The sequence below is a fragment of the Ranitomeya imitator genome, chromosome 4 (genome assembly GCF_032444005.1).
Source record: "Ranitomeya imitator isolate aRanImi1 chromosome 4, aRanImi1.pri, whole genome shotgun sequence".
Taxonomy (NCBI): domain Eukaryota; kingdom Metazoa; phylum Chordata; class Amphibia; order Anura; family Dendrobatidae; genus Ranitomeya; species Ranitomeya imitator.
The window spans coordinates 2,077,895-2,199,790 of record NC_091285.1 but is presented as its reverse complement, the minus strand read 5'-3'; the positions used below and the strand labels follow the sequence as shown (position 1 = coordinate 2,199,790).

General features: G+C 48.5%; 1 protein-coding gene across 1 annotated transcript; it reads left to right on the top strand.

Moving 5' to 3' along the window:
- Positions 1–1,219: 1,219 nt before the first annotated feature.
- Positions 1,220–116,737, top strand: PLCZ1 (phospholipase C zeta 1). The gene is made up of 13 exons (XM_069762753.1): positions 1,220–1,538; positions 2,785–2,902; positions 11,271–11,502; positions 11,942–12,143; positions 16,095–16,239; positions 18,305–18,457; positions 34,336–34,533; positions 46,178–46,331; positions 77,992–78,108; positions 78,191–78,348; positions 86,482–86,611; positions 107,226–107,375; positions 116,596–116,737. The coding sequence occupies exons 1-13, from the start codon at positions 1,528–1,530 to the stop codon at positions 116,676–116,678; spliced, it is 1,851 nt and encodes a 616-aa protein (XP_069618854.1). The 5' UTR covers positions 1,220–1,527; the 3' UTR covers positions 116,679–116,737.
- The last annotated feature ends 5,159 nt before the right edge of the window (positions 116,738–121,896 follow it).

Here is a 121,896-nt window from a genome sequence, read left to right as displayed (position 1 = left end):
GCTATGGGCAGTGACTCCTGGGCTCTGGTTGCCATGGGCAGTGGCTCCTGTGCTCTGGTTGCTATGGGCAGTGGCTCCTGTGCTCTGGTTGCTATGGGCAGTGGCTCCTGTGCTCTGGTTGCTATGGGCAGTGGCTCCTGTGCTCTGGTTGCTATGGGCAGTGGCTCCTGTGCTCTGGTTGCTATGGGCAGTGGCTCCTGTGCTCTGGTTGCTATGGGCAGTGGCTCCTGTGCTCTGGTTGCTATGGGCAGTGGCTCCTGTGCTCTGGTTGTTATGGGCAGTGGCTCCTGTGCTCTGGTTGCTATGGGCAGTGGCTCCTGTGCTCTGGTTGCTATGGGCAGTGGCTCCTGTGCTCTGGTTGCTATGGGCAATGGCTCCTGTGCTCTGGTTGCTATGGGCAGTGGCTCCTGTGCTCTGGTTGCTATGGGCAGTGGCTCCTGTGCTCTGGTTGCTATGGGCAGTGGCTCCTGTGCTCTGGTTGTTATGGGCAGTGGCTCCTGTGCTCTGGTTGCTATGGGCAGTGGCTCCTGTGCTCTGGTTGCTATGGGCAGTGGCTCCTGTGCTCTGGTTGCTATGGGCAGTGGCTCCTGTGCTCTGGTTGTTATGGGCAGTGGCTCCTGTGCTCTGGTTGCTATGGGCAGTGGCTCCTGTGCTCTGGTTGCTATGGGCAGTGGCTCCTGTGCTCTGGTTGCTATGGGCAATGGCTCCTGTGCTCTGGTTGCTATGGGCAGTGGCTCCTGTGCTCTGGTTGCTATGGGCAGTGGCTCCTGTGCTCTGGTTGCTATGGGCAGTGGCTCCTGTGCTCTGGTTGCTATGGGCAGTGGCTCCTGTGCTCTGGTTGTCATGGGCAGTCGCTCCTGTGCTCTGGTTGCTATGGGCAGTGGCTCCTGGGCTCTGGTTGCTATGGGCAGTGGCTCCTGGGCTCTGGTTGCCATGGGCAGTGGCTCCTGTGCTCTGGTTGTTATGGGCAGTGGCTCCTGTGCTCTGGTTGTCATGGGCAGTGGCTCCTGTGCTCTGGTTGCTATGGGCAGTGGCTCCTGTGCTCTGGTTGCTATGGGCAGTGGCTCCTGTGCTCTGGTTGCTATGGGCAGTGGCTCCTGTGCTGTGGTTGCTATGGGCAGTGGCTCCTGTGCTCTGGTTGCTATGGGCAGTGGCTCCTGTGCTCTGGTTGCTATGGGCACTGGCTGCTCGGTGTGGCCTGTATGTGTGATGTCACCGTATAGCGGGTGCTCTCCGCACTGATGTGGGTGATGTTTGGGGGGCAGGCCGTGCAGCGCCCCCTGCCCATCAGTGTGACAGCGGTGCCCCAGCAGCAGTGAGCCGCGTCCTCACCACAGGTTCTGCCCCCTCAGCAGCTCCTTCTTGTAGTGGAAGGGACAATGGCGCAGCTGCATCAGCAGAACAGAGGATTTCAGGAGCAGAATGTGCTGCAGCTTCTACTATGACATCATCGCCAGGTGTGTGATGTCACCAGATTCCGCCTGCAGTAAATCAGCCGGTTAGGAGGACACATGCAGAGCAGCCGGCATGGACCACAAGTATCCTCCCGTTACTGGCCATCTGTGGGGGATGCCCCAGAGGGGAGGGTGTGTGGGGGACGCCCCAGAGGGGAGGGTGTGTGGGGGATGCCCCGGAGGGGAGGGCGTGTGGGGGACGCCCCGGAGGGGAGGGCGTGTGGGGGACGCCCCAGAGGGGAGGGTGTGTGGGGGATGCCCCAGAGGGGAGGGTGTGTGGGGGACGCCCCAGAGGGGAGGGTGTGTGGGGGATGCCCCGGAGGGGAGGGCGTGTGGGGGACGCCCCGGAGGGGAGGGCGTGTGGGGGACGCCCCAGAGGGGAGGGTGTGTGGGGGATGCCCCGGAGGGGAGGGTGTGTGGGGGACGCCCCAGAGGGGAGGGTGTGTGGGGGATGCCCCGGAGGGGAGGGTGTGTGGGGGACGCCCCGGAGGGGAGGGTGTGTGAGGGACGCCCCGGAGGGGAGGGCGTGTGGGGGATGCCCCGGAGGGGAGGGTGTGTGGGGGACGCCACAGAGGGTAGGGTGTGTGGGGGACGCCCCGGAGGGTAGGGTGTGTGGGGGACGCCCTGGAGGGGAGGGCGTGTGGGGGATGCCCCGGAGGGGAGGGCGTGTGGGGGATGCCCCGGAGGGGAGGGTGTGTGGGGGGACGCCCCGGAGGGGAGGGTGTGTGGGGGGATGCCCCGGAGGGGAGGGTGTGTGGGGGACGCCCCAGAGGGGAGGGTGTGTGGGGGATGCCCCAGAGGGGAGGGTGTGTGAGGGACGCCCCAGAGGGGAGGGTGTGTGGGGGACGCCCCGGAGGGGAGGGTGTGTGGGGGACGCCCCGGAGGGTAGGGTGTGTGGGGGACGCCCCGGAGGGTAGGGTGTGTGGGGGACGCCCCGGAGGGGAGGGCGTGTGGGGGATGCCCCGGAGGGGAGGGCGTGTGGGGGATGCCCCGGAGGGGAGGGTGTGTGGGGGGACGCCCCGGAGGGGAGGGTGTGTGGGGGGACGCCCCGGAGGGGAGGGTGTGTGGGGGACGCCCCGGAGGGGAGAGTGTGTGGGGGACGCCCCGGAGGGGAGGGTGTGTGGGGGACGCCCCAGAGGGGAGGGTGTGTGGGGGACGCCCCGGAGGGAAGCATGTGTGGGGGATGCTCCGGAGGGGAGAGTGTGATGTGTTACAGTACGCCCCGGACGGTAGGGTGTGGGTGGACAGCGGACTCCTGTGGCAGTACTGATGATGATGTCACAGCTCCTGGGGCCATGGACCTTTGTTGATCTCTTAATACAATGTGCAGAGGGGAGAGCTCTAGAGCAGGAGAGCGCAGCGGGCTAATGACTCACCAGGACGTGGTGGACACGCTGAAGGGGTTAAATGTCACCACTGAAACCCAACATCTGAAATTCCTGATGAAGGTGAGAAACGGTCATCAGCTCTGGTGATGGTGTCGCTGGTGATGATGGTGTCAGTGATGATGATGATGATGATGGTGTCGGTGATGATGATGATGATGATGGTGTCGGTGATGATGATGATGGTGTCTGATGATGATGATGGTGTCGTTGGTGATGATGATGGTGTCGGTGATGATGGTGTCTATGATGATGATGGTGTCGCTGGTGATGATGATGTCGGTGATGATGATGCTGTTAATGATGATGGTGTCTATGATGATGATGGTGTCGGTGATGGTGATGATGGTGTCGTTGATGATGATGGTGATGATGGTGTCGTTGGTGATGATGATGGTGTCGGTGTTGATGGTGTCGTTGGTGATGATGATGATGATGATGGTGTTGATGATGATGGTGTCTATGATGATGGTGTCGGTGGTGATGATGATGGTGTCGGTGATGATGATGGTGTCGTTGGTGATGATGATGGTGTCGGTGATGATGGTGTCGTTGGTGATGATGATGTCGTTGGTGATGATGATGGTGTCTATGATGATGATGGTGTCGGTGATGATGATGGTGTCTATGATGATGATGGTGTCGGTGATGATGATGGTGTCGTTGGTGATGATGATGGTGCCTATGATGGTGTCGGTGATGATGGTGTCGTTGGTGATGATGATGTCGTTGGTGATGATGATGGTGTCTATGATGATGATGGTGTCGGTGATGATGATGGTGCCTATGATGATGATGGTGTCGGTGATGATGATGATGGTGTCGTTGGTGATGATGATGGTGCCTATGATGATGATGGTGTCAGTGATGATGATGATGGTGTCTATGATGATGATTGTGTCGTTGGTGATGATGATGGTGCCTATGATGATGATGGTGTCGATGATGATGATGGTGTCGATGATGGTGTCGTTGGTGATGGTGTCGGTGATGATGATGATGGTGTCTATGATGATGATGGTGCCTATGATGATGATGGTGTCGTTGGTGATGATGATGGTGTCGGTGATGATGATGGTGTCGGTGATGATGATGATGGTGTCTATGATGGTGTCGGTGATGATGATGATGGTGTCGTTGGTGATGATGATGATGGTGTCGGTGATGATGATGATGGTGTCTATGATGATGATGGTGTCTATGATGATGGTGTCTGTGATGATGGTGTCTATGATGATGGTGTGGTTGGCGATGATAATGGTGTCGGTGATGGTGTCGTTTGTTGTGAGTTCTGTTTTTGGGCTCCCTCTGGTGGTTACTGATGGTACTGGGTGATTTGTGTTCTGCTGTCTCTGGTGTCCACCTGTTCTATTAGGATTTGGGAGTTTCCTATTTAACCGGGCTTTCTTGTAATTTCCCCGCCGGCTATCAAGGTTATCAGAGTGTTTTGTTACCTCAGCTTCTGGCTTCAGTAATCTTCAGGACAAGCTAAGTTTTTGATTTTCTTGTTCCACGTTTTGCTTTATTTTTGTCTTGTCCAGCTTGCATATAATTGTTTCTTTGCTGCTGGTTGCTCTAGTGGGCTGTAATTGCTCCTCATGTTCCATGAGTTGGAACATGAGTTCAAGTAATTACAGGATGGTTTTTTGAAGGGTTTTTTGCTGACCGCGCAGTTTACTTTTGTATCCTCTGCTATCTAGTTTTAGCGGGCCTCATTTTGCTGAATCTGTTTTCATACTGTGTATGTGCCTTCCTCTCATTTCACCGTCATTATATGTGGGGGGCTGCTATTTCTGTGGGGTGTTTCTCTGGAAGCAAGAGAGGTCTGTGTTTCTTCTAATAGGGGAAGTTAGATCTTCGGCTGGTGCGAGACGTCTAGGATCAACGTAGGCACGTTCCCCGGCTATTGTTATTTGTGTGTTCAGGTTTAGGGTCGCAGTCAGCTCAGGTTCCATCACCCTAGAGCTCGTTGGTGCTTGTCCTTTTGTGATTCCCTGCCATTGGAATCATGACAGTATAGCCGGCCAAAATGTTTGGGCTGAAGTAGGAGGAAAAGTAGTCTGAGGAAGTTTTTTTTTTTTCTCTCCTCTGAGGTTGCTGCCTAGCCTTAATTGCAGCCTGGCTGATTTTTTTTTTTTTTTTTTTCCTCCTCTTAATCCTTGAATGGCTCTGACCTTAGCTGTTTATCATGGACGTCCAGAGTTTAGCTTCCAGCTTGAATAATCTTGCTGCTAAGGTTCAAAATATACAAGATTTTGTTGTACATGCTCCTATGTCTGAACCTAGAATTCCTATTCCAGAGTTCTTTGCTGGAGATAGATCTAGTTTTCTGAATTTTAGGAACAATTGCAAGCTGTTCCTTTCTTTGAAATCTCGCTCTTCTGGAGACCCTGCTTAGCAGGTTAAGATTATTATATCTTTCCTGCGGGGTGACCCTCAAAATTGGGCATTTGCATTGGCACCAGGGGATCCTGCGTTGCTTCATGTGGATGCGTTTTTTCTGGCATTGGGTTTGCTCTATGAGGAACCTAACCAGGAGATTCAGGCTGAAAAAGCTTTATTAGCTCTCTCTCAGGGGCAAGATGAAGCAGAAATATATTGTCAAAAATTTCGGAAATGGTCGGTGCTTACTCAGTGGAATGAGTGCGCCCTGGCTGCAAAGTTCAGAGATGGCCTTTCTGAGGCCATTAAAGATGTTATGGTGGGGTTCCCTGCGCCTACGGGTCTGAATGAGTCTATGACTATGGCTATTCAGATTGATCGGCGTTTACGGGAGCGCAAACCTGTGCACCATTTGGCGGTGTCTTCTGAACAGGCACCTGAGACAATGCAATGTGATAGAGTTCAGTCTAGAAGTGAACGGCAAAACTATAGGCGGAAAAATGGGTTGTGCTTTTATTGTGGTGATTCAGCTCATGTTATATCAGCATGCTCTAAACGCACAAAAAAGGTTGATAAGTCTGTTGCCATTAGTACGTTACAGTCTAAGTTCATTCTGTCTGTGACTCTGATTTGTTCATTATCAGCCATTTCCGTCGATGCCTATGTGGATTCAGGCGCTGCCCTGAGTCTTATGGATTGGTCATTTGCCAAGCGATGTGGGTTTAGTCTTGAGCCTCTGGAAGTCCCTATTCCTTTGAAGGGAATTGACTCTACACCTTTAGCTATGAATAAACCTCAGTACTGGACACAAGTGACCATGCGTATGACTCCCGTTCATCAGGAGGTGATTCGCTTCCTGGTGTTGTATAATTTACATGATGTTCTAGTACTTGGTCTGCCATGGTTACAAACTCATAATCCAGTCCTTGACTGGAAAACAATGTCTGTGTTAAGCTGGGGATGTCAGGGGGTTCATGATGATGCACCTCCGATTTCTATCGCTTCATCTACTCCTTCTGAGGTTCCTGTATTTTTGTCTGATTATCGGGATGTTTTTGAGGAGCCTAAGCTCAGTTCGCTTCCTCCTCACAGGGATTGCGATTGTGCTATAGATTTAATTCCTGGTAGTAAATTTCCTAAAGGTCGTTTGTTCAATCTGTCAGTGCCAGAGCATACTGCTATGTGGGATTATGTTAAGGAGTCCTTGGAAAAGGGACATATCCGTCCATCTTCGTCCCCTTTGGGAGCAGGTTTTTTTTTCGTGGCCAAAAAAGATGGGTCCTTGAGGCCTTGTATAGATTATCGTCTTTTGAATAAGATTACCGTAAAATATCAGTATCCTTTGCCTTTGTTGACTGATTTGTTTGCTCGCATTAAGGGGGCTAAATGGTTCACTAAGATTGATCTCCGGGGTGCGTATAATCTTATACGAATAAAGCAAGGTGATGAGTGGAAAACCGCATTTAATACGCCTGAGGGCCATTTTGAGTATTTGGTAATGCCTTTCGGACTTTCTAATGCTCCTTCAGTCTTCCAGTCCTTTATGCACGATATTTTCCGTGAATATCTGGATAAATTTATGATTGTGTATTTGGATGATGTTTTGTTTTTTTCTGATGACTGGGAGTCCCATGTTCAGCAGGTCAGGAAGGTGTTTCAGGTCCTGCGGGCCAATTCTTTGTTTGTAAAGGGCTCAAAGTGTCTCTTTGGAGTCCAGAAGATCTCTTTCTTGGGGTATATTTTTTCCCCTTCTACTATTGAGATGGATCCCGTCAAGGTTCAGGCTATTTGTGACTGGACGCAGCCTACATCTCTTAAGAGTCTGCAGAAGTTCTTGGGCTTTGCTAATTTCTATCGTCGTTTTATAACTAATTTTTCTAGTGTTGTTAAGCCTTTGACGGATTTGACTAAGAAGGGTGCTGATGTTGCTGATTGGTCTCCTGCGGCTGTGGAGGCCTTTCAGGAACTTAAACGCCGGTTTTCTTCTGCTCCTGTGTTGCGTCAGCCTGATGTTTCGCTTCCTTTCCAAGTTGAGGTTGATGCTTCCGAGATTGGAGCGGGGGCGGTTTTGTCACAGAGAAGCTCCGATTGCTCGGTGATGAAGCCATGTGCGTTCTTTTCTAGAAAATTTTCGCCTGCTGAGCGGAATTATGATGTGGGTAATCGGGAACTTTTGGCCATGAAGTGGGCATTTGAGGAGTGGCGTCATTGGCTGGAGTGTGCTAGACATCGTGTGGTGGTCTTGACTGATCACAAAAATCTGATTTACCTTGAGTCTGCCAGGCGTCTGAATCTTAGACAGGCTCGTTGGTCACTGTTTTTCTCTCGTTTCAATTTTGTGGTTTCATACCTGCCAGGTTCAAAGAATGTGAAGGCGGATGCTCTTTCTAGGAGTTTTATGCCTGACTCCCCTGGAAATTCTGAGCCCACTGGTATCCTTAGGGATGGGGTGATTTTGTCGGCCGTCTTCCCAGACTTGCGACGTGCTTTGCAGGAGTTTCAGGCGGGTAAACCTGATCGTTGTCCGCCTGAGAGACTGTTTGTTCCGGATAGTTGGACCAGTAGGGTCATCTCCGAGGTCCATTCTTCTGCGTTGGCAGGTCATCCTGGAATATTTGGTACTAGAGACTTGGTGGCCAGGTCTTTTTGGTGGCCTTCCTTGTCGAGGGATGTGCGTTCTTTTGTGCAGTCTTGTGAGGTTTGTGCTCGGGCTAAGCCTTGCTGTTCTCGAGCCAGTGGATTGTTGTCACCTTTGCCTATCCCGAAGAGGCCTTGGACGCACATTTCCATGGACTTTATTTCGGATCTCCCTGTCTCTCAAAAAATGTCCGTCATCTGGGTTGTGTGTGACCGCTTTTCTAAAATGGTTCATCTTGTACCCTTGCCTAAGTTGCCTTCCTCCTCTGAGTTGGTCCCTCTGTTTTTCCAGAACGTGGTTCGTTTGCATGGGATTCCGGAGAACATCGTTTCTGACAGGGGATCCCAGTTTGTGTCTAGATTTTGGCGGACGTTCTGTGCTAAGATGGGCATTGATTTGTCCTTTTCGTCTGCATTCCACCCTCAGACGAATGGCCAGACGGAGCGAACTAATCAGACCTTGGAAACTTATTTGAGGTGTTTTGTTTCTGCTGATCAGGATGACTGGGTTACCTTTTTGCCGCTGGCCGAGTTTGCCCTTAATAATCGGGCTAGTTCTGCTACCTTGGTTTCTCCTTTCTTTTGTAATTCGGGGTTTCATCCTCGTTTTTCCTCTGGTCAGGTGGAGCCTTCTGATTATCCTGGAGTGGACATGGTGGTGGATGGGTTGCATCGGATTTGGAGTCATGTGGTGGACAATTTGAAGTTGTCCCAGGAGAAGGCTCAGCAGTTTGCTAATCGCCGTCGCCGCGTGGGTCCTCGACTTCGTGTTGGGGACTTGGTGTGGTTGTCTTCTCATTTTGTTCCTATGAAGGTCTCTTCTCCTAAGTTCAAGCCTCGGTTCATCGGTCCTTATAGGATCTTGGAAATTCTTAACCCTGTGTCGTTTCGTTTGGATCTCCCGGCATCGTTTGCTATTCATAATGTGTTCCATCGGTCGTTGTTGCGGAGGTATGAGGTACCTGTTGTTCCTTCGCTTGAGCCTCCTGCTCCGGTGCTGGTGGAGGGAGAATTGGAGTATGTTGTGGAGAAGATCTTGGATTCTCGTGTTTCCAGACGGAAGCTCCAGTATTTGGTCAAGTGGAAGGGTTATGGTCAGGAGGATAATTCTTGGGTGGTTGCCTCTGATGTTCATGCTGATGATTTGGTCCGCGCTTTTCATAGGGCTCATCCTGGTCGCCCTGGTGGTTCTCGTGAGGGTTCGGTGACACCTCCTCAAGGGGGGGGTACTGTTGTGAGTTCTGTTTTTGGGCTCCCTCTTGTGGTTACTGATGGTACTGGGTGATTTGTGTTCTGCTGTCTCTGGTGTCCACCTGTTCTATTAGGATTTGGGAGTTTCCTATTTAACCGGGCTTTCTTAGTTAAATAAATAGGGCAGCACACTGCAGCGCCAAAACATGCAAACTTGAAAAAACGAAATTTGAACTGCATTACTGCACTAGAAATATGAAAAATGAGAGCTTTTAGCGCACAAAAATGGCCAATTTTATGTGTACCTCGTAGCCACGTTAAGGCATCTCTCTTATACGAGGTCCTACGCTTGACCTACCTCACTGAGAATAAACGTCTCCATCTGAATGGGTACATGTAAAAACCTCTTCTTGGACTCAAATTCTCTCTCTATGTGGAGGGATATTGGACCTACTATAATTAAAACACCTGAAGCTAGGAGGCGGGGAGTGCACGATCAGAAGGCTAGAGAATACATTTCAAAAACCTGACCTGCACATCCAAACATAGACTGAGTGTGAACAGGTGCTGAACCCAGAGTCGCCAACTCATATATAGTTAAATAAATAGGGCAGCACACTGCAGCGCCAAAACATGCAAACTTGAAAAAACGAAATTTGAACTGCATTACTGCACTAGAAATATGAAAAATGAGAGCTTTTAGCGCACAAAAATGGCCAATTTTATGTGTACCTCGTAGCCACGTTAAGGCATCTCTCTTATACGAGGTCCTACGCTTGACCTACCTCACTGAGAATAAACGTCTCCATCTGAATGGGTACATGTAAAAACCTCTTCTTGGACTCAAATTCTCTCTCTATGTGGAGGGGTATTGGACCTACTATAATTAAAACACCTGAAGCTAGGAGGCGGGGAGTGCACGATCAGAAGGCTAGAGAATACATTTCAAAAACCTGACCTGCACATCCAAACATAGACTGAGTGTGAACAGGTGCTGAACCCATAGTCGCCAACTCATATATAGTTAAATAAATAGGGCAGCACACTGCAGCGCCAAAACATGCAAACTTGAAAAAACGAAATTTGAACTGCATTACTGCACTAGAAATATGAAAAATGACAGCTTTTAGCGCACAAAAATGGCCAATTTTATGTGTACCTCGTAGCCACGTTAAGGCATCTCTCTTATACGAGGTCCTACGCTTGACCTACCTCACTGAGAATAAACGTCTCCATCTGAATGGGTACATGTAAAAACCTCTTCTTGGACTCAAATGGGCTTTCTTGTCATTTCCCCGCCGGCTATCAAGGTTATCAGAGTGTTTTGTTACCTCAGCTTCTGGCTTCAGTAATCTTCAGGACAAGCTAAGTTTTTGATTTTCTTGTTCCACGTTTTGCTTTATTTTTGTCTTGTCCAGCTTGCATATAATTGTTTCTTTGCTGCTGGTTGCTCTAGTGGGCTGTAATTGCTCCTCATGTTCCATGAGTTGGAACATGAGTTCAAGTAATTACAGGATGGTTTTTTGAAGGGTTTTTTGCTGACCGCGCAGTTTACTTTTGTATCCTCTGCTATCTAGTTTTAGCGGGCCTCATTTTGCTGAATCTGTTTTCATACTGTGTATGTGCCTTCCTCTCATTTCACCGTCATTATATGTGGAGGGCTGCTATTTCTGTGGGGTGTTTCTCTGGAGGCAAGAGAGGTCTGTGTTTCTTCTAATAGGGGAAGTTAGATCTTCGGCTGGTGCGAGACGTCTAGGATCAACGTAGGCACGTTCCCCGGCTATTGTTATTTGTGTGTTCAGGTTTAGGGTCGCGGTCAGCTCAGGTTCCATCACCCTAGAGCTCGTTGGTGCTTGTCCTTTTGTGATTCCCTGCCATTGGAATCATGACAGTCGTTGGTGATGATGGTGTCGATGATGATGGTGTCGGTGATGGTGATGATGGTGTCGTTGGTGATGCTGTCGATGATGATGATAATGTCGTTGGTGATGATGGTGTCGTTGGTGATGATGGTGGTTTCTTCCACTCGTACGTGGCTGTACACCATGTGACTTGTGTGTCCGGGTGATCCCATGGCGGTGGTGATGGGCAGGGTCCTCTGTGGTGACCTCGCCTCCGCCTGTCTCCTATCGCCTGCCCTGATGACTCTCGGTCGCTCTCTGCTTCGGGGGGCATTCTGGATCCCAGCTTACTTCTGCTCTGTTTCTGGGTCTTCATGCAGCAGGAGGATCCCGGCAGAACCGGCCTCATCCCCATCAGCGGCTTCAAATCCATCTACAAGAAGCTGGTCCACCGGCCGGAGCTGCTGCAGCTCTTCCACCGGCTGTCCAAGGAACGCACCGCCCTCTCCTCACAGAGACTGCGAGAGTTCCTCCTGAACGAGCAGTGCCAGGCCACCGCCACAGAGGAGGCCGCACAACGACTGATCCACAAACACGAGCTGATGGTGGAAGGTAAGAGGACGACGGCAGGGAGCGCAGCTCTGGAGGTGACTGGAGGATGAGAGACGATGTAATTGCAGAATAGTGAGTGCAGCTCTGGAGGTGACTGGAGGATAAGACACGATGTAACCGCAGAATAGTGAGTGCAGCTCTGGTGGTGACTGGAGGATAAGACACGATGTAACCGCAGAATAGTGAGTGCAGCTCTGGAGGTGACTGGAGGATAAGACACGGTGTAACAGCAGAACAGTGAGTGCAGCTCTGGAGGTGACTGGAGGATATGACATGATGTAAGAGAATAGTGAGTGCAGCTCTGGACGTGACTGGAGTGTAAGACACAATGTAACAGCAGAATAGCGAGTGCAGCTCTGGAGGTGACTGGAGGATAAGATAATGTACCAGCAATATTGTAAGTTGCCCCATTCCTGTGAATGATCCCGACCTCTTTCAGCCCGGAGGGACAACTATCTGACGATAGAAGGGTTCACCAGGTTGATGACTTCAGAGGACGTTCAGATCCTGCGGAAGGAGCACTGCCAGGTTTATCAGGACATGACTCAGCCACTGACCAGCTACTACATCTCCTCCTCCCACAACACCTACCTGCTGTCCAACCAGATCGTGGGCCAGAGTCATCTGTCTGCGTACATCAGGTACCCACCGCAACCCGCCATCTACCCCGTGGCTGCGTAGTAAAAGAGGTCTGAAAATACAGGGATTTCTCTCCACATGTCGTGCTCTCCTGTGGGGATCACATACTTTCCTCCTCTCCACATGTCGCGCTCTCCTATGGAGGTCACATACTTTCCTCCTCTCCACATGTGCTCTCCTGTGAGGGATCACATACTTTCCTCCTCTCCACATGCCGTGCTCTCCTGTGAGGGATCACATACTTTACTCCTCTCCACACGTCGTGCTCTCCTGTGGAGGTCACATACTTTCCTTCTCTCCACATGTAGCATTCTCCTGTGGAGGTCACATACTTTCCTCCTTTCCACACTTTGTGCTCTCCTGTGGGGATGAGATACTTTCCTTCTCTCCACACGTCGTGCTCTCCTGTGGGGATCACATACTTTACTCCTCTCCACACGTCATGCTCGCCTGTGGGGATCACATACTTTCCTCCTCTCCACACGTCGTGCTCTCCTGTGGGGATCACATACTTTCCTCCTCTCCACATGTCGCGCTCTCCTATGGAGGTCACATACTTTCCTCCTCTCCACATGTGCTCTCCTGTGAGGGATCACATACTTTCCTCCTCTCCACATGCCGTGCTCTCCTGTGAGGGATCACATACTTTACTCCTCTCCACACGTCGTGCTCTCCTGTGGAGGTCACATACTTTCCTTCTCTCCACATGTAGCATTCTCCTGTGGAGGTCACATACTTTCCTCCTTTCCACACTTTGTGCTCTCCTGTGGGGATGACATACTTTCCTTCTCTCCACACGTCGTGCTCTCCTGTGGGGATCACATACTTTCCTCCTCTCCACACGTCGTGCTCTCCTGTGGGGATCACATACTTTCCTCCTCTCCACATGTCATTCTCCTATGGAGGTCACATACTTTCCTCCTCTCCACACGTCGTGCTCTCCTGTGGGGATCACATACTTTACTCCTCTCCACACGTCGGGCTCTCCTGTGGGGATCACATACTTTCCTCCTCTCCACACGTTGTGCTCTCCTGTGGGGATCACATACTTTCCTCCTCTCCACATGTCGCGCTCTCCTGTGGGGATCACATACTTTCCTCCTCTCCACATGTCGTATTCGCCTGTGGGGATCACATACTTTCCTCCTCTCCACATGTCACGCTCTCCTCTGGGGATCACATACTTTCCTCCTCTCCCCATGTTGTGCTCTCCTGTGGGGATCTCATACTTTCCTCCTCTCCACACGTCGTGCTCTCCTGTGGGGATCACATACTTTCCTCCTCTCCACACGTCGTGCTCTCCTGTGGGGATCACATACTTTCCTCCTCTCCACACTTCGTGCTATCCTGTGGGGATCACATACTTTCCTCCTCTCCACATGTCGTGCTCTCCTGTGGGGATCACATACTTTCCTCCTCTCCACACGTCGTGCTCTCCTGTGGGGATCACATACTTTCCTCCTCTCCACACGTCGTGCTCTCCTGTGAGGGATCACATACTTTCCTTCTCTCCACACGTCGTGCTCTCCTGTGGGGATCACATACTTTACTCCTCTCCACACGTCGTACTCACCTGTGGAGGTCACATACTTTCCTCCTCTCCACACATTGTGCTCTCCTGTGGGGATCACATACTTTCCTCCTCTCCACATGTCGTGTTCTCCTGTGGGGATCACATACTTTCCTCCTCTCCACACGTCGTGCTCTCCTCTTGGGATCACATACTTTCCTCCTCTCCACACTTCGTGCTCTCCTCTGGGGATCACATACTTTCCTCTTCTCCACACGTCGTGCTCTCCTCTGGGGATCACATACTTTCCTCCTCTCCACACGTCGTGCTCTCCTCTGGGGATCACATACTTTCCTCCTCTCCACATGTCACGCTCTCCTGTGGGGATCACATACTTTCCTCCTCTCCACATGTCGCGCTCTCCTGTGGGGATCACATACTTTCCTCCTCTCCACATGTCGTGCTCTCCTCTGGGGATCACATACTTTCCTCCTCTCCACACGTCGTGCTCTCCTGTGAGGGATCACATACAGTTAGGGCCAGAAATATTTGGACAGTGACACAAGTTTTGTTATTTTAGCTGTTTACAAAAACATGTTCAGAAATACAATTATATATGTAATATGGGCTGAAAGTGCACACTCCCAGCTGCAATATGATAGTTTCCACATCCAAATCGGAGAAAGGGTTTAGGAATCATAGCTCTGTAATGCATAGCGTCCTCTTTTTCAAGGGACCAAAAGTAATTGGACAATGGACTCTAAGGGCTGCAATTAACTCTGAAGGCGTCTCCCTCGTTAACCTGTAATCAATGAAGTAGTTAAAAGGTCAGGGGTGGATTCCAGGTGTGTGGTTTTGCATTTGGAAGCTGTTGCTGTGAGCAGACAACATGCGGTCAAAGGAACTCTCAATTGAGGTGAAGCAGAACATCCTGAGGCTGAAAAAAAAGAAAAAATCCATCACAGAGATAGCAGACGTGCTTGGAGTAGCAAAATCAACAGTTGGGTACATTCTGAGAAAAAAGGAATTGACTGGTGAGCTTGGGAACTCAAAAAGGCCTGGGCGTCCACGGATGACAACAGTGGTGGATGATCGCCGCAGACTTAATTTGGTGAAGAAGAACCCGTTCACAACATCAACTGAAGTCCAGAACACTCTCAGTGAAGTAGGTGTATCTGTCTCTAAGTCAACAGTAAAGAGAAGACTCCATGACAGTAAATACAAAGGGTTCACATCTAGATGCAAACCATTCATCAATGCCAAAAATAGACAGAAAAACACCTCAAGAAGCCAGCTCAGTTCTGGAAAAGTATTCTATGGACAGATGAGACAAAGATCAACCTGTACCAGAATGATGGGGAGAAGAAAGGGAACGGCACATGATCCAAGGCACACCACATCCTCAGTAAAACATGGTGGAGGCAACGTGATGGCATGGGCATGCATGGCTTTCAATGGCACTGGGTCACTTGTGTTTATTGATGACATAAGAGCAGACAAGAGTAGCCGGATGAATTCTGAAGTGGACCGGGATATACTTTCAGCCCAGATTCAGCCAAATGCTGCAAAGTTGATTGGACGGCGCTTCATAGTACAGATGGACAATGACCCCAAGCATACAGCCAAAGCTACCCAGGAGTTCATGAGTGCCAAAAAGTGGAACATTCTGCAATGGCCAAGTCAATCTCCAGATCTAAACCCAATTGAGCATGCATTTCACTTGCTCAAATCCAGACTTAAGACGGAAAGACCCACAAACAAGCAAGACCTGAAGGCTGCGGCTGTAAAGGCCTGGCAAAGCATCAAGAAGGAGGAAACCCAGCGTTTGGTGATGTCCATGGGTTCCAGACTTAAGGCAGTGATTGTCTCCAAAGGATTTGCAACAAAATATTGAAAATAAAAATATTTTGTTTGGGTTATGTTTATTTGTCCAATTACTTTTGACCTCCTAAAATGTGGAGTGTTTGTAAAGAAATGTGTACAATTCCTACATTTTCTATCAGATATTTTTGTTCAACCCTTCAAATTAAACGTTACAATCTGCACTTGAATTCTGTTGTAGAGGTTTCATTTCAAATCCAATGTGGTGGCATGCAGAGCTCAACTCGCGAAAATTGTGTCACTGTCCAAATATTTCTGGCACTAACTGTACTTTCCTCCTCTCCACACGTCGTGCTCTCCTGTGGGGATCACATACTTTCCTCCTCTCCACACGTCGTGCTCTCCTGTGGGGATCACATACTTTCCTCCTCTCCACACGTCGTGCTCTCCTGTGGGGATCACATACTTTCCTCCTCTCCACACGTCGTGCTCTCCTCTGGGGATCACATACTTTCCTCCTCTCCACACGTCGTGCTCTCCTCTGGGGATCACATACTCTCCTCCTCTCCACACGTCGTGCTCTCCTGTGGGGATCACATACTTTCCTCCTCTCCACATGTAGCGCTCTCCTGCGTGGCTGCCGCTGTCTGGAGATTGACTGCTGGGATGGAGAGGCAGACGAGCCTGTTGTCTATCACGGATACACTCTGACCAGCAGGCTGCTCTTCAAGTCCGTCATCTCTGTCATCAAGCAGTACGCCTTCCAGGTCAGTGCCGCCGTGCGTTATACAGTAATAGCGCCATCCTGTGCCTTAGCGCCATACTCGCCACCAGCCTAGGGTCATACAGTGTTAGCGCGGTTGACTTTTCACACCTATAATGTACATTGTAATCAATAGAGAGTGGAATATAAATAAGTGGTGAAATCACCAATATTCCCCCTCGGTGCCCTATGTAATGGCTGCGTCTGACAATGCAGGGAGCTGGACGGCACATACCACAGCTGCTGGATGGGAGGGAAGGAACATGCCTGTTTATAGACGGCATAGCAGTGGCTTGCTGTTGCTACTCTCTCAAGTAACATATTTCCCGCCTGTTTTATCACAGGAGCGAGTGATTCTGCTTCCTGAGCTCACCATAAATCAGGTGAGCGTGGTGATGTTTTTGCTGCTGCTGAGTTAAGATGTCACTGACTTGATTTATGATGAGATCAGAATGCTGAGACACTCGCTCCTGTGACAAAACAAGCAGGGAAATGTGTTGTCTCAAAGGAAGAATTAGCTGTGATGCCCTGCTGAGCTGTGTGTAACCTCTCTTCTTCCCTCCCCTGCTCAGGAGCTGTGGCATGTGCCGTTCAGGTCCCTGCACAGTCAGAACCACCCATTACTCAGGACACGGCGGGGTGGGGTGGAGGCACATTATAAATAATAATATATTTTATATTAACAAACCCAATGTCCATTACAAGATCTAATGATTGAAATCCACTTTGTTCTTGGGAATAATGTTAAACCCCTTTAATTAAAAGTGCAGATGTACAGTATGTTCACCATGGCCAATAAACAGGCAAACAAACACCGGGCAGCTGCACTCTGCAATCACTGAATGCACGAGCACCGTATGGCGGTATTCCACCTACACACTATACAACAATCTGCCCCATGGTGGGATCAGGACACATGCGCTCCCCATGGTGGTGGGGTCAGGACAGATGCACTCCCCGTGGTGGTGGGGTCAGGACAGATGCGCTCCCCGTGGTGGAGGGGTCAGGACAGATGCGCTCCCCGTGGTGGAGGGGTCAGGACACATGCGCTCCCCGTGGTGGTGGGGTCAGGACACATGCGCTCCCCGTGGTGGTGGGGTCAGGACAGATGCGCTCCCCGTGGTGGAGGGGTCAGGACAGATGCGCTCCCCGTGGTGGAGGGGTCAGGACAGATGCGCTCCCCGTGGTGGTGGGGTCAGGACAGATGCGCTCCCCGTGGTGGAGGGGTCAGGACAGATGCGCTCCCCGTGGTGGTGGGGTCAGGACAGATGCGCTCCCCGTGGTGGTGGGGTCAGGACAGATGCGCTCCCCGTGGTGGTGGGGTCAGGACAGATGCGCGTCCTGTGGTGGGGTCAGGACAGATACGCGCCCTGTGGTGGGGTCAGGACAGATGCGCGTCCTGTGGTGGGGTCAGGACAGATGCGCGTCCTGTGGTGGGGTCAGGACAGATGCGCGTCCTGTGGTGGGGTCAGGACAGATGCGCGTCCTGTGGTGGGGTCAGGACAGATGCGCGCCCTGTGGTGGGGTCAGGACAGATGCGCGTCCTGTGGTGGGGTCAGGACAGATGCGCGCCCTGTGGTGGGGTCAGGACAGATGCGCGTCCTGTGGTGGGGTCAGGACAGATGCGCGCCCTGTGGTGGGGTCAGGACAGATGCGCGTCCTGTGGTGGGGTCAGGACAGATGCGTGCCCCGTGGTGGGGTCAGGACCCACGCGCGCCCTGTGGTGGGGTCAGGACAGATGCGTGCCCCGTGGTGGGGTCAGGACCCACGCGCGTCCTGTGGTGGGGTCAGGACAGTGGGAGCAGAAGTCCTTTGTGCCCCATTTCCGCTATTGATTACTTGCGATCATTGCTGGTTCCTTTGATCTATGGACTAAATCCCATATATCCTGCAGCTGTTATTTCCCTACCTTTCTTTGTACTTGTAGAGCCCCCATATAGTGTACATGTAGTGCTGCCATATACTTGGGGTGTATGATGCTCCCTGAATGACCACATGGACCCCTAATGTCTGGGATCTGTGCTCTGCCCTGTGCTGATGCCCCTCCATCTCCCATTCTTTCCATCCAGGCCTCTCCATATCCGCTCATCCTGTCCCTGGAAAATCACTGCTCACCCCGGCAGCAGGAGGTAATGGCCAAACACCTGAGGACCATCCTGGGCGAAACGCTGCTCTCCATGACCCTCTGCAATTCATTCTCCAGAGTCCTGCCATCCCCTGAGGTGAGGTGAGAGGAGGAGAGGTGACAAATGAGCAAGGAGAGGTGAGGAGAGAGATGGGAGGAGAGGAGAGAAATGAGGAGAGGTGGGGAGAGATGGGAGGAGAGGAGAGAGATGGGAGAGGAGAGAAATGAGGAGAGGTGAGAGATGAGGAGAGGTGAGGAGAGAGATGGGAGGAGAGGAGAGAGATGAGGAGTGGTGAGGAGATGAGAGAAATGAGGATGGGTGAGGAGAGAGATGGGAGGAGAGGAGAGAGATGAGGAGAGGTGAGGAGAGAGATGGGAGGAGAGGAGAGAGATGAGGAGAGGTGAGGAGAGAGATGGGAGGAGAGGAGAGAAATGAGGAGAGGTGGGGAGAGATGGGAGGAGAGGAGAGAGATGGGAGAGGAGAGAAATGAGGAGAGGTGAGAGATGAGGAGTGGTGAGGAGAGAGATGGGAGGAGAGGAGAGAGATGAGGAGAGGTGGGGAGAGATGGGAGGAGAGGAGAGAGATGCGAGAGGAGAGAAATGAGGAGAGGTGAGAGATGAGGAGAGGTGAGGAGAGAGATGGGAGGAGAGGAGAGAGATGAGGAGAGGTGAGGAGAGAGATGGGAGGAGAGATGAGGAGTGGTGAGGAGAGAGATGGGAGGAAAGGAGAGAGATGAGGAGAGAGATGAGGAGTGGTGAGGAGATGAGAGAAATGAGGATGGGTGAGGAGAGAGATGGGAGGAGAGGAGAGAGATGAGGAGAGGTGAGGAGAGAGATGGGAGGAGAGGAGAGAGATGAGGAGAGGTGAGGAGAGAGATGGGAGGAGAGGTGAGAGATGAGGAGAGGTGAGGAGAGAGATGGGAGAAGAGATAAGGAGTGGTGAGAAGATGAGAGAAATGAGGAGAGAGATGGGAGGAAAGGTGAGAGGTGAGCGAGGGGAGGGCGTCTAATGCAAAGTCCCCCCATAAAATATGATTAGAATGTACGCAGGGTCCTGGACTACTCCAGACATGGAGGAGCCACAGCTGCTGCAGAAGTTCTTTAGGTGAAGCTAGGGAACATGATGTGATTCACTGATTGGAGGCAATGTCCTGAGACGAGGAGATGAGCTCGCGGGATGTCACCTCCTCCCCAGGGACCGCAGCGCCATCTCTTACATCCTGGGGTCCATACACAGTGATGTGATAAAGGCTTCACCCCGTCCTGATTTCCTTTTTTTTTTTGCACGTTTTTCACACTTACATGTTTCCGATCACCAAATAAATGTAAATGTTGGACTAAGATAACACAAGTAATCACACAATGCAGTTTCTTTATAAATGAAGGTCTTTATTATTAACCCCTTTACCCCCAAGGGTGGTTTGCAGGTTAATGACCAAGCCAATTTTTACAATTCTGACCACTGTCCCTTTATGAGGTTATAACTCTGGAACGCTTCAATGGATCCCAGTGATTCTGACACTGTTTTCTCGTGACATATTGTACTTCATGATAGTGGTAACATTTCTTTGATATTACCTGCGTTTATTTGTAAAAAAAAAAATGGAAATTTGGAAAAAATTTAGAAAATTTCGCAATTTTCCAACTTTGAATTTTCATGCCTATAAATCACAGAGATATGTCACACAAAATACTTAATAAGTAACATTTCCCACATGTTTACTTTACATCAGCACAATTTTGGAAACAACATTTTTTTTGTTAGCGAGTTATAAGGGTTAAAAGTTGACCAGCAATTTCTCATTTTTACAACACCATTTTTTTTTAGGGACCACATCTCATTTGAAGTCATTTTGAGGGGTCTATATGATAGAAAATACCCAAGTGTGACACCATTCTAAAAACTGCACCACTCTAGGTGCTCAAAACCACATTCAAGAAGTTTACTAACCCTTCAGATGTTTCACAGGAATTTTTGGAATGTTTAACAAAAAATGAACATTTAACTTTTGTTCACAAAAAAATTTCTTCTGCTCCAATTTGTTTTATTTTACCAACAGTAACAGGAGAAATTGGACCCCAAAAGTTGTTGGATAATTTGTCCTGAGTACGCCGATACCCCACATGTGGGGGTAAACCACCGTTTGGGCGCATGGGAGAGCTCAGAAGGGACGGAGCGCCATTTGACTTTTCAATACAAAATTGACTGGAATTGAGATGGGACACCATGTTGCGTTTGGCACTGATGTGCCTAAACATTGAAACCCCCCACAAGTGACACCATTTTGGAAACTAGACCCCCTAAGGAACTTATCTAGATATGTGGTGAGAACTTTGACAAACCAAGTGCTTCACAAAAGTTTATTATGCAGAGCCGTAAAAATAAAAAATCATACTTTTTCACAAAAATGAACTTTTTTGCCCCCAATTTTTTATTTTCCCAAGGGTAACTGGAGAAATTGGACCCCAAATGTTGTTGTGCATTTTGTTCTGAGTACGCTGATACCCCATATGTGAGGGTAAACCACTGGGCGCATAGCAGAGCTCAGAAGGGAAGGAGCGCTATTTGACTTTTCAATGCAAAATTGGCTGAAATTGAGATCGGATGCCATGTCGCATTTGGAGACCCCCTGATGTGCCTAAACAGTGGAAACCCCCAATTCTAACTCCAACACTAACCCCAACACACCCCTAACCCTAATCCCAACCATAACTCTAACCACACCCCTAACCCGAGCACACCTCTAATCCCAACCCTAACCCTAATCCCAACCATACCCCTAACCCCAACTCACCCCTTACCCTAATCCCAACCATAAATGTAATCCAAACCCTATCCCTAACTTTAGCCCCAACACTAACCCTAACCCTAGTGGGAAAATTAAAATAAATACTTTTTTTTATTTTATTATTTTTCCCTAACTAAGGGGGTGATGAAGGGGGCCTTGATTTACTTTTTAAAGCGCTTTTTTTAGCGGATTTTTATGATTGGCAGCCGTCACACACGAAAAGATGCTATTTATTGCAAAAAATATTTTTTGCTTCTCCACATTTTGAGAGCTATAATTTTTCCATCTTTTGGTCCTGTCACGGATCCCACTCTGTGGTGTCACTAATTCTTCACGTGTCCTCTCTCACCACGTGACTTGGCGTTGTGCCTGCAAGGGTAAATCTATCTCCCCTCTCTGTCCAGCATGCAACCTCTGTCCTATGCTGTAATGGGAGCATAAATCACACATCGACCCAGGCCACACACCCGCTCATACACGCTGCCACCACTCACCGAACACACGGGCGAATAGTCCCGGAAATATTAATACTAATAATGTCTACCACTCATAAGGCTCACACAGTTTAAGGCTATGGATTCTTTTAGAACATTCAAGGTTCAACTTGTTAAAGTTTTATGCTTTAATACAAAAAGGTACAGTGCTTACAATAAGAAAAGGTATAAAAATATGATAATAAAAAGACATACAACTTATGCAAAACAGTATAAAATAACAGGAGAAAACTTACAGAAATCATCTAACTTGGTAGTCTGCTTTCTGCTCCCTGAGGGTAGGATGAATGTAGATTGGATCACACCTGCTCGGCCGCCCCCATTATGTGAACACGTTTCTCTGTATATAGGTCTAATTTATAACTTTGGTCGAAAGGTCTGGTTTATAGACCAGCCCCTCAAGTTAATATCATAACTGATTGTTTTTTTATTGAACCACGGCCGTGCCCCCAATGAATATATTATTTTCTCTTGAGATCCTTTGTGTAACAACTCCCACAGAGATGTTATCAGGCCATAATTAACATCTCTCTTCCCAGAGCTAGGAGGTGGCAAATGTTACCTTTCTTCTCAGCTTCCAGCAGGACCCCCTGGTGAGATTGGGGAAAGTCTACTTGTCTCAGGAAAATACATATTAACACCTGGGTGCGAACCTGCAGCCTTCAGGACAGATGTTACATTATTGCCAGTGACATAATAAATCTATACCTAGTCCACTGCACACACATAAACACTGTGTGTATATATATATATATATATATATATATATATATATATACAGTGGGGCAAAAAAGTATTTAGTCAGTCAGCAATAGTGCAAGTTCCACCACTTAAAAAGATGAGAGGCGTCTGTAATTTACATCATAGGTAGACCTCAACTATGGGAGACAAACTGAGAAAAAAAAATCCAGAAAATCACATTGTCTGTTTTTTTTAACATTTTATTTGTATATTATGGTGGAAAATAAGTATTTGGTCAGAAACAAACAATCAAGATTTCTGGCTCTCACAGACCTGTAACTTCTTCTTTAAGAGTCTCCTCTTTCCTCCACTCATTACCTGTAGTAATGGCACCTGATTAAACTTGTAATCAGTATAAAAAGACACCTGTGCACACCCTCAAACAGTCTGACTCCAAACTCCACTATGGTGAAGACCAAAGAGCTGTCAAAGGACACCAGAAACAAAATTGTAGCCCTGCACCAGGCTGGGAAGACTGAATCTGCAATAGCCAACCAGCTTGGAGTGAAGAAATCAACAGTGGGAGCAATAATTAGAAAATGGAAGACATACAAGACCACTGATAATCTCCCTCGATCTGGGGCTCCACGCAAAATCCCACCCCGTGGGGTCAGAATGATCACAAGAACGGTGAGCAAAAATCCCAGAACCACACGGGGGGACCTAGTGAATGAACTGCAGAGAGCTGGGACCAATGTAACAAGGCCTACCATAAGTAACACACTACGCCACCATGGAATCAGATCCTGCAGTGCCAGACGTGTCCCACTGCTTAAGCGAGTACATGTCCGGGCCCGTCTGAAGTTTGCTAGAGAGCATTTGGATGATCCAGAGGAGTTTTGGGAGAATGTCCTATGGTCTGATGAAACCAAACTGGAACTGTTTGGTAGAAACACAACTTGTCGTGTTTGGAGGAAAAAGAATACTGAGTTGCATCCGTCAAACACCATACCTACTGTAAAGCATGGTGGTGGAAACATCATGCTTTGGGGCTGTTTCTCTGCAAATGGGCCAGGACGACTGATCCGTGTACATGAAAGAATGAATGGGGCCATGTATCGTGAGATTTTGAGTGCAAACCTCCTTCCATCAGCAAGGGCATTGAAGATGAAACGTGGCTGGGTCTTTCAACATGACAATGATCCAAAGCACACCGCCAGGGCAACGAAGGAGTGGCTTCGTAAGTAGCATTTCAAGGTCCTGGAGTGGCCTAGCCAGTCTCCAGATCTCAACCCTATAGAAAACCTTTGGAGGGAGTTGAAAGTCCGTGTTGCCAAGCGAAAAGCCAAAAACATTACTGCTCTAGAGGAGATCTGCATGGAGGAATGGGCCAACATACCAACAACAGTGTGTGGCAACCTTGTGAAGACTTACAGAAAACGTTTGACCTCTGTCATTGCCAACAAAGGATATATTACAAAGTATTGAGATGAAATTTTGTTTCTGACCAAATACTTATTTTCCACCATAATATGCAAATAAAATGTTAAAAAAAACAGACAATGTGATTTTCTGGATTTTTTTTTCTCAGTTTGTCTCCCATAGTTGAGGTCTACCTATGATGTAAAATACAGACGCCTCTCATCTTTTTAAGTGGTGGAACTTGCACTATTGCTGACTGACTAAATACTTTTTTGCCCCACTGTATATATATATATATATATATATACATATTTCACCACAGGTCCACAGTCATGTGGGTCTTGCTTTTTGCGGGACGAGTTGACTTTTTTATTGCTACCATTTTCGGGCACATTACATTTTTTTTTTTTAAATTCGTTTATTAGTTGCAAAATAAATCATACAATACACACATTTGCACTTGTATCCATCATTTTCCATTATATCATGAAATGCAATTACTCTCATTACATTATCATTTCTAGAGTATTACAAGGGTAACAAATGGTGTATGTCGATCACTGGTATCTTGTTGTATAACCTTAACTAAACTAACTACTAAAAGAGAAAGAAAGAAAGAAAACGCCGCCAAAATAAAATTTCGTATAAATTTCACTCTGTAAGCAATGTCCCCAAAACCACGAACCCCACTTCTCACATGTATTCTAAATTATTATTATTAAATTATAGAGTGTGATGGGAGGAGTTCCATCTGCCCCATATTTTCTCAAATTTATCTGGACACCCTCTATTCTGATATAATGTCCGCTCATACGGAATAATTGAGTTTACTAGATCAACCCAAGCTCTAAGAGATGGGCAAGGACCACCCATCCATCGTAGCGCCAGTACCTTTCGCGCCATAAATAGTGTCTCACGCAGAAGTATCCCAGTGTAGTGATCCCAGGCTTCCGCATCCCACACCCCAAATAGACAGGTCAATGGTTCAAGCGGGACAGGAATCGATAACAAGGATGTCAACAATGTTGTCACCTCTTTCCAGTAATGAAAAATAACAGGACATCTCCAAATCATATGAATAAAGTCCGCATCACTGGAATGACATCTTAGACAATCTGATGACTGGAGACGACCCATCTTAAAAAGGCGGATCGGGGTCAAATAGGATTGGTATATAATGTATAATTGAATCATCTTATTATTAATCGATGGGGAAACCCTAGTTGAAGATTCCAAAATATCTTCCCATTCTTCCCCTAGTGTATCTGGAAGAAGCCCCTCCCATTTCCCCTTAATAGAGTCTATAATAGACCCCCCTCCTGTAGATAATAAATAGGTATATAAAGAGGAAATAAGTCCTTGAGGACCTTGCGAATTAAGAATTCCTATTAAAGGTAGAGATGAAATAGCTCGACCTGTACCCATATTCCGCATGTGTGATTGAAAAGCTGACCTTAATTGTAAATAGCGGAAAAATTGAGACCTCGGGATATTGTGAGAATTTTGTAATTGTTTAAAGGAAATGAAAATCCCCTGGTTATGTATATGACCTACTGAGAGAACACCATACGATATCCAAAATTCCGTGGATGGGTGGCCCAATAGTCCCGGAAAATAACTGTTATTCCACAATGGCATTTCCGTTGCTATATCAACAAATTTAGTTATTTTTTTAATTTGTCTCCATATTGATCGTGCCAACCGGAGCATAGGTAACAGACGAGGGACACCAACCCTCTCCAGCTCCAGAAACCCCAATGGACATTCGATTTGGGCGGAGTGGAGCAGATGGTTCTCAGAATTAGGAAGAGAGTTATTGGGCATCCATTTATTTATCATTTTTGCCTGCCCGGCAAGATAATATAGGTAAAAGTCTGGCAAGGCCGCCCCGCCCCCTTGTTTCGGTCTCTGCAGAGCAGATAATCTAAGTTTAGGCCTAGTCTTCCCCCATATGAAAGATGTTGTTAGGGAATTTAGAGTCGCAAAGAGGGATTTAGGTATTGGGACAGCACTGTGTTGGAAGCAGTAACTTAACTTGGGGAGCAGTATCATTTTGATCAGATTAATACGACCAGCCACGGAGAGCGGGAGTTTATCCCAAGTAGCAAATTTGGATTTAACCAGATCCAATAATGGGTAGATAGTAAATTGTAAATCAAATTGACTATGTTGAGACATATAGATTCCCAGATACTTGAAGTTGGAGACTATGGGCAACGGCGAGAGAGTTTCGAGACGCGGCATTGGGGTATGAGAGAGAGGCATCAGGGCAGACTTATCCCAGTTTATATAAAGACCGGAGAATTTGCTAAATTTGTCTATAATCGCTATTACTTTTGGTAACGTATCCTCTGTTTGATCCATAAACACTATCATATCATCTGCATAGAGGCCAATAATATCAACCCGATCCGCTATATGTATCCCCCTAATGTCGATGGAAGACCTCATTCGTATTGCCACAGCCTCAATCGCCAAGGCAAACAGAGCAGGAGAGAGAGGGCACCCCCGGCGAGTTCCCCCATGTAACAAAAAAGACTCAGACATCAGGCCGTTCACAACCATACGTGCTCTAGGCTTCGCATATATTGTACCTATCCCTCTTAGAAATTTGTCCCCAAAACCATACCTTCGCAAACATGCAGAGAGGAAGGACCACTCAAGGGAATCAAAAGCTTTAGCTGCGTCCAGTGAAGCCAGTGCCCATCTATTATCTGTCTCTAGAGAGCTATATTGGATGACCGACTGAACACGCCTAATATTGATGGAAGTACTTTTCCCAGGCATGAAGCCAGTTTGGTCCGGATGTATAAGATCTAATATAATTGTGTTCAGTCTGGTAGCCAGAATTTTAGTAAAGATTTTATAATCTACGTTCACCAAAGAAATTGGTCGGTATGATCCACAATCCAGAGGATCCTTCCCCTCCTTCTTGAGCACAATAATGTTGGCATCATAGAACGTTTCAGGCACAGACTCTCCTTCCCATATTCCCCTAAGTACCTTCAATAGAAGTGGTGCAAACTTATCCCGGTATTTCCTGTATAGCTCAATGGGAAACCCATCTGGTCCCAGGGCCTTCCCAGTAGCCATGTCCGCTATAGCCTGCTCCACCTCCTCCAAAGTAAACTCGGCCTCCATGAAGGCTTGTTGGGATGGGCTCAGTGTGGGGAATGTTATATCTGATAAGTAATCTAGACAGTCACCAACACCAAAACCGCTACTGGATTTATATAATGATTTATAATAATCATGAAAACATTGAAGTATGTCATCAGTGGATGAAACTAATGAGCCATCGAGTGCGCGGATCTGCAATATTGTATTAGCGGTGTAATGTTGGCGCACTAAGAAAGCCAAGAGTGTGCTGGCCTGGTTCCCTAGTTCAAAGTAGGACTGGCGGGTAAAAAATAGTTTGCGTTTCGATTTAACGTCTAAATGTTGAGTATACATCCTCTGAGAAGTAAGCCATTCAGCCCTGTTACTGCTGGTCTGATTTGCTATATATGTGGCCTCCGAATCTTTTAATCGCTGCTCCATCTCATCATCCTCCCTCGCCGTCACCCTTTTAATATAGGAAATTGTAGAGGATAAGCACCCCCTTAAATATGCCTTTAGGGCATCCCAAAATAAACCAAGGTTCTGGGTGTGTTAAAATAAAACAATCTAACTGTTCAATCGTCCTATCACTAGAATCTATTAATTTCAACCAGAAGGGATTTAATTTCCAGGATCTATTGTTATTGGGCTGCCCATATTTAAGTTTAAGAGTTATCGGACTGTGATCTGAAATCCCCCTATTGCCATGTTCAACATTATCCACCCATAATGCCAAGCCACTAGATCCAAATATATAGTCTATACGAGATAAAGTTAGCTTAGTAGATGAGTGGCAAGTATACCCCTTAACCCCTGGGTGACTCATTCTCCACAAATCGAGCCAACCGCTGCCATCCATAAACAATGCCAGTTGGGAAGGGGACTGAGACACAGACTCCCCAGACACTGTGTCATCCAATCTCAATCTGTCCATGGAGTGATCCATGACCAGATTAAAGTCACCCATACAAACAACATTAGCATCCGGGTATTTTAGGGAGAAACCCAATGCCATACGGAGAACCGACATGTTAGCGGGGGGAGGGTTATAAATACACAATATCACATATTCACGTGAATTAAGAAATGCATGTACAAAGACAAAACGGCCTTCAGGATCCCGCCGTGCTTCTCTGGCCTCCCATTTAACCTCCTTGTGTATCAACAGAGAGACCCCTCTTGAATAACTGGTATGAAATGCATGGAGAGACCATTGCACCCACGGCTTTTGCATACATCGAACCGTGTCCCTAGTCAGATGTGTCTCCACTAATGCCACAACATGGGGATGATGTCTTTTGATCTGCGAGAATACCTTGACTTTCTTCTTAGGAGTCTTAATACCCCGTATGTTCCAGGTCATGCATACAATTTCAGACCCCATATATATATATAAAAGAGAAAATAATTGTATAGTATGTTATTTGGGCGTAGCCCAGAGACATCACACATAGCAAAAAGTTAATATTGGCGGCAACCGTACATATTAAACATCCAAACTTGGTATATGAAACCAAACCAAACAAAACTGGAACAGTAGAGGAGCATGTTCCCATACTCCTACAGTCAAATAAAGAAGGGGATACCCTCACTGAATTCAGTGTCCGGTATTGTCGCCACCTTTCGCACCCATTCGAAGAGCTCTACGTATATTGCCATTAGATAAAGAACTTAGATTAGGAGTCTTTCACATTAGACGCCCCGTGCGACCGCAGCCATTCTGCCGCCTCTGCTGGATCTGTAAAGAACAAGGTGGAGCCCTCATGGACAATGCGGAGCCGAGCTGGATACAGCATGGAGTAGATGATATTCTTATCCCTGAGTTGTTTCTTGATATCTATAAATCGTGCTCGCTGCTTTTGGAGTTCCATGGAGAAGTCCGGAAAAATTGATATAGTAGCATTATTAAATCTGATGGGGCCCTTCTGTCGCGCCAGGCGAAGAGTAGTATCTCTATCTCTGCAGTTGAGGAGGCGTGCCAGGAATGGTCGAGGTGGAGTTCCAGGGGGAAGAGGTCTCGTTGGGACTCTATGGGCCCTTTCCACCGAAAATGTCGAGGAGAATCCATCCCCCAGGGAGGTCTTAAGCCATTCTTCCAGGAATTGTTCGGGTTGCTGACCCTCCGAGCGCTCTGGGAGACCAATAATCCGAATATTGTTGCGACGTAGTCTGTTTTCCAAATCATCTGCCTTTTGCTTCCAAGCGTTTACGGAGCCAGCAGCTTTTGTTATTTTAGCCTCCATAGGAATGATGGTATCTTCTATATGAGACACTCTGGTTTCGACTTCCGAAATACGCCCTCTCATAGCTTGCATGTCGTGTCGCAAACGACCCACCTCTGTGTGCACATCCTCTATTTTTTCCGTGAGAGATGATCTAGTGAGGGTAATAGCCTGCATTAGCTGCTCGGATGCCTGTTTAAGAGTCAGTTCATCTTGGTCTCCCTCTTCATTACTATCAGAAGGACGGCCCTTGCGTTGGGCCGGTGCAGAGTTATTTCTGAGAGAGCGCACGTTATCAGGGGGATCGTCCCTGGCATATTTCTTTAGCCTATCAGCAGCTCCTGCTCCCTTAGAGTGCTGCATGGTAGACAGTTAAAAGGGCCCCACAAATAGTCACAATTGTAGTTATGGATAAACAGAGCCCTGGTTCCAGGTTCCGTATAATGAGGCACTGGACTGTGCTCCAAAGAGGCCACTGGTTTGGCAGATAATGGGGTTTATAGAAGCAGTTCTGATAATCTTCACCGAAGAGGGGGGGGGGAACTGCAGGGAGAGGGGTTAATCCTCCTAGTATTGTGGTGCTGGTATTTAAAGTATCTGTCTGATAGGGGGGGTGCAGGGCCCAATTTCTCAGGGCACACACACTACACCACCCCTTTATGTTCTCAGATATGCACTCTCCTTTCCAGCAGCACCGCAGGTGTAATAAGGAGCGCTGCTTCCCCTACTGCCAGGGTGCGCGCTATATTAATGGCCGCCGCTCCCCACAGGCACCGCCGTCCCCCTCAAGCCCCACAGTTACTGCACACCAGCGCGGCTCTCACCGCTGTTGTCCGGTTATCTCCGGCTCCAGGGAGGAGTAAGTCCGGCTCCCACAGAGGCTGGCGCCGCGCTCTGTGTCTCGGAGCGCGCGCCCTAAAGATGGCCGCCGCCACACGTGCAGTCTCCTGGCCGCCTCAGCCCTCGCAGCTCCCGGCACCTCAGATCACCGCAGCTGCCGCCTAGAGGGTCCACAAGGCTCCCACGATCATAGGATCCCGGTCTCCGTCGGTACCGCCTGCGGTGGCAAGGTACTAATGGCAGGATGGGTTCAGGATGTGCGGAGCTCCCACTAAGTGCGTCCTTCTTCTTCCACTACATAGCCACGCCCCCACATTACATTTTTTGATCGCTTTTTATTCCGATTTTTGTGAGGCAGAATGACCAAAAACCAGCAATTTGTGAATTTCTTTGGTTGGCGGGGGGCATTTATACCGTTCCACATTTAGTGAAATTGATAAAGCAGCTTTATTCTTCGGGTCAGTATCATTACAGCGATGCCTCATTTATATCATTTTTTATGTTTTGTCACTTTTATACGATTGTCACGATATGTATGAAATGTAATATGATTTTGTAACTTTGCCTGTTGGCACCATACTGTGGGCTAAAAAAAACCCTTCTCTGTGTGTTTCTGTTTGCGGAGATGTGTATGTGTAGATCCCAAACCCCTCATGCCCCTCCCAGAAGAATTTTTATTGCGCTTGGAGCTGTAAGCCGATCTCCCTACATTGCTCACTCTCCCTCCTCCCATCTAGAATCAGCTAGAACTGGTATAGAAGTTCTCTAAAGACAGGAAGTCCTTTGTTCCATTATCATAAGATATTGGGCCAACGATTTAGGCTAGGAAAACAATAAGTCCATTTTGCGAATCTCCATCTGCGAATCTCTCAGCCACTGTAAGCATGAGCCTCTAATTCCAACAGGGATATAATACGGATTTCTCTGGAACTGTGTGTCCCAACTAGGACAAATTTGGTCTCATTAGAAAGCCAATGTTAAAATAAGATGAATGGTGGGTGTGTTATGATACTGACATGTTCTGGAGCGGAGATACGAGCATTATAAAAATTTGTGTTAAATTTGGTAAGTCTGTTGAGAGGGGAGGGTCTGGGTAAACCAGCCCTTTTAGTGATGTCACCAGGCTGAGCTATAAGTTTTCTGCAAGGCACTTAGCAGTGAGTCTTACCTGAGGAGCTGGTCCTATCCAGACCTCCTAATGCACTGGGACATTTGGGGTTCCGCCTACCAGCATGGTTTTGCCTGAAATGACCTGTGAACATGTGAGTTTTACCTTTTCTCATTTAATCCCATTATTTTATAATTACCTTGTACATATTTTCAATTGTCTCTTGTAACATCCGTGTAATATTTTTTATAAACACTGCCTTGTCTTTCGGAGTAAAATATCTAAATTACTAGTTTCGTTCTTCTTGCTCTAAAACGTATCCTAAGTCTTCTGAAGGGAATTACACTACTGTTTTGGGTTAGCTTCAGACCCATTTAATCGAAGCTGGTGGCAGCATACCGTGTTCTGTGCCTTTACAAGTCGTTGTAGCGACGGTGGCATTGATAATTATTGTTCCTGCCTGAGTGGGAGTAGTTATATCGCCTCGCTGCAGCGTGCCCAATAGCCAGTACATAGCAGGCAGCCTTTCTGGCGACTGATTACCCTAGGTGTAGTACCTAATCTGACCTGAGGGTAAGGGGGTGCCAGAGAGCTGCAAGTTCAAGCGGAACTGTAAAGCGGGATATACATAAATCCCTGCAGTTCGTGGTATATTGAAGAGCAGTGGGATAACTAAAATAAGCCCCTGCTGTAAACTGGCCAATAGCCTTGTGTGTGTTTTTTCATCACAGTGTAGCAGTGGAGGGATAACTAAGATAAGCCCCCCTGCACATGTGATAGCCGTCTGTTGGCCTAAAGTCACCCCGATCCGTGAAGTAGGGGTGACGGTCATGGTGTGAATCTTGACTACGATAAAAACTATTTTATATAAAAAATAATTATTTTTGCATCGCTATATTCTGAGGACTATAACTTTTTTATTTTTTTGCTGATGAGACTGTATGGCAGCTCGTTTTTTGCACGACAAGATGACATTTTCAGCGGTACGATGGTGTTTTATATCTGTCTTTTTGATCGTGTGTTATTCCACATTTTGTTCGGCGGTATGATAATAAAGCGTCGTTTTTTTGCCTCTTTTTATTTTTTCTTTTCTGTGTTCACTGAAGGGGTTAACTAGTGGGACAGTTTTATAGGTCTGGTCGTTACGGACGCGGCGATACTAAATATGTGTACTTTTATTGTTTTTTATTTAGATAAAGAAATGTGTTTATTGGAACAATATATACGGTATATATATTTTTTTTTCTTTATTTAGGATTTTTTTTTTTACACGTGTAAATATATATATTTTTTACTTTAGAACATTGCCCCAGAGGGGACACTACTGTATAGTGTCAGATCACTGATCTGACACTAGTGCACTTTATCAGATCAGCGATCACACAGGCAGTGCAGGGAGGCTTGCCGGCGTCCGCTGTGAGCAGGCGTTTGCAAGCCACCTCCCTGCAGGACCCGGAAGGCCCCCCATGGCTATTTTGGATCCGGGGCCTGTAGGGAGGATACCCTCGGAGCAAAGCGATCACATCGCGTTGCTCCGAGGGTCTCAGGGAAGCACGCAGGGAGCCCCCTCCCTGAGCGATGCTTCCCTATGCCGCTGGAACTCTGCGATCACATTTGATCGCAGTGTTCCAGGGGTTTATGTGCCAGGAGCGGTCTCGGATGTCAGCTGTGATAGTCAGCTGACACCCGCCCCGTGAGCGCGGCTGATCGGTGATGACATACTGTCCTGTCGGTGGTCATACGGGCCCATACCACCTCGATGGGATAGTACGTCATATGTCAGAAGGGGGTTTAAGGGACAAAGAAATCCAAACCTACAGGGTCCTGTGTGAGAAAGTGATTGCCCCTCTCCCCAAAACATAAATTAGCTGTGGTTTAACACACATCTTTGGGAAGCTAAGGTCACATTCCCTAGCCACACCCAGGCCTGATTACTGCCACATCTGTTCTCAGTCAAGAAATCACCAAAATAGGACCTGCCTGGCAAAGTGAAGTAGACCAAAAGGTGCTCAAAAGCTAGACATCATGCCGCAATTCAAAGAAATTCTGGAACAAATGAGAAGCAAGGTAAATGAGATCTATCATTCTGGAAAGTTTATAAAGTCATTTCTTAAGCTTTGAGACTCCGGCGAACCACAGTATAGAGCCATTATCCACAAATGGTGAGAACAGGGAATAGTGGTAAAGGTTCCCAGGAGTGGCCGGATGACCAAAATTATCTCGAGTGCAGAGACAAATCATCCAAGACCCCACAACAACATCCAACGAACTGCCTCACTTGCCTCAGCTAAGGTCAGTGTTCATGACTCCACCCTAAGAAAGAGACTGGGCAAAAATGGCTGCATGGCAGAGTTCCAAGAAGAAAACCACTGCGGAGCAATAAGAACATAAAGACTCGTCTTAGTTTTGCCAGAAAACATCTTGATGATCCCCTAGACTTTTGGGATAATACTTTGTGGACAGATGAGACAAAAGTTGATATTTTTGGAAGGTGTCTGTCCCATTACATCTGGTGTAGAAGTAATACAGCATTTCAGAAAAGGAACATCATGCCAACAGTAAAATATGGTGGAGGTAGTGTGATGCTCTGGGGCTGTTTTTCTGCTTCTTGACCTGGAAGAATTGCTGTGGTAAATGGAACCATGAATTCTGCTGTCTATCAAAAAACTCTGAAAGAAAATATCCGGCCATCCGCTCGTGACATGAAGCTGAAGCGCTCTTGGGCTATGCAGCAGGACAATGGTCCAAAACGCACCAGCATATCCACCTCTGAATGGCATAAAAACAACAAAATTAAGACTTTGGAGTGGTCTAGTCAGAGTCCTGACCTTAATCCAATTGAGATGCTGTGACATGACTAAAAAGGCGATTCATGCCCGGAAACCCTCAAATGTGGCTGAATTACAACAATTCTGCAAAGATGAATGGGCCCAAATTCCTCCAGAGCGTTAGAGAGACTCATTGACGGTTATCGCAAACGCTTGATTGCAGTTGTTGCTAAGGGCGGCCCAACCAGATTTAGGGGGCAATCCTTTTCTCACACAGGACCCTGTAGGTTTCGATTTCTTTTTCCCTTAATAATAAAGAGCTTCATTTATAAACTGCATTTTGTGATTAGTTGTGTTATCTTCATCGAATATTTACATTTGTTTGGTGATCGGAAACATTTATGTGTGAGAATCAAGAAAAGACTAGGAAATCAGGAAGGGGCAAACACTTTTTCACACCACTGTATATATGGGGGTATGTATATGATGCCAGGGGTCCTCCCCATAGAACTTTCTGTACTACATCCTGATTTATGTTTTCTCTAATTACAGGCCCTGAAAGGTAAAATCCTAATAAAAGACAAGAAGGTGGGGCTCTTGAAGGACACAATCCTGCGGCCCTTACCCATTGCCAACGGCCGGGTCGCAGAGTATAAGGAGCAGGGCGAGGATTATGGAAAAGAGGATTCAAAGAATAGAAGATTCTTTGCAAAATTGTTGCAACGAAGCCCAGTGGCCAAAACCGAACAGGTGACCCCAGGAGCTTAAATCTGGCCTGTGTGCTCCTCCTCCCCTTTCCACTCCTCTCCCTCTTTACCCACTCTGCTTCTTGCCATCTGTCCACACTCCATTCCTCACCTTATGGTCCCACTCCTTGTCCTGGACTCCCCTCCGCTCCTCGCCCTGGGCTCCCCTCTGCTCCTCGCCCTGGGCTCCCCTCTGCTCCTCGCCCTGGGCTCCCCTCCACTTTTTGCTCTGGGCTCGACTCCGCTCCGCTCCCTGGGCTCCGCTCCTCGCCCTGGGCTCCCCTCCGCTCCTTGCCCTGGGCTCCCCTCCGCTCCTTGCCCTGGGCTCCCCTCCGCTCCTCGCCCTGGGCTCCCCTCCGCTCCTCGCCCTGGGCTCCCCTCCGCTCCTCGCCCTGGGCTCCCCTCCGCTCCTCGCCCTGGGCTCCCCTCCGCTCCTCGCCCTGGGCTCCCGTCCGCTCCTCGCCCTGGGCTCCCCTCCGCTCCTCGCCCTGGGCTCCCCTCCGCTCCTCGCCCTGGGCTCCCCTCCGCTCCTCGCCCTGCGCTCTTCTCTGCTCCTCGCTTTGCGCTCCTCTCTGCTCCTCGCCCTGCGCTCCTCTCTGCTCCTTGCCCTGGGCTCCCCTCCCCTCCTTGCCCTGTCCTCCGCTCCTCAACCTGTCCTCCCCTCTGCTCCTCACCCTGTCCTCCCCTCCGCTCCTCGCCATGTCCTCCCCTCCGCTCCTCGCCATGTCTTCTCCTCCGCTCCTCGCCATGTCCTCCCCTCCGCTCCTCACCCTGTCCTCCCTTCCACTCCTCGCCCTGTCCTCCCCTCTCCTCCTCGCCCTGTCCAACCTGCTGCTCTTCGCCCTGGACTCCCGTCCACTCCTCATCCTGGGCTCTCCTCAATTATCACCCTGGGCTCCTTTCCGCTCTTTGTCCTGGGCTCCTTTCCGCTCCTCGCCCTGGGTGCCGCTCCTCGCCCTGGGTGCCGCTCCTCACCCTGGGCTCTGCTCCTCACCTCTGCTCCTCATCCTGTACCTCTGCTTCTCCTCACTACACCCTCTCTGCTCCTCATCCTGTACCTCTTTCTCTTACCCACTACACCCTCTCTGCTCCTCTTCTTTACCTCTGCTTCTCACCCACTACACACTGTCTCTGCTCCCCATCCTGTACCTCTGCTTCTCACCCACTACACCCTCTCTGCACCTCATCCTGTACCTCTGCTTCTCATCCACTACACCCTCTCTGCTCCTCATCCTGTACCTCTGCTTTTCACCCACTACAAACCCTCTCTGCTCCGCATTCTGTACCTGATTCTCACCCAGTACACCCTCTCTGCTCCTCTTCCTGTACCTCTGCTTCTCACCCACTACACACCCTCTCTGCTCCTCATCCTGTACCTCTGATTCTCGCCCACTATACCCTCTCTGCTCCCCATCCTGTACCTCTGCTTCTCACCCACTACACCCTCTCTGCTCCTCATTCTGTACCTCTGCTTCTCACCCACTACACCCTCTCTGCTCCTCATCCTGTACCTCTGATTCTCACCTACTACATCCTCTCTGCTCCCCATCCTGTACCTCTGATTCTAACCCACTACACCCTCTCTGCTCCTCATCCTGTACCTCTGATTCTCACCCACTACACCCTCTCTGCTCCTCTTCCTGTACCTCTGCTTCTCACCCACTACACCCTCTCTGCTCCCCATCCTGTACCTCTGATTCTCACCTACTACTCCCTCTCTGCTCCCCATCCTGTATCTCTGATTCTCGCCCACTACACCCTCTCTGCTCCTCATCCTGTACCTCTGCTTCTCACCCACTACACCCTCTCTGCTCCTCATCCTGTACATCTGATTCTCACCCACTACACCCTCTCTGCTCCCCATCCTGTACATCTGATTCTCGCCCACTACACCCTCTCTGCTCCTCATCCTGTACCTCTGCTTCTCACCCACTACACCCTCTCTGCTCCTCATCCTGTACCTTTGATTCTCACCCACTACACCCTCTCTGCTCCCCATCGTGTACCTCTGCTTCTCACCTACTACACCCTCTCTGCTCCCCATCGTGTACCTCTGCTTCTCACCCAATACACTCTCTCTGCTCCCCATCCTGTACCTCTGATTCTCGCCAACTACACCCTCTCTGCTCCTCATCCTGTACCTCTGCTTGTCGCCCCTGACCCCTCCACTTTTCCAGTACTCCTCACCTTCTGCTCCCATCACTTCATTCTCTAATTGCCACGGATTTTTCTTTTTTCGGACAAGTTTACACATTGAGGTCAGTTTACCAATCCTTAGTGAACATGAATCCCGTTAAAACAAACTTTATTATAACGATATATCTAAAAACACACACCAACCCAGTGCTATATGGCAGCAAAAAAAGTCTGCCTAAAAATTGACCAAGGTCTAGCGCATACCCTGCAATAACCTTTCCTGCCCCCTGCCTGGCTGTGGAGGTTGGCACCCTAATAACGATTTTTTGGCGCCCCCACTCAACGTGGACTGACCCTCACTGCCCTATCTCACCCTATCATGCAGGTGGGAAAACAATAATATAAGAACAGAGATGAAGAAAAGCAAAAAAATGGTAAAAAAAAATAAAAAAACACAATATAATGAAATCAGCAAAAAAAGCAGGTGCAGGACAAATGCTGTAATTTTACAGGGATTATTATTATTATTATTATTATTATACAGGGATCCAGCCCTTTTGATAACCAATCAGTAAAACCTGCTAATTTGCAATAGGTATGCTATCAGATATGCCACACAAATTTGATATTTCGGCATGAACTCTTAGCGATTACCCATACCACACATATTTGTATCTTGTAAGCTGCCTGTCTGGTTTGAACACAAGTGTCAATGAGCCGTCCAATACACCCCCTTAAATGGGGCTGACGGCAACAGATATTACCATAGAGTGCTCATACAGATACATTAAGCAATCCCATGGGGTATGGCAATAGCATATGTAATAATGCCCGTCACTTATCAGAACATTCTGCGCCTCAACGCGTTTCCCCGTGGTTCGGTTCATCAGGAGGCCCGTCAGAAACATATCAGATGCCATGATGCCATAGATGAGTAGCAGTTTACCAATCCTGTCATGGAGCCTGATGAGTCTGAGACGGTAAACAGCTCCGTAGACCGGTTGCTTCTCTCCTCCGTAAAATCAGCTCCTTAGTAGAGTGAGCCGGCTCCTCAGGGGCAGGGCTGGTCTTGGGGGGAGGAGCCGCTTCCTGCCAGCGATGTGACGTGAACCTCTGCATCCATCGCTCCATTGAATGTGTGATTGGTCGGTGACTATTATGGGTCTCGCTAATAGCCAATCCCAAATGTGTGTCACATACAGGGCAGAAAATCTGTGTTTTGCGCCAGGATCTCCCCTCGGATCCCTTATGTTTGCCGTCATCTCGCACAGGATAATCTAGCAATTAAAGCCATTTCTAGAATCGCATTAGTGACATTTCCTTTTATAATAATCTGCGGCACACAATCTGCTCATCCTACAGCTTAATCCTGTCTGTTGGGAATTCTACAATGTTCAGCACACAAAAATAGTGCAACTAATAATGGGAAGCATCTGTAATCCAGATATGTGAGAGAATCATATCTGCATATCCTGGGCCACCTGCTTCATGACTATTGTCACGGTTCACACCGTGCTGCCAACGATATGTCAGGGATACCGGGGAAGCTATCTTTATCATCCCCACCACTCACACTAATGTCATGAATCGGGGTTGTTTGGTTGCCCCTGGTTCTTTCTGAAGGGGATTTATCTATATCCCACTTCCCAGTTCCGGTTTGGAACTTGCAGCTCTCTGGCGCCCCCCCTTACCCTCAGGTCAGACAGGGTACTGCACCTAACATAGTAACATAGTAACATAGTTAGTAAGGCCGAAAAAAGACATTTGTCCATCCAGTTCAGCCTATATTCCATCATAATAAATCCCCAGATCTACGTCCTTCTACAGAACCTAATAATTGTATGATACAATATTGTTCTGCTCCAGGAAGACATCCAGGCCTCTCTTGAACCCCTCGACTGAGTTCGCCATCACCACCTCCTCAGGCAAGCAATTCCAGATTCTCACTGCCCTAACAGTAAAGAATCCTCTTCTATGTTGGTGGAAAAACCTTCTCTCCTCCAGACGCAAAGAATGCCCCCTTGTGCCCGTCACCTTCCTTGGTATAAACAGATCCTCAGCGAGATATTTGTATTGTCCCCTTATATACTTATACATGGTTATTAGATCGCCCCTCAGTCGTCTTTTTTCTAGACTAAATAATTCTAATTTCGCTAATCTATCTGGGTATTGTAGTTCTCCCATCCCCTTTATTAATTTTGTTGCCCTCCTTTGTACTCTCTCTAGTTCCATTATATCCTTCCTGAGCACCGGTGCCCAAAACTGGACACAGTACTCCATGTGCGGTCTAACTAGGGATTTGTACAGAGGCAGTATAATGCTCTCATCATGTGTATCCAGACCTCTTTTAATGCACCCCATGATCCTGTTTGCCTTGGCAGCTGCTGCCTGGCACTGGCTGCTCCAGGTAAGTTTATCATTAACTAGGATCCCCAAGTCCTTCTCCCTGTCAGATTTACCCAGTGGTTTCCCGTTCAGTGTGTAATGGTGATATTGATTCCCTCTTCCCATGTGTATAACCTTACATTTATCATTGTTAAACCTCATCTGCCACCTTTCAGCCCAAGTTTCCAACTTATCCAGATCCATCTGTAGCAGAATACTATCTTCTCTTGTATTAACTGCTTTACATAGTTTTGTATCATCTGCAAATATCGATATTTTACTGTGTAAACCTTCTACCAGATCATTAATGAATATGTTGAAGAGAACAGGTCCCAATACCAACCCCTGCGGTACCCCACTGGTCACAGCGACCCAGTTAGAGACTATACCATTTATAACCACCCTCTGCTTTCTATCACTAAGCCAGTTACTAACCCATTTACACACATTTTCCCCCAGACCAAGCATTCTCATTTTGTGTACCAACCTCTTGTGCGGCACGGTATCAAACGCTTTGGAAAAATCGAGATATACCACGTCCAATGACTCACCGTGGTCCAGTCTATAGCTTACCTCTTCATAAAAACTGATTAGATTGGTTTGACAGGAGCGATTTCTCATAAACCCATGCTGATATGGAGTTAAACAGTTATTCTCATTGAGATAATCCAGAATAACATCCCTCAGAAACCCTTCAAATATTTTACCAACAATAGAGGTTAGACTTACTGGCCTATAATTTCCAGGTTCACTTTTAGAGCCCTTTTTGAATATTGGCACCACATTTGCTATGCGCCAGTCCTGCGGAACAGACCCTGTCGCTATAGAGTCCCTAAAAATAAGAAATAATGGTTTATCTATTACATTACTTAGTTCTCTTAGTACTCGTGGGTGTATGCCATCCGGACCCGGAGATTTATCTATTTTAATCTTATTTAGCCGGTTTCGCACCTCTTCTTGGGTTAGATTGGTGACCCTTAATATAGGGTTTTCATTGTTTCTTGGGATTTCACCTAGCATTTCATTTTCCACCGTGAATACCGTGGAGAAGAAGGTGTTTAATATGTTAGCTTTTTCCTCGTCATCTACAACCATTCTTTCCTCACTATTTTTTAAGGGGCCTACATTTTCAGTTTTTATTCTTTTACTATTGATATAGTTGAAGAACAGTTTGGGATTAGTTTTACTCTCCTTAGCAATGTGCTTCTCTGTTTCCTTTTTGGCAGCTTTAATTAGTTTTTTAGATAAAGTATTTTTCGCCCTATAGTTTTTTAGAGCTTCAATGGTGCCATCCTGCTTTAGTAGTGCAAATGCTTTCTTTTTACTGTTAATTGCCTGTCTTACTTCTTTGTTTAGCCACATTGGGTTTTTCCTATTTCTAGTCCTTTTATTCCCACAAGGTATAAACCGCTTACACTGCCTATTTAGGATGTTCTTAAACATTTCCCATTTATTATCTGTATTCTCATTTCTGAGGATATTGTCCCAGTCTACCAGATTAAGGGCATCTCTAAGCTGTTCAAACTTTGCCTTCCTAAAGTTCAATGTTTTTGTGACTCCCTGACAAGTCCCCCTAGTGAAAGACAGGTGAAACTGCACAATATTGTGGTCGCTATTTCCTAAATGCCCGACCACCTGCAGATTTGTTATTCTGTCAGGTCTATTAGATAGTATTAGGTCTAAAAGTGCTGCTCCTCTGGTTGGATTCTGCACCAATTGTGAAAGATAATTTTTCTTGGTTATTAGCAGAAACCTGTTGCCTTTATGGGTTTCACAGGTTTCTGTTTCCCAGTTAATATCCGGGTAGTTAAAGTCCCCCATAACCAGGACCTCATTATGGGTTGCAGCTTCATCTATCTGCTTTAGAAGTAGACTTTCCATGCGTTCTGTTATATTTGGGGGTTTGTAACAGACCCCAATGAGAATTTTGTTACCATTTTTCCCTCCATGAATTTCAACCCATATGGACTCGACATCTTCATTCCCTTCGCTAATATCCTCCCTTAAAGTGGACTTTAGACAAGACTTTACATAGAGACAAACCCCTCCTCCTCTCCGATTTTTACGATCCTTTCTAAACAGACTGTAACCCTGTAAGTTAACTGCCCAGTCATAGCTTTCATCTAACCATGTCTCGGTTATTCCCACTATGTCAAAGTTACCTGTAGATATTTCTGCTTCTAGTTCTTCCATCTTGTTTGTCAGGCTTCTGGCGTTTGCGAGCATGCAGTTTAGAGGATTTTGTTTTGTTCCAATCTCCTCACTGTGGATTGTTTTAGAAATGTTCTTACCTCCCTTCTGAGTATGTTTTCCTGGGTCGTCTTTGTTCGAGTCTAATGTTTTTCTTCCCGTCCCCTCTTCTTCTAGTTTAACGCCCTCCTGATGAGTGTAGCGAGTCTTCTGGCGAATGTGTGTTTCCCAGGTTTGTTGAGGTGTAGTCCGTCTCTGGCGAGGAGTCCATCATACCAGTAATTCACACCGTGGTCCAGGAATCCAAATCCTTGTTGTCTGCACCATCGTCTTAGCCAGTTGTTTGCATCAAGGATCCTGTTCCATCTCCTGGTGCCATGCCCGTCTACTGGAAGGATAGAAGAAAAAACTACCTGTGCATCCAGTTCCTTTACTTTCTTCCCCAACTCTTCAAAGTCCTTGCAGATTGTCGGTAGGTCCTTCCTTGCCGTGTCATTGGTGCCAACATGTATCAGAAGAAATGGGTGGACGTCCTTGGAGCTGAAGAGCTTTGGTATCCTATCGGTCACATCCTTGATCATCGCACCTGGAAGGCAGCATACTTCTCTTGCAGTTATGTCCGGTCTGCAGATGGCTGCTTCGGTGCCTCTCAGTAGTGAGTCTCCCACCACCACCACTCTTCGTTGCCTCTTGGCTGTACTTTTTGCTGTCACTTGTTGCTGTGTGCCCTTTTCTTTTTTGCTTGCTGGTATTGCTTCATTCTTAGGTGTGCCATCTTCATCCTCTACAAAGATTTGATATCGGTTCTTCAGTTGTGTGGTTGGTGATTTCTCCATGGTCTTCTTGCTTCTTTTGGTCACATGCTTCCACTCATCTGCTTTTGGAGGTTCTCTGACACTTTTTGCACCTTCTGTGACCAGTAGAGATGCTTCTGTTCTGTCTAGAAAGTCTTCATTCTCTTTGATGAGTTTCAAAGTTGCTATTCTTTCTTCCAGACCCCGCACCTTTTCTTCTAAAAGGGCCACTAGTCTACACTTCTGACAGGTGAAATTGGATTCTTCTTCTGGTCGATCTGTGAACATGTAGCACATGCTGCAGCTCACCATGTAGGTTGTCACATCTGCCATGTTGCTCCTAGATCCTGCTGACTTGCTGTGTGTTTTCCTTCTTGTGTAATCTACTCAGCCAAGCTCTCTTGCAATAATGTCCTACAGGCAAAAATTCGCCGTAAGGCGCGCGGTTTGGTGATGCTTTCGAAGCAGCTGGTCCCGGCTGTACCCAACGATCTTCTAGCTTAGGGAGACTTCGCTTCTCCCAGAAGGCACCTGGAATATGCAAATTAGCCTCCCGAAGCTTGAATCCCTGGTTTGGTGATGCTTTCGAAGCAGCTGGTCCCGGCTGTACCCAACGATCTTCTAGCTTAGGGAGACTTCGCTTCTCCCAGAAGGCACCTGGAATATGCAAATTAGCCTCCCGAAGCTTGAATCCCTGGTTTGGTGATGCTTTCGAAGCAGCTGGTCCCGGCTGTACCCAACGATCTTCTAGCTTAGGGAGACTTCGCTTCTCCCAGAAGGCACCTGGAATATGCAAATTAGCCTCCTGAAGCTTGAATCCCTGGTTTGGTGATGCTTTCGAAGCAGCTGGTCCCGGCTGTACCCAACGATCTTCTAGCTTAGGGAGACTTCGCTTCTCCCAGAAGGCACCTGGAATATGCAAATTAGCCTCCTGAAGCTTGAATCCCTGGTTTGGTGATGCTTTCGAAGCAGCTGGTCCCGGCTGTACCCAACGATCTTCTAGCTTAGGGAGACTTCGCTTCTCCCAGAAGGCACCTGGAATATGCAAATTAGCCTCCTGAAGCTTGAATCCCTGGTTTGGTGATGCTTTCGAAGCAGCTGGTCCCGGCTGTACCCAACGATCTTCTAGCTTAGGGAGACTTCGCTTCTCCCAGAAGGCACCTGGAATATGCAAATTAGCCTCCTGAAGCTTGAATCCCTGGTTTGGTGATGCTTTCGAAGCAGCTGGTCCCGGCTGTACCCAACGATCTTCTAGCTTAGGGAGACTTCGCTTCTCCCAGAAGGCACCTGGAATATGCAAATTAGCCTCCTGAAGCTTGAATCCCTGGTTTGGTGATGCTTTCGAAGCAGCTGGTCCCGGCTGTACCCAACGATCTTCTAGCTTAGGGAGACTTCGCTTCTCCCAGAAGGCACCTGGAATATGCAAATTAGCCTCCTGAAGCTTGAATCCCTGGTTTGGTGATGCTTTCGAAGCAGCTGGTCCCGGCTGTACCCAACGATCTTCTAGCTTAGGGAGACTTCGCTTCTCCCAGAAGGCACCTGGAATATGCAAATTAGCCTCCTGAAGCTTGAATCCCTGGTTTGGTGATGCTTTCGAAGCAGCTGGTCCCGGCTGTACCCAACGATCTTCTAGCTTAGGGAGACTTCGCTTCTCCCAGAAGGCACCTGGAATATGCAAATTAGCCTCCTGAAGCTTGAATCCCTGGTTTGGTGATGCTTTCGAAGCAGCTGGTCCCGGCTGTACCCAACGATCTTCTAGCTTAGGGAGACTTCGCTTCTCCCAGAAGGCACCTGGAATATGCAAATTAGCCTCCTGAAGCTTGAATCCCTGGTTTGGTGATGCTTTCGAAGCAGCTGGTCCCGGCTGTACCCAACGATCTTCTAGCTTAGGGAGACTTCGCTTCTCCCAGAAGGCACCTGGAATATGCAAATTAGCCTCCTGAAGCTTGAATCCCTGGTTTGGTGATGCTTTCGAAGCAGCTGGTCCCGGCTGTACCCAACGATCTTCTAGCTTAGGGAGACTTCGCTTCTCCCAGAAGGCACCTGGAATATGCAAATTAGCCTCCTGAAGCTTGAATCCCTGGTTTGGTGATGCTTTCGAAGCAGCTGGTCCCGGCTGTACCCAACGATCTTCTAGCTTAGGGAGACTTCGCTTCTCCCAGAAGGCACCTGGAATATGCAAATTAGCCTCCTGAAGCTTGAATCCCTGGTTTGGTGATGCTTTCGAAGCAGCTGGTCCCGGCTGAACCCAACGATCTTCTAGCTTAGGGAGACTTCGCTTCTCCCAGAAGGCACCTGGAATATGCAAATTAGCCTCCTGAAGCTTGAATCCCTGGTTTGGTGATGCTTTCGAAGCAGCTGGTCCCGGCTGTACCCAACGATCTTCTAGCTTAGGGAGACTTCGCTTCTCCCAGAAGGCACCTGGAATATGCAAATTAGCCTCCTGAAGCTTGAATCCCTGGTTTGGTGATGCTTTCGAAGCAGCTGGTCCCGGCTGTACCCAACGATCTTCTAGCTTAGGGAGACTTCGCTTCTCCCAGAAGGCACCTGGAATATGCAAATTAGCCTCCTGAAGCTTGAATCCCTGGTTTGGTGATGCTTTCGAAGCAGCTGGTCCCGGCTGTACCCAACGATCTTCTAGCTTAGGGAGACTTCGCTTCTCCCAGAAGGCACCTGGAATATGCAAATTAGCCTCCTGAAGCTTGAATCCCTGGTTTGGTGATGCTTTCGAAGCAGCTGGTCCCGGCTGTACCCAACGATCTTCTAGCTTAGGGAGACTTCGCTTCTCCCAGAAGGCACCTGGAATATGCAAATTAGCCTCCTGAAGCTTGAATCCCTGGTTTGGTGATGCTTTCGAAGCAGCTGGTCCCGGCTGTACCCAACGATCTTCTAGCTTAGGGAGACTTCGCTTCTCCCAGAAGGCACCTGGAATATGCAAATTAGCCTCCTGAAGCTTGAATCCCTGGTTTGGTGATGCTTTCGAAGCAGCTGGTCCCGGCTGTACCCAACGATCTTCTAGCTTAGGGAGACTTCGCTTCTCCCAGAAGGCACCTGGAATATGCAAATTAGCCTCCTGAAGCTTGAATCCCTAGGATAATTAGTGACCAGAAAGGCTGCCTGCTATGTACTGGCTATTGGGCACACTGCAGCGAAGCGATATAACTGCACCCACTCAGGCGGGAACAATAATTATCAACGCCGTCGTCACTGCAAAGATTCCCAATCGCACAGAACAAGGTATACTGCCACCAGCTCCGATTCCACAAGGGTTAACAGGTCCGGAGCCAACCCAAATCAGTAGCATAATTCACTTCAGAGGAAGCGACAGTTCATTCATAGAGCAGGAAGAGACAGCTAGTAAATGATATATTTTACGCCATAAACAGTTAGGCAGTGTTTACAAAGTATAAAAGATATTACCAAGAAGACAATATAATGTGTACTTTGCCGATTACAAAAAAAATAGGATTAACATTGAATAGAGAACACTTACAGGTCGTTCAGATCATTTCACATCATCATGGCGGCCATGTACTCAGGAGGTACATCCATGTGCATGAGCACAGCTTTGCCGAGCTGTAGTTAGCTTGCTTCCTGGGCCAAGACTAAAACACAACTCAGCAGGCGTAAGATATGCCCTCTCGTCATGACGTCACTAAGTGGGCTGAGTAACGATATGCACTCTTTTCTTAGAATTTACGTTTTTAGAGTCCCCAGACATAGGCATTCCAGGAAGGAGGGAGGGGGTAATGCACCTTGGTCTCCCATTACACTATATAGCAGGGGAGAGGGAGGGTGAGTGTCTTTACAGGATTGGTCGCCTGCAGATTGGTCACCCTGCTCACACATTAGTATCAAGTTGCACAGTGTCTCTGCCATAGGGATTTGTTTGTGGTAGGACCTAATGCAGGGAGGAGAAAAGGGGGGTCAAAGCTGCAGTTTGTGTCTGACATGGTACTTTCTAGAACTAATCTCACATTATGAAATTTCTTACATTAACGTGGCAACTATAACAGCAGCCACCAGGCTGATTCAGTTTAGGGATCAGATTAGGGTCAGTACAGGACAGTAATATGTACTATAATCGGCTCAGATCATTGGTATCAGATCATCACTGCGACTTCCTTGTGTTTCTCTCAGCAGCAGAAGACAATGATGTCCATGCAGCTCTCAGATCTCGTCATTTACACCAAATCTAAGAAGTTCATCAGTTTCCAATATTCCAGAGAAAATCAGAAATTTTATGAGATTAATTCTCTGTCAGAACAGGAAGCGCAGAAACTCGTGCAGAGCTCAGGTACGTCCTTGGTGTTACCCTGACTCCTCTCCTGAGGAAGCGCAGAACTCAGATACCACTTCCCCTGAGAAAGCACAGAACTCAGATACGAGTTCCCCTGGGGAGGCGCAGAACTCAGATACGACTTCCCATCGGAACCTTGCGCAGAGCTCAGGTATGTGTGCGCCTCCTCCACAGCACACGGTCAGCCATGAGATGAAATATGAACGAAATGTAAGTGTTTTTTCAACTTTAATCCCATTTTATTTGTAATTGTACTGTACATACGATACTTGTCTTCTTTATAATATCTTTTTATACTTCTGTAAACACTGCCTACCTTTTTTGGAGTAAAATATATAAAATTTCTAGCTTTGTCTCTCCTTGCTCTATAAAGAACTGTCACGTCCTCTGAAGTGAATTACTCTAAGCCAGCCAGCCTCTGTGTAAACCCCTCATTCCCCCTCCCGCCTGATACTAGCTAAAGCTGGTACAGCCTGTTCCAGAATGCATGGTACGCTATTGTTCTTTTAAAGTTATACATACTGGCACCGATCTGGGCTAGAGATATAAGGATTATATATTCCGGATGTCCATCGAGAGATCTATAGCTCCCTGAAATCGCTAGGAGCCAAACCCAATGATTTGCAAGGAGCGGATTTCTCCATAAGCGGTGTAACGGGGTCTACCAAGCTGGGGTACCTCTTTCAGTACCACCCCGTGTTTCAGGAGGTCCACTCTGCTTAAGGCTGGAGTCTGAATGAAGGACGCTGGCTGGAATTGCTTGGTTACATGGGCGCATATAAAAGATCACTGCTTCTCCACGTATTTCCAGTCTGACAACACTTTACTCACAGGACACAGAATATATCACACAGATACAGAGGGCAGGCCAATAGAAAAGCGGCAGGCCAGACATACATTACAATAGCTGCAGGTGGCCAGTGCCTGCCGTTATTTACTGTGGGAATTACAAAGGTGGGGGGCGGACAAAAGGGGAATATCGTGTCCCCTCTGCTCAGTGGCGCAGTCTGTGGGCTGATGCATTAGGGACATGCATCTCACATGGATCGGCATACACAGTCTGATCCTTAACGGATCGGTTTGGGGATGACCGAAGTTTATGGGGTTGGTTCAAGTTCCGTTTGTAGACTTAGTCCATCGGCGTTACCGTTTTGTTTGCCGGGTCTGTAGTGGATGGTGAAGTCCAGAGGTTGTAGGGCTAAACTCCACCGCAGCAATCTGGTGTTGTCTTCGGAGACCCGATTAAGCCAGACTAGGGGATTATGGTCCATTAGGAGGGAAAACTGTCGTCCATACAAATATGGTTGCAACTTTTTGAGTACCCATACTACCGCCAGGCACTCCTTCTCGATGGCCGCATAGCCATACTTCACGGGGCAGTAGTTTCCGACTCACGTAAGCTACCGGGTGTTCTTGGCCGTCCGGCCCGACTTGGCTCGGTACTGCCCCCAATCCAAACATAGAAGCGTCTGTGTGAACAAGGAAACGTTTAGCTGGATCGGGTGCGGCCAATACAGGGGTATTGGTGAGGGCGTCCTTTAGTTGGCAGAAGGCTTCCTCACACTCTGGGGTCCAGGTTACCTGGCGGGGTTGATTCTGATGGGTCAGATCAGTGAAGGGCTTGGCTACGCTGTTGTAATTGGGAACGAATTTCCTGTAATACCCTGCTGTCCCTAGAAACGCCATGACCTGGGTTTTAGTGCGTGGGGTGGGCCATTTGGCTATGGCCTCAATCTTGGCTGGTTCTGGTCTCTGTTTCCCACTTCCCACCCAATGCCCTAAATACTGAACCTCTGCTTTGCCCACGTGACACTTGTTTGGGTTCAGGGTGATTCTGGCCTTGTGGATCCTGTCCAGTACTGTCTCTAGTTGATTTAGATGCTCTTCCCATGTCGCGCTGTAGATGGCGATGCCGTCCAGGTAGGCACAAGCATAGTCCTGGAGACCATCCAGAAGCCGGTCAGCCAGCCTTTGGAAGGTCGTCGGGGCATTCTTCATCCCGAATGGCATAACTCGAAACTGGAATAAGCCGAACGGGGTGACAAATGCCATCTTGGGAATAGCGTCAGGACTAAGGGGAATCTGCCAGTAGCCTTTGCATAGATCTATGGTGGTCATATACTTTGCCCCTGCCAACCAGTCTAACAACTCATCCACACGCGGCATGGGATATGCATTCGTCACTGTTTTCTCATTGAGCTTACGATAGTCTACACAAAACCGTGTAGTCCCATCCTTCTTGGGCACTAACACTACGGGGGATGCCCAGGGACTATCTGACTCTTCAATGACCCCTAAACGCAACATCTCTTGTATCTCTTGTCGCAGGGGGGGTCTAATCCTGGGTCTCCACCTTGTGTTGTGCCAGGCAAGTGTACCCTGGTCTCCCCGAAAACATCCTTTGTCGCTGCCTCAACAACTCCTCTGCCTGCTGTCTCTCCAGGGGACCTAAGTCTTCACCCAAGTGTACCTGGTCCCATATTTTTAGACTGAGTCCTTTCCCCTAAGACATCAGGCAAGGGAAGTCCGGCTAAATCCTCTGCTTCAGGTGCACAGATGGCCACTACCTCTTCAGGGCGCTCCCGGTAGAGCTTCAGCATATTCACGTGGAACATGCGGATAACCCTGGGGTCGTCACAATCGGCGACATTATAGGTGGTGTCGGCTATTTTCCCCACTACCTGGTAGGGTCCCTGCCATGCAGCTTGGAGCTTGTTCTGCCTAGTGGGCTCTAACACCAGGACCTTCTGCCCTATTTCCAAGGTGCGCTCTCTGGCCCTCCGATCGTACCATACGCGCTGGCGCCGCTGGGCCACCTGCATGTTCCCACGTACAGCCTGGGTCAGCGCATGTAGGCGGTCCCGGAATTCCAGCACATAGGGTACAATAGGTACTCCTTCTATGATGCCCTCCCCTTCCCAGTGTTCTAGCACTAAGTCTAGGGGTCCCCTTACCCATCTCCCGTATACCAGCTCGAATGGGGAGAACCCCGTGGATTCTTGGGGCACCTCCTGATAGGCAAACAGGAGGTGTGGCAAGAATTTCTCCCAGTCCCTGTAGGTCCTGGTAAAAGTCCCAATGAGTTCTTTTAACATCCCGTTAAAGTGTACACACAGCCCATTGGTTTGCGGGTGGTACGGGGCACTTCTAATGGACTTTAGGCCGCACAGCTTCCACAGTTGGTTGGTCACCTCTGCTGTAAACTGTGTACCCTGGACTGAGATAATCTCCCGGGGAAATCCAACCCGTGAGAAAACCTGGAGCAGGGCAGCCGCCACCGTCTCTGCCAGTATGTTAGGTAACGCAACCGCCTCTGGATACCGTGTGGCATAATCTACCACTGTCAATATATACCATTTCCCTGACGGACTGGGTTTGGCTAACGGCCCTATCAGATCGACCGCTACTCGGCTAAATGGTTCCTCCACAATGGGGAGGGGGCGTAATTTGGCCTTGCATCGATCTCCCCTTTTGCCAATGCGCTGGCAACTGTCACAGGTCTGGCAGTACTGACGAACATCATAGGTTACCCCCAGCCAAAAGAAGTTTTGTGTCAGACGATGCCTGGTGTGACTGACGCCGAAGTGCCCGGCCAAGGGTATGTCATGAGAGATTCGCAGTAACTCCTGCCTATACTTCTTGGGAACTACCAGCTGTCGTTTTATAGTGGGGCTTATCCCTGTGTGGTGCTGCTCTGTGATCCGGTAGAGGAGTCCCTGCTTCCATATAAACTGTTCCCCTTCCAGTACCCCTCTCCCCTCCTGTGCCTTCCCACGATATCCCTCCAATGAAGGATCCTCAAGTAACTCCCTCTTAAATTCATCTGGGGTGGCCCAAGAAATGTGTCTGGCTATGGGAATATGTGTAGGGCTGGGATGTCTTACCTGGGCCTCCTCTGAGTGTGATTCCGCCTCCGCAGCTCGAGCTTGTCTCCGGGTGGTCACAGGATATGTCTCAGCCAGAGGGGCAACCGAGAAGGCAGACATTGGCCCCAAGTCATTTCCCAGCAAGACGTCTGCAGGCAAAACCTCCATCAAGCCGACCTCAACAAGGCCATCCCCAACTCCCCAGTTCAGGTGAATCCTGGCAGTGGGCAGTCGATGTATAGCTCCCCCTGCTACATGGACTGCCACTGTCCGGTCCGTCATCTCTTGGTCCCGGATGAGATGAAGCTTCACAAGGGTCAAAGTTGCCCCGGAATCTCTTAGTCCCTGCATACGTTTCCCATTAACCCACACGACCTGTCGATGCTGTTGTCGATTATCTGCCCAGGCTGTCTGCACGGGGTCTACTTCATGCAGCACTTCCTCCATCTCTTCCATCCCTTGGTTAGTCGTAGTCCCCAATGCCGGGTCAGCTTCACCTTGGTAGCAGTGTACAGCAGCCCGGCTGAAGGTAGCTGTTCCCACCTTTGGCCACTGGGTATGCTGAGTCCGGTTGGGACATTGTCTTTGCAGGTGGCCCAGCTGACGGCAGGTGTGGCATCGCGCCCCAGGGGGACTGTGGTAGGCCGGTTTTCTAGCTGGTCCCCCTACAATCTTCGGTGGTTTGGGGCCCTCCAGGTCCATGGGCGGACCCCTAGTGACGATCTTTGATCCGGACAACTGAGGCCTCCTGGCGTCATGATGTTCATCGGTCAGACGAGCAGCTTCCTCAAGAGTCGTTGGCCGCCTGTCCCGAAGCCATTCCTGCGTCTCGGGGTTTAGTCCATTAAAGAATCGTTCTAACAAGAAGAGCTGGAGGACGTCCTCCTTAGTGGTTACTTGGCTCCCTTGTACCCACTGTAGCAGTGGCCGCCGTAATTTAGAGGCCCATTCAGCGTGGGTATCGGTTACTCGTTTTATAAGTCCGCGGAACTTTTGGCGGTATGCCTCTGGTGTCAGCGCATACCGCGACAAGATCACTTCTTTGATCCACTCATAGTCCATACAGTCCTCATCAGGTACCGTGCGATAGGCGTCCGCTCCCCGGCCTGTCAGCTTGCTGGCCAGAATCTGAACCCGTTCCTCCGGCTTCACTTGATGAAGGGCACACTACCGCTCAAAGTCCCGTAGAAAGCCATCAATGTCTTCCTCTGCCTCCCCCAACTGTCGGAAGGCATTATACTGGATCTTTTTGTCGCTTACTGTTCAAGGTACCTGGTCGAAGGCCAGAGCTCCCCCTGCTCGCTGACTCTCCTCTCTCCACTCTGCCATTTCCATCTTGGCCAGCTCCACTTTGGTCCGCTCTGCCATCTCCATCTTGGTTAGCTCTATCCTGGTCCGCTCTGCCATCTCGTTCTTGGTTAGCTCTATCCTGGTCCGCTCGGCCATCTTTTTCTTCAGATCAGTACGCACTTCAGCCATCACCTCTCGTATGATCTCTACTGCAGGGTTTGGGCCATAGACCGCCAGTCTGTTCTTTACCTCCCTCTGGAATTCAGTCTCCTCCACGTTCATATTGGGGGGCGCTGCACTGTCGTGTTCCATGATGGCTGCTATCACATCCGCTTTTGTTTTGTTGCTGGCGATTAACCCTCGGGCTTCCACCAGATCTTTTAATGTAGTCCTCTTTAACTTCTGGTAGTTGTCTTCCATTCATACCTTTCCTCCTGTAGAAGGGGTATCCTATCCCGCTGTCTGCCACCAGTGTAACGGGGTCTACCAAGCTGGGGTACCTCTTTCAGAACCACCCCGTGTTTTCGGAGGTCCACTCTGCTTTTGCTAGATTCTGAATGAAGGACGCTGGCTGGAATTGCTTGGTTACATGGGCGCATATAAAAGATCACTGCTTCTCCACGTATTTCCAGTCTGACAACACTTTACTCACAGGACACAGAGTATATCACACAGATACAGAGGGCAGGCCAATAGAAAAATGGCAGGCCAGACATACATTACAATAGCCGCAGGTGGCCGGAGCCTGCCGATATTTATTGTGGGAATGACAAAGGTGGGGGGGGCGGACAGAAGGGGAATATTGTGTCCCCTCTTCCCAGGGGCGCAGCCTGTGGGCTGATGCATTAGGAACATGCATTTCACATGGAACCTACTAGGCTAGTGTCACATTTGCGTTTAAATCCGCAGCGTTTAAAACGCATCCGCAAGTAGTGGAAAAAACGCATATAAACGCGTACAAACGCAGCGTTTTTTAGACGCATGCGTTGTCGCATGCGGTTAAAAAAACGCCTCGTTTGTACACGTTTACATGCGTTTTTTCCTGCTTTTGCGTTTTTGGTGCGCATGATGAGAAATTTCACAAGAGAAAAATCAAGATAACCAGACACCGCCAATGGGACTGCAGAGGGCGTGTATTATGACGAAACGCGGAACGGTATAATGGCCCCCCAAAAGAAATTCATGAATAGCTGGTTTTTGTTCATTCTACATAGTAACATAGTTAGTAAGGCCGAAAAAAGACATTTGTCCATCCAGTTCAGCCTATATTCCATCATAATAAATCCCCAGATCTACGTCCTTCTACAGAACCTAATAATTGTATGATGCAATATTGTTCTGCTCCAGGAAGACATCCAGGCCTCTCTTGAACCCCTCGACTGAGTTCGCCATCACCACCTCCTCAGGCAAGCAATTCCAGATTCTCACTGCCCTAACAGTAAAGAATCCTCTTCTATGTTGGTGGGAAAACCTTCTCTCCTCCAGACGCAAAGAATGCCCCCTTGTGCCCGTCACCTTCCTTGGTATAAACAGATCCTCAGCGAGATATTTGTACTGTCCCCTTATATACTTAGACATGGTTATTAGATCGCCCCTCAGTCGTCTTTTTTCTAGACTAAATAATCCTAATTTTGCTAATCTATCTGGGTATTGAAGTTCTCTTGTCCCCTTTATTAATTTTGTTGCCCTCCTTTGTACTCTCTCTAGTTCCATTATATCCTTCCTGAGCACCGGTGCCCAAAACTGGACACAGTACTCCATGTGCCGTCTAACTAGGGATTTGTACAGAGGCAGTATAATGCTCTCATCATGTGTATCCAGACCTCTTTTAATGCACCCCATGATCCTGTTTGCCTTGGCAGCTGCTGCCTGGCACTGGCTGCTCCAGGTAAGTTTATCATTAACTAGGATCCCCAAGTCCTTCTCCCTGTCAGATTTACCCAGTGGTTTCCCGTTCAGTGTGTAATGGTGATATTGATTCCTTCTTCCCATGTGTATAACCTTACATTTATCATTGTGAGGCCGGCTTCACACTTGCGAGTTTTACGGACGTAAGAGCGCAGAAACTACGTCCGTAAAACTCGCAAAAAATACGGCACAATTATTCTCTATGCCCCTGCTCCTATCTGCCGTATTTTACTGATCACTATTATACGGCTTTCTACGGCCGTACAAAATCGCAGCATGCTGCGTTTGTCACCGTACTGCGCAAGAAATACGCCAATGAAAGTCTATGGAAGCGTGAAAAATACGGATTACACACGGACAAGCAGTGTGACTTGCGAGAAATACGCAGCGGTGTTAGAGAGAAAAGCCGGCAATTCAGTGCGGTGTACAGTAAAATCACACTGACAGCTTACAGTAGAATAGGTAGAATAAATGTGTACACATAGAATAGGTATATATATATATATGTCAGTAGACACATATATATGTATATATATTAATATTTATTCCAGCGCTATACAGCTTGAAAGCCGGTAATTCAATTACCGGCTTTTTCTTTCTCCTTCCTAAAACCCGACATGATTTGAGACATAGTTTACATACAGTAAACCATGTCTTCTCTCCATTTTTTTTGCAGATTCCACACTACTAATGTCAGTAGTGTGTATCTGCAAAATTTGGCCGTTCTAGCTCTTAAAATAAAGGGTTAAATGGCGGAAAAAATTGGAGTGGGCTCCCGCGCAATTTTCTCCGCCAGAGTAGTAAAGCCAGTGACTGAGGGCAGATATTAATAGCCTGGAGAGGGTCCACGGTTATTGGCCCCCCCCTGGCTAAAAACATCTGCCCCCAGCCACCCCAGAAAAGGCACATCTGGAAGATGCGCCTATTCTGGCACTTGGCCACTCTCTTCCCACTCCCGTGTAGCGGTGGGATATGGGGTAATGAAGGGTTAAAGCTCCCAGGCTTTCTAGGAAAGTTCCCACGATCTATGAACATCCAGCAGAGGGCGCCTCACCGCAAATGAAGCTAAATATAGCTCATTGATCTATATTTAGCCTCATTCCCCGGGGTTTTGCAGCGAGGAGTAGCATTGCGTTAGCAAAGCTCCTTGCTGCAAAATGTTTTAACCCCTTCAGAAGGATTTACATCGTTGGACTTTACAGATCTGCGGAGAGTAAGGATATTGGTGGTTTATTATGTTTTTTTACTTACAGAACGAGGGTCTTCAGTGACTGGATTGGGCGTAGAATAAAATACTCCAACAACCATTGTTTTTATTTCATTAAAATAATTTTAAATAATGTGTTTGTGTTTTATTTAACCCTTTACTACAATTGGATTAATAATGGATAGGTTTCATAATTGACGCCTCTCCATTATTAATTTGGCTTAATGTCACCTTACAATAGCAAGGTGGCATTAACCCTTCATTACCCCATATCCCACCGCTACACAGGAATGGGAAGAGAGGGGCCAAGTGCCAGAATAGGCGCATCTTCCAGATGTGCCTTTTCTGGGGTGGCTGGGGGCAGATATTTTTAGCCAGGGGGGGGCCAATAACCATGGACCCTCTCCAGGCTATTAATATCTGCCCTCAGTCACTGGCTTTACTACTCTGGCGGAGAAAATTGCGCGGGAGCCCACGCCAATTTTTTCCGCCATTTAACCCTTTATTTTAAGAGCTAGAACGGCCAAATTTTGCAGATACACACTACTGACATTAGTAGTGTGGAATCTGCAAAAAAATGGAGAGAAGACATGGTTTACTGTATGTAAACCATGTCTCAAATCATGTCGGGTTTTAGGAAGGAGAAAGAAAAATTGAATTACCGGCTTTCAAGCTGTATAGCGCTGGAAAAAATAGTAATATATATACATATATGTGTCTACTGACATATATATATATATATATATATATATATATATATATATATATATATATATATATATATTTTTTTTTTTTTTTCTTTTTGGGACACATGGATCATTTCTATAGCGGTATGTTGGTTTTGCAAGCCTGCGAGAAAACCACGCAGTACGGATGCCATACGGATTACATACGGAGGATGCCATGCGCAAAAAACGCTGACACACCCTGCCTACGGAGGAGCTACGGACCACTATTTTCGGGACATTTCAGCGTATTACGGCCGTAATATACGGACCGTATTTTCATACGCTGATTGTGAAGCCGGCCTTAAACCTCATCTGCCACCTTTCAGCCCAAGTTTCCAACTTATCCAGATCCATCTGTAGCAGAATACTATCTTCTCTTGTATTAACTGCTTTACATAGTTTTGTATCATCTGCAAATACCGATATTTTACTGTGTAAACCTTCTACCAGATCATTAATGAATATGTTGAAGAGAACAGGTCCCAATTCTGCTTCACAAAAATCGGAATAAAAAGCGATCAAAAATGTCACGTGCCCGAAAATGTTACCAATAAAAATGTCAACTCGTCCCGCAAAAAACAAGACCTCACATGACTCTGTGGACCAAAATATGGAAAAATTGTATCTCTCAAAATGTGGTAACGCAAAAAATATTTTTTGGAATAAAAAGCGTCTTTTAGTGTGTGACAGCTGCCAATCATAAAAATCCACTAGAAAACCCCCTATGAATAGAAATCAAACCCCCTTCATCAACTCCTTAGTTGGGGAAAAATTTAAAAAATGTATTTATTTCCATTTTCCCATTAGGGTTAGGGTTAGGGCTAGGGTTAGGGTTAGGGCTAGGGCCAGGGTTAGGGTCAGGGTTTGGATCCCTTTATCACCTTGATGGTGGGGGGTGGCTTATCAGTGTCTAGACTTGTTTTTTTCTATTGAAACGCATGCGTTCAAAAACGCAACCAAACGCATGCGTTTACATAGATAGCAATGCGTTTTTTTTATGCAAACCTTGCGCAATCGAACGCATGCGTTTCCTGGCGGCAAATAGACGCCTCTAGAAATTACTACATGTTGCATTTCTGTGCCAAGACGCAAGCATCGAAACGACGCATGCGTCGTCAAACGCAGCAAAACGCGAACAAAAAAAACGCATGCGTTTTTAATGTTAAATATAGGAAAACACGACGCATGCGTTTATATGCGGCACAAACGCTGCGGCAAAAAACGCAAATGTGAAACCAGCCTTATACATACATATAACTGCACAACATATTCTGGGTGCTGAGTGGTTCCGTAACACGTAACAAGCGGGTCATGTATCTACGCCGTGTTGATACTTAAAATAACCCCCCTGACGTGGTGAACATCCTGATCATAGTGTTGTTCTCATACGAGGTTCATACTGCGAGTTATGTATAGAAATGGAGTGAGTGAAGCATTAGTCTTCACTTGTCTTTATCCTGGGTCTAGCTGCGAGACAGATCTGTAATGCATCTGGATATATGTTCTCCCATCCCCCACAGCACATGGTCAGCCATGAGATGAAATTACATAACGAAATGTAAGTGTTTTTCAACTTTAATCCCATTTTATTTGTAATTATACTGTACATACGATACTGGTCTTCTTTATAATATCTTTTTATACTTCTATAAACACTGCCTACCTTTCTTGGAGTAAAATATATAAAGTTACTAGCTTTGTCTCTCCTTGCTCTATAACGAACTGTCGTGTCCTCTGAAGTGAATTACTCTACTAATTTGGGTTGGCTCCAGACCCGTTAAGTAAGAAATCGGAGCTGGTGGCAGCGGATTTGTCCTGTGCGTTTGGGAGGCTTTGTAGCAACTGGCATTGATAATTATTGTTCCCACCTGAGTGGGAGTAGTTATATCGCAGTCGCTGCATTGTGCCCATTAGCCAGTACAAAGTAAGGCAGCCTTTCTGACAACTAATTATCCTAGGTGCAATACTCTGGGAAGTGGGATATAGATAAGTTCCCTTCAGAAAGGAACCAGGGGCAACCAAACAACCCCGGTTCATGACAAATTTGTGTGAGTTTGGGGAAGATAAGGGTATCCTCCCCGTGAACCGTGACAGTGAGGAAAGTATAATATGGTGATCAGGATGGGACGGGTTGTGAGGAGAGTATTGTACGGTGATCAGGACTGTTATGACCTGGTGGTTAGGAGCACCCGGCACGACCTGATAGGTAAACTCACACAGGACAAGCTCTGGGATGTGGGAGCTCTGCTGACCGCAGGCCCTAATCCTATCACACACACTAGAAATAGCCGTGGAGCGCTCCTGACTCTCCCTAGACGCCTCTTCACAGCCTATGAGCTAGCTAGCCCTAGAGATAGAAAATAAAACCTACCTTGCGTCAGAGAAATTCCCCAAAGGTAAAGGAAGCCCCCCACATATATTGACTGTGAGTAGAGATGAAGTCACAAACATAGAAATTAAACAGATTTCAGCAAAGGGAGGCCAGACTTACTAAACAGAGGATAGGAAAGGTATCTTTGCGGTCAGCACAAAAAACTACAAAAGACCATGCAGAGTGTGCAAAAAGACCTCCGCACCGACTAACGGTGCAGAGATGCCACTCTGCATCCCAGAGCTTCCAGCTAGCAAGACAAAATCATGATAACCAGCTGGACAAGGAAACAATGAACAAATAATAACTATCAGGAACCTAGCTTCTGCTGGAGAAGACAGGTCACCAGAAAGATCCAAGAGCGAACTGAACTAATGCAGGAACATTGACAGCTGGCATGGAGTAATGATCTGAGTGGAGTTAAATAGAGCAGCCAACCAAAGGACAAACCACATCACCTGTGTAAGGAACCTCAGAAGCAGCAGCTCCTCTCACAGCCACCAGAGGGAGTCCATGGACAGAACTCGCCGAAGTACCATTCACGACCACAGGAGGGAGTTCGACAACAGAATTCATAACACAGGACGGTCCATGTTGTGAGGAGAGTACTGTACAGTGATCAGGACAGTCCAGGCTGGGAGGAGAGTACTGTACGGTGATCAGGACGGTCCGGGTTGTGAGGAGAGTACTGTACGGTGATCAGGACGGTCCAGGCTGGGAGGAGAGTACTGTGCGGTGATCAGGACGGTCCGGGTTGTGAGGAGAGTATTGTACGGTGATCAGGACAGTCCGGGTTGTGAGTAGAGTACTGTACGATGATCAGGACGGTCCGGGTTGTCAGGAGAGTACTGTACGGTGATCAGGACGGTCCAGGCTGGGAGGAGAGTATTGTACAGTGATCAGGACGGTCCGGGTTGTGAGGAGAGTATTGTACGGTGATCAGGATGGTGTGTGCTGGGAGGAGAGTACTGTACGGTGATCAGGATGGTCCAGGTTGTGAGGAGAGTATTGTACGGTGATTACCTTGGTGGTTTTGGGATGCTGAACTGGATTCATCATGTGATGATCGGGGACTTTTGCATTATCATAGTTCTTTGCTATTCTTGCAATATAGTGTGTTTGATCTGTTTGCACAGCGATTATTTCTGCAATTTCGCTGATGGGATTTACGTTCTCTTTAAATATTCCCGACTTTCTCTCTGCTATGTTACTCTCCTAGCATGGACGGGTGGTCTGATAATCTCATCATCTGCCTGTAGAATGGCTGGGCATCAGTGGGCGATCCCTAAGGTTGAGGCGATGGTCATGTGCTATAGCTGGATATGGGAGAATCATGGATAGAAGTCAGAGTGCAATGGTGAGGGGCGAGGGTGATGGTGAGGGTCAAGTGGTAAGGGTGATGATATTGGGTAAGACTTGAGGTTCAGGGGTGATGTTTGGGAGTGATGACTGAATGGTCAGGGGTGGATATGACTGAGGGGTCGAGGTTCATGGCTTTGGGAGGATTCTGACTAAGGGGTCAGTGGTGATGGCTGCGTGATGGTTGATGATGGCTGAGGGGTCACAGTTGATGGCTGGTAATCGTGGTTTACGGCTGGGGTCGAGGGTGATGATTGAGGTGTCGGGTGATGGCTGGTGGGTCGGTTGATAATGGCTGGGTATCGGAGGTTATGACTGGTAATCTGGGTTGATGGCTAGGGTGAGGGGTGATGACTGGGGGTTGAGTGGTGATGGCTGCATGTCAGGTGTGATGATGGCTGTTTGTAGGGGGTGATGACTGAGGTGTTGGGGGTGTGGTATGGGGGTTAGGAGTGATGGCTATGTGTTGTTGTGATGACTGCAGAGTTAGGGTTGATGATGGCTGTGTGTAGGGGTTGATCACTGGGGTTTAGGGGTGATGATTGGGGGTCGGAGTGATGGCTTTGGGTCAGGTGTGATGGCTGGGGGGTCAGGATTGATAGCTGGCTGGTGAGTCGGTTGATGATTGCTGATGGGTCATAGTTGATGACTGGGGTTGGGGGTGATGACTTAGGTGTCAGGGTTGATGGCTGGAGGGTCGGTTGATAATGGTTGGGGATCGGGGTTGTTGACTAGGTATCGGAGGTTATGACTGGTAATCAGGGTTGATGGCTGGGGTGAGGTGATGAGTGGGGGTTGAGTGGTGATGGCTGCATGTCAGGTGTGATGATGGCTGTTTGTAGGGGGTGATGACTGAGGTGTTGGGGGTGTGGACTGGGGGTTAGTAGTGATGGCTACGTGTTGGTGTGATGACTGGAGAGTTAGGGTTGATGATGGCTGTGTGTAGGGGTTGATCACTGGGGTTTAGGGTGATGATTGGGGGTCAGAGTGATGGCTTTGGGTCAGATGTGATAGTTGGGGGGTCAGTATTGATGGCTGGCTGGTGAGTCGGTTGATTGCTGATGGGTCATAGTTGATGGCTAGTAATCAGGGTTGATGACTGGGGTTGGGGGTGATGACTTAGGTGTCAGGGTTGATGGCTGGAGGGTCGGTTGATAATGGTTGGGGATCGGGGTGGTTGACTAGGTATCGGAGGTTATGACTGGTAATCGGGGTTGATGGCTGGGGTGAGGGGTAACATAGTAACATAGTAACATAGTTAGTAAGGCCGAAAAAAGACATTTGTCCATCCAGTTCAGCCTATATTCCATCATAATAAATACCCAGATCTACGTCCTTCTACAGAACCTAATAATTGTATGATACAATATTGTTCTGCTCCAGGAAGACATCCAGGCCTCTCTTGAACCCCTCGACTGAGTTCGCCATCACCACCTCCTCAGGCAAGCAATTCCAGATTCTCACTGCCCTAACAGTAAAGAATCCTCTTCTATGTTGGTGGAAAAACCTTCTCTCCTCCAGACGCAAAGAATGCCCCCTTGTGCCCGTCACCTTCCTTGGTATAAACAGATCCTCAGCGAGATATTTGTATTGTCCCCTTATATACTTATACATGGTTATTAGATCGCCCCTCAGTCGTCTTTTTTCTAGACTAAATAATCCTAATTTCGCTAATCTATCTGGGTATTGTAGTTCTCCCATCCCCTTTATTAATTTTGTTGCCCTCCTTTGTACTCTCTCTAGTTCCATTATATCCTTCCTGAGCACCGGTGCCCAAAACTGGACACAGTACTCCATGTGCGGTCTAACTAGGGATTTGTACAGAGGCAGTATAATGCTCTCATCATGTGTATCCAGACCTCTTTTAATGCACCCCATGATCCTGTTTGCCTTGGCAGCTGCTGCCTGGCACTGGCTGCTCCAGGTAAGTTTATCATTAACTAGGATCCCCAAGTCCTTCTCCCTGTCAGATTTACCCAGTGGTTTCCCGTTCAGTGTGTAATGGTGATATTGATTCCCTCTTCCCATGTGTATAACCTTACATTTATCATTGTTAAACCTCATCTGCCACCTTTCAGCCCAAGTTTCCAACTTATCCAGATCCATCTGTAGCAGAATACTATCTTCTCTTGTATTAACTGCTTTACATAGTTTTGTATCATCTGCAAATATCGATATTTTACTGTGTAAACCTTCTACCAGATCATTAATGAATATGTTGAAGAGAACAGGTCCCAATACCAACCCCTGCGGTACCCCACTGGTCACAGCGACCCAGTTAGAGACTATACCATTTATAACCACCCTCTGCTTTCTATCACTAAGCCAGTTACTAACCCATTTACACACATTTTCCCCCAGACCAAGCATTCTCATTTTGTGTACCAACCTCTTGTGCGGCACGGTATCAAACGCTTTGGAAAAATCGAGATATACCACGTCCAATGACTCACCGTGGTCCAGTCTATAGCTTACCTCTTCATAAAAACTGATTAGATTGGTTTGACAGGAGCGATTTCTCATAAACCCATGCTGATATGGAGTTAAACAGTTATTCTCATTGAGATAATCCAGAATAACATCCCTCAGAAACCCTTCAAATATTTTACCAACAATAGAGGTTAGACTTACTGGCCTATAATTTCCAGGTTCACTTTTAGAGCCCTTTTTGAATATTGGCACCACATTTGCTATGCGCCAGTCCTGCGGAACAGACCCTGTCGCTATAGAGTCACTAAAAATAAGAAATAATGGTTTATCTATTACATTACTTAGTTCTCTTAGTACTCGTGGGTGTATGCCATCCGGACCCGGAGATTTATCTATTTTAATCTTATTTAGCCGGTTTCGCACCTCTTCTTGGGTTAGATTGGTGACCCTTAATATAGGGTTTTCATTGTTTCTTGGGATTTCACCTAGCATTTCATTTTCCACCGTGAATACCGTGGAGAAGAAGGTGTTTAATATGTTAGCTTTTTCCTCGTCATCTACAACCATTCTTTCCTCACTATTTTTTAAGGGGCCTACATTTTCAGTTTTTATTCTTTTACTATTGATATAGTTGAAGAACAGTTTGGGATTAGTTTTACTCTCCTTAGCAATGTGCTTCTCTGTTTCCTTTTTGGCAGCTTTAATTAGTTTTTTAGATAAAGTATTTTTCTCCCTATAGTTTTTTAGAGCTTCAATGGTGCCATCCTGCTTTAGTAGTGCAAATGCTTTCTTTTTACTGTTAATTGCCTGTCTTACTTCTTTGTTTAGCCACATTGGGTTTTTCCTATTTCTAGTCCTTTTATTCCCACAAGGTATAAACCGCTTACACTGCCTATTTAGGATGTTCTTAAACATTTCCCATTTATTATCTGTATTCTCATTTCTGAGGATATTGTCCCAGTCTACCAGATTAAGGGCATCTCTAAGCTGTTCAAACTTTGCCTTCCTAAAGTTCAATGTTTTTGTGACTCCCTGACAAGTCCCCCTAGTGAAAGACAGGTGAAACTGCACAATATTGTGGTCGCTATTTCCTAAATGCCCAACCACCTGCAGATTTGTTATTCTGTCAGGTCTATTAGATAGTAAAAGGTCTAAAAGTGCTGCTCCTCTGGTTGGATTCTGCACCAATTGTGAAAGATAATTTTTCTTGGTTATTAGCAGAAACCTGTTGCCTTTATGGGTTTCACAGGTTTCTGTTTCCCAGTTAATATCCGGGTAGTTAAAGTCCCCCATAACCAGGACCTCATTATGGGTTGCAGCTTCATCTATCTGCTTTAGAAGTAGACTTTCCATGCGTTCTGTTATATTTGGGGGTTTGTAACAGACCCCAATGAGAATTTTGTTACCATTTTTCCCTCCATGAAATTCAACCCATATGGACTCGACATCTTCATTCCCTTCGCTAATATCCTCCCTTAAAGTGGACTTTAGACAAGACTTTACATAGAGACAAACCCCTCCTCCTCTCCGATTTTTACGATCCTTTCTAAACAGACTGTAACCCTGTAAGTTAACTGCCCAGTCATAGCTTTCATCTAACCATGTCTCGGTTATTCCCACTATGTCAAAGTTACCTGTAGATATTTCTGCTTCTAGTTCCTCCATCTTGTTTGTCAGGCTTCTGGCGTTTGCGAGCATGCAGTTTAGAGGATTTTGTTTTGTTCCAATCTCCTCACTGTGGATTGTTTTAGAAATGTTCTTACCTCCCTTCTGAGTATGTTTTCCTGGGTCGTCTTTGTTCGAGTCTAATGTTTTTCTTCCCGTCCCCTCTTCTTCTAGTTTAACGCCCTCCTGATGCGTGTAGCGAGTCTTCTGGCGAATGTGTGTTTCCCAGGTTTGTTGAGGTGTAGTCCGTCTCTGGCGAGGAGTCCATCATACCAGTAATTCACACCGTGGTCCAGGAATCCAAATCCTTGTTGTCTGCACCATCGTCTTAGCCAGTTGTTTGCATCAAGGATCCTGTTCCATCTCCTGGTGCCATGCCTGTCTACTGGAAGGATAGAAGAAAAAACTACCTGTGCATCCAGTTCCTTTACTTTCTTCCCCAACTCTTCAAAGTCCTTGCAGATTGTCGGTAGGTCCTTCCTTGCCGTGTCATTGGTGCCAACATGTATCAGAAGAAATGGGTGGACGTCCTTGGAGCTGAAGAGCTTTGGTATCCTATCGGTCACATCCTTGATCATCGCACCTGGAAGGCAGCATACTTCTCTTGCAGTTATGTCCGGTCTGCAGATGGCTGCTTCGGTGCCTCTCAGTAGTGAGTCTCCCACCACCACCACTCTTCGTTGCCTCTTGGCTGTACTTTTTGCTGTCACTTGTTGCTGTGTGCCCTTTTCTTTTTTGCTTGCTGGTATTGCTTCATTCTTAGGTGTGCCATCTTCATCCTCTACAAAGATTTGATATCGGTTCTTCAGTTGTGTGGTTGGTGATTTCTCCATGGTCTTCTTGCTTCTTTTGGTCACATGCTTCCACTCATCTGCTTTTGGAGGTTCTCTGACACTTTTTGCACCTTCTGTGACCAGTAGAGATGCTTCTGTTCTGTCTAGAAAGTCTTCATTCTCTTTGATGAGTTTCAAAGTTGCTATTCTTTCTTCCAGACCCCGCACCTTTTCTTCTAAAAGGGCCACTAGTCTACACTTCTGACAGGTGAAATTGGATTCTTCTTCTGGTCGATCTGTGAACATGTAGCACATGCTGCAGCTCACCATGTAGGTTGTCACATCTGCCATGTTGCTCCTAGATCCTGCTGACTTGCTGTGTGTTTTCCTTCTTGTGTAATCTACTCAGCCAAGCTCTCTTGCAATAATGTCCTACAGGCAAAAATTCGTTTGGTGATGCTTTCGAAGCAGCTGGTCCCGGCTGTACCCAACGATCTTCTAGCTTAGGGAGACTTCGCTTCTCCCAGAAGGCACCTGGAATATGCAAATTAGCCTCCTGAAGCTTGAATCCCTGGTTTGGTGATGCTTTCGAAGCAGCTGGTCCCGGCTGTACCCAACGATCTTCTAGCTTAGGGAGACTTCGCTTCTCCCAGAAGGCACCTGGAATATGCAAATTAGCCTCCTGAAGCTTGAATCCCTGGTTTGGTGATGCTTTCGAAGCAGCTGGTCCCGGCTGTACCCAACGATCTTCTAGCTTAGGGAGACTTCGCTTCTCCCAGAAGGCACCTGGAATATGCAAATTAGCCTCCTGAAGCTTGAATCCCTGGTTTGGTGATGCTTTCGAAGCAGCTGGTCCCGGCTGTACCCAACGATCTTCTAGCTTAGGGAGACTTCGCTTCTCCCAGAAGGCACCTGGAATATGCAAATTAGCCTCCTGAAGCTTGAATCCCTGGTTTGGTGATGCTTTCGAAGCAGCTGGTCCCGGCTGTACCCAACGATCTTCTAGCTTAGGGAGACTTCGCTTCTCCCAGAAGGCACCTGGAATATGCAAATTAGCCTCCTGAAGCTTGAATCCCTGGTTTGGTGATGCTTTCGAAGCAGCTGGTCCCGGCTGTACCCAACGATCTTCTAGCTTAGGGAGACTTCGCTTCTCCCAGAAGGCACCTGGAATATGCAAATTAGCCTCCTGAAGCTTGAATCCCTGGTTTGATGAGTGGGGGTTGAGTGGTGATGGCTGCATGTCAGGGGTTATGATGGCTGTGTGTAGGGGTTGATGACTGGTGTTTAGGGGTGATGGCTTTGCATCAGATGATGACTGAGGGGTCAGGTATGATGGCTGGGGGTCAGGACTGATGGCTGGCTGTTGAGTCGGTTGATGATTGCTGATGAGTCATAGCTGATGGCTGGTAATCAGGGATGATGACTGGGTCAGGGATGATGACTGGGGTTTAGGGGTTGTCACGGATCCCTTCTCTGTAGTGTCACTAATTCGTCACGTGCTCTCAGCACGTGACTTGGGTTGTGCCTCCAAGGGTTAATCTATCTCACTACTCTCAGTCCAGCATTCAACCTCTATCCTATGCTGTAATGGGAGCATAAATCACACACCGACCCAGGCCCCACACCCGCTCAAACACAGTGCCACCACTCATCGAACACACGGGCCATGAGCCCCGGAAATATTAATACTAATAATGTCTACCACTCATAAGGCTCACACACCTTAGGCTATGGATTCTTTTAGAGCATTCAAGGTTCAACTTGTTAAAGTTTTATACTTTAATACAAAAAGGTTCAGTGCTTACAGTAAGAAAAGGTACAAAAATATGATAATAAAAAGATATACAACTTATGCAAAACAGTATAAAAATAAACAGGAGATAACTTACAGAAATCATCTAACTGGTAGTTTGCTTTCTGCTCCCTGAGGGGGGTGAATGAAGTTGGTGGAGAACATCAGCATCTCAGGCTGCCCTCACATGTGAACACGTTTCTCTGCATACAGCCCTAATTTATAGCTTTGGTCTGGAGGTCAGGTTTCTAGACCAGCCCCTCAGGTTAATATCATAATTGCTTGTTTTTTGATTGGACCACGGCCGCGCCCCCCAATGAATATATTATATTCTCTTGAGATCCTTTGTGTAAAAGTTCTCACAGAGAAACTATCAGACCGTAATTAACATCTCTCTTCCAAGAGCTAGGAGGTGTGTGTGTGTGTGTGTATATATATATATATATATATATATATATATGTATATATATATATATATATATATATATATATACACTAGCTGAAGAGCCCGGCTTTGCCTGGGCATAGTAAATATCTGTGGTTATAGCACCTCACTTCTCTTATTTTCCCATCACACCTCTCATTTTCCCAATCACATCTTTCATTTTCCCCCTCACATCTCTCATTTTATCCCTCACACCTCTCATTTTCTCCCTCACTCCTCTCATTTCCCCCTAACACTTGTCATTTTGACCTCACATCTGTCATTTTCCGTTCACTCCACTATTTTCCCTCGCTCCTCTCATTTTGCACTCACACCTTTTCATTTTCACCTCACACCCTTCATTTTCACCTCAGCATATACATGTTTGCATCTCCCTTATATATAGTATACACCTGTATGTCATCTCCTGTATATAGTATATACCTGCTGTGTCATCTCCCCTGTATATAGTATATACAGTACCTGTATGTCATCTTCTATATATAGTATATACCTGTATGTCATCTCCTTCTATAATATAGTATATACCTGTATGTCATCTCCTCCTGTATATAGTATATATCTGTGTCATCTCCTCCTGTATATAGTATATACCTGTATGTCATCTTCTATATATAGCATATACCTGTATGTCATCTCCTCCTGTATATAGTACATACTTGTAGGTCATCTGCTCCTGTATATAGTATGTACTTGTATGTCATCTCCTCCTGTATATAGTTTATACCTGTATGTCATCTCCTCCTGTATATAGTATGTACCTGTATGTCATCTCCTCTATATAGTATATACCTGTGTGTCATCTCTCCTGTATATAGTATATATCTGTGTGTCATCTCCTCCTGTATATAGTATATATCTGTGTGTCATCTCCTCCTGTATTAGACCTCGTTCACACGTTATTTGGTCAATATTTTTACCTCAGTATATGGAAGTTAAATTGGCAGCCTGATAAATCCCCAGCCAACAGGAAGCCCTCCCCCTGGCAGTATATATTAGCTCACACATACACATAATAGACAGGTCATGTGACTGACAGCTGCCGTATTTCCTATATGGTACATTTGTTGCTCTTGTAGTTTGTCTGCTTATTAATCAGATTTTTATTTTTGAAGGATAATACCAGACTTGTGTGTGTTTTAGGGCGAGTTTCATGTGTCAAGTTGTGTGTGTTGAGTTGCGTGTGGCGACATGCATGTAGCGGCTTTTGTGAGATGAGTTTTGTGTGGCAACATGCGTATAGCAACTTTTTGTGTCGAGTTGCATGTGACAGGTTAGTGTAGCAAGTTGTGTGCAGCAAGTTTTGTACATGGCGAGTTTTGCGCATGGCGAGTTTTATGTGTGGTGCCTTTTGAGTATGTGCAAGTTTTGTGTGAGGCAACTTTTGCATGTGTTGCAACTTTTGTGCATGTGGCAATTTTTCGGCGTGTGCAAGTTTTGCGTGTGGCGAGTTTTCCATGAGGTGAGTTTTGCACTTGTGGCGAGTTTTGCGTGAGCCTAGTTTTTGCATGTGGTGAGTTTTGCGCGTGGCGAGTTTTGAGTGGCGACTTTTGTGTTTCGACTTTTATGTGGCGAGGTTGGTGTATGTGTGGTGAAATGTGTGCTGAGGGTGGTATATGTGTTCAAGCACGTGGTAGTGTGTGGCCCATTTTGTGTGTGTTCATATCCCCGTGTGTGGTGAGTATCCCATGTCGGGGCCCCACCTTAGCAACTGTACGGTATATACTCTTTGGCGCCATCGCTCTCACTCTTTAAGTCCCCCTTGTTCACATCTGGCAGCTGTCAATTTGCCTCCAACACTTTTCCTTTCACTTTTTCCCCATTATGTAGATAGGGGCAAAATTGTTTGGTGAATTGGAACGCGCGGGGTTAAAATTTCGCCTCACAACGTAGCCTATGACGCTCTCGGGGTCCAGACGTGTGACTGTGCAAAATTTTGTGGCTGTAGCTGCGACGGTGCAGATGCCAATCCCGGACATACATACATACATACATACATACACACACACACACACACACACACATTCAGCTTTATATATTAGATATATATATATACTAGCTGAAGAGCCCGGCGTTGCCTGGGCATAGTAAATATCTGTGGTTAGTTATAGCACCTCACGTCTCTTATTTTCCCATCATGCCTCTCATTTTCTCCCTTACACCTCTCATTTTCTCCCTTACACCTCTCATTTTCCCCCTCACTCCTCTTATTTTCCCCCTCACTCCTCTCATTCCCCCCTAACACTTGTCATTTCGACCTCACATCTGTCATTTTCCAATCACTCCACTATTTTCCCTCACTCCTCTCATTTTGCACTCACACCATTTCATTTTCAACTCACACCCCTCATTTTCACCTCAGTATATACATGTTTGTCATCTCCCTTATATATATTATATACCTGTATGTCTTCTTTTGTATATAGTATATACCTGTATGTCATCTCCCCTGTAAATAGTATATACCTGCTGTATGTCATCTCCTCCTGTATATAGTATATACCTGCTGTATGTCATCTCCTCCTGTATATAGTATATACCCATGTGTCATCTCCTGTATAGTATATACCTGTATGTCATCTCTTCTGTATATACTATGTACCTGTATGTCATCTCCTCCTATATATAGTATATACATGTATGTCATCTCCTGTATATAGCATATACCTGTGTGTCATCTCCTCCTGTATATAGTATATACCTGTATGTCATCTCCTGTATATAGTATATACCTGTGTGTCATCTCCCCTGTACATAATATATACCTGTGTGTCATCTCCTCCTGTATTAGACCGCGTTCACACGTTATTTGGTCAGTATTTTTACCTCAGTATTTGTAAGCTAAATTGGCAGCCTGATAAATCCCCAGCCAACAGGAAGCCCTCCCCCTGGCAGTATATATTAGCTCACACATACACATAATAGACAGGTCATGTGACTGACAGCTGCCATATTTCCTATATGGTACATTTGTTGCTCTTGTAGTTTGTCTGCTTATTAATCAGATTTTTATTTTTGAAGGATAATACCAGACTTGTGTGTGTTTTAGGGCGAGTTTCATGTGTCAAGTTGTGTGTGTTGAGTTGCATGTGGCGACATGCATGTAGTGACTTTTGTGAGATGAGTTTTGTGTGGCAACATGCGTGTAGCAACTTTTTGTGTGTCGAGTTGCATGTGACAGGTTAGTGTAGCAAGTTGTGTGCAGCAAGTTTTGCGCATGGCGAGTTTTGCGCGTGGCGAGATTTATGTGTGGTGTGTTTTGAGTATGTATAAGTTTTGTGTGAGGCAACTTTTGCATGCGTTGCAACTTTTGTGCATGTAGCAATTTTTCCACGTGTGCAAGTTTTGCATGTGGTGAGTTTTCCATGAGGTGAGTTTTGCATGTGTGGAGAGTTTTGCGTGAGCCTAGTTTTGCATATGGCGAGTTTTGCGCGTGGCAAGTTTTGAGCGGCGACTTTTGTGTTTCAACTTTTATGTGGCGAGGTTGGTGTATGTGTGGTGAAATGTGTGCTGAGGGTGGTCTATGTGTTCAAGCACGTGGTAGTGTGTGGCGCATTTTGTGTGTGTGTGTTCATATCCCCGTGTGTGGTGAGTATCCCATGTCTGGGCCCCACCTTAGCAACGGTACGGTATATACTCTTTGGCGCCATCGCTCTCATTCTTTAAGTCCCCCTTGTTCACATTTGGCAGCTGTCAATTTGCCTCCAACACTTTTCCTTTCACTTTTTCCCATTATGTAGATAGGGGCAAAATTGTTTCTTGAATTGGAACGCGCGGGGTTAAAATTTCACCTCACAACGTAGCCTATGACGCTCTCAGGGTCCAGACGTGTGACTGTGCAAAATTTTGTGGCTGTAGCTGCGACGGTGCAGATGCCAATCCCGGACATACATACACACACACACACACACACACACACACACACACACATTTAGCTTTATATAATATATATATATACATACAGTACAGACCAAAAGTTTGGACACACCTTCTCATCTAAAGATTTTTCTGTATATTCATGACTGAAAATTGTACATTCACACTGAAGGCATCAAAACTATGAATTAACACATGTGGAATTATATACTTAATTTCAGTTGTTTCACACTTTATTGTTATGTGTTATATTCTAGGTTCTTCAAAGTAGCCACCTTTTGCTTTGATGACTGCTTTGCACACTCTTGGCATTCTCTTGATGAGCTTCAAGAGGTAGTCACCGGGAATGGTCTTCAACAATCTTGAAGGAGTTCCCAGAGATGCTTAGCACTTGTTGGCCCTTTTGCCATCACTCTGCGGTCCAGCTCACCCCAAACCATCTCGATTGGATTCAGATCTGGTGACTGTGGAGGCCAGGTCATCTGGCGTAGCACCCTATCAATCTTCTTCTTGGTCAAATAGCCCTTACACAGCCTGGAGGTGTGTTTAGGGTCATTGTCCTGTTAAAAAATAGCTTCTTCCTGGTGAGGTTGGTCAAGGGTTTTGCCAGGCTACTATAGTTCTGTACGAAGCCCTATAGTACCCTGCAGTGCCCAGGAAGGACATCACCTGTTTCTTGGTCCTGGGAGTGGGTCAGGACGCGATCGCATCCACTTTCCCAGGTTCTGGCCTTATGGAGTTCCTGCCTACCCGGTGCCCCAGGTAGTGGACCTCTCTCATGCCCATCTGGCACTTTCCTGGCTTGATGGTCAGACCGGCTTGGTGAATTTGTTTGAGCACCTCCTGAAGATGCTGCAGGTGTTCATCCCAGGAGTAACTGAAGATGGCAATGTCATCCAAGTATGCCACCGCGTACTTCTCTAGTCCCTGAAGCAGGTGGTTGACCATCCGCTGGAAAGTGGCAGGGGCATTCTTCATGCCGAAGGGCATGACCGTGGACTTGTTCAGTCCGAAAGGTGTGATAAAGGTGGACTTCTCCTGCACCTCAGGGCTCAGGGGAATCTGTCAGTATCCTTGACTCAGATCCATTATGGACAGATATTTTGCGGCAGCTAATTTCTCAGGCAGCTCCTCGATGCGCGGCATTGGGTGCACATCAGAGGCTGTGATGGTGTTGAGCCCCCTGTATTCCACGCAGAACCGGGTGGTCCAATCCTTCTTTGGCGCGAGAACTATAAGTGAGCCCCACGCTCTCTTTGACCGTTGAATCACCCCCAGCTGTAACATCTCATCGATCTCCTGGCGCATAACCTGCTGCACCTCGTCGGAGATCCGAAAGGGGGTTCGCTGTAGTGGGGTATGATTCCCGGTGTCCACTTCGTGGACCACTAACTCCGTCTTTCGAGGTCGGTTGGAGAACATGGCCCGGAAGGGTTCCAGCATGGTCCGCAACTGCGACAGGCGGGGTTCGGTTAACAAGGCGCTTACCTCCACATTCTCTATGGACCCACTGGCCTTGGCTTGGACCAGCATGTCCAGGAGGGGGTCTTCCTGCCAATCTTCGGGCAGGCTGTAGACCAGTAAGACATAGGCTTCACGTTCGTGATGAGCCTTCATTATATTGACGTGAAAGGCCTTTCACCTACCCTGAGTGTGGTCAAGCGTGCCCACGTAATTGACCGGGTTGAGCTGTTGGTGGACGACATACTGCCCTTCCCAGGCTGCCTGAAACTTATCCTTTGGTACGGGGACCAGCACCCACACCTTTTGACCCACCTGGTAGGTCCGCTCCCGGGCGTTCTGGTCGTACCAGTGCTTCTGATCAGCCTGAGCCTGGGTCATGTTGTCATGCACCAACTGCGTCAAGGTCTGCATTTTATCACGGAAGCGCAAGAAATACTCCACTATGGATACTTCAGAAGGGTTCGGCTCCTGTTCCCAGGATTCCCTTACCAACCCAAGGGGTCCCCAGACTCGCCTGCTGTACAGGAGCTCGAAGGGGGAGAACCCCGTTGAGGCCTGTGGAACCTCTCTGTAAGCGAATAGCAGGTGTGGGAGGGTACCGCTCCTAGTAACGTCCTTGGGTCTCAACCAGCATGCGTAGCATCTGTTTGAGTGTACCATTGAAGCGCTCACACAAGCCATTGGCCTGTGGGTGATACGCACTCGGTACCAGGTGCTTCACCTGCATTTTCTTACAGAGAGACTCCATTAGGCGAGACATGAATTGGGTCCCTTGATCGGTAAGCATCTCCCTGGGAAATCCTACCTGTGAAAAGATGGCCAACAGTGCATCCACCACCTTATCTGCCCTAGTTTAGGCCAGAGCTACTGCCTCTGGGTACCGGGTAGCGTAGTCTACCACAGTGAGGACGGTGAGGACGTATTGCTTTCCAGAGCTGCTGGGGACAGCCAGCGGGCCCACAATGTCCACCGCGATCCTCTGGAAAGGCTGCTCTATCACTGGCAAAGGGGTTAGTGCAGCCTTAAGAGCAGGCCCTGACTTCTCCACTCTTTGACAGGTGATACAGGTGCGGCATTAGTTTGTTACATCTGTCCCCATCTTGGGCCAATAGAAGTGTTGAGACAGCCGGGCCTTAGTTTGCGGATCCTCAAGTGTCCAGCGAGCGGGATCTCATGGGCAATCCGTAACAACTCACTCCTGAATTGGTGCGGGACCACCAGCTGTATTTCCCTCAACCACTCCTGTTGGGATTTTCCGGGTACTGTCTCCCGGTACAACCTCCCTCGTTCCCAGAACACCCTCTCCTTATCAGTCACGAGGTGGGCATCTCAGTGAGGTGTCTCAAATTCACCAGTCTCGCATCTGAGTGCAGAGCAGCCTGGAACTCCTGGTAGGGGCAGCCAGAAGCGACGTCAGGGTCCTTCCCCACGGGAACCCTCTGGGACCTGCTCTGGGTCCACCTCTGGGTCCACCTCTGGTTCAGTCACGCTTGTGACTGAGGAGGGTCCAGAAGGCAGAAAATTATCTGCATTCCGGCACTCTGACTGCGGGTGACAGCAGCTACGTAGGCTGTCTCCCTGGGAATATCTACTGTCATGATCCCAATGGCAGGGGATCACAAAAGGACAAGCACACAAAAAACAGAACAAGCTCTAGGGTGATGGAAACTGAGCTGACCGCGATCCTGAACCTAATTCACAACACTAGCAGTAGCCGGGGAACGTGCCTACGATGATTCTAGACGTCTCGCGCCAGCCGAAGGACTAGCTTCCCCTATTAGAAGAAACAAAGACCTCTCTTGCCTCCAGAGAAACACCCCACAGAAATAGCAGCCCCCCACATGTAATGACGGTGAAATGAGAGGAAAGCACATACGTAGTAATGAAAACAGATTCAGCAAAATGAGGCCCGCTAAAACTAGATAGCAGAGGATACAAAAGTGAACTGCGCGGTCAGCGAAAAACCCTACAAAAAACCATCCTGAAATTACCTGAACTCATGTGCCAACTCATGGAACATGAGGAGTAATATCCGCCCACTAGAGCAACCAGCAACAAGGAATAACATAACTGCAAGCTGGACTAAAACAAAAATAAAGCAAAACGTGGAACAGGAAAATCAAAAACTTAGCTTGTCCTGATGATTACAGAAGCGGAAAGCAGAGGTAACAAGACACACTGATTACATTGATCGCCGGCGAGGAAATGACAAGAAAGCCAGGTTAAATAGGAAACTCCCATATCCTGATAGAACAGGTGGACACCAGAGACCGCAGAGAACACAAGTCACCCAGTACCATCTGTAACCACCAGAGGGAGCCCAAAAACAGAATCCACAACAATCTACAGAACCATCAGCCAGTGCTGCTATGGGTACTACCTCCCCATCCTCCCCAAACATCCCAGGAGCAGTGCTACTCATGGGGCTGTTACCGTCCTCTGTGACACTGGTCAGTTGCACGGCATCACCTTCCTCACGGTTCTCATGCATCTCCCCATTTTTCTTAGCACCAACGCTTGCTCGTGGTAGGGGTTCCTCAGCCATCCCACCCCGCAGAATGACGTGGCTGAGCACTCCTGCACTTCTGAACGCGTCATTCTTGGGAACTAAATGGCTAGCAGGTAAGACTTGCATATTTTCATCATCAGCATCATCAGTATTATCCTCGGCATTGTCTTAAAAATGATTATCAGGTACATCATTAATCGGTAAAGCATTGTCAGGTAACACATGCAATTTCCCATCGCTATCATCAGCATTCGATTGGGGAGGAGAGTAAGGGACATAATATGCAACCATCCTCCCCAAATCAGTACCCAATAAAATATCAGTGGGCAAGTTATCAGACAGCCCCACTTTCTTCACCCCGCTCCCGGCACCCCAATCTATATACACCCAAGCCATTGGCAGGGGACAGCTGATGCCCCCAATCCCAGTGACAGTCAGGGTTTTCCCTGGAATGATTTCTTCAGGGGCCACCAGTTCGGGTCGGATGAGGGTTCGTTCAGCCCCGGTGTCCTTGAGGTCTGTAGCGACATGGCCCCACACAGTGACGTGCTGCACATTGTCATACACCCGCCAACCGCCCCACCCACCAAAGGAACTGCTGCATTAGGCCCTGGGGCCTTGGCTTGGGGGTTCCTCTGCTTCTCCTGACAGGTGGCTCTGATATGACTAGTCCGTTTTCAGGAAAAGCACTGGCGGTGGTAGGTCTGATGCTGTTGGCAACGTGGACAGGGCCTCTGGTGTGCTGGCTGGCAGGGGTATTGGTGTTGGTTGTAGGCTTACCCCCTCTCCAGCTGGTGGTGACTGGCTTCCGCACTTCTGATTTATGGTGGGCATCATAGGCGTCAGCAATCTGCGCTGCTTTCGTCACATCTTTGGGTTTGTCCATCATGAACTGTCGCACCTCAGCTGGGCAAAGATGTAAGAACTGGTCTGTAATCATCAGGTCTCGCAGCTGTGCAAAGGTGGTCACTGACAGTCCTTGGGTCCACTGGTTAAAGTGGATCCTGAGTCCATGCACCACGTCGCTATAACTGTCCTGTGGGCCACGTTGGAGGTTCCGGAACTTTCTACGGTAAACCTCAGGTGTAAGCTGGCACTTGCTTATCAGGGCCTGCTTGATGGCCTCATAATCTTCATCTTGGTCTGGCGGGAGAGAAGCAAATGCCTTCAGAGCTTTGCCTTTTAGCCCTGGGGTCAGGTATCGGGCCCATTGGTTATCCGGCAGCCAATACTGTCGGCAGGCTTTCTCAAATGCCCGCAGAAATTTGTTCTAGTCCCCGTCCTTTTCCATTACAGGATATTGCTCTGGCCGGGGTTTAGGGAACTGCGCGTTTCTGGACTTGGTGCTCTGCGTGGTATATGGTACGGCTCTGAGTTGGGCCAGCCGCAGTTCATGTTCCCCCTGAGCTTGGGCCTCTCGCTGGGCTCTCTCCGCTTCTCGGTGTTCCGCTTTGTCTTGGTATTGCTGGTGTCTGCAGATGTCCATCACGGTCGTCGGTGGGGAGTTGTTCCATGGCCGCCAGCAGGTGAGGGTCCAATCCGCCCTGGTTGCTAGTAGGGCGGCATTCAGTGGTTGGACCTCTGCTGCAGCACCATTTTCACTGGTACTGGCTTCCGCGTCCACTGAGGCCGGGCTTGGTCCGCTTCAAATTGCACCAGTTTCGTGACCAATTGAGCGATGGTTTTGCCATGGTTGTCCACGCTGTGGTACGTGCATACTCCAACAAGAGTGTCCTTCTTCTCTTGGGTGTACCAGGCTTCTCCTTTTGCAGCCATCATTGCCAAATAAAAGATAGGATAGAAAAAGAAAGAGAAAGGGAGGGGGTAATTGCAAGTACAAACAATTTTGTCAGGACTAGTAAACACAGAACTTGTTCTCTAAAACTTTTTTGCGCCAAGTCCTCGCAAGAACTGTGCAAGTTTTTAGTGAGAGGAATGATTGCTCAAACCAGGCCACTAATGCTCTATTATCCCACCGCTCTGCCACCAATATGTCACTGTTCACGGGGAGGATACCTTTATCATCCCCACCACTCACACCAATTTGTCATGACCTGGGGTTGTTTAGTTGCCCCTGGTTCTTTCTTAAGGATTTATCCTTATCCCACTTCCCAGTTCTGGTTTGGAACTTGCAGCTCTCTGGCAACCCCCTTACCGTCAGGTCAGACCTGGTACTGCACCTAGGATAATTGGTCGCCAGAAAGGCTGCCTTACTTTGTACTGGCTAATGGGCACACTTCAGCAAGGGAGATATAACTACTCCCACTCAGGGGGAACAATAATTATCAAAGCCGTCCGTCTCTACAAAGCCTCCCAAACGCACAGGACAAATCCGCTGCCACCAGCTCTGATTTCTTAATTATTAACGGGTCTGGAGCCAACCCAGATTAGTAGCATAATTCACTTCAGAAGACGTGACAGTACGTTATAGAGCAAGGAGAGAAAAAGCTAGTAATTTTATATATTTTACTCCAAAAAATGTAGGCAGTGTTTACAGAAGTATAAAAAGATATTATAAAGAAGACAAGTATCATATGTACAGTACAATTGCAAATAAAGTGGGTTTAAAGTTGAAGAGAACAGACATTTCGTTATGTAATTTCATCTCATGGCTGGCCATGTGCTGTGGGGGATGGGCGAGCATATATCCAAATGCATCACCCCTGTCTCGCAGCTAGGCCCCGGACAAAAGACACTGGAAGACTGCTGCTTTACTCGCTTATTTCCCAGCCTAAAACCAAGGCAATCCCCCTGTGGTGACCTCACTCAAGGCTGAATCCTCCCCTTTCTTAGAGCTGTGACAAACCATTTTTTAGACATAGCTCGCTGTATGAACCTTGTATATGAACGACACAATGATCAGGATGTGCACCACGTCGGGGGGAATCTTTTAAGTGTAAACATGGCGTCGTTATATAACCCGCTTACAGAGAAACCCGCTCCTTGCACTCATTGTGTTTAGCTCCTAGCGATTTCTGTGAGCTATAGATCTCTTGATGGACATCCAGAATATATAATCCTTATATCTCTAGCCCAGATCGGTGCCAATATACATAACCTTAAAAGAACAATAGTCCCATGCTTGCTGTACCAGTTTCAGCCAGTATCAGGTGGGAGGCGTGTGAAGAAACCAGATTGTATCTTAATTACCCAGACAGCTACGTTTTTGCATAAACAAAAGACGACCCTGGGAGCTCTGACATCATGTCATACTTGAAACACGTGGAGACGCAGGGATATTTTATATGCGCCCATGTACCCATACAATTCCAGGCATGTTGGGAATGCTCTGTTTGCTATTGTGTGCTGCGGTTCAATAAAGTATTTTGCACCCTGTTTTACCTTAACCCTGTGTTGTCTATATAGTGTATTGCCCACTGGGAGATAGAGCGGGCGTTCAGTGGTATGAGCCGTGGTCCCATGCAGTCTTGCTAAAGACAGCCGGGCCAGCGGACAAGAGCACCCACTGACCCCGCTTCTCAGTAACAAGGGGGAATGAGGAGTTTTACACAGTCTGGTTTTCGCAGCACCGAGCCATAAACATTCCTGAGGGAGGGCGAAATGAGGGGTTTAGGATTACACACGCAGGCACAGGAAACTACAGCTAAAAGCTCTGTATGTGTAATTGAAGTAATCAGAACCTTTGTCCTATTTCCTGACAGTCGGGGATGATGACTGAGGTGTCAGGTGTGACTAGCGGTCATGGGTGATGATTTGGGGTTGGGGGTGATGACTTGGGATCCGAGGTGATGACTGGGGGTCGGGGGTGATGATTTGGGGTCAGGGACATCGCTGGGGTCGGGGGATGATTTAAGTTCAGGGGACATCGCTGGGGGTCAAGAGGATGATTTGGGGTCAGGGAACATAGCTGGCGTTGGGGGGTGATAATTGGGGGTCTGGGGACTTCTTGGGGTGTCAGGTCACTGGATCCCATGGAAGGTGACAATGACCGGACGTCTCCTCTTCACCCACAGCCCCGGAGTTCGTCCATCACACCTGCAGGTTCCTCACCCGGATTTACCCTAAAGGATCCCGGACCGGTTCCTCCAACTTCTACCCCTCGGAGTTCTGGAACGTGGGCTGTCAGATGGGTGGGTACGGCTCTTGCTGCACTGATACAATGTGTCGCCCTCCCAGCATTGTTACCCTGTGCTCTCCTCCGCATCTCCGCAGTCGCGCTGAATTTCCAGACTCCGGGGATTGCCATGGATCTGCAGGACGGGAAGTTCCTGGATAACGGGGGCTGCGGATACGTCCTGAAGCCGGAATATCTGTTGAGTGAGGAGAGCGCCCCCCAATGCACCACACGGCCCCTGATCTTCACTATTAAGGTATCACCGAGTCCCTCTTCACCGCAGCACACGTCCCCTGCTTTTCACCATTAAGGTATCACTTAGTCCCCCTCCACCGCAGCACACGTCCCTGCTCTACCCCATTAAGGTATCACCAAATCCCCCTCCACCGCAGCACACGGCCCCTGCTCTACCCCATTAAGGTATCACTGAGTCCCCCTCCACTGCAGCACATGGCCCTGCCAGAGGCGTAGCTAGAGCTTTTGCCGCCCGGGGCTGTTCCCGAGTTTGGCGCCCCCCCCCCCCCCCCGGCTCAATACACACAAAGGTTACCAAAAACGGTTTTCCTGTTTTGTAGAACTTAAACTGGGCCTAATGGTGTCACCCCCACATGCCACACCTGTGACTTAATACCACCACACCATGACCAGGCCACATAGTGACCGAATAATACTACATACAAGGGACAAATACCACAACACCATTTCCAGACCACATATTACCACCACATAGTGACTGAATACTACAATACTGATCAGTAATAAAAAAAAAACCACAATACTATCACCATAAGTGCCAGTATTCACAGGAGATCTGTACTTAGTATGCAGTGTCTGTGTAGAGGTAATACAGAGATCACTGGTGACATTATACACAGGACCTCTATATAGTATACAGTGTATAGTGTCAGTGTATAGGTCACCTAGAGACGTCACTGGTGAGTCAGTGTTAAGTCCTTCATCTTTCATCCAGCACAGACCGCCATCATTCCTTCCAGCCAGGACTCGTTTCTGCAGGAAATAACACAGTTATCTCGAGGTCCGCTTGCAGAACACATTACTTAATTTTTCACAACTTCTACATTACATCACATGAAGAAAAAAAGGTGATATAGTGTCACTCTGCACAGTAACAGGACCGCCCCCCATTTAAAACAGTATACTCAAAAAATAAAATAAATACATCACTGCAGTAATAATATCCCTTAATTAGCCCCTATGGTAATAATATTCCCCACCCTGGCCCCGTTTCTCATTCCTGGCTCCAGCCATATGTTCTCGCATCCTGCCCTCATGAGTATTCATTCTACCCCATATGATCTCCACATCCTGCCCCACCAGCCTCCATCGTATCCGTCCTGCCCCATGATCCAATCCTGCCCCGTGTCTCCAATCATGCCCCGTATCTACATTCTGCCCATGCCTCAAGTCCTGCCCCCAGTGTGTCCAGCATATTACCCCCATGTTGTCCAGCAATCTGCCCCAGTGTGTCCAGCATATTACCCCCATGTTGTCCAGCAATCTGCCCCAGTGTGTCCAGCATATTACCCCCAGTGTGTCCAGCAATCTGCCCCAGTATGTCCAGCACTGCCCCCAGTGTGTCCAGCAATCTGCCCCAGTGTCCAGCCTTTCCCCAGTGTGTCCAGCAGTCTGCCCCAGTGTGTCCAGCATTGCCCCAGTGTGTCCAGCATATTACCCCCCGTGTGTCCAGCAATCTGCCCCAGTGTCCAGCATTGCCCCAGTGTGTCCAGAAGTCTGCCCCAGGGTCTCCAGCATTGCCTCAATGTGTCCAGAAATCTGCCCCAGGGTCTCCAGTATTGCCCCAGTGTGTCCAGCAATCTGCCCCATGGTCTCCTGTATTGCCCCAGTGTGTCCAGCATTCTGCCCCATGGTCTCCAGTATTGCCCCAGTGTGTCCAGCAATCTGCCCCATGGTCTCCTGTATTGTCCCAGTGTGTCCAGCAATCTGCCCCATGGTCTCCTGTATTGCCCCAGTGTGTCCAGCAATCTGCCCCATGGTCTCCTGTGTTGCCCCAGTGTGTCCAGCATTCTGCCACATGGTCTCCTGTATTGCCCCAGTGTGTCCAGCAATCTGCCCCATGGTCTCATGTATTGCCCCAGTGTGTCCAGCAATCTGCCCCATAGTCTCATGTATTGCCCCAGTGTGTCCAGCAATCTGCCCCATGGTCTCCAGTATTGCCCCAGTGTGTCCAGCATTGCCCCCAGACAGTCAGACATAAAGAAAAAAAAAAGTAAAATCCTCACCTCTCCCGTTCCTAGCGCAGGTCCGGTGCAGTCAGCGTCTCTCCGGCTCTGCGACGCTCAGGACAGATAGGCAGAGCGGCGCGCACAGTAGTGACGTCATCGCGCCCTCTGCTCTGAGACGTCGCAGAGCAGAGGACGCTGCAGCTGCCGGCGCCGCAGGAACCAGGAGAGGTGAGTATAGAGCGGGGGGCGGGGTCCGGTGGTGGGGGGAGCTGGCCCTGGTCGTGGCGGCGGACGGCGCCGCCCGAAGATTTAAAGGGGCGTCTTTTTTTTTTTTTTTTCTTCTCCTGCAGCGCCGGCCGCCCCCCGCATTGTGCCGCCCGGGGCGGACCGCCCCCCCCGCACCCCCCTTCCTACGCCACTGGGCCCTGCTCTACACCATTAACCCCTTTCTGACATTGGACGTACTATTCCGTCCATGTGGGGTGGGCCCTAATGCCCAAGGAACGGAATAGCACGTCCAGCGCGATCGGCCGCGCTCACGGGGGGATCGCGGCCGGGTGTCAGCTGCCTATCGCAGCTGACATCCGGCACTATGTGCCAAGAGCGGTCACAGACCGCCCCCCGGCACATTAACCCCCGGCACACCGCAATCAAACATGATCGCGGTGTGCCGGCGGTACAGGGAAGCATCGCGCAGGGAGGGGGCTCCCTGTGGGCTTCCCTGAGACCCCCGCAGCAATGCGATGTGATCGTGTTGCTCCGAGGGTCTCCTACCTTCCTCCCTGCCGCAGGCCCGGATCCAAGATGGCCGCGGCATCCGGGTCCTGCAGGGAGGGAGGTGGCTTACCAAGTGCCTGCTCAGAGCAGGCGCTTGGTAAACCTGCAGCGCTCTAAGTCAGATCGCTGATCTGACAGAGTGCTGTGCAAACTGTCAGATCACCGATCTGTGATGTCCCCCCTGGGACAAAGTAAAAAAGTTAAAAAAAACTTTTCCAAATGTGTAAAAAAAAAAAAAATAATAAAAAAAAAATTCCTAAATAATGAAAAAAAAATATTCCCATAAATACATTTCTTTATCTAAATAAAAAAAACAAACAATAGAAGTACACCTATTTAGTATCGCCGCGTCCGTAACGACCCGACCTATAAAACTGGCCCACTAGTTAACCCCTTCAGTAAACACTGCAAGAAAAAAAAAACGAGGCAAAAAACGCTTTATCATACCGCCGAACAAAAAGTGTAATGACACGCGATCAAAAAGACGGATATAAATAACCATGATACCGCTGAAAGCGTCATCTTGTCCCGCAAAAATTGAGCCGCGATACAGCATCATCAGCAAAAAAATAAAAAAGTTATAGTCCTCAGAATAAAGCGATGCAAAAATAATTGTTTTTTCTATAAAATAGTTTTTATCGTATAAAAGCGCCAAAACATAAAAAAATGATATAAATGAGGTATCGCTGTAATCATACTGACCCGAAGAATAAAACTGCTTTATCAATTTTACCAAACGCAGAACTGTATAAACACCTCCCCCAAAAGAAATTCATGAATAGCTGGTTTTTGGTCATTCTGCCCCACAAAAATCGGAATAAAAAGCAATCAAAAAATGTCACGGCCCGAAAATGTTACCAATAAAAACGTCAACTCGTCCCGCAAAAATCAAGACCTCACATGACTCTGTGGACCAAAATATGGAAAAATTATAGCTCTCAAAATGTGGTGACGCAAAAAATATTTTTTGCAATAAAAAGCGTCTTTCAGTGTGTGACGACTGCCAATCATAAAAATCCGCTAAAAAAACCCGCTATAAAAGTAAATCAAAACACCCTTCAACACCCCCTTAGTTAGGGAAAAATTAAAAAATTTATTTCCATTTTCCCATTAGGGCTAGGGTTAGGGTTGGGGCTAGGGTTAGGGTTAGGGTTGAGGCTAGGGTTAAGGCTACAGTCAGGGTTGGGGCTAAAGTTAGGGTTAGGGTTTAGATTATATTTACGGTTGGGAATAGGGTTGGGATTAGGGTTAGGGGTGTGTCAGGGTTAGGGGTGTGGTTAGGGTTACCGTTGGGATTAGGGTTAGGGGTGTTGTTGGATTAGGGTTTCAGGTAGAATTGGGGAGTTTCCACTGTTCAGGCACATCAGGGGCTCTCCAAACGCGACATAGCGTCCAATCTCAATTCCAGCCAATTCTGCGTTGAAAAAGTAAAACAGTGCTCCTTCCCTTCCGAGCTCTCCTGTGCGCCCAAACAGGGGTTTACCCCAACATATGGGGTATCAGCGTACTCAGGACAAATAGGACAACAACTTTTGGGGTCAAATTTCTCCTGTTACCCTTGGAAAAATCCAAACTGGGGGCTAAAAAAATAATTTTTGTTGAAAAAAAATAAATATTTTTTTTTTTCACGCCCGGGCGTTATAAACTGTAGTGAAACACTTGGGGGCTCAAAGTTCTCACAACACATCTAGATAAGTTCCTTGGGGGTCTAGTTTCCAATATGTGGTCACTTGTGGGGGGTTTAGGTACATTAGGGGCTCTGCAAACGCAATGTGACGCCTGCAGACCATTCCATCTAAGTCTGCATTCCAAATGGCGCTCCTTCCCTTCCGAGCCCTCCCATGCGCCCAAACGGTGGTTCCCCCCCACATATGGGGTATCAGCGTACTCAGGACAAATTGGACAACAACTTTTGGGGTCGAATTTCTCCTCTTACCCTCGGGAAAATACAAAACTGGGGGCTAAAAAATAATTTTTGTGGGAAAAAATTTTTGTTTTATTTTTACGGCTCTGCATTATAAACTTCTGTGAAGCACTTGGTGGGTCAAAGTGCTCACCACACCTCTAGATAAGTTCCTTAGGGGGTCTACTTTCCAAAATGGTGTCACTTGTGGGGGGTTTCAATGTTTAGGCACATCAGTGGCTCTCCAAACGCAACATGGCGTCCCATCTCAATTCCTGTCAATTTTGCATTGAAAAGTCAAACGGTGCTCCTTCCCCTCCGAGCTCTCCCATGCGCCTTTTGGTGTCCAATTTCTTCTCTTACTCTTGGGAAAATAAAATATTGGGGGCGAAAAGATAATTTTTGTGAAAAAATATGATTTTTTATTTTTACGGTTCTGCATTATAAACTTCTGTAAAGCACTTGGTGGGTCAAAGTGCTCCCCACACCTCTAGATAAGTTCCTTAGGGGGTCTACTTTCCAAAATGGTGTCACTTGTGGGGGCTTTCAATGTTCCAGTCAATTTTGCATTGAAAAGTCAAATGGCGCTCCTTCGCTTCCGAGCTCTGTCATGCGCCCAAACAGTGGTTTACCCCCACATATGGGGTATCGGTGTACTCAGGACAAATTATACAACAACTTTTGGGGTCCAATTTCTTCTCTTACCCTTGGTAAAATAAAACAAATTGGAGCTGAAGTAAATTTTTTGTGAAAAAAAAGTTAAATGTTAATTTTTATTTAAACATTCCAAAAATTCCTGTGAAGCACCAGAAGGGTTAATAAACTTCTTGAATGTGGTTTTGAGCACCTTGAGGGGTGCAGTTTTTAGAATGGTGTCACACTTGGGTATTTTCTATCATATAGACCCCTCAAAATGACTTCAAATGAGATGTGGTCCCTAAAAAAAAAATGGTGTTGTAAAAATGAGAAATTGCTGGTCAACTTTTAACCCTTATAACTCCCTAACAAAAAAAATTTTGGTTCCAAAATTGTGCTGATGTAAAGTAGACATGTGGGAAATGTTAATTATTAAGTATTTTGTGTGACATATCTCTGTGATTTACGGGCATAAAAATTCAAAGTTGGAAAATTGCAAAATGTTCAAAATTTTTGCCAAATTTCCATTTTTTTCACAAATAAACGCAGGTAATATCAAAGAAATTTTACCACTATCATGAAGTACAATATGTCATGAGAAAACAATGTCAGAATCACCGGGATCCGTTGAAACGTTCCAGAGTTATAACCTCATAAAGGGACAGTGGTCAGAATTGTAAAAATTGGCCCGGTCATTAAAATGCAAACCACCCTTGGGGGTAAAGGGGTTAGGGTTAAGGTATCACCGAATCCCCCTTCACCACAGCACACGGCCCCTGCTGTACACCATTAAGGTATCACTGAATCCCCCACCACCGCAGCACACGGCCCCTGCTCTACACCATTAAGGTATCACCGAATCCCCCTCCACCGCAGCACACGGCCCCTGCTCTACACCATTAAGGTATCACTGAATCCCCCTCCACCGCAGCACACGGCCCCTGCTCTACACCATTAAGATATCACCAAATCCCCCTCCACCGCAGCACACGGCCCCTGCTCTACACCATTAAGGTATCACCGAATCCCCCTCCACCGCAGCACACGGCCCCTGCTCTACACCATTAAGGTATCACCGAATCCCCCTCCACCGCAGCACACGGCCCCTGCTCTACACCATTAAGGTATCACCGAATCCCCCTCCACCGCAGCACACGGCCCCTGCTCTACACCATTAAGGTATCACCGAATCCCCCTCCACCGCAGCACACGGCCCCTGCTCTACTCTACACCATTAAGGTATCACCGAATCCCCCTCCACCGCAGCACACGGCCCCTGCTCTACACCATTAAGGTATCACCGAATCCCCCTCCACCGCAGCACACGGCCCCTGCTCTACTCTACACCATTAAGGTATCACCGAATCCCCCTCCACCGCAGCACACGGCCCCTGCTCTACACCATTAAGGTATCACTGAATCCCCCTCCACCGCAGCACACGGCCCCTGCTCTACACCATTAAGGTATCACCGAATCCCCCACCACCGCAGCACACGGCCCCTGCTCTACACCATTAAGGTATCACCGAATCCCCCTCCACCGCAGCACACGGCCCCTGCTCTACACCATTAAGGTATCACCGAATCCCCCTCCACCGCAGCACACGGCCCCTGCTCTACACCATTAAGGTATCACCGAATCCCCCTCCACCGCAGCACACGGCCCCTGCTCTACACCATTAAGGTATCACCGAATCCCCCTCCACCGCAGCACACGGCCCCTGCTCTACACCATTAAGGTATCACCGAATCCCCCTCCACCGCAGCACACGGCCCCTGCTCTACACCATTAAGGTATCACCGAATCCCCCTCCACCGCAGCACACGGCCCCTGCTCTACACCATTAAGGTATCACCGAATCCCCCTCCACCGCAGCACACGGCCCCTGCTCTACACCATTAAGGTATCACCGAATCCCCCTCCACCGCAGCACACGGCCCCTGCTCTACACCATTAAGGTATCACCGAATCCCCCTCCACCGCAGCACACGGCCCCTGCTCTACACCATTAAGGTATCACCGAATCCCCCTCCACCGCAGCACACGGCCCCTGCTCTACACCATTAAGGTATCACGGAATCTCCCTCCACCGCAGCACACGGCCCCTGCTCTACACCATTAAGGTATCACCGAATCCCCCTCCACCGCAGCACACGGCCCCTGCTCTACACCATTAAGGTATCACCGAATCCCCCTCCACCGCAGCACACGGCCCCTGCTCTACACCATTAAGGTATCACCGAATCCCCCTCCACCGCAGCACACGGCCCCTGCTCTACACCATTACGGTATCACCAAATCCCCCTCCACCGCAGCACACGGCCCCTGCTCTACACCATTAAGGTATCACCGAATCCCCCTCCACCGCAGCACACGGCCCCTGCTCTACACCATTAAGGTATCACCGAATCCCCCTCCACCGCAGCACACGGCCCCTGCTCTACACCATTACGGTATCACCAAATCCCCCTCCACCGCAGCACACGGCCCCTGCTCTACACCATTAAGGTATCACTGAATCCCCCTCCACCGCAGCACACGGCCCCTGCTCTACACCATTAAGGTATCACCAAATCCCCCTCCACCTGTACACCACAGAGTATGGGGGGTTGAGGCTGCAGCCCCTGAAACAATGTTGGTACCGTGCTGTAATAAATCTTTACTGCTGCCTCTCGCTCCTGTGGCCCCTCGTTCTTCTGTTGCCCCTCACGCGTCTGCGGCCCCTCGCTGCTTTGGAGCCCCTTGATACTCTATAGCTCCTCGCTCCTATGTGGCCCATTGCTCCTCTGTGGCCCCTCGCTCCTCTGTGGCCCCTTGCTCCTCTGTGGCCCCTCACTCCTTAGCACCCCCGCTCTCTGTGTTTTCCAGGTGATCAGCGGCTTCTTCCTGCCACATGGGAGCCTGTCCAAGACCAACACCACCAGCCTGACGGTGATGGCGGAGATCTATGGCGGGGCGGACGACGGGCGGCAGAAGACGAGGGCGGTGAAGAACAACTGTAAGTGATGGCTACAATGGCCGTATGCACACAATGGTACAGCTGCTGGAGAGTACCTACAACTGAGCCCACAGTGTGCCGCCAACCCGAGCCCACAGTGTGACGCCAACCCGAGCCCACAGTGTGCCGCCAACCCGAGCCCACAGTGTGACGCCAACCCGAGCCCACAGTGTGCCGCCAACCCGAGCCCACAGTGTACTGCCAACCCGAGCCCACAGTGTACTGCCAATCCGAGCCCACAGTGTACTGCCAACCCGAGCCCCCAGTGTGCCTTCCCACCCGTACCCACAGTGTACTGCCAACCCGAGCCCACAGTGTACTGCCAACCCGAGCCCACAGTGTGCCTTCCCACCCGTACCCACAGTGTACTGCCAACCCGAGCCCACAGTGTACTGCCAATCCGAGCCCACAGTGTACTGCCAACCCGAGCCCCCAGTGTACTGCCAACCCGAGCCCACAGTGTGCCTTCCCACCCGTACCCACAGTGTACTGCCAACCCGAGCCCACAGTGTACTGCCAACCCGAGCCCACAGTGTGCCTTCCCACCCGTACCCACAGTGTACTGCCAACCCGAGCCCACAGTGTACTGCCAACCCGAGCCCACAGTGTGCCTTCCCACCCATACCCACAGTGTACTGCCAATCCGAGCCCACAGTGTACTGCCAACCCGAGCCCACAGTGTACTGCCAACCCGAGCCCAAAGTGTGCCATCCCACCCGTACCCACAGTGTGCCACCAGGCCATGCCCATAGCGTGCCATCCCATGCCCATAGCGTGCCATCCCACCCAAGCCCACAGTGTACTACCAACCTGAGCCCACAGTGCCATCCCACCAGTACCCACAGTATGCCTCCAACCCAAGCCCTCAGTGTACTGCCACCACCACAGTTTCTGCTGATAGCACCTGAAACATTGCCCTCTCCTGGTGTCCGCTGGTAGCACTGGTAATGTCGCCCTCTGCTGGTGTCCGCTGGTAGCACCTGAAACATTGCCCTCTCCTGGTGTCCGCTGGTAGCACTGGTAATGTCGCCCTCTGCTGGTGTCGGCTGGTAGCACTGGTAATGTCGCCCTCTGCTGGTGTCCGCTGTAGCACTGGTAATGTCGCCCTCTGTTGGTGTCCACTGCTAGCACTGGTAATGTCGCCCTCTGCTGGTTCCCGCTGGTAGCACTGGTAATGTTATCCTCTGCTGGTGTCCACTGGTATTGTCACCCTCTACTGGTGTCGGCTGGTAGCACTGGTAATGTCGCCCTCTGCTGGTGTCGGCTGGTAGCACTGGTAATGTCGCCCTCTACTGGTGTCGGCTGGTAGCACTGGTATTGTCACCCTCCACTGGTGTCCGCTGGTAGCACTGGTAATGTCGCCCTCTGCTGGTGTCGGCTGGTAGCACTGGTAATGTCGCCCTCTACTGGTGTCGGCTGGTAGCACTGGTAATGTCGCCCTCTACTGGTGTCGGCTGGTAGCACTGGTAATGTCGCCCTCTGCTGGTGTCCGCTGGTAGCACTGGTAATGTCGCCCTCTGCTGGTGTCTGCTGGTAGCACTGGTAATGTCACCCTCTACTGGTGTCCGCTGGTAGCACTGGTAATGTCGCCCTCTGCAGGTGTCGGCTGGTAGCACTGGTAATGTCACCCTCAACTGGTGTCGGCTGGTAGCACTGGTAATGTCGCCCTCTGCTGGTGTCGGCTGGTAGCACTGGTAATGTCGCCCTCTACTAGTGTCGGCTGGTAGCACTGGTAATGTCGCCCTCTGTTGGTGTCCACTGCTAGCACTGGTAATGTCGCCCTCTGCTGGTTCCCGCTGGTAGCACTGGTAATGTTATCCTCTGCTGGTGTCCACTGGTATTGTCACCCTCTACTGGTGTCGGCTGGTAGCACTGGTAATGTCGCCCTCTGCTGGTGTCGGCTGGTAGCACTGGTAATGTCGCCCTCTACTGGTGTCCGCTGGTAGCACTGGTAATGTCGCCCTCTACTGGTGTCGGCTGGTAACACTGGTAATGTCGCCCTCTGCTGGTGTCCGCTGGTAGCACTGGTAATGTCGCCCTCTGCTGGTGTCCGCTGGTAGCACTGGTAATGTCGCCCTCTGCTGGTGTCCGCTGGTAGCACTGGTAATGTCGCCCTCTACTGGTGTCCGCTGGTAGCACTGGTAATGTCGCCCTCTACTGGTGTCGGCTGGTAACACTGGTAATGTCGCCCTCTGCTGGTGTCCGCTGGTAGCACTGGTAATGTCGCCCTCTGCTGGTGTCCGCTGGTAGCACTGGTAATGTCGCCCTCTGCAGGTGTCGGCTGGTAGCACTGGTAATGTCACCCTCAACTGGTGTCGGCTGGTAGCACTGGTAATGTCGCCCTCTGCTGGTGTCGGCTGGTAGCACTGGTAATGTCGCCCTCTGCAGGTGTCGGCTGGTAGCACTGGTAATGTCACCCTCAACTGGTGTCGGCTGGTAGCACTGGTAATGTCGCCCTCTGCTGGTGTCGGCTGGTAGCACTGGTAATGTCGCCCTCTGCAGGTGTCGGCTGGTAGCACTGGTAATGTCACCCTCAACTGGTGTCGGCTGGTAGCATTGGTAATGTCGCCCTCTGCTGGTGTCGGCTGGTAGCACTGGTAATGTCGCCCTCTGCAGGTGTCGGCTGGTAGCACTGGTAATGTCACCCTCAACTGGTGTCGGCTGGTAGCACTCCAGTCCAGTTTTGGGCACCGGTGCTCAGGAAGGATATAATGGAACTAGAGAGAGTACAAAGGAGGGCAACAAAATTAATAAAGGGGATGGGAGAACTACAATACCCAGATAGATTAGCGAAATTAGGATTATTTAGTCTAGAAAAAAGACGACTGAGGGGCGATCTAATAACCATGTATAAGTATATAAGGGGACAATACAAATATCTCGCTGAGGATCTGTTTATACCAAGGAAGGTGACGGGCACAAGGGGGCATTCTTTGCGTCTGGAGGAGAGAAGGTTTTTCCACCAACATAGAAGAGGATTCTTTACTGTTAGGGCAGTGAGAATCTGGAATTGCTTGCCTGAGGAGGTGGTGATGGCGAACTCAGTCGAGGGGTTCAAGAGAGGCCTGGATGTCTTCCTGGAGCAGAACAATATTGTATCATACAATTATTAGGTTCTGTAGAAGGACGTAGATCTGGGGATTTATTATGATGGAATATAGGCTGAACTGGATGGACAAATGTCTTTTTTCGGCCTTACTAACTATGTTACTATGTTACTGGTAATGTCGCCCTCTGCTGGTGTCGGCTGGTAGCACTGGTAATGTCGCCCTCTACTAGTGTCGGCTGGTAGCACTGGTAATGTCGCCCTCTGCAGGTGTCGGCTGGTAGCACTGGTAATGTCACCCTCAACTGGTGTCGGCTGGTAGCACTGGTAATGTCGCCCTCTGCTGGTGTCCGCTGGTAGCACTGGTAATGTCGCCCTCTGCTGGTATCCGCTGGTAGCACTGGTAATGTCGCCCTCTGCTGGTGTCCGCTGGTAGCACTGGTAATGTCGCCCTCTACTGGTGTCCGCTGGTAGCACTGGTAATGTCGCCCTCTACTGGTGTCGGCTGGTAGCACTGGTAATGTCGCCCTCTGCAGGTGTCGGCTGGTAGCACTGGTAATGTCGCCCTCTACTAGTGTCGGCTGGTAGCACTGGTAATGTCGCCCTCTGCAGGTGTCGGCTGGTAGCACTGGTAATGTCACCCTCAACTGGTGTCGGCTGGTAGCACTGGTAATGTCGCCCTCTACTGGTGTCGGCTGGTAGCACTGGTAATGTCGCCCTCTACTAGTGTCGGCTGGTAGCACTGGTAATGTCGCCCTCTGCAGGTGTCGGCTGGTAGCACTGGTAATGTCACCCTCAACTGGTGTCGGCTGGTAGCACTGGTAATGTCGCCCTCTGCTGGTGTCGGCTGGTAGCACTGGTAATGTCGCCCTCTGCTGGTATCCGCTGGTAGCACTGGTAATGTCGCCCTCTGCTGGTGTCCGCTGGTAGCACTGGTAATGTCGCCCTCTACTGGTGTCGGCTGGTAACACTGGTAATGTCGCCCTCTGCTGGTGTCCGCTGGTAGCACTGGTAATGTCGCCCTCTGCTGGTGTCTGCTGGTAGCACTGGTAATGTCACCCTCTACTGGTGTCCGCTGGTAGCACTGGTAATGTCGCCCTCTGCAGGTGTCGGCTGGTAGCACTGGTAATGTCACCCTCAACTGGTGTCGGCTGGTAGCACTGGTAATGTCGCCCTCTGCTGGTGTCGGCTGGTAGCACTGGTAATGTCGCCCTCTACTAGTGTCGGCTGGTAGCACTGGTAATGTCGCCCTCTGCAGGTGTCGGCTGGTAGCACTGGTAATGTCACCCTCAACTGGTGTCGGCTGGTAGCACTGGTAATGTCGCCCTCTGCTGGTGTCGGCTGGTAGCACTGGTAATGTCGCCCTCTGCTGGTGTCCGCTGGTAGCATTGGTAATGTTATCCTCTGCTGGTGTCGGCTGGTAGCACTGGTAATGTCGCCCACTACTGGTGTCGGCTGGTAGCACTGGTAATGTCGCCCACTACTGGTGTCCGCTGGTAGCACTGGTAATGTCGCCCTCTGCTGGTGTCTGCTGGTAGCACTGGTAATGTCACCCTCTACTGGTGTCGGCTGGTAGCACTGGTAATGTCGCCCTCTGCAGGTGTCGGCTGGTAGCACTGGTAATGTCGCCCTCTGCTGGTGTCGGCTGGTAGCACTGGTAATGTCGCCCTCTGCTGGTGTCAGCTGGTAGCACTGGTAATGTCGCCCTCTACTGGTGTCGGCTGGTAACACTGGTAATGTCGCCCTCTGCTGGTGTCCGCTGGTAGCACTGGTAATGTCGCCCTCTACTGGTGTCGGCTGGTAACACTGGTAATGTCGCCCTCTGCTGGTGTCGGCTGGTAACACTGGTAATGTCGCCCTCTGCTGGTGTCCGCTGGTAGCACTGGTAATGTCGCCCTCTACTGGTGTCGGCTGGTAACACTGGTAATGTCGCCCTCTGCTGGTGTCCGCTGGTAGCACTGGTAATGTCGCCCTCTGCTGGTGTCGGCTGGTAACACTGGTAATGTCGCCCTCTGCTGGTGTCCGCTGGTAGCACTGGTAATGTCGCCCTCTGCTGGTGTCTGCTGGTAGCACTGGTAATGTCGCCCTCAACTGGTGTCGGCTGGTAGCACTGGTAATGTCGCCCTCTACTGGTGTCGGCTGGTAGCACTGGTAATGTCGCCCTCTACTGGTGTCCACTGCTAGCACTGGTAATGTCGCCCTCTACTGGTGTCGGCTGGTAGCACTGGTAATGTCACCCTCTACTGGTGTCGGCTGGTAGCACTGGTAATGTCGCCCTCTGCTGGTGTCGGCTGGTAGCACTGGTAATGTCGCCCTCTGCTGGTGTCCGCTGGTAGCACTGGTAATGTCGCCCTCTGCTGGTGTCGGCTGGTAACACTGGTAATGTCGCCCTCTGCTGGTGTCCGCTGGTAGCACTGGTAATGTCGCCCTCTGCTGGTGTCGGCTGGTAGCACTGGTAATGTCACCCTCAACTGGTGTCGGCTGGTAGCACTGGTAATGTCACCCTCAACTGGTGTCGGCTGGTAGCACTGGTAATGTCGCCCTCTACTGGTGTCGGCTGTAGCATTGGTAATGTCGCCCTCTACTGGTGTCTGCTGGTAGCACTGGTAATGTCGCCCTCTGCAGGTGTCGGCTGGTAGCACTGGTAATGTTATCCTCTGCTGGTGTCGGCTGGTAGCACTGGTAATGTCGCCCTCTGCTGGTGTCGGCTGTAGCATTGGTAATGTTATCCTCTGCTGGTGTCGGCTGTAGCATTGGTAATGTCGCCCTCTGCAGGTGTCGGCTGGTAGCACTGGTAATGTCGCCCTCTGCAGGTGTCGGCTGGTAGCACTGGTAATGTCGCCCTCTGCTGGTGTCGGCTGGTAGCACTGGTAATGTCGCCCTCTGCAGGTGTCGGCTGGTAGCACTGGTAATGTCGCCCTCTGCTGGTGTCGGCTGGTAGCACTGGTAATGTCGCCCTCTGCAGGTGTCGGCTGGTAGCACTGGTAATGTCGCCCTCTGCTGGTGTCGGCTGTAGCATTGGTAATGTTATCCTCTGCTGGTGTCGGCTGTAGCATTGGTAATGTCGCCCTCTGCAGGTGTCGGCTGGTAGCACTGGTAATGCCGCCCTCTGCTGGTGTCCGCTGGTAGCACTGGTAATGTCGCTCTCTGCTGGTGTCGGCTGGTAGCACTGGTAATGTCGCCCTCTGCTGGTGTCGGCTGGTAGCACTGGTAATGTCGCCCTCTGCTGGTGTCGGCTGGTAGCACTGGTAATGTCGCCCTCTGCAGGTGTCGGCTGGTAGCACTGGTAATGTCGCCCTCTACTGGTGTCCGCTGGTAGCACTGGTAATGTCGCCCTCTACTGGTGTCCGCTGGTAGCACTGGTAATGTCGCCCTCTACTGGTGTCGGCTGTAGCATTGGTAATGTTATCCTCTGCTGGTGTCCGCTGGTAACACTGGTAATGTCGCCCTCTGCTGGTGTCCGCTGGTAGCACTGGTAATGTCGCCCTCTGCTGGTGTCTGCTGGTAGCACTGGTAATGTCGCCCTCTACTGGTGTCGGCTGGTAGCACTGGTAATGTCGCCCTCTACTGGTGTCCGCTGGTAGCACTGGTAATGTCGCCCTCTGCAGGTGTCGGCTGGTAGCACTGGTAATGTCGCCCTCTACTGGTGTCCGCTGGTAGCACTGGTAATGTCGCCCTCTACTGGTGTCCGCTGGTAGCACTGGTAATGTCGCCCTCTACTGGTGTCGGCTGGTAGCACTGGTAATGTCACCCTCAACTGGTGTCGGCTGGTAGCACTGGTAATGTCGCCCTCTGCTGGTGTCGGCTGGTAGCACTGGTAATGTCGCCCTCTACTGGTGTCCGCTGGTAGCACTGGTAATGTCGCCCTCTACTGGTGTCGGCTGTAGCATTGGTAATGTCGCCCTCTACTGGTGTCCGCTGGTAGCACTGGTAATGTCGCCCTCTGCAGGTGTCGGCTGGTAGCACTGGTAATGTCGCCCTCTACTGGTGTCCGCTGGTAGCACTGGTAATGTCGCCCTCTACTGGTGTCGGCTGTAGCATTGGTAATGTTATCCTCTGCTGGTGTCGGCTGGTAGCACTGGTAATGTCGCCCTCTGCAGGTGTCCGCTGGTAGCATTGGTAATGTCGCCCTCTGCAGGTGTCGGCTGGTAGCACTGGTAATGTCGCCCTCTACTGGTGTCGGCTGGTAGCACTGGTAATGTCGCCCTCTACTGGTGTCGGCTGGTAGCACTGGTAATGTCGCCCTCTACTGGTGTCGGCTGGTAGCACTGGTAATGTCGCCCTCTACTGGTGTCGGCTGTAGCATTGGTAATGTCGCCCTCTACTGGTGTCCGCTGTAGCACTGGTAATGTCGCCCTCTACTGGTGTCGGCTGTAGCATTGGTAATGTCGCCCTCTACTGGTGTCCGCTGGTAGCACTGGTAATGTCGCCCTCTGCAGGTGTCGGCTGGTAGCACTGGTAATGTCGCCCTCTACTGGTGTCTGCTGGTAGCACTGGTAATGTCGCCCTCTACTGGTGTCTGCTGGTAGCACTGGTAATGTCGCCCTCTACTGGTGTCGGCTGGTAGCACTGGTAATGTCGCCCTCTGCTGGTGTCCGCTGGTAGCACTGGTAATGTCGCCCTCTACTGGTGTCTGCTGGTAGCACTGGTAATGTCGCCCTCTACTGGTGTCTGCTGGTAGCACTGGTATTGTCACCCTCTACTGGTGTCTGCTGGTAGCACTGGTAATGTCGCCCTCTACTGGTGTCTGCTGGTAGCACTGGTAATGTCGCCCTCTACTGGTGTCTGCTGGTAGCACTGGTAATGTCGCCCTCTACTGGTGTCCGCTGGTAGCACTGGTAATGTCGCCCTCTGCAGGTGTCGGCTGGTAGCACTGGTAATGTCGCCCTCTACTGGTGTCTGCTGGTAGCACTGGTAATGTCGCCCTCTACTGGTGTCTGCTGGTAGCACTGGTAATGTCGCCCTCTACTGGTGTCGGCTGGTAGCACTGGTAATGTCGCCCTCTGCTGGTGTCCGCTGGTAGCACTGGTAATGTCGCCCTCTACTGGTGTCTGCTGGTAGCACTGGTAATGTCGCCCTCTACTGGTGTCTGCTGGTAGCACTGGTAATGTCGCCCTCTACTGGTGTCTGCTGGTAGCACTGGTAATGTCGCCCTCTACTGGTGTCTGCTGGTAGCACTGGTATTGTCACCCTCTACTGGTGTCGGCTGGTAGCACTGGTAATGTCGCCCTCTACTGGTGTCGGCTGGTAGCACTGGTAATGTCGCCCTCTGCTGGTGTCGGCTGGTAGCACTGGTAATGTCGCCCTCTACTGGTGTCGGCTGGTAGCACTGGTAATGTCGCCCTCTACTGGTGTCTGCTGGTAGCACTGGTAATGTCGCCCTCTACTGGTGTCGGCTGGTAGCACTGGTAATGTCGCCCTCTACTGGTGTCGGCTGTAGCATTGGTAATGTCGCCCTCTACTGGTGTCCGCTGGTAGCACTGGTAATGTCGCCCTCTGCAGGTGTCGGCTGGTAGCACTGGTAATGTCGCCCTCTACTGGTGTCGGCTGGTAGCACTGGTAATGTCGCCCTCTACTGGTGTCTGCTGGTAGCACTGGTAATGTCGCCCTCTACTGGTGTCGGCTGGTAGCACTGGTAATGTCGCCCTCTACTGGTGTCTGCTGGTAGCACTGGTAATGTTGCCCTCTACTGGTGTCGGCTGGTAGCACTGGTAATGTCGCCCTCTACTGGTGTCGGCTGTAGCATTGGTAATGTCGCCCTCTACTGGTGTCCGCTGGTAGCACTGGTAATGTCGCCCTCTGCTGGTGTCGGCTGGTAGCACTGGTAATGTCGCCCTCTGCTGGTGTCTGCTGGTAGCACTGGTAATATCGCCCTCTACTGGTGTCCGCTGGTAGCACTGGTAATGTCGCCCTCTACTGGTGTCCGCTGGTAGCACTGGTAATGTCGCCCTCTGCTGGTGTCGGCTGGTAGCACTGGTAATGTCGCCCTCTGCAGGTGTCGGCTGGTAGCACTGGTAATGTCGCCCTCTACTGGTGTCGGCTGGTAGCACTGGTAATGTCGCCCTCTACTGGTGTCCGCTGGTAGCACTGGTAATGTCGCCCTCTGCTGGTGTCCGCTGGTAGCACTGGTAATGTCGCCCTCTACTGGTGTCGGCTGGTAGCACTGGTAATGTCGCCCTCTACTGGTGTCCGCTGGTAGCACTGGTAATGTCGCCCTCTACTGGTGTCGGCTGTAGCATTGGTAATGTCGCCCTCTACTGGTGTCGGCTGGTAGCACTGGTAATGTCGCCCTCTACTGGTGTCCGCTGGTAGCACTGGTAATGTCGCCCTCTACTGGTGTCGGCTGGTAGCACTGGTAATGTCGCCCTCTACTGGTGTCGGCTGTAGCACTGGTAATGTCGCCCTCTACTGGTGTCGGCTGTAGCACTGGTAATGTCGCCCTCTGCTGGTGTCTGCTGGTAGCACTGGTAATGTTATCCTCTGCTGGTGTCCGCTGGTAGCACTGGTAATGTCGCCCTCTACTGGTGTCTGCTGGTAGCACTGGTAATGTCGCCCTCTACTGGTGTCGGCTGGTAGCACTGGTAATGTCGCCCTCTGCTGGTGTCGGCTGGTAGCACTGGTAATGTTATCCTCTGCTGGTGTCCGCTGGTAGCACTGGTAATGTCGCCCTCTACTGGTGTCGGCTGGTAGCACTGGTAATGTTATCCTCTACTGGTGTCCGCTGGTAGCACTGGTAATGTCGCCCTCTACTGGTGTCGGCTGGTAGCACTGGTAATGTCGCCCTCTACTGGTGTCGGCTGGTAGCACTGGTAATGTCGCCCTCTACTGGTGTCGGCTGGTAGCACTGGTAATGTCGCCCTCTACTGGTGTCGGCTGTAGCACTGGTAATGTCGCCCTCTACTGGTGTCGGCTGTAGCACTGGTAATGTCGCCCTCTACTGGTGTCGGCTGTAGCACTGGTAATGTCGCCCTCTACTGGTGTCGGCTGTAGCACTGGTAATGTCGCCCTCTACTGGTGTCCGCTGGTAGCACTGGTAATGTCACCCTCTACTGGTGTCGGCTGTAGCACTGGTAATGTCGCCCTCTACTGGTGTCGGCTGGTAGCACTGGTAATGTTATCCTCTACTGGTGTCCGCTGGTAGCACTGGTAATGTCGCCCTCTACTGGTGTCGGCTGGTAGCACTGGTAATGTCGCCCTCTACTGGTGTCGGCTGTAGCATTGGTAATGTTATCCTCTACTGGTGTCGGCTGGTAGCACTGGTAATGTCGCCCTCTACTGGTGTCGGCTGGTAGCACTGGTAATGTCGCCCTCTACTGGTGTCGGCTGGTAACACTGGTAATGTCGCCCTCTGCTGGTGTCCGCTGGTAGCACTGGTAATGTCGCCCTCTGCTGGTGTCGGCTGGTAGCACTGGTAATGTCGCCCTCTACTGGTGTCGGCTGGTAGCACTGGTAATGTCGCCCTCTACTGGTGTCCGCTGGTAGCACTGGTAATGTCGCCCTCTACTGGTGTCTGCTGGTAGCACTGGTAATGTCGCCCTCTGCTGGTGTCGGCTGGTAGCACTGGTAATGTCGCCCTCTACTGGTGTCGGCTGGTAGCACTGGTAATGTCGCCCTCTACTGGTGTCCGCTGGTAGCACTGGTAATGTCGCCCTCTACTGGTGTCTGCTGGTAGCACTGGTAATGTCGCCCTCTACTGGTGTCGGCTGGTAGCACTGGTAATGTCGCCCTCTACTGGTGTCGGCTGGTAGCACTGGTAATGTCGCCCTCTGCTGGTGTCGGCTGGTAGCACTGGTAATGTCGCCCTCTACTGGTGTCGGCTGGTAGCACTGGTAATGTCGCCCTCTACTGGTGTCGGCTGGTAGCACTGGTAATGTCGCCCTCTACTGGTGTCGGCTGGTAGCACTGGTAATGTCGCCCTCTGCAGGTGTCGGCTGTAGCACTGGTAATGTCGCCCTCTACTGGTGTCGGCTGTAGCACTGGTAATGTCGCCCTCTGCTGGTGTCTGCTGGTAGCACTGGTAATGTCGCCCTCTGCTGGTGTCCGCTGGTAGCACTGGTAATGTCGCCCTCTACTGGTGTCTGCTGGTAGCACTGGTAATGTTATCCTCTGCTGGTGTCCGCTGGTAGCACTGGTAATGTCGCCCTCTGCTGGTTCTCGCTGGTAGCACTGGTAATGTCACCCTCTGCTGGTGTCGGCTGGTAGCACTGGTAATGTTATCCTCTGCTGGTGTCGGCTGGTAGCACTGGTAATGTCGCCCTCTGCTGGTGTCGGCTGGTAGCACTGGTAATGTCGCCCTCTACTGGTGTCGGCTGTAGCATTGGTAATGTTATCCTCTGCTGGTGTCCGCTGGTAGCACTGGTAATGTCACCCTCTACTGGTGTCCGCTGGTAGCACTGGTAATGTCACCCTCTACTGGTGTCGGCTGGTAGCACTGGTAATGTCGCCCTCTACTGGTGTCGGCTGTAGCATTGGTAATGTTATCCTCTGCTGGTGTCCGCTGGTAGCACTGGTAATGTCGCCCTCTACTGGTGTCGGCTGGTAACACTGGTAATGTCGCCCTCTGCTGGTGTCCGCTGGTAGCACTGGTAATGTCGCCCTCTGCTGGTGTCGGCTGGTAGCACTGGTAATGTCGCCCTCTACTGGTGTCGGCTGGTAGCACTGGTAATGTCGCCCTCTACTGGTGTCCGCTGGTAGCACTGGTAATGTCGCCCTCTACTGGTGTCCGCTGGTAGCACTGGTAATGTCGCCCTCTACTGGTGTCGGCTGGTAGCACTGGTAATGTCGCCCTCTACTGGTGTCCGCTGGTAGCACTGGTAATGTCGCCCTCTACTGGTGTCGGCTGGTAGCACTGGTAATGTCGCCCTCTGCAGGTGTCGGCTGTAGCACTGGTAATGTCGCCCTCTGCTGGTGTCCGCTGGTAGCACTGGTAATGTCGCCCTCTGCTGGTGTCGGCTGGTAACACTGGTAATGTCGCCCTCTGCTGGTGTCCGCTGGTAGCACTGGTAATGTCGCCCTCTGCTGGTGTCGGCTGGTAACACTGGTAATGTCGCCCTCTGCTGGTGTCCGCTGGTAGCACTGGTAATGTCGCCCTCTACTGGTGTCGGCTGTAGCACTGGTAATGTCGCCCTCTGCTGGTGTCCGCTGGTAGCACTGGTAATGTCGCCCTCTGCTGGTGTCGGCTGGTAACACTGGTAATGTCGCCCTCTGCTGGTGTCCGCTGGTAGCACTGGTAATGTCGCCCTCTGCTGGTGTCGGCTGGTAGCACTGGTAATGTCGCCCTCTGCTGGTGTCCGCTGGTAGCACTGGTAATGTCGCCCTCTGCTGGTGGCCGCTGGTAGCACTGGTAATGTCGCCCTCTGCTGGTGTCCGCTGGTAGCACTGGTAATGTCGCCCTCTGCAGGTGTCGGCTGGTAGCACTGGTAATGTCGCCCTCTGCAGGTGTCGGCTGTAGCACTGGTAATGTCGCCCTCTACTGGTGTCCGCTGGTAGCACTGGTAATGTCGCCCTCTGCTGGTGTCGGCTGGTAACACTGGTAATGTCGCCCTCTGCTGGTGTCCGCTGGTAGCACTGGTAATGTCGCCCTCTGCTGGTGTCGGCTGGTAGCACTGGTAATGTCGCCCTCTGCTGGTGTCCGCTGGTAGCACTGGTAATGTCGCCCTCTGCTGGTGTCGGCTGGTAGCACTGGTAATGTCGCCCTCTGCTGGTGTCCGCTGGTAGCACTGGTAATGTCGCCCTCTACTGGTGTCGGCTGGTAGCACTGGTAATGTCGCCCTCTACTGGTGTCGGCTGGTAGCACTGGTAATGTCGCCCTCTGCAGGTGTCGGCTGTAGCATTGGTAATGTCGCCCTCTGCTGGTGTCCGCTGGTAGCACTGGTAATGTCGCCCTCTGCTGGTGTCGGCTGGTAGCACTGGTAATGTCGCCCTCTGCTGGTGTCCGCTGGTAGCACTGGTAATGTCGCCCTCTGCTGGTGTCGGCTGGTAGCACTGGTAATGTCGCCCTCTGCTGGTGTCCGCTGGTAGCACTGGTAATGTCGCCCTCTACTGGTGTCGGCTGGTAGCATTGGTAATGTCGCCCTCTGCAGGTGTCGGCTGGTAGCACTGGTAATGTCGCCCTCTGCAGGTGTCGGCTGGTAGCACTGGTAATGTCGCCCTCTGCTGGTGTCGGCTGGTAGCACTGGTAATGTCGCCCTCTGCTGGTGTCGGCTGGTAGCACTGGTAATGTCACCCTCTACTGGTGTCCGCTGGTAGCACTGGTAATGTCGCCCTCTGCTGGTGTCCACTGGTAGCACTGGTAATGTCGCCCTCTGCTGGTGTCGGCTGGTAGCATTGGTAATGTCGCCCTCTGCTGGTGTCGGCTGGTAGCATTGGTAATGTCGCCCTCTGCAGGTGTCGGCTGGTAGCACTGGTAATGTCGCCCTCTGCTGGTGTCGGCTGGTAGCACTGGTAATGTCACCCTCTACTGGTGTCCGCTGGTAGCACTGGTAATGTCGCCCTCTGCTGGTGTCCGCTGGTAGCACTGGTAATGTCGCCCTCTGCTGGTGTCGGCTGGTAGCACTGGTAATGTCGCCCTCTGCTGGTGTCGGCTGGTAGCACTGGTAATGTCACCCTCTACTGGTGTCCGCTGGTAGCACTGGTAATGTCGCCCTCTGCTGGTGTCGGCTGGTAGCACTGGTAATGTCGCCCTCTGCTGGTGTCGGCTGGTAGCACTGGTAATGTCGCCCTCTGCTGGTTCTCGCTGGTAGCACTGGTAATGTCACCCTCTACTGGTGTCCGCTGGTAGCACTGGTAATGTCGCCCTCTGCTGGTTCTCGCTGGTAGCACTGGTAATGTCGCCCTCTGCTGGTGTCCCCTGGTAGCACTGGTAATGTCGCCCTCTGCTGGTTCTCGCTGGTAGCACTGGTAATGTCACCCTCAACTGGTGTCCCCTGGTAGCACTGGTAATGTCACCCTCTGCTGGTGTCGGCTGGTAGCACTGGTAATGTCGCCCTCTGCTGGTTCTCGCTGGTAGCACTGGTAATGTCGCCCTCTGCTGGTGTCCCCTGGTAGCACTGGTAATGTCACCCTCTGCTGGTGTCGGCTGGTAGCACTGGTAATGTCGCCCTCTGCTGGTGTCGGCTGGTAGCACTGGTAATGTCACCCTCTACTGGTGTCCGCTGGTAGCACTGGTAATGTCGCCCTCTGCTGGTGTCGGCTGGTAGCACTGGTAATGTCGCCCTCTGCTGGTGTCGGCTGGTAGCACTGGTAATGTCGCCCTCTGCTGGTTCTCGCTGGTAGCACTGGTAATGTCACCCTCTACTGGTGTCCGCTGGTAGCACTGGTAATGTCGCCCTCTGCTGGTTCTCGCTGGTAGCACTGGTAATGTCGCCCTCTGCTGGTGTCCCCTGGTAGCACTGGTAATGTCGCCCTCTGCTGGTTCTCGCTGGTAGCACTGGTAATGTCACCCTCAACTGGTGTCCCCTGGTAGCACTGGTAATGTCACCCTCTGCTGGTGTCGGCTGGTAGCACTGGTAATGTCGCCCTCTGCTGGTTCTCGCTGGTAGCACTGGTAATGTCGCCCTCTGCTGGTGTCCCCTGGTAGCACTGGTAATGTCACCCTCTGCTGGTGTCGGCTGGTAGCACTGGTAATGTCGCCCTCTGCTGGTGTCCCCTGGTAGCACTGGTAATGTCGCCCTCTGCTGGTTCTCGCTGGTAGCACTGGTAATGTCACCCTCTGCTGGTGTCCGCTGGTAGCACTGGTAATGTCGCCCTCTGCTGGTGTCGGCTGGTAGCACTGGTAATGTCGCCCTCTGCTGGTGTCGGCTGGTAGCACTGGTAATGTCACCCTCTACTGGTGTCCGCTGGTAGCACTGGTAATGTCGCCCTCTGCTGGTTCTCGCTGGTAGCACTGGTAATGTCGCTCTCTTCTGGTGTCCACTGGTAGCACTGGTAATGTCACCCTCTACTGGTGTCCGCTGGTAGCACTGGTAATGTCGCCCTCTGCTGGTTCTCGCTGGTAGCACTGGTAATGTCACCCTCTGCTGGTGTCGGCTGGTAGCACTGGTAATGTCGCCCTCTGCTGGTGTCGGCTGGTAGCACTGGTAATGTCGCCCTCTGCTGGTGTCGGCTGGTAGCACTGGTAATGTCGCCCTCTGCTGGTGTCCCCTGGTAGCACTGGTAATGTCGCCCTCTGCTGGTTCTCGCTGGTAGCACTGGTAATGTCGCCCTCTGCTGGCTGTTGCCACTCTGCACGGTGAGGTTGGTCCTCTTCCTCCTCCAGTCTCATCTGTGTGATGTTCCCCACAGTGATAGCGCTGAACCCTGCGTCCATTGACGCAAACTGCTCCCCCGCCACTGCGGCAGCCATGATAGATTCAGAAGAAATGAAATGTCAAGCGAAGAAGACATCGGAGGCACCAGACACTGGTCGTGTACAGGGGCCACATCTGTCTACAATCCTTCTGTATGGATCACCACCTTTCCCAGTCTCAGGGGCCACATCTGTCTACAATCCTTCTGTATGGATCACCACCTTTCCCAGTCTCAGGGGCCATATCTGTCTACAGTCCTTCTGTATGGATCACCACCTTTCCCAGTCTCAGGGGCCATATCTGTCTACAGTCCTTCTGTATGGATCACCACCTTTCCCAGTCTCAGGGGCCATATCTGTCTACAGTCCTTCTGTATGGATCACCACCTTTCCCAGTCTCAGGGGCCATATCTGTCTACAGTCCTTCTGTATGGATCACCACCTTTCCCAGTCTCAGGGGCCACATCTGTCTACAATCCTTCTGTATGGATCACCACCTTTCCCAGTCTCAGGGGCCACATCTGTCTACAATCCTTCTGTATGGATCACCACCTTTCCCAGTCTCAGGGGCCATATCTGTCTACAGTCCTTCTGTATGGATCACCACCTTTCCCAGTCTCAGGGGCCACATCTGTCTACAATCCTTCTGTATGGATCACCACCTTTCCCAGTCTCAGGGGCCATATCTGTCTACAATCCTTCTGTATGGATCACCACCTTTCCCAGTCTCAGGGGCCACATCTGTCTACAGTCCTTCTGTATGGATCACCACCTTTCCCAGTCTCAGGGGCCACATCTGTCTACAGTCCTTCTGTATGGATCACCACCTTTCCCAGTCTCAGGGGCCACATCTGTCTACAATCCTTCTGTATGTATCACCACCTTTCCCAGTCTCAGGGGCCACATCTGTCTACAGTCCTTCTGTACTGATCACCTCCTTTCCCAGTCTCAGGGGCCATATCTGTCTACAGTCCTTCTGTATGGATCACCACCTTTCCCAGTCTCAGGGGCCACATCTGTCTACAATCCTTCTGTATGGATCACCACCTTTCCCAGTCTCAGGGGCCATATCTGTCTACAATCCTTCTGTATGGATCACCACCTTTCCCAGTCTCAGGGGCCACATCTGTCTACAGTCCTTCTGTATGGATCACCACCTTTCCCAGTCTCAGGGGCCACATCTGTCTACAATCCTTCTGTATGGATCACCACCTTTCCCAGTCTCAGGGGCCACATCTGTCTACAATCCTTCTGTATGGATCACCACCTTTCCCAGTCTCAGGGGCCACATCTGTCTACAATCCTTCTGTATGGATCACCACCTTTCCCAGTCTCAGGGGCCATATCTGTCTACAATCCTTCTGTATGGATCACCACCTTTCCCAGTCTCAGGGGCCACATCTGTCTACAATCCTTCTGTATGGATCACCACCTTTCCCAGTCTCAGGGGCCATATCTGTCTACAATCCTTCTGTATGGATCACCACCTTTCCCAGTCTCAGGGGCCATATCTGTCTACAGTCCTTCTGTATGGATCACCACCTTTCCCAGTCTCAGGGGCCATATCTGTCTACAATCCTTCTGTATGGATCACCACCTTTCCCAGTCTCAGGGGCCATATCTGTCTACAGTCCTTCTGTATGGATCACCACCTTTCCCAGTCTCAGGGGCCACATCTGTCTACAATCCTTCTGTATGGATCACCACCTTTCCCAGTCTCAGGGGCCACATCTGTCTACAGTCCTTCTGTATGGATCACCACCTTTCCCAGTCTCAGGGGCCATATCTGTCTACAATCCTTCTGTATGGATCACCACCTTTCCCAGTCTCAAGGGCCATATCTGTCTACAATCCTTCTGTATGGATCACCACCTTTCCCAGTCTCAGGGGCCATATCTGTCTACAATCCTTCTGTATGGATCACCACCTTTCCCAGTCTCAGGGGCCACATCTGTCTACAGTCCTTCTGTATGGATCACCACCTTTCCCAGTCTCAGGGGCCACATCTGTCTACAATCCTTCTGTATGGATCACCACCTTTCCCAGTCTCAGGGGCCACATCTGTCTACAGTCCTTCTGTATGGATCACCACCTTTCCCAGTCTCAGGGGCCACATCTGTCTACAATCCTTCTGTATGTATCACCACCTTTCCCAGTCTCAGGGGCCACATCTGTCTACAGTCCTTCTGTATGGATCACCACCTTTCCCAGTCTCAGGGGCCACATCTGTCTACAGTCCTTCTGTATGGATCACCACCTTTCCCAGTCTCAAGGGCCATATCTGTCTACAATCCTTCTGTATGGATCACCACCTTTCCCAGTCTCAGGGGCCATATCTGTCTACAGTCCTTCTGTATGGATCACCACCTTTCCCAGTCTCAGGGGCCACATCTGTCTACAATCCTTCTGTATGGATCACCACCTTTCCCAGTCTCAAGGGCCATATCTGTCTACAATCCTTCTGTATGGATCACCACCTTTCCCAGTCTCAGGGGCCATATCTGTCTACAGTCCTTCTGTATGGATCACCACCTTTCCCAGTCTCAGGGGCCACATCTGTCTACAATCCTTCTGTATGGATCACCACCTTTCCCAGTCTCAGGGGCCATATCTGTCTACAGTCCTTCTGTATGGATCACCACCTTTCCCAGTCTCAGGGGCCACATCTGTCTACAGTCCTTCTGTATGGATCACCACCTTTCCCAGTCTCAAGGGCCATATCTGTCTACAATCCTTCTGTATGGATCACCACCTTTCCCAGTCTCAGGGGCCATATCTGTCTACAGTCCTTCTGTATGGATCACCACCTTTCCCAGTCTCAGGGGCCACATCTGTCTACAATCCTTCTGTATGGATCACCACCTTTCCCAGTCTCAGGGGCCATATCTGTCTACAGTCCTTCTGTATGGATCACCACCTTTCCCAGTCTCAGGGGCCACATCTGTCTACAGTCCTTCTGTATGGATCACCACCTTTCCCAGTCTCAAGGGCCATATCTGTCTACAATCCTTCTGTATGGATCACCACCTTTCCCAGTCTCAGGGGCCATATCTGTCTACAGTCCTTCTGTATGGATCACCACCTTTCCCAGTCTCAGGGGCCACATCTGTCTACAGTCCTTCTATACTGATCACCTCCTTTCCCAGTCTCAGGGGCCACATCTGTCTACAATCCTTCTGTATGGATCACCACCTTTCCCAGTCTCAGGGGCCATATCTGTCTACAATCCTTCTGTATGGATCACCACCTTTCCCAGTCTCAGGGGCCACATCTGTCTACAGTCCTTCTGTATGGATCACCACCTTTCCCAGTCTCAGGGGCCACATCTGTCTACAATCCTTCTGTATGGATCACCACCTTTCCCAGTCTCAGGGGCCACATCTGTCTACAATCCTTCTGTATGGATCACCACCTTTCCCAGTCTCAGGGGCCACATCTGTCTACAATCCTTCTGTATGGATCACCACCTTTCCCAGTCTCAGGGGCCATATCTGTCTACAATCCTTCTGTATGGATCACCACCTTTCCCAGTCTCAGGGGCCATATCTGTCTACAATCCTTCTGTATGGATCACCACCTTTCCCAGTCTCAGGGGCCATATCTGTCTACAGTCCTTCTGTATGGATCACCACCTTTCCCAGTCTCAGGGGCCATATCTGTCTACAATCCTTCTGTATGGATCACCACCTTTCCCAGTCTCAGGGGCCATATCTGTCTACAGTCCTTCTGTATGGATCACCACCTTTCCCAGTCTCAGGGGCCACATCTGTCTACAATCCTTCTGTATGGATCACCACCTTTCCCAGTCTCAGGGGCCACATCTGTCTACAGTCCTTCTGTATGGATCACCACCTTTCCCAGTCTCAGGGGCCATATCTGTCTACAATCCTTCTGTATGGATCACCACCTTTCCCAGTCTCAAGGGCCATATCTGTCTACAATCCTTCTGTATGGATCACCACCTTTCCCAGTCTCAGGGGCCATATCTGTCTACAATCCTTCTGTATGGATCACCACCTTTCCCAGTCTCAGGGGCCACATCTGTCTACAGTCCTTCTGTATGGATCACCACCTTTCCCAGTCTCAGGGGCCACATCTGTCTACAATCCTTCTGTATGGATCACCACCTTTCCCAGTCTCAGGGGCCACATCTGTCTACAGTCCTTCTGTATGGATCACCACCTTTCCCAGTCTCAGGGGCCACATCTGTCTACAATCCTTCTGTATGTATCACCACCTTTCCCAGTCTCAGGGGCCACATCTGTCTACAGTCCTTCTGTATGGATCACCACCTTTCCCAGTCTCAGGGGCCACATCTGTCTACAGTCCTTCTGTATGGATCACCACCTTTCCCAGTCTCAAGGGCCATATCTGTCTACAATCCTTCTGTATGGATCACCACCTTTCCCAGTCTCAGGGGCCATATCTGTCTACAGTCCTTCTGTATGGATCACCACCTTTCCCAGTCTCAGGGGCCACATCTGTCTACAATCCTTCTGTATGGATCACCACCTTTCCCAGTCTCAAGGGCCATATCTGTCTACAATCCTTCTGTATGGATCACCACCTTTCCCAGTCTCAGGGGCCATATCTGTCTACAGTCCTTCTGTATGGATCACCACCTTTCCCAGTCTCAGGGGCCACATCTGTCTACAATCCTTCTGTATGGATCACCACCTTTCCCAGTCTCAGGGGCCATATCTGTCTACAGTCCTTCTGTATGGATCACCACCTTTCCCAGTCTCAGGGGCCACATCTGTCTACAGTCCTTCTGTATGGATCACCACCTTTCCCAGTCTCAAGGGCCATATCTGTCTACAATCCTTCTGTATGGATCACCACCTTTCCCAGTCTCAGGGGCCATATCTGTCTACAGTCCTTCTGTATGGATCACCACCTTTCCCAGTCTCAGGGGCCACATCTGTCTACAATCCTTCTGTATGGATCACCACCTTTCCCAGTCTCAGGGGCCATATCTGTCTACAGTCCTTCTGTATGGATCACCACCTTTCCCAGTCTCAGGGGCCACATCTGTCTACAGTCCTTCTGTATGGATCACCACCTTTCCCAGTCTCAAGGGCCATATCTGTCTACAATCCTTCTGTATGGATCACCACCTTTCCCAGTCTCAGGGGCCATATCTGTCTACAGTCCTTCTGTATGGATCACCACCTTTCCCAGTCTCAGGGGCCACATCTGTCTACAGTCCTTCTATACTGATCACCTCCTTTCCCAGTCTCAGGATGTGAAGAGTTTATCTGCATCTTTATTGATCGTTTCAGCACTAAACCCTTTCTGGAACCAGTCTCTGACCTTCTCCGTGCATCTCCCGGAGCTGGCCTTGCTCCGAGTCTCTGTGGAAGACCAGTACTGCATTCTATCCAGTGAATTCTTAGGCCAATATACACTGCCACTGACCAGTATGAGCAGAGGTAAGGTGTTCCGGGGAAGGGTGAGCCACATACGTCTCTGCAACTGACACTCGACCGGTGAGCCACATCCTCTCCACGGTGCTGCACAGCTCTACATCTCCTCCTCACCTCTGTCTACCACCTTCCCGCCCATTCCACAGTGCTGCACCACCCTACATCTCCTCCTCATCTGTCTACCACCTACTTGTCCTCTCCATAGTGCTGCACCACCCTACATCTCCTCCTCATCTGTCTACCACCTATCTGTCCTCTTCACAGTGCTGCACCACTTTACATCTCCTCCTCATCTCACTACCACCTATCTGTCCTCTTCACAGTGCTGCACCACTTTACATCTCCTCCTCATCTCTGCCTTCCACCTACCTGTCCTCTTCACAGTGCTGCTCTGTAGAACGAAGTAGCAGACAAAGAATAAATAAATAGTACAAAAAATAATATAGGGCTAAAATAAAATAAAACCCAAAATATATATATATATATATGTATGAGTGAAACAAAAACCACTACTTAATGGTTGAATGGCAGACCATTCGGTAGATTAATAGTGTAGAACCCGATGTATGGAAACCAATACCAATATATAAAATGGAGAAAATATATATATATATATATATATATATATATATATATATATATATATATATATATATATATAATAAAAATAATAAGAATATATAATATATATATATATATATTAATAAATAATATGGAGATGGAAAAATTATATAAAAATTATAAGAAGACCAAAAATATAATAAAATGCCTTTATTCAAGTATATATACAATGGGCAATAAATGGTAACAACATATGTGCCTGTAGCTGGAGGAACGCATATACAAAAATAATATCAGCAAAAATTAGCAATAAAAAATGGACATACAAGGAGGGTAAGTAAATACAGGATAAAATGCCATACAATAATTGGAGATAGAAAACACTCTGCATAAGATAACAAAAAGCTCATATAAATCCTATATGTATAATAAATAAATAAGTGAAAATGTGTAAAAATATATATATATAAAATTATAAAAAATGGACATATGCTGTATGTATACAAAAGACAAAAGTGAATGTGTAGAATACGTGTAAATGGAGTGAAAAAAATCAATAGGTGTGCAACCTAATATGTGAAAAACTGAGCTAAAAATAACTCATTAATATAATATATAGTACAGCTAACTATATATCCAATGGTGTAGAACTGGCACACAAATATAAAGTGCAGTGTGCTTGTGTAACAAGTCAATGGCGACCATTAATGATACAGCATAGGCCAGAGACAATGAGGTCAAATGCTAACTATATATATCCAATGGTGTAGGACTGGCACACAAATGTAAAGTGCAGTGTGTTTGTATAGCAAATCAATGGCGACCATTAATGACACAGCATAGGTCAGAGACAATAGGGTCAAATGCAGAGTTCCATACAAAAATATAAATGATTACCTCCTCCTAAAAAAGTCCGATCCTCCAGGTACAGAGCACCCCGACGCGCGTTTCGGACCGTGTCCTTCGTCAGGGGGTGATGTACAGGAGGAACCGGCCGGGTATATATGCGGTAAAGGATCCTATCAATGAGGGGAGCAGAGGCAGTACCGGCGCATGCGCCGCCGGAAGGACCCGGAAGTGCGCGAAACCCCCGCCATGCAGCCCGGCAAAGAATGCCATGGCAACAACGACGTAGGACGCACAACAAACGGGACCCAGGCGGCGCATGCGCACAGCGACGGCACCCGATCATCAGACAGGGTAAGTATCCTGGCAGCCAATGGAGGAAGCGGAGGCGAGGCGGCGCGCACGTCACCCAAGAGACCCAAATTGTGCAGAGCCCGCGCCCCGCAGCACGGCAGATGCCATGGCAACGCAACGCGGGACGCACAAAAAGGAAAACCCAGGCAGCGCGCGCGCACAGCGACAGCTACACAACATGGGCAAATAAAAAAGTGGGCATATATTTACATAATAATCCATATATATAGAAGGTGAAAATCATGGCAAAAAAATGGGGGAAAAACATAAAAAAGCATCAATATGTGTCGGTCACATCACTACACATATGATGGGAAGATAACACATAAAGCCTGTATATATATTGTAAATGTCCCTAATTAGATGGAAGTTATACCCAAATATTGGCACATGAAAAAATAAAAAATAAAACAATGTAATATAACCAAATATAAAAAAAACAAAAAAAAAAACACTGTAGCGCCATGATGCTTTTGAAGATGATGGATATATCACTGGAATGCTTTTGGAGATGGTAACTGTATCACTGGAATAGATTAAGTTCAGCTTTAAGCATGATGACATAAATGCACCAGGAAGTCCAGGATGAGCCATAGAATGTCAAGATGAATACAAAATAATAACTAGATAGGAGAATAAAAAATGAATAATGTTAAAATCATAAATGTATATAGCTTGAATAAAAAAGAGAGAAGAAAATAATAAGAAAAAAGTAATAAGAAAAAATAAATAAAAAATAAAAAATAATAATAATAAATAAATAAATAAAATATACATAAATAAATATTAAAAAATAAAAAATAATAATGATGATAGATAAAAAATAAAAAATAATACAAATAATAAATATAATAATAATAATACTAAATAAAAATAAAAATAATAAGATAGATAAATAAATATGAAGTAATACCAAAAAATAGCCACAACCTAGAGCATACAAAGCATAAAACACCAAATGTACACTGGTATAGAGAGGAATAGAAAAATAGTAATATACATGTATATATGTATACATACACACCCATGTATGCACCCATAAAATAAGATAATGGGTATTAAAAATATATATAAACGGTAACCTACTCACAGCGATGGCTAAGAAATATGATAGATAATGTAATAAAAAGCTATATACATGTGTACATGAAAAAAGAAGGGCCGGTTCAATTAAAATTACAAAAGAGATAAAAAGATAAAAAGATAATGGTTCACAAAAAAGCAGCAAAATTAAAATTCTCGTTGAGGCCTAATGGAGAAACGGTTTTGAGGGTCCAGATCCATTTCGATTCTAGTCTTGCCAGTGGTATACTTATCCTCCCACCCCTGGGGGTGGGTTTAATGGCATCAATACCAATAATTCGTAGCAGAGAAGCATCCGATGCATGATGTATCCTAAAATGCTTCGGAAGGGTCTTGAGTGTAGATAGGTCTTCAATGTCCTTGGCAGCGGTGATGCCCAGAACGTGTTCTCGAACTCTGATTTTAAATTGGCGGGTAGTTAAACCAATATAAATCAGAGAACACGGGCAGGTGGCATAATAGATCACCGCTTTAGTAGTGCACGTTATAGAGGACCCAATTTTGAAGGTATTTTGGCCATCAGAGCTAGTGAAGTTCTGAGCCCTCCCCACATTGGGGCATGCTACGCACTTACCACAAGGACGACAGCCTGTTAATGGTTTGAAATCAGATAGAAAGGAATGAGATTCATTGACATAGTGGCTTTTGACCAATTTGTCGCCGAGATTGGTGGCCCTCCTAAAAGTGATACTGGGTTTAGGCCCAATATATTGAGATAAAATAGGGTCTGTTTGCAAAATAGGCCATGATTTTTCCAAATATTTCCTCATCAGCTCCGTCTGTCCATTATACTGCGTAATAAATCTGACTGTTTGGTTTGGTGTGATGGATCTTGGGGAGTAAAGTGCCTGATGATGGGTGATATTTTTGGCACGGTTATAAGCTCTCTTGATTGAGCGATGGCTGTAGCCTCTTTCCAAAAACCTCATTTTAAGATCCTCAGCCTGTTTGTCAAAGTCTTCATTGGTAGAACAAATCCTGCGAAGTCTTAGGAATTGACCTATAGGGATAGAACGTATCATCGCTGGTGGATGTGAGGACGAGGCATGAAGAAAAGAATTCACGGATGTCGTCTTGCGGTATAAATCCGTTTGGAGGCAGTCATCAATATCTCTATAGACCCTGACATCCAAGAAATCAATCTGATCTTTATTATATTGGTGAGTCAGACGTATATGGTATGGGTTTTGATTCAGAGAAATCAAACTCATTTAGGGAATCCATGGATCCCTGCCAGATCAGAAAAATGTCGTCAATGTACCGTGCCCAAAAGAGGACACGGTCCATTGACGACGACGGATCCGACAGGAAGAGGTCCCTCTCCCACAGCCCCAGGAAGAGATTAGCATATGCAGGTGCAAAAGAAGCACCCATTGCTGTCCCCCGGAGCTGTAGGTAGAGGGACCCCTTAAAAAGAAAAAAATTATGGGTTAAAGTAAAATCCAATAACTGTTCAACCAAGATGTTGGTCTGGGTAGACGCCATAGATGTTTGCATGAAGAAATGAGCTGCCCGTAGTCCATCATTGTGGCGGATGTTAGTGTACAATGACTCTATGTCACATGTGACTAAGATAGTATCCGGACCCACATGTAATCCATCAATTTTCCTAAGAAAGTCGTTCGTATCCTTGATAAAGGAGGGTAGTGTTTCCACCAGCGGCTGCAGTTCAGATTCAACGAATTTATTCACATTCTCCAGACAGTGCTGCTCTGCCCTACATCTCCTCATCTCTGTTTATCACATACCCGTCATCTCCACAGTGCTGCACCGCCCTACATCTCCTCCTCAACCCTGTCTACCACCCTACCTGTCCTCTCTACAACGCGGCCCCCTACATCTCCTCATCATCTCTGTCTACCACCTATTCATTCTCTCCACAGTGCTGCATCACCCTACATCTCCTCTGCACCTCTGTCTACAACCTTCCCGTCCATTCCACAGTGCTGCATCACCCTACATCACCTCCTCTTCTGTCTACCACCTACCTGTCCTCTCCACAGTGCTGCACCGCCCTACATCTCCTCCTCATCTCTCTACCACCCTACCCGTCCTCTCCACAGTGCTGCACCGCCCTACGTCTCCTCATCTCTGCCTTCCACCTATCCGTCCTCTCCACAGTGCTGCTCCGCCCTACGTCTCCTCCTCATCTCTGCCTTCCACCTATCCGTCCTCTCCACAGTGCTGCTCCGCCCTACATCTCCTCATCTCTGTCTATCACCTACCCATCCTCTCCACAGGGGAGAAGAAGAGAGAGCGGTGGAGATAGCAGCGCGGTATGTGAGCGAATGTCATAGACTGCGAGAAAGAGAACTATGATGCCATGGACTATAGCCCCCACAATGGATCTGCCCCATCCACCTCCCCTATGCCATGGACTATACCCCCCACAATGGATCTGCCCCCATCCACCTCCCCTATGCCATGGACTGTAGCCCCCACCCTGGATCTGCCCACATACACCTCCCCTATGCCATGGACTATAGCCCCCACAATGGATCTGCCCCCATCCACCTTCCCTACAGCTCCTACCCAACATCCCCACAGTCCCTATCCCTATTGCCTTTATACACTTGCTTTGGCAAAACTGATGTGTATTTGGTCCTGCCAATAAAGCTTCTTTGAATCTTGAACCTGTGTTGCACCGCCCTACATCTCCTCCTCATCTGTCTACCACCTACCTGTCCTCTCCACAGTGCTGCACCACCCTACATCTCCTCATCTGTCTACCACCTACCTGTCCTCTCCACAGTGCTGCACCACCCTACATCTCCTCCCCTGTCTACCAACTTCCCGTCCTCTCCACAGTCCTGCAGCACCCTACATCTCTTCATCTCTGTCTATCACCTACCCATCCTCTCCACAGTGCTGCAGCACCCTACGTCTCCTCCTCATCTCTGTACCACCTACCCGTCCTCTCCACAGTGCTGCACCGCCCTACGTCTGCTCCTCATCTCTGTACCACCTACCCGTCCTCTCCACAGTGCTGCACTGCTCTACGTCTCCTCCTCATCTCTGTACCACCTACCCGTCCTCTCCACAGTGCTGCACCGCCCTACATCTCCTCCTCATCTCTGCCTTCCACCCTGCCTGTGCTCTACATTCTGTACCTGATCTAAGACTAATATTTTGTACAATCTGAACCTCCCACTTCTATCTCCAAGATTTCTCTTGTGCTGCCTCAGTTTTCTGGAATGCACGACCCCGGTAGATCCAGTTAATATCCAGCCCTTACATTTATAAACACCTCTCTTTAGACAGTCTGGACATATCACCTCACTAATCTTACTTTCCCTTGTGACTGACACTGGTCCGGTGAGCCACCAGTCGCTCATCCAGCATTTGGGTCACATATTTCCTTGTAGCTGATGCTGCATCTGGGGGGGGTCACATACTTCTCCATGGGGTAACAGCCTCTGGCCACACCCCTCAAAGGAGTCATTAGTGACATAGTGTAATGCTAATGAGCTGGGTCACATGGCATGCCTTGTAGCCACACCCCTGCCCGGAGCTGCAGGGTAAGATGGCGCTACTTTTCTGTATTGATAGCGCCATGTTTGTTGTGCTCCCACCGTTATCTGCACTCTACCTCTTGGCATAATGACTGGAGCAGTTTCTACCCGGCACAGACGCCACGTAGTGATCTGTGCTGTAAATCCACCGCTCACGCTGAGCTCTTGATATGAGAAGGGAGCGACCCGGCCGCCATCACCTGCGCGTACTATTACCGCCGTTATTAGAGTTGAGCGACTTTTACTTTTTTCGGATCGAGTCGGGTTTCGCGAAACCCGACTTTGTCAAAAGTCGGGTCGGGTGAAATCTGCCGATTATTGCGAAAAGTCGGGGGCCGACCGAAACACGAAACCCAATGCAAGTCAATGGGGAATCAAAGTCGGCAGTGAGTGGAGGACAGGAAAACACCTACAGTGCCCATTTTAATGCCAAAAACATCAATTCTTATTTCTTAAGCTTGTCAATCTTACGTTACCTTATAATAATAGTTAGGCATTGAAAACAGGGGGTCATTTGGCTAAAGTTGTGGGGGGTAGGGCTGGCTCAAGATTTTCGTGGGCCCAGGAAACGTGGACCACGTCACGGCGGTGGAGCAGGGAGAGGTAAGTATTTCAACTTTGCAAGTGCTGTGATCCTGAGCAAGCAGGGGGGGCCCACTAGTTGGCATTGGCACAGGGCCCCTCATAGTACGGCGGTGTGTTTGACAGCGGGTGGCGCCTCCCACTGCCAGAGACACTTTTGCGTACTATGATGGGCCCTGTGCCAGTGCCAACAAGTATGCCCCCCCCACCTGATGAAGGAACCTGCACTTTCATCTGCACCTTCCTCTTTGTCCCCGTGTAAGGTGGTATAGTATGCGGGAAGGGGAACCTGACTTTCAGCAGGGTCAGATTCTGGCTGTGTAGAGTGCAAGGGGAATGTAGTGGTCTGGGTCAATGTACCAGCAGACTCATCTATCACTGGCTGGGCAATGGGCAGGATGAGGAGAAAACACAGATATAGGCCCAAATAATAAAGTGGGCTAAATGCAGTTCAAAATTGGTAACAGGAGTACACAGGTGGCGTAGCTTGGTACAGGGGTGGGCTCCTCTGCTGAGTAGCAGACAGTGGTAGTAAAGTATTAACTGGTCTAAATGGAGGCCAGGACCCCTGTATATTTTTAATATCATTTCAACACATTTGTATTGGCAGTGCCATTGAAGGATTTAACAGCACAGACTACACAGTGGTGGAGCAGGGAGAGGTAAGTATTGCAAGTGGTAGAGCACTGTTCGAGCTGCTTGGGAACACTCTCTCGTGGGCGGCGGTACTGGCACAGGGCCCCTCATATTATGACGGTGCGTCTGACGTTGGTTGTGCACCTCCACCATCAGAGACACTTCATTGTACTATGTGGGACCCTGTGCCACTACCGTAGCCCAAGAGTGGGCACACCCACCTGTCCAGGCAAACGGCACTCGCACAGGTGCTTGCGCCAGATGGTGACCACGGCCCTGTGGGGGGAGTCAATCCATTTAGGGAGGTAGAAAAATGGCCTATGGTGGACATTCAGCAGCTGCAAATGGAGGAATTGGAGCAGTCAGTAAGAGGAGGCCAAAAGCAAGACATTTTTCCGGCAAGCTACGTGTCAGCAGGGGAAGGTGGGGCAAAATAATTTGAAATCCATGATTGGTTCATTTTAATGAAGGTTAGATCATCAACATTCTGAAGAGGAGGCGAAAGAGCTAGAGGCTGAGTCAGCAAGGAAAGCCAAAACTTTTTCCTGCTGCTCCGGCTTTAAAACCTGTTTTCCTACTCCCAGATAAGGGAGCCTTCGAGGCCTTGTGTAGCCAGACGATGACGCTGGCTCAACACCTCCAGCCTTAGGTGATATTGTGCTTTTCCCACTACCACCAGATGCACCACCACCATCAGTACCAGCTCGCAACCACCACCCACGGCCTCTTCCACCAGACTTCATCATTTTTTGGAAAATCTAACCAAAATAACAACCGTTATATGGTACTGTAAAACAAGGTAGAAGGTGTATATAAACGTGTTGAGATTTTAAATCTCCCTTTTTTGGGGGGAGACTGAACAAAAAATCAGGCCCAGTGTATTACACTACACAATGTAAGTGGCAGAATGTGGCTGGAAGATATATGAAAAAATACAAGGACTGTAGTACAATTTCAATCTCCCTAAAAAGGACTGCTGCACACTAAAGTGTGGACAAATAAACAAGATAGCTGTGCAGAAAGGAGCGACAGGATTTGTGCTTTTAAAAAAGCAGTTGGTTTGCACAGCGGCGTACAAACAGCAATGCAGCTATCAGGGAGCCTTCTAGGGCAGCCTTATAAGCTACAAAGCTGATGCACAAAAATGTAGCTTCCACTGTCCCTGCACACCGAAGGTGGTGTTGGACAGTGGAAATCTCTACAGCACAAGCGGTTTGGGGGTTAATGGACCCTGCCTAACGCTATCCCTGCTTCTGACGAAGCGGCAGCAACCTCTCCCTAAGCTCAGATCAGCAGCAGTAACATGGCGGTCGGCAGGAACTCCCCTTTATAGCCCCTGAGACGCCGCAGACAGCAAGCCAATCACTGCAATGCCCTTCTCTAAGATGGTGGGGACCAGGACCTATGTCATCACGCTGCCCACACTCTGCGTCCTCCTTCATTGGCTGAGAAATGGCGCTGAACGCGTCATACAAAACGCGACTTTGGCGCTAAGATCGCCGACCTCATGACCGATCCCACACTAGGATCGAGTCAGGTTTCATGAAACCCGACTTTGCAGAAAGTCGGCGATTTTTGAATTTGTCCGATCCGTTTCGCTCAACCCTTGCCGCCATCACATGATCAGCTCACGTTTCGCTCTTTCTTTGCAGGATATCGTATCATTCCTCTGCTGAACAAGTACGGACAATCGCTGTCGCCCGCCGCCCTGTTTGTGCACATCTTTTATCAGTGACCGCCGCCTGCTGCGATGGCACCGGCCTGCAATAAAAACAGCCATGTAGCTTTACCGTCCAGGTGTATGTGCCATTAATTTAACCCCTTCAACTGTACATGTCAGATGCGGCAGCAGCCTGCAGAATTGTGAATGCAGCTCTAGATCTGACTGAAGAAAACACAAAAAACATCAAATTTACAGATTTCAATTGTCACTTAAATAGTGAAATGTAAAAAACAAAATTATTCCCTGTCCATAATGACACCCAAATGTAAAGTCATAAAATGTAATCCCCAGAGAGCGGCTGAATATGTGGTATAATCTCCAGAGAGCAGCCGATTACCTGGTGTAATCTCCGGAGAGCGGCTGAATATGTGCGGTATAATCTACAGAGAACAGCTGATTACCTGGTGTAATCCCCAGAGAGCGGCTGAATATGTGCGGTATAATCTCCAGAGAACAGCCGATTACCTGGTGTAATCTCCGGAGAGCGGCTGAATATGTGTGGTATAATCTCCAGAGAACAGCTGATTACCTGGTGTAATCTCCGGAGAGCGGATGAATATGTGTGGTATAATCTCCAGAGAACAGCTGATTACCTGGTGTAATCCCCAGAGAGCGGCTGAATATGTGCGGTATAATCTCCAGAGAACAGCCGATTACCTGGTGTAATCTCCGGAGAGCGGCTGAATATGTGTGGTATAATCTCCAGAGAACAGCTGATTACCTGGTGTAATCCCCAGAGAGCGGCTGAATATGTGCGGTATAATCTCCAGAGAACAGCTGATTACCTGGTGTAATCTCCGGAGAGCGGATGATTATGTGGAGTATAATCTCCAGAGAGCAGCCGATTACCTGGTGTAATCTCCGGAGAGCGGCTGAATATGTGTGGTATAATCTCCAGAGAACAGCTGATTACCTGGTGTAATCTCCGGAGAGCGGCTGAATATGTGTGGTATAATCTCCAGAGAACAGCTGATTACCTGGTGTAATCCCCAGAGAGCGGCTGAATATGTGTGGTATAATCTACAGAGAACAGCTGATTACCTGGTGTAATCCCCAGAGAGCGGCTGAATATGTGCGGTATAATCTCCAGAGAACAGCCGATTACCTGGTGTAATCTCCGGAGAGCGGCTGAATATGTGTGGTATAATCTCCAGAGAACAGCTGATTACCTGGTGTAATCCCCAGAGAGCGGCTGAATATGTGCGGTATAATCTCCAGAGAACAGCTGATTACCTGGTGTAATCTCCGGAGAGCGGATGATTATGTGGAGTATAATCTCCAGAGAGCAGCCGATTACCTGGTGTAATCTCCGGAGAGCGGCTGAATATGTGCGGTATAATCTCCAGAGAACAGCTGATTACCTGGTGTAATCCCCAGAGAGCGGCTGAATATGTGCGGTATAATCTCCAGAGAACAGCCGATTACCTGGTGTAATCTCCGGAGAGCGGCTGAATATGTGTGGTATAATCTCCAGAGAACAGCTGATTACCTGGTGTAATCTCCGGAGAGCGGATGATTATGTGTGGTATAATCTCCAGAGAACAGCTGATTACCTGGTGTAATCCCCAGAGAGCGGCTGAATATGTGTGGTATAATCTCCAGAGAACAGCTGATTACCTGGTGTAATCTCCGGAGAGCGGCTGAATATGTGGAGTAATCGCTAGATAGCAGCCAATTATGTGATACAATCTCCAGAGAATAATCTATTATGTGGTGTACTCTCTGGAGAATTGACGATTACGGGTGTAGTCCCCAGAGAGCAGACAACTATGTTGTGTAATAATAAGAGAGGGGCAGTTGTTTGTGGTGTAATCCCCACGGTTTATGGACGTAGTAGTGGTTTGCAGGTTACTGGGGCAGCGGGGACAGATAGGACGACAGCGGTTTTGTGTAACGACTCAACGGGTGCAGGATATAATTACTATGAGGTCAATCCCTAATTAAAGGCTGAAGCACAAGTATATGGTGATGGAAACGTGCGAATACACAGAGTAATTGTCATTACTGAAATACCGACAAAACCAATCATTAACACCGACAGGACCTGAGATTAATATTCACAGTCCAGGTTCTTCCTCAGTAATCGACTATTATGGTCGACATTTATCCACCCCGAGGCCGGAGAAATGCAAAGATTCTGGATTACAAATGTGTATTTCTGGCAAGTGCCGTATTATATTAGTCTCAGTGATCCGTTACCTGAAGTGATGGCGCGATAATGTCACAGAATCAGTGACCGGTAATATCTATTATGTAGTGATATCTCTGTATTATCAGTGACTGGTAATATCTATTATGTAGTGATATCTCTGTATTATCAGTGACTGGTAATATCTATTATGTAGAGATATCTCTGTATTATCAGTGACTGGTAATATCTATTATGTAGTGATATCTCTGTATTATCAGTGACAGGTAATATCTATTATGTAGTGATATCTCTGTATTATCAGTGACTGGTAATATCTATTATGTAGAGATATCTCTGTATTATCAGTGACTGGTAATATCTATTATGTAGTGATATCTCTGTATTATCAGTGACTGGTAATATCTATTATGTAGTGATATCTCTGTATTATCAGTGACTGGTAATATCTATTATGTAGTGATATCTCTGTATTATCAGTGACTGGTAATATCTATTATGTAGTGATATCTCTGTATTATCAGTGACTGGTAATATCTATTATGTAGTGATATCTCTGTATTATCAGTGACTGGTAATATCTATTATGTAGAGATATCTCTGTATTATCAGTGACTGGTAATATCTATTATGTAGAGATATCTCTGTATTATCAGTGACTGGTAATATCTATTATGTAGTGATATCTCTGTATTATCAGTGACTGGTAATATCTATTATGTAGTGATATCTCTGTATTATCAGTGACTGGTAATATCTATTATGTAGAGATATCTCTGTATTATCAGTGACTGGTAATATCTATTATGTAGTGATATCTCTGTATTATCAGTGACTGGTAATATCTATTATGTAGTGATATCTCTGTATTATCAGTGACTGGTAATATCTATTATGTAGTGATATCTCTGTATTATCAGTGACTGGTAATATCTATTATGTAGTGATATCTCTGTATTATCAGTGACTGGTAATATCTATTATGTAGTGATATCTCTGTATTATCAGTGACTGGTAATATCTATTATGTAGTGATATCTCTGTATTATCAGTGACTGGTAATATCTATTATGTAGTGATATCTCTGTATTATCAGTGACTGGTAATATCTATTATGTAGTGATATCTCTGTATTATCAGTGACTGGTAATATCTATTATGTAGTGATATCTCTGTATTATCAGTGACTGGTAATATCTATTATGTAGAGATATCTCTGTATTATCAGTGACTGGTAATATCTATTATGTAGAGATATCTCTGTATTATTAGTGACTGGTAATATCTATTATGTAGAGATATCTCTGTATTATCAGTGACTGGTAATATCTATTATGTAGTGATATCTCTGTATTATCAGTGACTGGTAATATCTATTATGTAGTGATATCTCTGTATTATCAGTGACTGGTAATATCTATTATGTAGTGATATCTCTGTATTATCAGTGACTGGTAATATCTATTATGTAGAGATATCTCTGTATTATCAGTGACTGGTAATATCTATTATGTAGAGATATCTCTGTATTATCAGTGACCGGTAATATCTATTATGTAGAGATATCTCTGTATTATTAGTGACTGGTAATATCTATTATGTAGTGATATCTCTGTATTATCAGTGACTGGTAATATCTATTATGTAGTGATATCTCTGTATTATTAGTGACTGGTAATATCTATTATGTAGTGATATCTCTGTATTATCAGTGACTGGTAATATCTATTATGTAGTGATATCTCTGTATTATCAGTGACAGGTAATATCTATTATGTAGAGATATCTCTGTATTATCAGTGACCGGTAATATCTATTATGTAGAGATATCTCTGTATTATCAGTGACCGGTAATATCTATTATGTAGAGATATCTCTGTATTATCAGTGACCGGTAATATCTATTATGTAGTGATATCTCTGTATTATCAGTGACAGGTAATATCTATTATGTAGTGATATCTCTGTATTATCAGTGACAGGTAATATCTATTATGTAGAGATATCTCTGTATTATCAGTGACTGGTAATATCTATTATGTAGAGATATCTCTGTATTATCAGTGACTGGTAATATCTATTATGTAGTGATATCTCTGTATTATCAGTGACCGGTAATATCTATTATGTAGTGATATCTCTGTATTATCAGTGACCGGTAATATCTATTATGTAGTGATATCTCTGTATTATCAGTGACTGGTAATATCTATTATGTAGTGATATCTCTGTATTATCAGTGACTGGTAATATCTATTATGTAGTGATATCTCTGTATTATCAGTGACAGGTAATATCTATTATGTAGAGATATCTCTGTATTATCAGTGACTGGTAATATCTATTATGTAGTGATATCTCTGTATTATCAGTGACTGGTAATATCTATTATGTAGTGATATCTCTGTATTATCAGTGACAGGTAATATCTATTATGTAGTGATATCTCTGTATTATCAGTGACAGGTAATATCTATTATGTAGAGATATCTCTGTATTATCAGTGACTGGTAATATCTATTATGTAGTGATATCTCTGTATTATCAGTGACTGGTAATATCTATTATGTAGTGATATCTCTGTATTATCAGTGACTGGTAATATCTATTATGTAGTGATATCTCTGTATTATCAGTGACTGGTAATATCTATTATGTAGAGATATCTCTGTATTATCAGTGACAGGTAATATCTATTATGTAGAGATATCTCTGTATTATCAGTGACAGGTAATATCTATTATGTAGTGATATCTCTGTATTATCAGTGACTGGTAATATCTATTATGTAGAGATATCTCTGTATTATCAGTGACAGGTAATATCTATTATGTAGAGATATCTCTGTATTATCAGTGACTGGTAATATCTATTATGTAGAGATATCTCTGTATTATCAGTGACTGGTAATATCTATTATGTAGAGATATCTCTGTATTATCAGTGACTGGTAATATCTATTATGTAGAGATATCTCTGTATTATCAGTGACTGGTAATATCTATTATGTAGTGATATCTCTGTATTATCAGTGACTGGTAATATCTATTATGTAGAGATATCTCTGTATTATCAGTGACA

Coding starts and splice junctions, on each gene's coding strand:
- PLCZ1 (XM_069762753.1), top strand. Junction 12,144..16,094: donor CATCTGTCTGCGTACATCAG/GTACCCACCGCA, acceptor CTCCACATGTAG/CGCTCTCCTGCGTGGCTGCC. Junction 78,109..78,190: donor GAACGTGGGCTGTCAGATGG/GTGGGTACGGCT, acceptor GCATCTCCGCAG/TCGCGCTGAATTTCCAGACT.